The sequence below is a fragment of the Thermobia domestica genome, chromosome 5, assembly GCF_964235325.1.
Source record: "Thermobia domestica chromosome 5, izTheDome1.hap1.1, whole genome shotgun sequence".
Classification (NCBI taxonomy): Eukaryota; Metazoa; Arthropoda; class Insecta; order Zygentoma; family Lepismatidae; genus Thermobia; species Thermobia domestica.
Genome location: NC_137458.1, coordinates 318,648,066 through 318,792,244, shown reverse-complemented (window position 1 = coordinate 318,792,244; position 144,179 = coordinate 318,648,066). Strand labels below are relative to the sequence as shown.

Below are 144,179 nucleotides of genomic sequence, written 5' to 3'. Positions count from 1 at the left end.
ATTTGTATATGAAAAAAGAAGAAAGTTTTTTTTTTCTAAGAATAAAATAAATATTTTCAATGTGAAGCTACTATTAAGTTTTGAAGCGGAGCTAAACAGAAGAATTCGTTACCCTTTACATCAGTTTTCAGACTGTCCACTACACTCTGAAATGGGAAGAAGTCAAACTTGGAAACATTTTACTAAAGAAACTTCGACAGAAAGTGCAACATGTAAATATTCCAAGGTTAAAATAAAATAAAGAACAAAGGTAGCACAAACGTGTTATAGAAACATTTAAAAACACAGCAACCTACTATATTAGTGAATCCGAAAAAAGTTTTGACGAATTTTAGATATTCAATTTATCATCACAATTTCAGATGTAGGTTTGGATACGAATCAAGATCTGAGATTCGAATTTCGGATCCGAGATCCGAACTCAGTTCCGAGATCCAAATGTCGGATCCGGATCCGAGATCCGGATATGAAGTTCGGATCCGAGATCCGGATCTAGGTCCGGATCCGGCAAGATCTCATTGGGTCCGGGATATCCGGATCCGAAAATTTTTGGCCATCCCTAATGTATAGGCCATCCTAGATGGGTGAAAAATGAACTGAAGCCTTTTAAATTGTCTCCCCTGTCACTCTAGGTAGATGTAAAGTGAGCCAAAGCCTTTTAAATTGACCGCCTTGCCGTCCTAAGTGAGTGCAACCTGAGATGAATCTGCAATTCTCCAGGATGAATACCAAACTTTTCGCAGCAGCAGTGCAGAGCCACTTAACTACATAATAGGTTTTCCCTTACATCGTTCTAGGATTGTAGATACAGAGAACATATTCGCACATACAACGACACTCTTCGTGTAAAATGAGTCGACCTTCGGATACTTGCGGAAGGCTTTAATACACATTACTAACAGCCCGCAATCTACGTTTGTCGGTGGGCTGGAACTTTCAAACTAAGATCAGCATGCCTTCTACATATACACATCCAAATTGAGTTATGTATATGAGGTGCTCTTAAATGCTTTCTAAACAGCGTATATATAAAATCGTCATTAAAAAGGTAACAAAACGTTGTATGAGATTGAAAAACTTTTCTTAACAGTTGGTAACACCATCCTCTTACACTTCGACTTTGAGCAACGTCTCAAAGCATTGAGCAGAACAGTGTGAACTACCATGCTGGAAGAATCTACGTTAGGGGAACAGCAAGCTGTACTGCTATCTTTGAGACGAAAGGTCTTCCTGCGAAGGCAACCCGTGCTATCCGTGTATGGGGATTGGGGAGGTATGTAGTGGCTAACAGTACGCAACTGGGTCGCGAAATTCACTGCAGGATATGTAAAATGTAGTGAAGAAGAACAATCTGGGCGCCCAGTGGAGAGAGCGACAGAGGAAACACAAGCAGATAGCGAAGGCAGGCGTGTATTGAATTGATTGTCCGTATTAGATCTGCAATTGGGCCTGGGCGATCACATGGACCAGTCTGGAGCGCGGTGTGCAAGAAGTTGAATTTCCGAAAAGTGGATGCACGGTGAGTTCTGATATTTTATTTAAGAACTCAACACCATTCAACGGATAGTCTTTGTTAGCATTTAAAAAAATAATAAAAAATAAAAAAGACAGACAGAGAGAAGGCATGTTTAATAGGACCGTTAGAGCCGAAGAAAACGTGAGTGCATCATTTCCTATCTGAAACGAAGCGAACCTTAATGCAATGGAAACAGCCTTCTTCACCACTAGCGAAAAAATCAAGTTTGTGCCATCTGCTAGAAAAACTTAATGGTAGCGTGTTCTGGAATCAAAACAACGTGGTGCTATTTGCCTATTTCCAGAATCGAGGAAATAGTGTGAGTATTGGGTTGTGCTGTGATGTTTTGTTCTAATTTCGGGTTGGCATTTGCCGATAAAGTCTGACACTCTGAACCTATGCGTGTTGTTTTAGCCTTTATGTCGCTCGAGCAACTCAGAAACATCTGAAGCATCTGAAGCAATTCAAAAGGAAACGTCATTGGTTATCCTACAGCCAGATCTAGCCGCCCTGAGTCAGTTTCATCTGTTTAGCTCCCTGACATCAGATCTTAGTGGTAAACGTTTCACGGGTCCTGCAAAAATGGAATTGAAGATGGGGTTCAGACAACAACGTGTACGGACTTCTACACAGCAGATAGGCCTATTAGGTCTCTCATTACTTCGACGAGACAAGCGTGTCAGTGTACTGTAGATGGAGGTTATGTGGAAAAATAAAACAAGTTGACATGTAAGCAGGACCGTGCCGTGGAAAATAAGCACTCGGGGCGAAAGTATACGACGGCTTCCCCGTACATATATTCCAAGCAATTTTTCCTATCTTTTTTTCTATTGAATTTTCGCCCCCTTACTTCGGCGCCCGGGGCCGTTGCCCCGCTAGCCCCCCACAGCACGGCCCTGTATGTAAATAAGTATTTCTTGGTTTTCTTCATCTTTCTTCTTTTTAATTCCTTTGCTGTAGTTGCAATTTACTTCCTGACTTTTCCTCGTATTTATAACATCCATATCCATATACATCTGCAAGGTCTATTTTACATTGAAACCAATTATCAATATTAATCAGCAGCAATTGGAAATAAAGTCTGCCAGGATTTGGATTTTAAAATGTCATCTTAGTATTTGCCTGATAAAACAGAAAGAAAACCACGGATACATTTTTAGCAGGATGATCAGTCACTGAATTCGAACCTACGTCTTTCCGATTAAAAAGCAAGAACGTTAAGGAATATATATATGTATATATATAATTGAAGATGGTCCTCAATTCGTCTCTAGTTCGATAGTCATCACCAGGGCTGGATTAACCCATCTGCAGGCCCAAAGCTAGAAGAAATGTGAGCTCTGCCAAGGGCGCCCATTAGGGGGCAAGGTGGGGCGCTCGCCCCCTAGAAGAAATTGTACTTCGGAATATCGAAAACTTAATTGAATTTTTAGAATAGTTACAGTAAAATTAGAAACTATATTTGAAATGTCGCTTATACTTGCCCCCCCCTTGGAAACCACAACATGGCCGCCCTTGGGCCCTGCTTACTTCACCTAATACAGTACATTTCTGTGAAAGTACAGTAGGAAAGTTAAGGGAATATGTTTCACATTTTTGGTCATATTTTATTTTATGATGATGATCGTATATTCACGATTCTTTTTAGATAGCCAGTTGAGATTTTGATCAGAGTAGAAGCTCCTGTCAACTTGGAGGCTTGGGGCTATAGCTCCCCTGAGCCCCTCTCTTAATCTGGCCCTGATTATCACCAGTGTTTCTTTTAGGCATGTTTTTTGGGGTGCAGTGCACCCCAAGGATATAAGGTCAATATGTACTAGAATAGTACCAACAGAAGGAGATAAATAGTTTCGGAATAGCTACAAGAAATAACTAAATAAATAAACATTTTAATATTGCTAGTTTACAAGTGTTCTAAAACTCGTGCGGGGGATTTTTTAATATTTAGAGATTAGGTAGTACCTTGTGTTTGTAACTGCCAACTTTGAACAGATAAGTGCAAGGGCGCCCATGTTGTGGTTTTCAAAGGGGGGGGGATATAAGCGAGGTTTCAAATATAGTTTCAAATTTTGCTATAACTACTGTAAAAATTCTATTGGGCTTTCGATGTTCCCAAGTACGATTTCCGCTTAAGGGGGCAAGCGCCCCACCTTGTCTTCCCCTGATGCGCGCCCTTGGATAAGTGGCAATTGAACGTCTTGATGCCTGTACTTCAGAAAAATGTAAGACAAGTAGCTGTAGACTTTGTTAATGCGTAGTTTTAGAGTGTCCCCCTCCCCCACGGCGTATTTTGTGAAAGAAACAACGATCATCACACTCAGCGAGGCTTAACAACAAGATAAAAGCAATAAATAGTTTGAGAATATTCCGTTTAAAATGCGTAACATTTATGATTCATTGCAGGTTGAAGTGGTATAAAAATATATCAGTTGGCAACACTTGTAAGACTTCCTTGTAAGAGCTGCTGCATTCTCGGAGAATGAAAGAGAAAGAGAGAGAGAGAGATGTTGGCAACGAGATTTAATTAAACAAGAAAGCGAAGAAGAAGAAGAGAGGTTATTGGGGGGTTAACATGATAGCAAAGCAAAGCATGCGGAAATAAGCGATAGATGGAATGTCGATGGAACAGCCATTATGTAACAGTGGCCTCTCAGTCAGCAACACTAGGGCATGGAGCCCTTCGATAAAAATAGAACACTCACAGTTAATAAACAACCAAAGAATAAGCACTCAAGTTACTATTTCAGATAGATTTTGTTTTGATCTTTTTTGTAATCCTAGCAACACTAATTTAAGATTTAAGCTCATATGAATTTTCTCAATCAACCCTAAAGACTTTGAAATTCCATTTTGCACCATATTTCATTCTAATTAACTGACCATGGTACACTCAATTTGAATTTACACATTTTATACACTATTGAAAACGTTAATTACCTGCTAAATTTAATTAAGCGAGAGAAGACTATTAGTTAATTCGTTGAAACTTAGCGCTCTTTTACAGCACCGAGGCTATATGAAACATGGAACAAAAGTTTAAGATAGAATGCAAAGCAACTTAGTGGGTTCAAATTTTAATACTCTTCCCTGAAAATCGAAGCAAGGCCAACATGTTCCAAAAGCCCATCTGGCGACAGGAGGGCGATCGGGGTGATCGCTCCCCCCCCCCAGAAGAGGAAAGTTTTTTAATTTTATATATAAATAAAACCCATCCCGGAGTTTGGAACTCTTAAAAGTAGCTCTAAGTAGCAGTATTACAACCCATTACTCCCCTAGAAGTCCGTCCTGTTTCCGCCTCTGGTTAGTGTAATGGTGTTAATATTTCTCTGATTGACAGTTTAGAAATCCATTATTTTTGTTAAGAGACTACGCAAGAGTCTACAAGTACAAACCCTATTATAAAGCAGTGAGGGAAATTTTGGTAGATATTCTGTTGAGACCTGAATTGATCTTTCAGCTTAACGTCCCACGATTACTCTTTTTTAGGTTAAGAGAGAAGATGATTAAGACAAGTGAATGATGATGAAATAATTGATAGAATGAGAATGTGGGAGGAAAGGGAGTACTCCAAGAAAAAACCTATGAACACGATGTTCTTCACCACAAACTTTCTTGACCGGGGATCGAATCAGAGACCCATGCACCAGAGATAAGCGCTCTAACACTGAGTCACCGTGTTTCCAACCGAAGTGACAAATTTATCTTCCATTTTTTCGGATTAGGAGGAAGATGTAACTTTCTTTTGGGTTTTACGTTAGAATAAGTTCCTTGTTCTCTGTAACAGTTTTTGCTCTATGAAAATCCAGTGAAAAGACCCAAAGCGTCTGATTTCAATTACTTCCTATTTAAATGGAGGGATTGAAGCAGAAACAGAACCTACTCTTGCGACTCTTGATAGATGAAATAAAACAAATTTCGCTATCTATCACCGTTTTTGCTCCATGCGGATAATATTCAAAGATGAACTTGTAAACTTCTACCACTTCTGGCTTCAGTAGAGGATTAACAGTAGAGATGGTGTCATGGGCGTAACATAGGGAGAGCAGAGGGAGCAGTTCCCATTCATGAGTTCCAGAACTCTATACTTTTTAATCGATTATATACTAATATAGTAATAAAGAAAAAAAAACGTTAAATTCTTACGTCAATGAAGCATCTCGCTCCCTCTGGCAAAATGTGATTGACGCTGCTGGATAGTACCTGTCCTTGGAACGGTGAATCTTCATTCTGTCTCTTACGATCCTTCCCTCACAGTGACGAAGATTCAAAGTGGAAATGCTATTGAATACAATTATGGTACTTCTTGTGTAGAGCTGAGATTTAACATATTTTTATGATTCATATAAGAAAACTGTCTATCGTTATTTATCACCTCTTTAACGTATGATAATCAGTAATAGCAAAACCGGAAGTAACATTAGATTTTAACCACGTCCACATTTAGTAGATGAGTAAGGGAAGAGTAGGAATCTATTCTTGAGTTCTCGAATCGATATATTTAAAAAAAAATCTCACTCTCTAACTAGAGATGCAAGGGCTCGGAAAAAAAACGGCTTTTTTGGAAAAAAAACTCTGTTTTTTTCTGCTTCGCTTTTTTGCTTGGAAAATTTTCGGCTTTTTTCAAAATTCTGCTTTAAATTGATAAAGAAGATTTTGTTTCGCTTCTCTATAACACACAAAGTCATTTAATTAGTGGCTGATGTCGATAATAATATAAAACCTCGAAAATAAACCATGAATTTCGAAAAGATATTTCAAACAATTTTACTTCAACATATTTACATTATGAATTCCAAAGGAATAACCAATATATATAATAAGAATTTTTTAACCTCCTATATACAAAAGTAAGCAGGGTTGGCAAGAACTATGGTTGTTTTTGAAAATGCCAAAAACCCGTTTTTTTTGGGGGGGGGAATTTAAACCAGGTTTTTTGGGTTTAAATCAAGTTTTTTTTTATTTAGATATTTTGCTTTATGTGTTTATATTACATATTCACAGAAATAAGTTTGGTTCGCCTTGGTGTTATTATGCAACAACGGGGTTATGCTGGAATAGGTCCCATAAGCTTAAAGAAGTCCAGTCAGTAAATTTCTTAAATTGAGAACCTCCCGCCCTAGCCATCGGGGATAATCCCGTGATTACTTTAAATGTAAAACAATAACGGGAAAATCCTGTTATTGCTTTGCATGTAAAATTTAAAGGTCAACATATCATAATCAGTACGCTAAAACTGAGGTATTAAATTAGTACACTCATGTCCAAAATGATTGTCGCATATCTATAACTGTCTTCTTGTAAGAATATAATTTGATAAAGATTTTTCAGGGTACTTTTAATACTGATATTATGTGTATAATCGGGAAATGTATATTTGTGGTAAATTTCATAGGGAAAGAATTATAAATACGAAAATTAGAATGAATAAAACAAAATTTTGCTAAATGGAGAAGAAAGTTTTATTTTCGTTTTATTGTTATTACTTACTGCTCTTTTGACATGAAATTTGCCACATACATGTCTTTGCTCAGTATACACATACAAGCATTATAAGAAATACCGGGCGATTTCGTTATCAAATTATATTCCTAAAACAACATATTTATAGACATGCGACAATAATTTTGGACATGAGTGTGCATATCATTGAAAGTCCAATCCAAGCTAATGTTGGAAGCTACGTAGGCAATCGATAAATTTTGCCAATTTCTATCAATATATTTAAGCAAACTTGGCTTCTTTATAAAACAACAGGCATTCAGGCATGCAGAAATATACAATTTGGTTTCGATTCGTATGTTTAGGCTTAACATCCTTAGGTAATACCGAGGTTATCAAGGAGAAGACTTTCGCTTAAAGTGACATCCGAACCGCTACTTGGTTTACGCATGAAAGAAGGGTTGTGGTTCGACCGAGAATTGAACATGGGACACCTTGATCAAAAGGTGAAAAGATATGAAACTAATGCAGATGGTTTGATATGTGCAAACGTCACCATGAGTTCACACGATTCGCATTTTTAGTTTTTATTTCTTTTTCTTTTCTTTTCTTTTTTTTGGTTTAAACCAGTTATTAAAAAAAATCTGGTGTAAACGAGCCAACCCTAAAAGTACACACTCCTTTAAAAACAAAATAGACAAATAACTAGCAAAATTGTATGTAGTATTTTTACTTCAAAATATTCCATACCCTCTTTTTGAACCAAAATAAAATTAAAATAAAACATAAGAGAAATACTTAGATTTATATGATACACTTAAAGGCTGCACATCTAGAGTTTTTGTTTCTGTATATTCTTGAAATTCTACAGTTAAGTTTTATATAATCACCAGCAAGGTTTACCCAATTCTCAACTTTTCTGAATTTTTAACAAGAGGGATTCAACATATCATTACGGAACTCCCTTCCCGGACTACGGAATATACAGCGGAATCTTTTTAATTCGAACTTCGATAATTCGAACAAAAGCTTATTCCCCTTGAAAACTGTATTAAAAACAATGGTAAAAAATCGTAGGTAAATCGAACATTTGAACCTCCTGTTTGGATAATTCGAAGTATTTTGAGTGGAAAAATTTGCAGTGTTCGACAAATTTCAACTGGTTTTTATTTATCTGTTATCTTATCCAGAAGCGACCATGGGAAAAAGCAATTTTGTTGATACCATCTCAGCTAGACTCCCTCCCGTTATAGAGAATCCGGTAGAAGATAGTTGATATACGCATCTCTCCACCTTGTCAATAACCTGGAAGTGTCCATCCCTTCTGTAGAAATGTCAATGATCTTGAACCCTGTCTTCCACTAGCAAATGACTTGCAAGAACAAGATATTTGTGCAATTCTTTTTAACAACTAAAACAGTGACAAAAAAATAAGAAGATTCGTTTGTGATCTATTGGCGTGCATTATACACAATGCCGAATCGCGGCGCCTATTCTAATTCCTTACGAAAATGTGGTGCTTTATATTAAATAGATAAGGTGCATTGCATGTTAATTAGTTTTTCATATACAGTACAGTTATTTTGTTCCCTTGATTTTACTTTAAAATGAGAGTTTTTGGTTAATTCGAATTATTTCTTTTCCCCTTGGACTTCGAATTAAAGAGACTCCACTGTATTTAAGCTAAATACAACTGCACAACAAACGTAATTGAGTGGTTAGCTTTTGCGCTTCTATCGGGAAGTTCGGGATTCAACCCAGCATTTGACTATTTTGATAAAGCATTTCTTCATTCCATCTGTGAAGTAGAAATAGTGCGTATACTGTGAGTTGGGCGACTTCCTTTCTTATTGTTTTTAAATCGTTATTATTACTAATTACCAGCAATGACGGTTTTGCGAAGGTTAGGGGGCGGTCTTTCGGACTGAAGCCTGTTCCCCAAAGTTACGGAATGTCTAAAAGAAACGAAATATCTATTAGTTATGCCTTTACTCATAAACTTTAAGCTCCCGTCAAATAAAAATTACGAATATTTAGAAAAACTAAACATTAGTAAGAAAAACCTCTCCCAAGATACTTTTCTAAATCCGCCACTGATTCTTAGTATAAAATGATCTTCAAGGTTGTATCCGGAAGATTATTGCTAAACATGTAAACGAAACGAAATATTAGTTATGCCTGTACTCATAAACTTCAAGCACATCCCAAATAAAATTAGGACTTTTTAGAAAACGAAACAATCAGGGAAACCCCTCCCAAAGTACTTTTTCTAAATCCGCTACTGATTATTTGTATAAATTGGTATAAAGATTGTATCCGGAAAATTACTGCTAAATCATTGCACAGCTACAGTATAACACAAATGTGGAAGTACGGTTTGACGGATATATTGAAAAACGTACGCTTTGACGAATATATAGAAAAACGTAAGTTTAACTTTTGCGCTAGAAGCTAGAGTACTAAGCTCTTAGAAATGAAACACGGATGACAAGCTTAAATGATCAAGAGAAGAAAAAATGTCGATAACTCAAAAGTTAAAATAAAGTTAAATAGCCTCTAAAATTGCACTCAAATACTACATTCTTCATGCTAGCTTTAATTCGTAAAACATGTGCTCCATCCATCTTGATGGTGAATTTCAGAGCGAAATATGGCATTTAGGTCATGGAATTCTTAACTAACTATAGGATATACTATAAGAAAGCTATTTAAATGGAAAAATCATGAAAATCAAAAAAGGCCAAAATTCTCGTTTTTTCCCCAAAAAATCCGGCTTTTTATGTGAAAAAAAAACATCGATTCAAAAAAGCCGGCTTTTTTGCATCTCTATCTCTAACCCTTTTTGGGATTTTTAAGGTAAATTTTAGTAAAGCAGCTATCACATCATTGCTATTTATCCTAGGATCATGGTTCGTACCTCACTCTCTTCAGAGTACAGCAACCTTCCAGACGGTATCATTTGGATGTCCGTATTATATACCTAAAAAGAGAAATTCAAGGAAAATTGGGATTTTTTTCTGAAGGAATCCCTTTTTCAAAAGTTTAGACCGGTCTGGACCGGCTCTATATTAATGTACAAATCTCAAAATCATTTAAAAATACTCAGTCCGATGGTCATGTCGACGACATATACTGTATTTGATGTGTTCTTGGATCTCTTAAAACCTTTTACATAGCATTTGCGACAGAACAAAATAATCCTTTTGCGTTATACTCTTGAATAGCGTGGATCGAAAAAAAAAATCAAAAGTTGTCCTATTAAATAGCACTAGGTGTCAAAAGTTGTGTATTGACTAGTCCAAAATTCGTGAATTTTTTCATAATTTTTGTAATTCATCTTCGTTCCTTAAAATTTTGCAAGGGCCTTAAAATTTGACAATTTTTATGAAAATTTGATTTTTTTAAAAAATATATTGATTTTTTTTAAAAACTGTCCAATGAAATCGAACTAGGTGACAAAAGTTGCATAATGACTAGATTGACTATACCATCCATGATTTTTTAAAAAATAATTTGCATCTTCATTCTCCGCAAGGATCTAGAACTTTGCAGTTTTTATGGTGCATTCTAAGGCATATTCTACAGTATTTAGATGGCGCAACAGTGGGCCCTCAAAAGTTCTCGGGAACTATAGGAAGAAGTTTAACAAATTGTGAGGATTTACAAGTTGTTATTTTTGAAGCGAATGAAGGAACTTTCCCGGCCATGGAAGAAAAAGACGTCAAACCGTAACACAGACCAAAAATATGTATGGGATATTTGCAAAGCAATCTCTGCTTGTGATTGTTCATCATCTTGTATCAAGAAATCCTGGAAAATTATCCCATGCAAGATGGACCACTACTACTAACGTAGTGCTTAGAGTGTACGTAAGAACTACTGACAGATCTTCGAATTTGAAGAAGCTCGATACATTCATCATGAAAGTGTATGCTCTGATATGACTTTACATTAAATGTAACCGTACTATCAAGGATGCTCCTGTGAACTTATATCATACGATAGCCTTCTCACGATACATAAGCAATGAACTGGAGCTCATTGTAGATAAGACAATTCAGCCAATGGTTTCTTCGCATATCTAGAGAATTTACTGGTATCTATGCTCACCGATGATCGAAGCATATTCGAGTACTAGTTATGCGTAGAATCCTTGAGGCAAGGCCAAAAGTTCAAACCAAATACCTCCTGTACGCAAGTTCAGTATTACTGCAATCCATTTTAGTGCTCAGGCTTACATTGACCTAATTAACTGGCAGGAACGCGAAGTAACCGGGTCAACTCTGATGAGCCATTTGTCGGAGGAGGATCTACAGAAATGTGTAACAGAAGGTTCATTTGTCCTTCCGCCTGTTTCCCACTTGCCATGTCATAACTAAGCAGTCAAGAGGTGCGTTGAAACTATCACCGAAGCTTCGTCTGGTGTGTGTGGTGTCTTAGCTCGAGATGGACTTATCAGAGCAAGACTTTTGGATATGTCAAGTATGCCCACATTCGAAACAAAATCTGAGTACAAACCAACGAGTTAAAGAGGTAATTTTCAAAGGTAGGGTGGATGGGATGGGAGGATGGACGGAACTCTATATGCAGCCACCTCATCGTGCTGAGTTTTGGGTGTTTTTGGGAACCAGCAAAGAGGCGCATGTCAAAAATAATTTCAATGCAAAATTATTAAATTTACATAATGTATCTTAATATTATGCTCAACGTATTTTTAGATATTATATAAAACTGCATTTTAAAACTTGTTGGAGGTAACGAAGATGAAGGAAAAGTATTTTTTTTTAATTATTGAAATTATGCTAGTCACACACAAGGCTTGAAATCTAATAGGATATTATTAGACAATGCTTGAAAATTGTCCGTGTCTTCAACGAATTTTGAGATTTTTACTGTATAAATTCCAAAATTTTAAGGCCTCTGCAGGTAATAAGATAAAGCAAAAAAAATATATCAAAACCATAGGTGTTATGGTAGTGAAGACAACTCTTTAAGCAAGTGTGAAATGATTTGACGGATTTTAAAACTTTTTTTTTTCTAATATTTTAAGTGGACTTTCGAAATTTACCATAAAAACTGCAAAATTTCAGGCCCTTGCGGGGAATGAAGATGCAAATTATTTTTAAAATCATGAATGGTGTAGTCAATCTAGTCATTATCCAACTTTTGACACCTAGTTCGATTTCATTGGGCAGCTTTAAAAAATGTCAATATTTACAAAAAATAAATAAATAAATAAATAAATAAATTTTCAAAAAAATGCAAAATTTTGAGGCTCTTGCGGGGAATGAATTGCAAAAATTATGAAAAAATTCACGAATGTTATACTAGTCAATACACAACTTTTGACACCTAGTGCTATTTAATTTTACAACTTTTGATTTTTTTCGATCCACCCTACTCTTGAAGGCCAAACAAATGACGTCATAACCCTCACAAACTTGACGAGCTCCTTCTTAAAATGCATGTGCCCTGTTTCGCAAAGCATGTACGACTGAACAATAACAAAAATCCAGCAGGGTTAACTGTTTGTGCTCTATTGCAATTAAATTTAAAACCGAAATTGATAGTTTTCTACCTTCTCAGTTGAAATAGAGAGATAAATGAAAAGGAATCCAACTCTAAGAATCCTAAATTATAAGAATCTCAAATTTTCATTTAAAAACAATTTCTCGCTGTTTATTTGCTTTTCCTCTATAAGGATCAAGACTGAAACCGGAAGTTACAATGGGTTTGAACCATTTCCGGTCTCAGTAAAGAGATAAAGGCAGATAAAAACTACTCTTCCGTAAAAGAACATGCTTCTCGTTAATTTTTACGATTTTCGCTCTATTGCATTTAAAATTAAAGCCGGAAAGGGTAGATTTCTACCACTTCCGGTTTGAATAAAGGAATAAAGATGGTGTCTGGACCTATTCTTCTGAAAACCGTTTTTTGCTATCTGTCACAACTTTTGTTCCTATACCTATCGACACAGAACAGGTAGCCCTTCTATAATACTCCGTACCAGGGGCGGCTCTGTAATGTTGTCACAAAGTCACGTGACTTCCGAATTAATTCGAAAAATAATAATTAACTTAAAAGTAACTATGGACATTTATTCCTGTATAGGAATGAGGAGTGATCGAATAAAAGTTTTAATTATTTTAATGTGGAGGCTGCATACTTAATGTCCATGAGAGATTTGGCAACATTGCGTAAATCACGATGGTTGATGTTTCAATCTGTTCACGTGTTCTGGTGTTCAGGTTAACCTGACTCAGAGAAAGTCTTTTAAACGCCTGTCCTACGTATAAGGTAATCACACTTTTAACGTGACGGGAAAAAAGTATTTTCTAGCTATCTCTTGAGGTCGGCAGGCAAAATAGGACATAAGCTTATAGAGGAGAGGAGGTGGACGGGAGGGTCGAGCTCTTTAGCTCTGGGCTGGTTTAGCGTGCTCTATACGATGAACGTGGGCGTAGGAGGAAAGATCTATTAGTGGCGGGAGAAAAACTGACTCATATAGTTTCAAGGGCGACATAGCGTCGCAATAGGCTTTCAACGAAGGACAGTATTTTCTTCACGACGTTCGTATATAAATTATTAAGAATAAAAAATAAAATAGTGTCTTAATACACTTTAGCTTTTCAAAATTTAATATGTTATGTATGTTAGACTTTTTCTTTTTTTCTTTTCAAGAAGGAATTCTTGAAGCACATTTTAAATTATCTCTGAAATGTTATTATGAAAGCAACCATGTGAAGCCACAGACTAAGATGTAAGTGTTACACTTGTAATTCAAATAAATAACGATAAAATTGCAATGAGTGGAGAATAGTTAATTATCAAACCATGTAAGTGGGCTTAAGGTGAAGAACACTTGGGAGGGAGGGGCAGTAAATTCGGTCCCCGCTATCTTTGAGGAATTTCCACATATATTGGAACTTTCTTGTAAGTATATGGTTAGCAAACACGTCTTCGTCATGGATAGATATAGCAGGACTCGATCACATGTGATTTTGATGATCACATGTGTTTGCGATGTTAAACAGATAGCTGAAAATAAATGGTTGAATGAATTCTCATTTGTTTACTAACGACCGCTCAAATATTTTCATAATGCTTGAATTTTAATGTATCATAAAAATATTATCGTATCCTTATTTTACAAGTTAATAAATATTGTAAATACACGAGAAATCAGCTTAGTTAACTTTTCGTCGCTAATTAGTCTTTTATACCAGTTTCAAATTGCATTATTAACGGATATACAGTGTGTTTCAAAACAACACCGACAACGTTTTGGAGGTGATTCCTGACACCAAGATAAGACAACAAGTATAGACCAACCTGAGTGCACAAATGCTTCCTTTCGGAGTTATAGGCTGCCGAAAACATGAACAAATGAACTTTAAAGTTCCATAGCTCCTAAACTATGGGACCTAACGTAGTCGGTTCAAGACTTCACTTTGGAACTAGCATGTGCCCTATCCAAATATCCACGTTTCAGAATCCTGCGGTACATCCGCAACAATTTTTATAGAGGTAGTTGGTAAGTACTTCAAATTATATGCCCGTAGCCAAATTCCATCTATAAAAATTGTTGCGAGAGCACCTTAGGATTCTGAAACACGTATTTTTTGACAGCGGATATATTAGTTCCTAAGTGTAGTCTTGACCCAACTACGGTAGATTCCATAGTGTTTGAGCTATGGACCTTTAAAGTCCATTTTTTCATGTTTTCGGCAGCCTATAACTCCGAAAGGAAGCATTTATGCACCCAAGTTGGTCTATACTTTTAGTCCTACCTTGGGGTCAGGAATCACCTCCCAAACGTTGTCGGTGTTGTTTTGAAACACCCTGTAGAATCATATTATTTTTACAGAGTCAATTGAGAGATTGAATTTGAAGAAATAGTTTGAGCAATGTTTGCAACATCAATATTATTTCCCACTTCTTAAATAGCTTGAATTCTCTGTGCTGGGTAAAGGATTTAAAATTAATCTAAGTAATTCTGTAGGACACACACTGGATACATGATTATGCAATATCAAATTTGTTGTTTTTATATAGATAGATAGATATGCATATATAGATAAATATAGATATAGATACAGATATATAGATATAAATATAAATATAGATATAGATACAGACATAGATACAGATACAGACATAGATACAGACATAGATATAGATACAGATATAGATATAGATACAGATATATAGATATAGATATAGATACAGACATAGATACAGATACAGACATAGATACAGATATAGATATAGATACAGATATAGATATAGATATAGATACAGATATATAGATATAGATATAGATACAGACATAGATACAGATACAGACATAGATACAGATATAGATATAGATACAGATATAGATATAGATATAGATACAGATATATAGATATAGATATAGACATAGATATAGATATAAATACAGATATAGATATAGATATAGATACAGATATAGATAGATATAGATACAGATACAGATATAGATACAGATATATAGATATAGATATAGATACAGATACAGATATAGATAGAGATAAAGATATAGATATAGATACAGATATAGATATAGATACAGATATAGATATAGATATAGATACAGATATATAGATATAGATATAGACATAGATATAGATAAAAATACAGATATAGATATAGATACAGATATAGATAGATATAGATACAGATACAGATATAGATACAGATATATAGATATAGATATAGATACAGATATAGATAGAGATAAAGATATAGATACAGATATATAGATATAGATATAGATACAGATACAGATATAGATAGAGATAAAGATATAGATATAGATACAGATATAGATATAGATACAGATATAGATATAGATATAGATACAGATATATAGATATAGATATAAACATAGATATAGATATAAATACAGATATAGATATAGATATAGATACAGATATAGATAGATATAGATACAGATACAGATATAGATACAGATATATAGATATAGATATAGATACAGATATAGATATAGATACAGATATATAGATATAGATATAGATACAGACATAGATACAGACATAGATATAGATACAGATATAGATATAGATATAGATATAGATATAGATATATAGATATAGATATAGACATAGATATAGATATAAATACAGATATAGATATAGATATAGATACAGATATAGATAGATATAGATACAGATACAGATATAGATACAGATATATAGATATAGATATAGATACAGACATAGATACAGATACAGACATAGATACAGACATAGATATAGATACAGATATAGATATAGATACAGATATATAGATATAGATATAGATACAGACATAGATACAGATACAGACATAGATACAGATACATAGATACAGACATAGATATAGATACAGATATAGATATAGATACAGATATATAGATATAGATATAGATACAGACATAGATACAGATACAGACATAGATACAGATATAGATATAGATGCAGATATAGATATAGATATAGATACAGATATATAGATATAGATATAGATACAGACATAGATACAGATACAGACATAGATACAGATATAGATATAGATACAGATATAGATATAGATATAGATACAGATATAGATATAGATATAGACATAGATATAGATATAAATACAGATATAGATATAGATATAGATACAGATATAGATAGATATAGATACAGATACAGATATAGATACAGATATATAGATATAGATATAGATACAGATACAGATATAGATAGAGATAAAGATATAGATATAGATACAGATATAGATATAGATACAGATATAGATATAGATATAGATACAGATATATAGATATAGATATAGACATAGATATAGATATAAATACAGATATAGATATAGATATAGATACAGATATAGATAGATATAGATACAGATACAGATATAGATACAGATATATAGATATAGATATAGATACAGATATAGATAGAGATAAAGATATAGATACAGATATATAGATATAGATATAGATACAGATACAGATATAGATAGAGATAAAGATATAGATACAGACATAGATATAGATACAGATATAGATATAGATATAGATACAGATATATAGATATAGATATAGACATAGATATAGATATAAATACAGATATAGATATAGATATAGATATAGATATAGATACAGATATATAGATATAGATATAGATACAGATATAGATAGAGATAAAGATATAGATACAGATATATAGATATAGATATAGATACAGATACAGATATAGATAGAGATAAAGATATAGATACAGACATAGATATAGATACAGATATAGATATAGATATAGATACAGATATATAGATATAGATATAGACATAGATATAGATATAAATACAGATATAGATATAGATATAGATATAGATATAGATATAGATACAGATATATAGATATAGATACAGATACAGATATAGATAGAGATAAAGATATAGATACAGATATATAGATATAGATATAGATATAGATACAGATACAGACATAGATACAGATACAGACATAGATCCAGACATAGATATAGATACAGATATAGATATAGATACAGATACAGACATAGATACAGATACAGACATAGATCCAGACATAGATATAGATACAGATAGAGATAAAGATATAGATACAGATATAGATACAGACATAGATACAGATACAGACATAGATACAGATATAGATATAGATCCAGACATAGATATAGATATAGATATAGATATAGATACAGATACAGACATAGATACAGATACAGACATAGATCCAGACATAGATATAGATACAGATAGAGATAAAGATATAGATATAGATATAGATACAGACATAGATACAGATACAGACATAGATACAGATATAGATATAGATACAGATATAGATATATAGATATATAGATATAGATACAGACATAGATACAGATACAGACATAGATACAGACATAGATATAGATACAGATATAGATATAGATACAGATATAGATATAGATATAGATACAGATATATAGATATAGATATAGACATAGATATAGATATAAATACAGATATAGATATAGATATAGATACAGATATAGATAGATATAGATACAGATACAGATATAGATACAGATATATAGATATAGATATAGATACAGATACAGATATAGATAGAGATAAAGATATAGATATAGATACAGATATAGATATAGATACAGATATAGATATAGATATAGATACAGATATATAGATATAGATATAGACATAGATATAGATATAAATACAGATATAGATATAGATATAGATACAGATATAGATAGATATAGATACAGATACAGATATAGATACAGATATATAGATATAGATATAGATACAGATATAGATAGAGATAAAGATATAGATACAGATATATAGATATAGATATAGATACAGATACAGATATAGATAGAGATAAAGATATAGATATAGATACAGATATAGATATAGATATAGATACAGATATATAGATATAGATATAGACATAGATATAGATATAAATACAGATATAGATATAGATATAGATATAGATATAGATACAGATATATAGATATAGATATAGATACAGATATAGATAGAGATAAAGATATAGATACAGATATATAGATATAGATATAGATACAGATACAGATATAGATAGAGATAAAGATATAGATATAGATACAGATATAGATATAGATACAGATATATAGATATAGATACAGATACAGACATAGATACAGATACAGACATAGATCCAGACATAGATATAGATATAGATATAGATATAGATACAGATACAGACATAGATACAGATACAGACATAGATCCAGACATAGATATAGATACAGATAGAGATAAAGATATAGATATAGATATAGATACAGACATAGATACAGATACAGACATAGATACAGATATAGATATAGATATAGATACAGATACAGATATAGATACAGATATATAGATATAGATATAGATGCAGATATAGATAGAGATAAAGATATAGATACAGATATATAGATATAGATATAGATACAGATACAGATATAGATAGAGATAAAGATATAGATATAGATACAGATAAAGATATAGATACAGATATATAGATATAGATATAGATATAGATACAGATACAGACATAGATACAGATACAGACATAGATCCAGACATAGATATAGATATAGATATAGATATAGATACAGATACAGACATAGATACAGATACAGACATAGATCCAGACATAGATATAGATACAGATAGAGATAAAGATATAGATATAGATATAGATACAGACATAGATACAGATACAGACATAGATACAGATATAGATATAGATACAGATATAGATATAGATATAGATACAGATATATAGATATAGATATAGATACAGACATAGATACAGATACAGACATAGATACAGACATAGATATAGATACAGATATAGATATAGATACAGATATAGATATAGATATAGATATATAGATATAGATATAGACATAGATATAGATATAAATACAGATATAGATATAGATATAGATACAGATATAGATAAATATAGATACAGATACAGATATAGATACAGATATATAGATATAGATATAGATACAGATACAGATATAGATAGAGATAAAGATATAGATATAGATACAGATATAGATATAGATACAGATATAGATATAGATATAGATACAGATATATAGATATAGATATAGACATAGATATAGATATAAATACAGATATAGATATAGATATAGATACAGATATAGATAGATATAGATACAGATACAGATATAGATACAGATATATAGATATAGATATAGATACAGATATAGATAGAGATAAAGATATAGATACAGATATATAGATATAGATATAGATACAGATACAGATATAGATAGAGATAAAGATATAGATATAGATACAGATATAGATATAGATACAGATACAGATATAGATATAGATACAGATATATAGATATAGATATAGACATAGATATAGATATAAATACAGATATAGATATAGATATAGATATAGATACAGATATATAGATATAGATATAGATACAGATATAGATAGAGATAAAGATATAGATACAGATATATAGATATAGATATAGATACAGATACAGATATAGATAGAGATAAAGATATAGATATAGATACAGATATAGATATAGATACAGATATAGATATAGATACAGATATAGATATATAGATATAGATATAGACATAGATATAGATATAAATACAGATATAGATATAGATATAGATACAGATATAGATAGATATAGATACAGATACAGATATAGATACAGATATATAGATATAGATATAGATACAGATATAGATAGAGATAAAGATATAGATACAGATATATAGATATAGATATAGATACAGATACAGATATAGATAGAGATAAAGATATAGATATAGATACAGATATAGATATAGATACAGATATAGATATAGATATAGATACAGATATATAGATATAGATATAGACATAGATATAGATATAAATACAGATATAGATATAGATATAGATATAGATACAGATATATAGATATAGATATAGATACAGATATAGATAGAGATAAAGATATAGATACAGATATATAGATATAGATATAGATACAGATACAGATATAGATAGAGATACAGATATAGATATAGATACAGATATAGATATAGATATAGATACAGATATATAGATATAGATATAGACATAGATATAGATATAAATACAGATATAGATATAGATATAGATACAGATATAGATAGATATAGATACAGATACAGATATAGATACAGATATATAGATATAGATATAGATACAGATATAGATAGAGATAAAGATATAGATATAGATACAGATATAGATATAGATACAGATACAGATATAGATAGAGATAAAGATATAGATATAGATACAGATATAGATATAGATACAGATATAGATATAGATACAGATATAGATATAGATATAGATACAGATATATAGATATAGATATAGACATAGATATAGATATAAATACAGATATAGATATAGATATAGATACAGATATAGATAGATATAGATACAGATACAGATATAGATACAGATATATAGATATAGATATAGATACAGATATAGATAGAGATAAAGATATAGATACAGATATATAGATATAGATATAGATACAGATACAGATATAGATAGAGATAAAGATATAGATATAGATACAGATATAGATATAGATACAGATATAGATATATATATAGATACAGATATATAGATATAGATATAGACATAGATATAGATATAAATACAGATACAGATACAGATATAGATACAGATATAGATAGATATAGATACAGATACAGATATAGATACAGATATATAGATATAGATATAGATACAGATACAGATATAGATAGAGATAAAGATATAGATATAGATACAGATATAGATATAGATACAGATATAGATATAGATATAGATACAGATACAGATATAGATACAGATATAGATATAGATACAGATATATAGATATAGATATAGACATAGATATAGATATAAATACAGATATAGATATAGATATAGATACAGATATAGATAGATATAGATACAGATACAGATATAGATACAGATATATAGATATAGATATAGATACAGATACAGATACAGATATAGATAGAGATAAAGATATAGATATAGATACAGATATAGATATAGATACAGATATATAGATATAGATACAGACATAGATACAGATATATAGATATAGATATAGATACAGATACAGATATAGATACAGATATAGATATAGATACAGATATATAGATATAGATATAGACATAGATATAGATATAAATACAGATATAGATATAGATATAGATACAGATATAGATAGATATAGATACAGATACAGATATAGATACAGATATATAGATATAGATATAGATACAGATACAGATATAGATAGAGATAAAGATATAGATATAGATACAGATATAGATATAGATACAGATATAGATATAGATACAGATATATAGATATAGATATAGATACAGACATAGATACAGATACAGACATAGATACAGATATAGATATAGATACAGATATAGATATAGATATAGATACAGATATATAGATATAGATATAGACATAGATATAGATATAAATACAGATATAGATATAGATATAGATACAAATATAGATAGATATAGATACAGATACAGATATAGATACAGATATATAGATATAGATATAGATACAGATACAGATATAGATAGAGATAAAGATATAGATATAGATACAGATATAGATATAGATACAGATATAGATATAGATACAGATATATAGATATAGATATAGATACAGACATAGATACAGATATATAGATATAGATATAGATACAGATACAGATATAGATACAGATATAGATATAGATACAGATATATAGATATAGATATAGACATAGATATAGATATAAATACAGATATAGATATAGATATAGATACAGATATAGATAGATATAGATACAGATACAGATATAGATACAGATATATAGATATAGATATAGATACAGATATAGATAGAGATAAAGATATAGATATAGATACAGATATAGATATAGATACAGATACAGATATAATTACAGATATATAGAAATAGATACAGATACAGATATAGATAGAGATAAAGATACAGACATAGATACAGATACAGACATAGATACAGACATAGATATAGATACAGATATAGATATAGATACAGATATATAGATATAGATATAGATACAGACATAGATACAGATACAGACATAGATACAGATATAGATATAGATACAGATATAGATATAGATACAGATATATAGATATAGATATAGACATAGATATAGATATAAATACAGATATAGATATAGATATAGATACAGATATAGATAGATATAGATACAGATACAGATATAGATACAGATATATAGATATAGATATAGATACAGATACAGATATAGATAGAGATAAAGATATAGATATAGATACAGATATAGATATAGATACAGATATAGATATAGATACAGATATATAGATATAGATATAGATACAGACATAGATACAGATACAGACATAGATACAGATACAGATATAGATACAGATATAGATATAGATATAGATACAGATATATAGATATAGATATAGATACAGATACAGATATAGATAGAGATAAAGATATAGATATAGATACAGACATAGATATAGATACAGATATAGATATAGATACAGATATATAGATATAGATATAGATACAGACATAGATACAGATACAGACATAGATACAGATATAGATATAGATACAGATATAGATATAGATATAGATACAGATATATAGATATAGATATAGACATAGATATAGATATAAATACAGATATAGATATAGATATAGATATAGATACAGATATAGATAGATATAGATACAGATACAGATATAGATACAGATATATAGATATAGATATAGATAGAGATACAGATATAGATAGAGATAAAGATATAGATATAGATACAGATATAGATATAGATACAGATATAGATATAGAATGGGGCAATAAAAATTTAAGAGAGGGCTTTGTTCTAGATTGCAATAGAGCAACAGGAATCAGTCGCAGCAAAACTCGCGATTTGTTGTCTGGTCAGTTTCAATAACCAACATATTGCCATTTTTCCCTAATTAGCGTTGTAAAGCGTTTGTATGCGACTGTATCTAATATCCAAGTTTTTATTTAACTTCGACTTTATACGAGAACGCGGTTTGTTAATTAGAACAATTAGGTGGGGAAAAGAAAAAAAACTAATTTTCCTCTAGAAAACAAAAATCTTTGGTTTTAAGACTTTTGTTGCCGAAAAAAATAAACAGAAGAAACAAATACTTCAATGCATGTGTATAGATGTTCTAGGGGGGCATAGATATTCTAGGGGAGCTCAGCCCCCCTTGAAGATGCCTGAATTCAACACTGGCTGTCAATGATTGGGCTCTTTTGCTGACTCATCGTCATTCTCGCTTCATCAAGAAAGAAAAAAATAGTACGCAACCAGACGATATGACATCACACTATTCCAGTACAAGTCTAATATTTGGTAGCAAAGCTTCTATACTTTTGGTTGATGTATCTTCGACTTGTTCAGTTGCAGAAGCGAAACCATATTTTAACTTGCTTAATCGAGTAACGAAGTGTTGAACTAACAAAAATTTGGATTTTTTTCCTCAACGGCTTTTAATGTTAGCGTTCGTGGAAGAGTGAGGATTTATTGGTCTGCATTTAGAATCCATCAACACTCGTCTCCTCTCCACAGAAGATCTACAGCCTGTTGCTGGATGTTTTTGTTTTTGTTGGTATTCTTGAGTAGCTCATGAAGTTTTCATGAGCCCTTCCGAGAATTTGCTGTTGCCACAGGACAGGACCGGAAGCAGTGAGCCCATGAATGAAATCTTCCCGATTGGAATGTAGCCACCGCCAACCCTTTCCAGACTGCTGGGAGGCAGTGCTCAAGTACCTGGCTACACGTGTGTTCATTAATTTCACTGACTATTGCTTAGCCTGTCAATTAATATAAAGAATGTACCATAATTAATTTTGTTCAAAAGTATTCGAGACATTTTTATGTGCCAGGTCAGGTGCTTGTTTGTCAAATAGAGAAGGTAAAACCACACGAAATGAGACATTTATAGGGTTCTTAGAGTGAAACCTGAGTAATAACAGGAATCATTTGAAGAAGATGAGTAACGTTTCATAATATTATTAGAGAAGAGAAATGATCACTTTTCATTGACCTTTTCCAATATGTAAGCATGAATGCAGACAGCAGAATAACTGGTATGACTCAGTTACTAAAGTAAAGTATGATTTTTCCCTCTCCTATCTTTTTACTAGACTGAGCTCCTCCGTGGGTAATTGGTTAGCGTACGCGCCTTTGGCATGGGAGACCCGGGTTCGATTCCCGGCGGTAGCTCATGTGGTTCGGATTCCACGTTAATCAGTAGGTCCACGTCTCATATAGCCTCGCTGCTGAACGGGACGTTAAACTCAAAATAAACTCAACTCAACTTTTTACTAGACTCACCTGTCTGAAGTGAAGAATGAAGAATATTTTGGCAGATAGTGATATGAGTAATATGATTAGTGTTATAAGTAATGTTACATACAAAACAAGAAATTTTTCGTCTCGTCTCGAGTTCAGAGAAGTGCATTTGCAAATTCCAGACGAGGTGAGAAATTTCTCGAAATGAAATGAAATCTTTAAGTTTTGCGTTCTACGTTTATGCCGACTATGCTAAAGGAGACGGTGATGATGAGGAATGAAATGGTGGAATGAAGAAAGTGGGATGAAACAGGAGAATCATGGGAAAACCCACGCACACGGTGTTTGTCCACAACAAATTTCACATGGCATGAGCTGGGATCGAACCAAGGACCCCATGCACCAGAGGAGAACAGTCTACTACTGAGCCACCACGGACCCCAAGGGAAATGTCTCGAGCATCGTGAATAACACTCATAATCGTAAAACGTTAAACTGAAATATAGCGTTCCTTTCTAATACTGAGGCTATATGAAACATGACCTACAGTTTTAAGGTGGACTCTAAATCTCCATAATAAGTTCAACGTTCTACCACCAGTAATCAAAATCAAGACACCGTGCGTGTTAGCCATTATACGCACGGAGAACTATCCCAGAATTATAGTGACCACGATGAGTCATAAAATTGACCTAGATTTACCAATGTGATCACCCAATAGAACACGAGATTGTGTTCCGGTTGTCAACCATTATTCATGAAATTTTGCTAGTGTCATATCTCGCGCTATACAGAGAACATCTAGTAAGTGATGAGCGCAAGAGTCTTGGTCTTGCAGTTTGTGCAAGGGTCTTGCATACAAGACCAAGACCAAGACCATTAATCCCGATGCAAGACCAAGACCAAGACCCAGGGTGTGTAAGATCAAGACTTTTGCGCAAGTCTTCACAAGTACTGGTACTACTTGATTTTTTTTTATATAGAATGTAAAAAGGAAGCGGAAAAATCACTACGTCTTTCACTTGAATTTCTTAGTTTCAGTAAAAATGCCGTTGGAGTGAATGTGTTTTCAGTAGTCTATGCAATCCATGTGAATCGATCTGCCTTTGTAGCATATAGCTACAACACGTCGTTTTGTGAATTGGCTGTTCGCGAGACGACCGAGAGCATAATTCTATGAATTGTTACAAAGTATAAGAACGTTAGTGTCTGATTCACTTTGGTCTCGTTTGATTCGTTTACTATGGCCCGTAATTGGATTTTGGAAAATCATACGAAGAATTGTTGTGTCGAGGAGAAGCGGATAAGCGAAAAGTAAACTAAAACATGTTATGGCCGTAGTGTCTCAGTGTTAGGGGCCTTGGTGGCTCACTAGTAGAGCGTTCAACTCTAGAGCTTGGGGTCCCTGGTTCCAAGGGCGCCCATGTTGTGGTTTCCAAGGGGGTGCAAGTATAAGCGACATTTCAAATATAGTTTCAAATTTTGATGTAACTATTCTAAAAATGCTATTGAGTTTTCGATATTCGAAAGTACAATTTCCTCTAGAGGGACCGAGCGACCCACCTTGACCCCCCTGATGGGCGCCCTTGCCTGGTTTGATTCCAGCTTACGTCAAGTGAGCCTTGTGGTGGACAAACACCGTGTGCGTGGGCTTTCTTGGGATTTTTCCATTTCCTCCTACTTTCTTCATTCCACCATTTCATTCGTTTCTCATCATCACCACTGTCTCCCTAGCCTTGGTGCATAAACGTGGGACGTTAAACTAGATACTTCATTTCATTTCAAAGCATATTAGTGGTGTTCTTTTTCCAAAACTAAAGAGAAATGTAGTATTGAACATCGGTAATTCCATATGTCATAGGTGGCGACTACATGGGTATAGCCTTGGCTTCGAGGCTCAAGCATCCGTTGGAAATTTTTAATGTGTGCTCATGAAATTAATATCGAAATAACATTTTCGTGACATTGACAAAAACTTAGTCCATCTGACCCAAGTTTGATTTCATGGGCGGATGCTTAACAATATAGCTTTTAGCCTGCTTAGGTATACGGGACACCGAGGATTGAGTGATATAACATCATACAATAAATAATAACTATTCACAAATGAGAGTGATTTGTCCACTTATTTCAAATAACTTGGAGTTTGATACCGTTATTTTCTATTTCTAATATAAAAATGAAATTAAATGAAATCTTTGAGTTTTAGGTCCCACGTTTATAGCAGCTAGGCTAAAGGAAACGGTTGTATTTCTAATAGTGTATAGCTCAAAAGTATTTATATAAATTAAGTTTACACAAAAAACAGCGGAGTCGTTTTCGGTTTTCACTCAAATTATTCTAAAATATTAAGAGGTTTGATTATAGTCATTATTATTTTAATTTCTCTCTCTCTCTCTCTCTTTGGCCAATATTGCTAAACATATAATCATCATCATCATCATTATCATCATTATCATCATAGCTATTCTGCTATTATTGGCAGCTCACTTCTACAACTGACAAGCTTCGATGTACGGTGGTCCTCAGCTACTCTTTTCGTCTTGACGTAGCAATTTTCTGTTTTAATACCTTCCTTCAACTACTGCCTCCCTCACCCCCTTCCTGTCTTTCCTTCCACCATACTCTCTAGCATATTCCTCATAATACAGTTCCTCTTCCTCCTCTTAATTAATCTAAAATTCTTCTTTTCTCCCCTACTACTACTATTTCTAACATTTCATTCGTTTTCCGTTCAACCCAGCTAATTCTCTCGTTTTTTCTCCATGACCACGTTTCGAAAGCCTCCAATTTTTTCATCGCTTTTGCGTAATGTCCATGCTTCTGTTACATACAGTACATATTGGAATCAGTAAAATAAAATTTCAATATTTAATTGAAAGTTTGTTCAATACAAAGATTAGCTAAGCGTGGTTGAGGTTGAAAAGAAAAAAAAATCTGACTCCTTTAGAGTGTAAAAATAATTTTGCAATTCATGGCATTTCAGTAACCTGTGCCATTTTGATTATTGGCGCGTTGTAATCCCTTATAGGCCTATGCAGAGTAATATTTACCTATATTAATATTAATATTTACCTATGAAAAGCAGAAGATTTCTTAAAAGCAAGACTTGCAAGACTCTTGCAAGCAAGACCAAGACCAAGATCAAGTGTTTCAGTGCAAGATCAAGACCAAGACTCAATGTGCAAGACCAAGACCACAAAGGTCTTGATCAGCGTTTCCCAACCGGTGTGCCGCGGCACACTGGTGTGCCGTGAATAGGCTGCTGGTGTGCCGGGAGGAAATTGGAACAAAATTATTAATTCTATTGCAATCAAATTGCAAGACATTGTGTCTCACATTATATTTCTGAGGAAAAATGTATATTTGTGTTTCACATTACTATGAGCGTCTACTATGAATATGCCATTTTACGTTTCATATTATGTTACTGTTCTGTACATTTTTAATGTTAAAGAAGTTATTTGTTATAATTGTTATCACCGTTATTTCTTCTTTATTGTTGCAGACTATTTCGTAACTTGAAATTTTAAAATATTATTCAATCATTTGGAGAAAGCAAACCTGCATACAAATTACTCTCATTTGAGTTTTAAAAGTACAAGAGATTTGTTTGTTCATTCGTTATTTAGTGATCTTTCTTCTTAGTGAAAGGTTGGATACAATATTCGAAAAAGAAAGTGTATTTTTAAAAACCTGAATCCTGTATTTCTTTGTAATTGTTTTCTATTTTTAAATTAGAATGAAAAATAAGCACAACGATTTACCGCGGAAGAAAACCAGTGATCGGACTTTCTTGTCTGTGAAAAAGATCAGTAATCACAGAAAAAATTACCAAGGTATTTTGTTTACAAATAATAATAATAATAATAATAATAATAATAATAATAATAATAATAATAATAATAATAATAATAATAATAATAATAATAATAATAATATCTATATGAGTGTGCCGCGAGAATTCAAGTTACACCTGTAGTGTGCCGCAAGTTGAAAAAGGTTGGGAAACGCTGGTCTTGATCTTGGTCTTGCATTTATTCATCACTACTCCCAAGAAGTGTCGAGATGCTGGAAGAGATGGTAGGCACTGGGAGATATATCGGGGTAATACGGTGGGTGAGACAGGGTTTCATACTGCAATTCATGTTGAGCCTGCTCTGTCCTTTGCGTACCACACGGGCGAGCATTTTCGTTCAACTCGGGGACACCATGTTTATTGATCATTGCTGGATACCTGCGGAGAAGTTTGCGATGCATCTCGTAGAGTTTGACAGAGCATTGGTGGTTTCACCTCGCACGAGAATGGCATTATAAATCAGCCTCTTCATGACCATCATACCAACGACAACACCTGAAATGTGTGGAAAGATGCCTTAGGATATTGTTGTGGACATGGGTCACGATGCAATCATTTTGATGATCGCTTACGATTGCTGTAGCAAATCCATTTTCGATCTGAAGTGACCAATCCGATGCACGGAACTTTCCTGGTTGTTTCTTACCCTTCAGACGGCGATTTTTGTTAACTAGTGTCAACTCTGTAGTACCTCTGAGTTCAGTTTACCGATTGCACGGAGTCGACTAACAGTAGTGGTATGATGTATGCCTGAGACGTCTGAAATACCACGAACGCTTTCCCGAGGACCTGCTTCCACGATATTCCTGAGATTATTCAACTATGATGATGTTGCTCAGCACCTATGGGACTTACTTTGCAATGTTGTGTCACCGGAACGAAATTGGACAAACCAACGACGAATTCTGCGTTCATTCGCCATTTCTGGCCAAAATGTAATATTAACGCTCTTTTTTCGGATTGCTGTGCAAAATATCGTAGTTTGAATTCACAAACCAAAAACACTCAATTGTACACTTTGACAACGCAGTGCCTCTTGCACTGAGAATAAGAACGTATGAAGAGTACGTAAAAACGTAGTTTACATGCGTATATAACCTGTAGTTTTGGAATTAACGTACAACCAACCTTATGTAACATTCTGCAACAAGTGTATAACTGACAACGTATGTTTTATACGTACTTTTCGTATAAGTGTTCCGAATAAATGTACTTTCCGTATAAGTGTTCCGAATAAACGTACTTTCCGTATAAGTGTTCCGAATAAACGTACTTTCCGTGTAAGTGTTCCGAATAAACGTACTTTCCGTATAAATGTTCCGAATAAAGGTACTTTCCGTGTAAATGTTCCGAATAAACGTACTTTCCGTGTAAATGTTCCGAATAAACGTACTTTCCACATAAGTGTTCCGTATAAATGTAGTTTCCGTACGAAAGAAAGAACAGTATATAGGCGGTCAGGATCTCACATACAGATGGACGTATGTAACATATAGCTGACGTACGTAACATACGTGTACATGTGTAATATGCGGAAAACTGTTAGTTATCATACATCCTGCAGCGATATGATATAACATCTAAGCGGAAAGAAAGCAGTAAGTATGTAGCATATAGATAACGTAAGCTACGCACAGATTTCCGTGGTAAACATAATGATTCCGTATATCTATCTGGATAACGGATTGTTCTCTGTGTTGACTGTCTGGATATCCCAGCTTGTTTACTGAACAAATACTGAGATTCTGATGTTAGATGTTGTGACTTTAGTCCATCCCTATGTTCTGTTGCTGAAGTGAGTTCCCCATCAGACATTAAAGTGGACATTTCATTCGTACTAACCTAACGTAACAATTTTGTCGAATTAAGTATAGCCGTAAAATGTTTTAAAACTGAGTCGCTGTTTTTTTTTTATCATATTATTATTATTGCAATAATTACCTTACCCTAACCTCCAAGAGACGCGTTCCACAAAACCGACTTGCAGAAGAATGATAGTTTGTTATATTCAACATAAATGAGAACAACATAAACTGGGTCTCCTATTTGCACAAATTTTAGCACTATATTCTGCTATAAAGGAAGACCACAGGCAAAATTTCCACTTTTCAGCGCTTACTTCAGGGTGAAATTTTTAGTTCATTTTGATATAATGCTGCTATATAGTTTTTTTCTTTTGTGTTTCAATTAGTGCTGCCTACGAGATAAGAAATGCGAGACGAGACGAGACGAGAAGCATGACAAGTCTCGTCTGATTTTCGAGACGATAAATTTCTCGATATTCATGAGCAACACTGCTTCACCCAAGTCTTAGCTCTCAATCATTGTTGCACAATACATAGTACAAAAAACTGTATATTGATATGGTTATTAAAGAAACACAATGAAGAGCATTTATCAACGTTTAAATATAACATCATCATCATTATAGGTTTTCTGTCATTAGTGGCAGGTCACTTGCCGCAACCGAGAAGTTTCCATTAGGGATGGCCAGAACCAGTTCCTGGTGGAACCGGTTTTCGGTTCTGAACGGATCCGGTTCTAGAAGATCCGGTTCCGGAACTGGTTTTTCGGATCCAGGTCTGAAACCGGTTTTTCGGATCCAGGTCTGGAACCGGTTCTGAAAACCAGATCTCCAAGGAACCACGCTGGAACCGAAACTTTGTGACCATCCCTACGCTAAATTAGGGATGGCCAGAACCGGTTCCTGGTGGAACCGGCTTTCTGGTCTGAACGTATCCGGTTCTAGAAGATCCGGTTCCGGAACCGGTTTTTCGGATACAGGTCTGGAACCGGTTATGAAAACCAGATATCCAAGAACCGGTTCCGAGGAACCGGTTACGCTGCAACCGAAAATTTGTGACCATCCATACGCTAAACCCGAGCGGCTGGCAGGCTGTGAACAGCATGCTAAATGAAATGGTGGAAGCGACAGGCAGGCGCCCAGGCGGCGGCCGCTTGTGTCATTTGGCTAAATAAACTTTGATACTGGCAAACTCATTGGCTAAAAAGGAAAATTGGTCAACTCATTTGGCTAAACACCCACTGGTGGACCAAATTTTTTTCTGGGGGCACAAGCGGGTCTGGGCGGGGAGGGCACAAGCGCATGGTCCTTTTCGCAGTGTTTTGAAGGTGAACTTTGTGCCTCCTTTATGGCTCTTTGGGGGCTTTCGGATCGAGGTCTGGAACCGGTTCTAAGATTCGGTTCTGAACCGGGTTTTTAAATCCAGATCTGGAACTAGTTCCTAAGATCCGGTTCTGGAACCGGATTTTCGGATCCAGGTCTGGAACCGGTTCTGAAAGCCGGCTCTCCGAGAACCGGTTCTTCGCGGAACCGGTTCCGCCGGAACCAGAACTTTGTGGCCATCCCTAGTTTCCATGCTCCACGATCTTCAGCTAACCTCTTCGTCTTCGCATACGATTTTACTATTTAATATTGTTCATTAATTGTAATCTCCTTCGCCTCTCCCTCTCTTTCCTGTCACCATACCCTCTAGCACGTCTCTCATGATTCAGTTCCTTCTTAGCCAATGTCTCTTCCTCTTTTTAATATCTTAAAGTGTTCTTTTCTCCATCACCATTCCTAATACCCTCTCGTTCGTTTTCCGATTGACCCAGCTAACTCTTTCAATTCTTCTCTATACCCACATTTGCAAAGCTTCCAGTCGTTTTTCATTATTTGCGTAATGTCCATGTTTCTGCCCCATACAGTATCATACTCCACACGAAGCATTTTATAGGCCTAAGTCTTTTCCTCAACTCTTTATTCCCACACAATAGTATTTTTGTCACACAAAATAGCATTTTCTTCCTCCGAAAGACTTCTTTTGCCATTCCTATCCGTGCTTTTATTTCACGTTCGCACTTCATGTCATTCCTAAGAATACTACTCAGGTATCAAAAACTAGTCACCTGTTCTATTTAAATATACGCAAGTCAGTATGCAATAAACTCCAATAATAAATATGGTTTCAATATTATATATTATACACTCAGTAGACCTGTCGTGACGCGGAAGGATTGTGATCGATTCTAGATGAAATTAAGCGAAAAAATCAATCATAAATTTCGTAAATCAATTTAGAAGACGGGATGGGAAAAATTGTCAGAAAATCGAGACGAGAGGAGGCATCTACAAAATTTTCGAGTTCGAGACCAGAAAACCAAATTTCTCGTTTCGTTTTATGTCGTGGAAATACTAATTTCAGGACGTTTATTTTCATCATGTCTTTAACACTAAGGACTCCTTTTGCTTAAGATCTGATCTCTCTACATATTCGATAGAGATTGTGCGATGAAGCAGGTCAGAATGGGTCGGCTGATTGGCAGCTGTTGTAGTGCAAAGCGGGAGTCTGGAGTCAAAATGATCGGAGATTCCTGGAAGCATTACACATACGAAAATGTTTTGTTTCTTGTCTGGGGAAAGGGAGGGGAGAGGGAGAGGAAACTACCATCTACCAGTATATGTTATGTATCCTGGGGGCGGGAATTTAGTGAAAAAAAGTTGGAGAAATCGCGAAGTACAGCAGTCGCGTGCCGGGACATTCAGCTGGGCGGAGTCGTGCATATGGGGAACTAACGCGATTGGTACGACATGACCCACACCCAACTGAGGATGCCCCAGAGAACCTCCTACCACCGTTTGTTGGGCCTACCTTTTATTTTGGCCGCTGGAATGCCTTCGCCTCCAAAACAGCGGCCGTCGACGAGCTCTCTATAAGAGGGAGGCCAGTCGTTTCGTTACTCTGTGTTGGTGAATGTGTGTGCGGGTGTGGGTGTTGTATTGGTGTGATTGCTCCTTTTCCTTCTTTTGGTTCATTTTTTTAAATTAATGTTTCTGCAAAAACGATGACCTCAAATATTTATTAATTTGTATTGGTTCGATATATATGTAACAGCATATAAAAGCTGTCTCGCGAAATACAACCTTATCAGGAATTGGTACTAAGAAAAATTATATGCATCTTATTTTTACATTGAGCTAAAAATGTTCCGTTTTAGGAATATAATCAGTAATTGATGGAATTATTTGTTTATTATGGGTCCTGCATTATTTGGGACAGTACAATTCAGAACATAAGATTAGACGTTGTCGCTTTTCATGTGTGATTTTGTGAACGTGTGGAACTTTATTTTATGCAAGTTAGCCACATTCAAGAGCAGTCTAAATTGAGAGCAACAGTAGCTGGCCATCAAGTTTATCTCCTTTCAGCATCTTCGACAGAAGGATTTCGCGTATCCAAGGTTAGTGCTTGGTAACAATCTCTCTTGTGGGTTTATTCTTTCTTCCCAGCTATTAGTGCTTAAGACACTTTTTACTAGTTCCTTTAAAAAAAATGATTACAAATAAATTAAGCGTTCTCACTATCAGTGTGAAATTAAAATCGAGCTGATTGGAATAAAAAATTGCTACTTTAAGAGATCATGCATACACAAAGGAGTTGTAAAGGGAAAAAATGAGAGTAAAAGACGCATTAATCTTTGGTTGTTCAATATGCGGTAGGTAGCCGACCGGCTGGTGAAACTTCTTTTGTATAAAGTTGTTCCGGAGTATAATCACCGCATGTATTCTTGGCCAACTTGTATTATGATTACATGGAAGTACTTGCTCTGGCAGAGGAGAGGGGATGGGCTAAAGTTACATACAGTGTTTCCACTTCTACTTCGTATCACGGTGCTTCCTTATGCCAAATGTTTCTCTTCGTTTTCTTATTATCACTACTGTTAGTTTCAGACTGCTGTATCTGTTGTTGTAGAAGACAGAAATTGTAGTCTCGGAATTTACCTTGTGTATCTAAAGAGAAGGAATTGTATCATGGGAAGTATGATTAAAGGTATGGTAGCAGAAAAAAGATGGAGGGAGCAAAAGACCTCACTATAAGAGGGAGTCCAGTAAAAAAAACAACAAAAAAAACGGACGCTATAAAAAAAAAAAAATCCAACGTAAATATGCATAACTTAGTTACACGAGGATTGTAGCATAAGGAAGTTTCTCTGTTTATGGCAAGTAGCCTGCCAATAATGATAGAAACACCATGATGATAATAATACTGTATTAGTATTATACAGAGTGGCCCAAAAGTAGGCATACAGTTAGGGATGTGCATGAGACGAGTTGAGACAGGATTTTTCTGACAAAATTCGAGTCGAGACACGGCTCTTCCAATAGAGAAATATACATTTTTCGAGTCGAGACATCACTTTTACAGCACATTTTCGAGACGAGACAGCCACAAATCTTGTCTCGTGCGCATCCCTATATACAGTGCCGTACTGATCGGTCATGACATTTTATATCATTTACTTATTGCTATCCATACAGGTATTGACTTAGTTTCTTTCTTATTTGTTCTTAATTTATTTTCACTTATACCTAAAGCTTTGAACAGACCGAAGTAAATAAATGCATTATCTTAATAAATTAAAATGTCACACTTGATAGATGCTGGTCTGTATACCTACTTTTGGGCCACTCGGTAGATAATCAGCATCCGAAATCAAACTCATGACTTCCAGTTAAGTATAGTGGTCTCACTCAGAGTTTTGCCATTTTCTGTCACAAGAAGGTAGTTCGCCAGTGGCCAATGGCTCCCATGTTGTGGTTTCCAGAGGGGGGAAAGTTTAAGAGACATTTCAAATATAGTTGCAAATTTTGCTGTAACTATTCTAAAAATTCTATTGGGTTTTCGATGTTCCGAAGTATAATTTCCTCTAAGGGGGGCGAGCGCCCTCTCTTGCCCCCCCCTGATGGGCGCCCTTGCTAGTAGCGGCTTTAGGCACTTGCAGTCATAAATAATTTTTCCGTCTGGTATCAAAATCCACCACATCGATTTCGCTTAGTTTCGAGTAATCTCGCAAAAGGTGCAGTGAAGCTCCATATACACACGTACAAAGTCCAATATTTAAACTTGTTTTTTTTTTAACATGAAACATTAAGCTTTTAAACAAAATGCTGTTTCCATGGAATTTCTTTAGGTCAAACATATAAAAAGCGATATATAATTCAATTTCGGTAAATAATGGATTTGGCGGCTTATGAATGATACTAGGCGCCTCAATTCATGGCCAAAGACTCGTGTCCCATCCCGCGATAAACTGTCCACTAACGAAATCGTTCCAGAATATCTTCAACTGTTTTGCTTTAGTCACAAACTGTTTTACAGTGTATTTATTTTTGTAGTATGTAAAGTAGATGACGTCACATAACACTTTCTGACCAGTGTTGAGTACGAAGTTGTTTCGACTTAAAATTTACGTTTGTTGTCTTACGTTGGAGTATGAAATGTACCAAACCAAATAAAACGTAAAACGTTACAATAATAATAATTTAGGGGAAAAAAGTTTCAAATGCGATCTCCCTGAGTTTTTCAGCCCTAGGCGGAAACCCAACGCTCTAGTCCCCCCCCAATTCAAATTTCCCCGCAGTCTTTTCTAAACAGCAAATGTGGCATTAGTTTCTTGTTGCCCCTTGACGGGCCAAAAATAAACTTTTAGCTGTTTCCAAAGATTTCTTCCTTTTTATTTTATGTTTGTATTTTGCAGAGAATACAAACATAAAAGCGTGCAACGTGGGTGGGTAACAACGCTGATAACTCAGATTCATAATAGTATTTGGACACTGTTGTACAGTTTTCAACAGTGTTGCCCATGAGACGAAACAATATAAGAAAATGAGTCTCGTCACGACTCGATTTTCGGAAATATTTTCTTGTCTCGTTCTGTAAATTCATGTACAAAATTTATGGCCTGATTTTTTTGTTAAGAGTCTTCATCCCGGCGAAATTAAAATACTGCTAATTTTACAGTAATTATGTGATATCTTCAAATAGATAAAAGATAATTAAAATATGGAACAAGAGCGCCCTAGACAATATTATTTTGCGTGAGGTACCGTTATCACAAGTCACCTAGTGGCCTTCCGTTTTCAGCTGTTTAGAAACGCGAAAATAAATTCCGATTTTCAAAATGGCTCGAAATCGAAAGCAGATAAGTGAATCGTGATAAGGGTTTCTCATGTAAAATAATATTGTCTAGGGCGCTCTTGTTCCACATTTCGATTATCTTTTATCTATTTGAAGATATCACATAATTACTGTAAAATTAGCGGTATTTTAATTTCGCCGGGATGAAGACTCTTAACTTGATCTAGAATTTATCAGTATCCTTCTGCGTCGCGAGACAGATGTCAACGAAAGATGTGATACACCAACATTTAAACCATATTTGTAATTGGCATATATTGTATAATGACTCTCGTATCTTTAAACGTTGATAAATGGTCTGCATTATGTTCGTACAATTAACTCAATTTATAATGTTTATACTGTGAATCGTGTAACAATAAAGCACTCTTTGAGATCTAAAACTTGGATGAACTAATGTAGCTCATGAGACACGAGCACTTTCTCATCTCGTCTCAAATTCGAAAATCCACTTCTCGTCTCAAAACTGAAAACCTTATGAGCACAGATACTATACAGTGTAATATTTTTCAATCAGGTTACAAGTCATTGATGAAAAATATGCTTTTAAACATGTGGTTCTGAAAACAATGTTAACTTATAGCGTGTCGCGAGGATTATATCGATATAAAATAAGCAGTAATTGATTATTATTATTATTATTATTATTATTATTATTATTATTATTATTATTATTATTATTATTATTATTATTATTATTATTATTATTATTATTATTGGTAATAGAAAATATAGTTGGTATTTTAATAAAGCAATATCTACTGTTATTTATAATTTTGCTAGAATTTCAATGTACGCAAGAGAACATTTATAAGTGAAACTACACAAAACGAAATATACATCTTTTAGGGGGTATGCTGGCTTAATGGTAGTGTACTTACTTTTGGCGTGTGGGGCCCCTGGCTCGATCCCCAGCTAAATAAGTTTGTGGTGGACAACATAGTGTCCGTGAGTTTTCTCTGGGTACTCCCGTTTCCTCCCACTTTCTCAGTCTACCACTTCTTCCATCACCATTTACTTGCTTTAGTCATAGCGTCCCTTAACCTAAAGGATAAAACGTTGGATGTTAAATTGAAAGATTTCATTTTGGTCTCAATTCTACTCAAAGATTTCATTCATTTTTTCCCCTATACTTGTTATCCTTTAACTATTCTATCAGACCTTGTTTCCATTTTGTACTAATACACAATAACACACTGAGCAAGGCTGTGTGATAATATGTAAAAAACAGTATCACGTAACAGTTTCAACACAATAACTGTGTCTTCATCAGACTTCCACTCCTTCTCTTGTGTTATTGTCTATTGTTATTTTTTCTTTTTTGAACTAAAATTAACAATAGAATTGAGACCAAAATGAAATCTTTCAATTTAACATCCAACGTTTTATCCTTTAGGTTAAGGGACGCTATGACTAAAGCAAGTAAATGGTGATGGAAGAAGTGGTAGACTGAGAAAGTGGGAGGAAACGGGAGTACCCAGAGAAAACTCACGGACACTATGTTGTCCACCACAAACTTATTTAGCTGGGGATCGAGCCAGGGGCCCCACACGCCAAAAGTAAGTACACTACCATTAAGCCAGCATACCCCCTAAAAGATGTATATTTCGTTTTGTGTAGTTTTACTTATAAATGTTCTCTTGCGTACATTGAAATTCTAGCAAAATTATAAATAACAGTAGATATTGCTTAATTAAATACCAACTATATTTTCTATTACCAATAATAATAATAATAATAATAATAATAATAATAATAATAATAATAATAATAATAATAATAATAATAATAATAATAATAATAATAATCAATTACTGCTTATTTTCTATTGATATAATCCTCGCGACACGCTATAAGTGTACATACGAAGGATATTCTCATCTCGATTCAGATATACGCGATGCAATCTTGGTGTCGAATTCGCCTCCAATTGAGAAAGGTTTTATTTTGTCTCGGTTTGGTAAGACAAGTTTCTGTCCTTTCTCTATAGTCTCAAAATAAACTGTGTAACACTAAAAATGCATAATTAGTATAATCTTACAATTTGACTGTCCTGTCTTATACTTTCACGCTATTCTTTGTAGAATTATTGTAGAATGTTTACTCGTTCGTGCTCAAATGGTTAAGACGGGTTTTGGTTGCGCATGAGACGAGACGGGACGGAATTTCTATGACGAGGTTCGAGACGGGACATCATTTTCATGACACATTTTTGAGTCGAGACAGGTCAACTCTTCTTTCGTATGCATCCCTACCAGAAGACTTATGAGTCATCCTTGTACCAAAGTCTATTATTATTATTCTTAAACTGAACACAATTTCACACTAATTAGAGGTATAAACAGATACTTAAATCCGTTCGCCATAAATATTTTCAGTTAAGTTTCTATCTAATAAGGAACAGACATGAACCTGTCATCCGGACATCCGAATCAAACCTAGTCCATTCGATAAACATAACAAGAATATGTTCATGCACAAAAAATTAGGTGCCATGGACAACGAGTAAGTCCCTGTTAGTATGATATGAGGGAAAAACTTGTATATAAATACACGTTTTTCCCTCATATCTATTCCGTCTATCAAAACAAAACTTGGTATACACATTTCCTAACCTGTATAATATTTTTAGAGATACATTTGGATTGTGTGCTTTTACCCGAGGCCACTCCATAGGGGTCCAAAATTGATGGGAGGGATTACTGGAAGGAATTTTCCCGACATTCTCCCAATTTTCCTTGTTCATGTACGTTATTGGCCCCAATACTTAAAATCCCTGGTAAGCTTGTTTCATGCTGAAGAGAATGAACTATAAACCATGATTTTTCAATGAACAGTGTTGAAGCAATATTGCTATATAGCTATTTTACTGCGAGTCTACAATATTCTATATACTAACAGGGTTAATGGGCCGGAGGGACTTACTCCGTTGTCCATGGCACTTAGCTTTTTTTTTCTTCTTTCTTTTTTGTGAATGAACATATCTTTGTTATGTTTATCGAATGGACTAGGTTTGATTCGGATGTCCGGATGACAGGTTCATGTACGTTCCTTGTAAGTTTTGTTTCACTATAAAACTAATTATCATTGTATTCTCTACTAACTACAAATCCAGTTTGGTTATGCAACCAAAATGCTATGAAGTTGGCATGCACAGTATAACACCCAGGATATCTTCGTGATTTTGTTTCTCGTTGTGAAACGACTTTGAAAACTGGTAGAAAATGAAAACATCTTATCGTCGCATGAGAACTAAGGGAACGTAACTCCAAAAAATGCTGTTTTCGTTTTCTTCATACTTGGACATAATTTTGAAAGCCCCACTTGGTGTAAATGGAAAGCAACGCCATCTGTTCTCCTTGTCGATTATCTGTTGTAATGTAGCTCAATTACCATCTTATTAAAAACACATCTTTCTAAGAAAATAATATTTTTGTCCTCTCGCCTGTAAACCTACGAAAATGGAGTTACATTTCTCTGGTTCTCTTGCACATTATAACAAGTGACTTTCATTTAACACTATGAACTATGGTAGTATTAAAACTATGCGAATTCAATACTCAAACTTGAAGTAGTACATCTATGATAACTAGTTGCAATAGAGGAATAAGATCAAAGATAGAAAATGTTCAAACCATATCAGAAAACCATTACTCACTATACCTTACAGTTTTTGATCTATGATGATAAATGCTGAAACTGAAATTGGAAGTGGTTAATTTTAGCCACTTTCGGATTCAATACAGGGTTAAAAGAGGAGATAGAACCTACTCTTGGGAAGCTGAATCGATTACAAATGGACTGTATTTAGACATTTCTTACTATTTTGGCTACACGGAAATCCATATTGAAAGCAGAAATAGTAGTAAATTGCAACCACTTCTCGTTCTGGTAGAATGTTGCGGATCCCGATGGTATGTTCTCTTGACTCCCTCTCTTGTGAGCATTTTTTTTAAAAATAAATGTTTCTTAATTTATTTCAAAGATTAATTCGAAGAAGAGTGAAACTTTTAATTTTCATTGAAACTCGGTAGCCATAATATCTTCTCAAGGTATATTGAAAAGTAAAGGATTCTGCAATACTTTACACGAATATGAGTGTTTAGAAAAATGTGCACAAATCCTCACTTTGTTTCCATGTTCCTTCTATAAATAGAAATAATTTTAAAAATTGACCTAAATAGAGAATATGTATAGATATGCGGGAATACGAGGAATAGGTAGAAGAACGGAACTAATCGATGATTTGAAGAATAGATGAAAATATCGGGAGTTAAAACTAGGAATGGACAAAACCGGTTTCTAGAAAAACCGAAACTCGTAAAACCGACATTTCGGTTTTCTCCGTATTCTCTTCCAAATACCTGAATGTTTGCCTGTCATATTGGAACCATTGTCGAACCCTTTGCTCCTCATGTCTTCGATAGGAATGTTCATTTCCTTTAGCTGTTTACTTGTTACTTCTGGGAGTCCGAGACTAGTGATGTCTGTTACCGGTACGTAACCAAGAAAGTGTTCACAAATTTTTACAAGGCATTCTCCATTACTGTATGTAATTTTTATAAAAGTCACATTGTCGACGACGATTATTGTCATTTCCTCAGGAAATTGGTTAACAACTCGCTGCTAGAACTTAACTGTCTCTGGATGCTATAGGCTAGAACGGTCTGTCTCAAGTGAGAGTGTACCTTTTGCATACTTGGACTGGAGCGTTAGAACATTGCTAAATAGAAAAAAAAAAAATACAAAAGACACCTTGATAATCTTATCCATTCTAGCTGAAAATCTTATCTACGCCGCTGCAAGGGAAATATTGAACGAGATACCTGTGAATATTAGTTTGATAATTGACAATGAGGGGAAATACTCTGAATTTCCTGAGTGAGTATTTTCCTGAATGTGAGTGAAGTAAGTTCAATTACATTCTCAGGCGAATACAATTTTATTTCTCCATGTGGGCCTATTACGAAGCATTATATTTTGACAGTACACTTTTCATTTTCAAATTTTACTGTCCATTAGACATGCCGCCCTGAGCGATGGCACGGCTGAACCCCCCGCCCCCATTTGTGCCGCCCCTGACTAAAACTACATGAGAACATCAATTGGTTGCATGGAGTGCATCACTTCCCAAGAAGATGCGTCACAAACTATGTCTGTATATGGATGTTTTGTCGCAAGACAGGTTCCAGCAGAGCGACTGGATCAATAGAACATGTATAAGGTATTCATGTTTCCCTCTAAGGTTTACAAGTACAGTAAACTCTTGATTATCCATGGTCTTTCTTTCATATTTTTCTTCTTTTTGCAAATAAAGAAAAGGTGTTATAATACAAAAAGAGGTCAATCCTTTTATGATAAAATAAGACAACTGTTTACTAAGTCATCGCTGTATGTTTAAACCTTCTACTGTACATAAAAATTGCTCAAAAATATTTTCGTGTTGATTCGTGTCCTTTTTCGGCCATTTTGCGAACTATCCGCGGTTGCCGCACTACCCAATTGTGTGGATAATCGGCAGTTTACTGTATATGAAAACCTGGGAATTAAGGAGGTGAAACAAAAGGATAGATTGTGAATTAGAATTAAGGGTACCGCATATATATATATATATATATATATATATATATATATATATATATATATATATATATATATATATATATAAACTGATCAATAGTGGCTATAATATTTAGATATTCACTAGTAAACGTCAAAACCAATCCATTCAATGTAAAGCTCAACAAAAGTTTATAAATTATAATGAATAATGTATATTCCACATGGTTTTGCTGATAAACAATCGACACGTGCTTATATATACAAACAGCAACCACGTGTGGCTTATTACGGATTATTATGGTGGCAGACGACAGGAACGCATCACCAGCGCCACCCTGCACTGGAGCATTTATATAATAAAGAGGATTTCAACGACGAGTATCAGTCAAATCCTCTTCCTTAGTTTGCAGTGGAGCTCTTAGGCCTCCTTTCCCACTTGGCTTGCAGTTGAGCCTTGTCTGGACCTTTACCTCACTCTCTGCTTGCAGTAGAACATCGGGAGATTCCTTATCACAATACCCGCCTAGTTTGCAGTGGAGCTTTCTCGGGACTCTAACTCCTCTCTGCTTGCAGTAGAGAATTGAGTGTACTACCCCTCCTCACTAAGCTTGATTCGTGAGAAATCCTTCCCGAGACGGCCAGGTCGAGGGGACACCTATTTTAATCGAAACATTAGAGAATTTGAACTCATTTATATTATACCTAGGTGCTATTTTAGAGCGGAATTTGATAATAAAATTTGGTAAAGGGAGGAAACAATTCCCGATTATAATTTGTTCTACCTATATTTACACAAACAGAACTTTACAATAAATTATTACAAAGAGTTATGTTTACAATTAAGTTAAAATATCCATCACTATTAAACTCCTGCTTCGGGAGCAATAATACACATTCTTCCTTGAAAATATTTGGATTACAGAAAATTATTCTTGTTAAACTACAAAAAAAAAAAAAAAAAAAAAAAAACGTTATCTATCGATGCGCTTGTGCACAATATGTTCTTATATTGAATAAAGTCTGAGTCATTGGTTGATTTTGGTGGTAATCAAAGGTTTCTGCAGACAATGCTAAAGAATTAACGCCCATGATGACTTGGAGGCAGTCCGCTGATCTAGTGACTATGGCGTGCGCTTTAGTGCATGGAGTCCCGGGTTCCACTCTCGGTGGGAGAGTTTTTAAATTTTCGAAAATAGATATCAGAATAAGTTTGGTTTGACAACAAAAACATTGTTACAGCGCTCGTATCTTGTGAATAGGGTCTCTAGTCCGTCCTCAGCTCACGCCAAGTGGACTTTGTGATGGACAAACACCGTGTACTTTGAGGTTCACCCGTTTCATTAACTGTTTTCATTCCACCATTTCATTTATCACTATCACCACTGTGTCCCTTAGCCTCGGAGCATAAGAGTGTGACATCACGTCATAACAAAATAAAATTCAGCATCGTTTTCCAATTTTTCATTTATTTCCTAAGGAATATTCCTTCTCATAGCACTCTTGTTACGCGTGTTAGTGTGTATAAGCAGCACTAAACTAATACTCCCCTTGTGTCAAAAGGGAAAAGGAGATCTGACAAATTTAAAAGAACTGAAGCGTTAAATGCTAAAGAGAACACATTGGAGAAACCAGTGGCGGATATAGTCCTTGGTCGGGGGACCTAGGCCCTCAGATTTTTGGGTAACAAAAATAATTGAAGCTATTATTTATTTATTTATTTATTTATTTATTTATTTGGAAATTCATAGTAAACTCATGATCTTGGTCTTGGTCCTGCACGCCCAGTCTTGGTCTTGGTCTTGGTCTTGCTGCAAGAGTCTTGCAAGTCTTGCTTTTAAGAAATCTTATGTTTTTCATACGTAAATTTTACTCTGGATAAATTCTACAAAGCGCCAATAGTAACGGAAATACTATGTTTCTAAATGAAATATAGTTTATCTTCGTGTAAGTATGATGATAGTATACAACATAGATGATAACCTTTATTTTTTTTCAATGGGTCCCCACGCTTCGCTACTTATAAGATAAATTTCAACGTTTCGTAATCTTTTTATATTTTTTAACAGATTCAATACTCCACTGGTTTCCAAATCAGCGAGGCTACCCCTGAGACGCATGAAAGAAAATCAAGATGGCACAGATTACTCAAATATCATGATTGGTAAATTATTTTTACACTCTAAAGGCGTGAGATATATATTTTTTTTTTTAAATTTTGAACCAAGATTAGCTAGTTTTTGTATTGAACAAACTTCCAATTAAATATTGAGATTTTGTTTTACCGGTACTGATTCCAATATGTACTCTATGGAACAGAAACATGGACATTACGCAAAAGCGATGAAAAAAAAAAAAAAACACATTGGAGGCTTTCGAAAAAAGGAGAGAATTAACTGGGCTAAACGAATGAGAAGGTGTTAGAAATAGTAGCAGTAGGGGAGAAAAGAAGAATATTACATGAAGTTAAGAGGAGGAAAAGGAACTGGTTGGGACATTGACTGAGGAGGATCGTTATTATGCGGGACGTGCTAGAGGGTATGGTGGAAGGAAAGAGAGGGAAGGGGCAAAGGAGACTGTAGTTGAAGGAAGGTATTAAAACAGAAAATTGCTACGTCAAGACGAAGAGACTAGCTGAGAACCACCATATATCGTAGCTTCTGAGTTGCAACAAGTGACCTGCCAATAATGGCAGAATAACTATGATGATGATGATATGCTAGCAATATTAGCCAAAAAAGAGAGAAACATTAAAATAATAACGATTATAATCAAACCTCTTAATATTTTAGAATAATTTGAGTGAAAATGAAAACGACTCAACTGTCCATGTCTTTTGTGTAAATTCAATTTATACACTTTTGACGTATATTAGATATACAAAAACACAGCATCAAACTCCAGGTTATTTGAAATAATTGTACAAATCACTCATTTGTGAATATGGATTATTTATTGTTATATAGTGTTACATCGCTCAATTCTCGTGTGCCATATACCTGAGGAGGCTAAAAGTTATATTGATAAACAATTATTCAACGTATAAGCACCCGCCCATGAAATCACTTTGTTACATACACTAAGTTTTTTTTCAATGCCATGAAAATGTTATTTCGATATTAATTTTTTGAGCACACAATAAAAATTTCTAACGGATGTTTGGTCCTTGGAACCAAGGCCATACTCATGTAGTCAACACCTATGGTGTATGGAATTACCGATGTTCAATACTATATTTCTCTTTAGTTTTGGAAGAAGAACGGCACTAATATGTTTTGAAATGATGTAATATCTAGTTTTACGTGCCATGATTATGCACCGAGGCTAAGAAAGATGGTGATGATGAGAAATGAAAGAATGATGAAATGAAGAAAATATGACGAAACGGGAAATTCCCGAGAGAACCTACACACACGGTCTCTATCCACCAAAAAAGCTCATATGGTGCAAGCTGGGATCGAACCAGGGAACGAACCAGAGACTCCAGCACCAGAGGTGAACTCTGTACCATTGAGCCGGTACTTGTGCAAGACTCTTGCGTAAGAGACTTGGTCTTGGTCTTGGTCTTGCAGGTATGGTCTTGGTCTTGGTCTTGCATGCAAGACTCTTGCAAAAGCTGCAAGACCAAGACTCTTGTGCTCACGACGACATAAAAGCAAATGACTATCACAGTGCAAAACTTAGTGTATATAAATGACATATAACACATAAATGTGTATAAATGTTAGATAGCATAGGTATATAAATGCTACATTTGTGGTACATAGTCGCAAATATTAATTAGGCGTTACAAGCACCTAAAACTTTGGGTAGTTGAAGTACATACTTAGCACATGAACACCATATGTACCAAGTGCCGGGTACCTAAAGAGCAACTGGGACACCTAAATGGCACATGCCAAGCACATCTTGTGCTGTTAGGGCGGTGTTTGTTCACCACAAAGTTTATTTGGCGCGAGCTGGGATCGAACTAGGGACCCCATGCTCCAGAGGTGAACGCTCTACCACTGAGCCACCGCAGCCCCTTTTAAATCACTTATTCATCACAATTGTACTTGTTTGTTATGAATGATCAAAAAAAAAAAAAAAAAAAAAAGTAGTAACATCGGGATTACAAACGTAACACGGTGCATTTAAGCAGATTCCATTTTCGATATCAGTGTACCAAATGGAGGCTTGAATCGGATCAGTCTTCCTGGCTACGCCAGTAGGCCCATATCTTCAGCGCCTCGGTTGTTCGGCGTCCTGGTGCGGAATTAGCGTCGTAAAATGATTATGTTAGGAATAACTAGCATAGGCTGTCTTTCTGTATAAGGGATAGAGTTGTCCGACTTTATAAACTCGTCCAATATCCGAGTCTCCTATAAAAACTAAAAAGCGAAAACGAAACAAGCATCAAGGCAAGAAGCGCTGATTACGATGCATTGAGGCATACATTCCATTTGTTTTCTTCTTCGCTTCCGCATTCCTCTACTTATGCAAAAATTATCAATGAATTTGCCAGTGACACTGCAAGCTCTGATATCTTGTTCGCTACTTAAAAAAAAAAAAAAAAAAAAAAAAAAATGAAAATGTGCTTATTGCTTGCAAATATGTACCCTCACACCTTCAGGCTACAAATTGTAACACCACGAGAATGAAATGTAGCAGGTACGTACAACAAAATTAAGAAAGAATCTAGTTCTAGTATCTAAGAAAATCAACAAACAAACGTAACGAAACGAGTAAGCTGGTACAATTTTCACTTAAATTATTTTTTAAAAAGTAAATTTTCGTTGACATTTCAAAATGTACTACCCAGCGTCGGCTCTACCATATGTGCAACACATGCATTTGCACAGGGCAGCAAAATCTGTCCCAACTATATTATTTAAAATAAATATTTCTTGTTGGAAACAGACTTCATGATGAAGGTAGTTAAATATACTAAGCTGACCTTCTATTTGAATACTACATTCATAAATCATGTTTAGGCTGCACTAGGTTAAGGTCACATGGACAGTGCTAAAGCAAATGGTCAAATCCCAACATGACTTGCTTCATTGTTGTCAAATACAAGAACTCAATTCTCGAACAGTAGCCAACACCTGTTCCATTTAGTTAGTTATCAAAAGTTTGTTATGAAAACTAGTCTTGACTTTGTCACTGAAAGTTACTTATCATTGAAGGTGGAAAAAAGATTTTTTTTTTAAGGAAAATTAAGGAATAACGATAAAGGAGCTAGTTGTACTGGAATTGCAAACTGATAGAAAAAATATATTGAGACTGAAGCTCCTAATATATTTCAACAATATATATCCTCTGCAGGTGTGTTTGCTTTATCTTTCACTAACATAATAAATTATTATTTAAAGAAAAGAAACAGATACAACGAGATTGTATCTATGTTTATGCTTTTCTGAGTGCGAGTGCATTTTCTCTCCCCTTCGTTGTTCATAATGGGGTAGCATAGGGCTACTTAAAATCGTGCCTTTTAACATTTGTTCTTTCTGGCGAAAATCAAGCCATTTCATAAGGGGAGGCAAATCATGCCATTGCATAGGGTGACAAATTGCCTAGGGGAGACCCTGGCAGTACCGATAGGTAGTGATATATTTTAACTAATAAATGTAATGAATTCTTTAATTTCTTTCTTCTTTTTTGCCTATGACGCTGATGGTTGTCATTGTACAGATCTTTAAAAACACCCAACTAAAATATAACTAAATCTATTTCAATATAAGATGAGGTAATCATGAATTTCGAATTTAAATTAAATCAGGGGCGGATCCAGGTGGAGGGTCGATCGGGGCAATCGCCCCCCCCCCAGAAGAGGAAAATTTCTTATTTTATATATGTATAAATAAAACCCATTCCAAAGTTTGGAGCCCTTAAAAGTAGCAGTATGACAACCCACCGCCCCCCCCAGAAGTCGGTCCTGGATCCGCCCTTGAATTAAATGTTTAGTTAAATGTTTCGCAAGTGGTGTTATCCTAGGGAACTATACATAAATTTATTATTATTATTATTATTATTATTATTATTATTATTATTATTATTATTATTATTATTATTATTATTATTATTATTATTATTATTATTATTATTATTATTAAAGTATTCTATCTTTTGGCAGATTCTAGGACTAATATGTTGCTCTATCTTCAGCTGTCTCTTTTAACTCCTAATTTTCTTCTATTTTTCAAATCATCGATTAGTTGTGTTCTTCTCCCTATTCCTCGCTTTCCTTCCGCCTTTCCTTCTATGGCGGTATGAAGAAGACAATTTCTTCGCAAGATGCATCCAATCCAATTGGTCTTCCTACGAAGGATGGTGGCAAGAAGCGTTTTTTTTTTCTCCCCCATCAGTTTTGAAACATTTTCGTTGGTTACTCTCTATTTTATCTTCTCGATCTTTCTCCAACACCACATTTCGAAGCTCTAAATATTTCTTCTCTAACTCCTGTAATGTCGAAGTCTCTGAACCATAAAGTACAATACTCTATATACAGGGTGTCCCAAAAGTAATGACGAAAAATGAAACCATGCATTCCTGGCACCAAAATAAGAAGAAAAAATGTTTATAACATATAGTCCGGAAATTGACAGGGACGGAGTTAGACAACTTCGAATGCGGGGAAAAGGAACTTCACATCTGCCAGCGAAATAATGATAGAAGCTACGAAGGGGGTTCAGAAAGACATAAAAATCATATCAGCTTGACATGTTAAATAACTAGGCCAGAGATTCTCCAATATGTCACTTAGGGATTCACTTAATGTCTGTACGGCAGAGGTAATGAAACGATGCAGGAAAGATGGAAACCATACCGAAAAAATGTTGTTATCCATGGCACGATTGCTCGCACATGTACAATGGGAGTCAAAGCAAAGACCACTTAGCATGGTTTCATCATCTCCGTGGGCAATGGAAAGTAGTATACCAGATAGAAACTTGCAGAGACAGGGTAGAAAAAAGGATTAGTGTAACTAGTCATGCCATGTAATGAAATAAGCGGAATCCACAACGACGTACTGTATTTGTAACGTAGTATCTTACACAGAGTAGAACTGCCAAACATTAGGTCATACGTGCTAACAATAAACGTACCTACAGAAATGTTCAAAGTGCTATCCCCCGGCACATATTCGTCGTGCTAATCGTGACTTTCGAATTATATTTCATCACTCCCGGGTGTTGGATAACTGTTCACACCCATCTTCAGTGCGGTTTTGTAAATCATCAAGTTCCTTTCCCTAAGTGTGAAATTTCTTTCCTCCCAGATTCCAAACAGTCTAGCTCCGTCCCTGTCCACTTCTGGACTATATGTCATATAAACATTTTTTTCTTGTTTTAGTGCCAGGAAGCTGTTTCTTTTTGTCCATTACTTTTGGGACACCCTGTACAGCACTTGACCAACTTCTTCCTTAGTCCAATATTAAGCCTGCTACTGAACGTACTTCTGTTATCACGAAACCGACTTCTAGTGCCTCTAATTGTCTCTTCTGCTCGCAGTGTTGTGTCTGTGGAATCGCTTTCTGGCTGGTGGAAACATTTAAAATGCAAATCAACGACGTGCAACAACAACGTGAGGATCGTTATCTGGCCTTAAATGCCCGAAGGAGACCGGGAACACAGTAGATGTATCTTGAGACCTTGCACCTACCTCTGGAACCCGTGTATCACGTCAAACTGTATACCGTCGATTACACGAATGGACATTATATGTATGTACTCCGACCCGCCAGACGCAATCTCCTCACACAAAAGCAGTGCCACGCATGACTTCAGTTGTAATAGCCCATAGTGCAAGGATGTTATAAAATAGAGGATCTGCAATTACAACAAAATCTTGAAGCCATACATCACATTTCGTCACTCCTACTCTGCCCACTCCGCCCAATAAGATCGCAATGTTTTGAACCAACATTCATGGCGGAAACAAACGTAGCGAATCAGACAAGGGCGGAAACGAGAGTAGCCAATCAGACGTGCCAATGCTCGGCTGTTTTTTGGCTTCACTGATTTAATACGATGAAGATACATATGGGCAGATCCTCTATTTTATAACATCCCTGCCACAGTGAATGTACCTCAGAACAGGGAGCAATGGAGTAGCGTGTCTTCAGGAACGAGTCACGATTCAGTGTGGAGAGCGAGTCACATTGCCTGTTTGTTTGGAGGGCACCAGGAACACGTTACCACCAACCAGATGTCGTGGAAACGGACGGATATGGAGCCATTTGTGTCATGGTATTGGGAGACATCATATTATAGGTCCGTATACCACTTCGTGTGTTCCAAGAGCGGACGGAAAGAGCTGATATTTACATGACGGCATCCTTGAACAGTAACCGACCGTTCTGAGGTGCATACGGTCCTGAATTTCGTTTTATAGATGATAGTACACGTTCACATAGGGCACAGTTGGTGCTTTTTTCAGTTTAATTTACATGTAGAACTATCGAAAATTCAAGTATTTTTTTTTTTTATCCTATACACTTCTTAATTTAAGTATTGAGAAAGATCAGTTTTACGTTAATGGTACAGGTTGTTAAAAAAAAAACACGGATTTGATTTGGGTCTAGAATTTCTAACAGAAGTCCGATTTTCATGCGGTTTATGGCAAATGATCAAGGAAGGATGGGAGATTTATGGGATCATATTTACTGGTTTAAATTCATCCGGGGTAATATCGGCCACGCCACAAGAGAAACCGCAAATATTCGCCAGTTTACCTTACAATTGTAATCAAGTGCGGTGCGGTGTGAAGATTTGGTTACATGGAAGCCTCGCCAAGGTCAATAAGAATAAGAAATAGGAAAGTGGGCGGTTGTATTGGGAATTGCGCTGTACAATTCTGTGCTACTGTGTGAGTATAATCAGGACACAGTGAGAATAGCGTACTCTTTGGAGCAACATGAGTTTATCGTTGGAAGTTTTTGGTAAATGGAATCTGTTGTTGCTTCGCGAAGGTCATTTAGAAACAAATTTGTCTCACGTTCTGCTCCAGATAGTAACATAATATACCTATGGTCGCTAGTGAAAAAAATTGGAAGAAACAGGATCGCTTCTGAGTGAGAGGGAAGCATCGGACCCTTTAGGCAGCTCTTGTGGAAAATGTCATTTATCGACTCCTTAGGTCATCCAAGAAATCTCTCCGTTGTTTGTCGCAAGAAATCTGCTGTAGCAATTCAACATGGGAGTTTTGGGTGTTACCGCTAACACTTAATTTGTATTCTCACTAACACTTAATTGTATTCTGCAATTTCGCTTCAAAAATTCAAAACCTCATTCCAATTGCAATGTACACTGGCGAATATTTGCTGTTTTTCTTGAGGTGTGGCCGATATTACCCCAGATGAATTTAAATCAGTGAACATAGTCCCATAAAGCTCCCATCCTTACTTGATCATTTGCCACAAACAGCATGAAAATCGGTCCTCAGTTTTATCCATGAGTTTTTAAAGAATCACTTACCCTAATTGAAGCTAACTCCTTCCATTGGGAGCTCATGCAGTTCGGATTCCACGTTAAGCTAGAGGTCCACGTATGATTAGCCTCGCTGCTGAAAGAAAAGGTCAACTCTACGTAATAAAACTTATTGCAAATGCGTTAACTTTTCTTATTCTTTGTTTTTCTCATATTCTTAATGTTTTTTTGTAGTTCAAATTCCTCTGTGGTAACAAACACTGCTGAATTGTCAACGTGAAATTAGCTCTGTTGAAAGTCTTCTTGTTGGTTGTCAGTTGTCTGTCATCTCTGAATAATGCCACGGAGATTTCTTTGCTACATCAGCCGGGAGAGTGGGATCCTGATAGAGTTTTTTTTTTTTTTTTTTTTTTTTTTTTTTAATGATGTCTTTCTTTGGATCGTAAGAGTAGTAGCATTTATGAGGTAGCGCTGGCCATGCGGAGAGCACAAGATAAACTGTTCTATCTTCTCCATCAAGGTAAAACGATCACAAAGGCATGAAGAATCTCAGTGGTGCCAACTCTTGCAGAATTATTTACTCTTGATTTATTTATTTGAGGAACTTGTGGGACGTTGTTTCTAAGGTATTTGTCTCATTGTAAGTCAGACGTCATTTTAAAATAAAAGAAGACAATATGTTTCTAACATAAAAATAAAATAGGATATGAATCAGGTATCGGTAGTATATACATAGCTCGCGCCCAAAAAGAAAAGAAAAAGAAGCAAGAGCATTTGCCAAAACGAACTTTAAAACAATTTTTCTTATTAACTTCTACAGGCTTTATACCAATTGTTTTATGTACTTTATTATTATACTCATTAAACAATTCTTGTAGTATATCTATCCATTTATAATTTCCTTGACTACTAATTTTTTTTTCACATGTTTTCTTTAAGAGTTCTGCTAAAACGTTCCACGATACGTTCTTATGCGAAGACACGTGGTCAAAATGGAGGGCTCAAAATTGAAAAATTCGCAGAATATCTTCTTTCTATGACTTACTGCTCCCGAGATACGCCTCCTTAAATCTCCCGAAATCCGAACTTTTTGGGTCAATATATCGGGAAAGGTAAGAGTGACGCGAAAAATTCCATCACTTCTTTTAGATAGTTTTTAACGCTCTATCGAATTCAGGGCTCAAAGTTGAAAATAACAGATACACACAAACGCACACACACACACACACACACACACACACACACACACACATATATATATATATATATATATATATATATATATATATATATATATATATATATATATATATATATATATATATATATATATATATATATATATATATAATTCAGTAACGAACTTTTTAAGTTCGTTGGAAGCTAGGAATATTAATAATCCAAATGTAGAGAAAAGGGAAAGAATCCTGACAAAGATGTGAAACAAAGCTGAATATGTTGTAACTTCATCATTTTCATAGGCAATTGAAATATGTTAGGTTGTAAGCAACTCAGTGGTAAAGTGTTCTCCTTTGCTGTAAGGGGTCCTAGTTCGATTACGGATCATGTAAGTTTATACTGGGCAACATCTTATTCGTGCATTTTCTCGGAGTTCTCCCATTACTTCCCAGATTCTTATTCCTGCTCTCTTTGTTGTTCTGGGCACTACGGCATGCACTCTTAGTACATAGGGTCACGGTAAGAAGCCTTGAAATTTGAACGTGTTGCGGTAGTTTCGACTTAACCTTGAACTGTAGGTCCGCGTCCAATATGGTCTTGGTTCCGAAAAGGGATGATAAACAAACCAACATTCTCATTCCATTAATTCTTTCATAATAGGAGACACGGTGGCTTAGTGGTAGAGCGCTTACTTCTGATGTGTGAGGTCCCTGGTTCGTTCCCCGGCCAAGTAAGTTTGTCGTGGACTTCATGTCCGTGGGTTTTCTCGGGTACTTCCGTTTCCTTCCACCTTCTCATTTCACTAATTATTTCATTATCATTCATTTGCCTTATTCATCCGTCTCCCTTAGCCTAAAGGACATGAATGTGGAATGTTGATCAGAAAAGTCATTTAATTTCTTTCATAATAGTTCATTGTTATTTTAATCATTCGTTTTCTTACATCAAAGGCATAAACATAAGATATTCAATTAAAGATTACATTTCTTTTAAATGATAACTAATCCTAAAACTTCATTACTATTTCTCGTTAACGTCAATCATCATTCTCACGCTTTCTTACCACAACCTTGGCACCTCGCTCTCCAAACCACTTTGAACCTTAACAACGCTTTGGTCATATGGTCCCAGGTTCAATTCTCGGTGCGAAAAATTTGAAATAGTGTTGTCCACAATACTGAAAGTAAATTCTTAAGTTCGAGACGAGACGAAAATTTTTTCGAGCCTGGTGGGCAATTCTAGCTCACCCAAGTCTTAGATCTGAAACTAAATTTTAGCGTTACGTGATTCGTAGAATAAAAGCTAACTTATAAATTGATAAAGTGATTCTATGAACACAATCAGGAGTATTCATTAACGTTTAAAGACATTACACGATATACCCCAATAAGAAATATCTTTTAAATGTTGTTATATCACATTCTTCGTGGACCTCTCATGACGCAGGAGGAGTCTGATAACTTCAACGTGAAATTAAGAAAATATTGGGGCATAAATTTTGAATATAAATTTACAAAACGAGCCGAGAAAATCCAAGATGAGACGAGACGATAAACCTTATTTCTAATCTCGTCTCCACATGGAGAAAAATGCATAATCTAGTCGGCATGTAAATGCTGTTTTTACCAGGTTACGCGCGTCACCACATTACGTAATGTTGCTTCATCCGTAGTACGATCTACACCACCGTCCAGCGAAAATTTTGTATTGTAGGACGACCATTTCAAATCTAGAATTAACGCCATGCCCATTTCGACGGTGGTAACTTACGTATATAATGATATTACCACCTTTCTACGACTGTCCCCTCTTGGTTCTTTCTAAATCTGTGACTCCCTACCTTACGAGAGTAATAAGACGCTATATCATCCTGTGAGAAGGAAAGAGAGGAAAGACGTTTTTAACACGAAATCCAGCCACCGAACTCCAGACTTGGCATGGTGTTCCCACCTGCTGTACTTTTATACATGAAATTACATTACTTAAGGAGCGCACCCTCGTAAATACGATGTATCCACACGGAAATCCTAGTCCTTTTTTTCTCAGTGCAGGGATGCACACGAGAAAAGAGTTGAGACTGTCTCGTCTCGTCTCGTGCGCATTTCTACAAGTCTCGTCTCATGGACAACAGTAATTTGAACACATTTTGAACAGTAATTTGAACACGGTGCCTCAGTGGTAGAGCGCTTACCTCTGATGCGTGGGGTTCCAGGATTGATCTCCAGTCAAGTAAGTTTGTGGTGGACAACATCGTACTCGTGAGTTTTGTCGGGGTACTCCAGTTTCCTCCCATTTTCTCATTCCACCAATTCTTCTATCATCATTCACTTGCTTTGATCATCGTCCCCCTTAGCTTAATAGGCATAATCATGAGACTTAAAGATTTCATTTCATTTGAACGCATTTTGGTTTTTAGATTACACCATAAATGTTGGGTCCACATCTTACATAGCCTTGGGGTTGAAAAGGAATACATAGTCTTGGAGTTGAAAAGGGATACATAGCTTTAGGGTTGAAAAGGAATACATAGTCTTGGAGTTGAAAAGGGATACATGGCCTTGGGGTTGAAAAGGAATACATAGTCTTGGAGTTGAAAAGGAATACATAGTCTTGGAGTTGAAAAGGGATACATAGCCTTGGGGTTGAAAAGGAATAAATAGTCTTGGAGTTGAAAAGGGATACATAGCCTTGGGGTTGAAAAGGAATACATAGTCTTGGAGTTGAAAAGGGATACATGGCCTTGGGGTTGAAAAGGAATACATAGTCTTGGAGTTGAAAAGGGATACATAGCCTTGGGGTTGAAAAGGAATACATAGTCTTGGAGTTGAAAAGGGATACATAGCCTTGGGGTTGAAAAGGAATACATAGTCTTGGAGTTGAAAAGGGATATATAGCCTTGGGGTTGAAAAGGAATACATAGTCTTGGAGTTGAAAAGGGATACATAGCCTTGGGGTTGAAAAGGAATACATAGCCTTGGGGTTGAAAAGGAATACATAGTCTTGAAGTTGAAAAGGGATACATAGCCTTGGGGTTGAAAAGGAATACATAGTCTTGGAGTTGAAAAGGGGATACATAGCCTTGGGGTTGAAAAGGAATACATAGTCTTGGAGTTGAAAAGGGATACATAGCCTTGGGGTTGAAAAGGAATACATAGTCTTGGAGTTGAAAAGGGATACATAGCCTTGGGGTTGAAAAGGAATACATAGTCTTGGAGTTGAAAAGGGATACATAGCCTTGGGGTTGAAAAGGAATACATAGTCTTGGAGTTGAAAAGGGATACATAGCCTTGGGGTTGAAAGGGAACAAACAAACAATGATACTAAGAAAGAAGCAGAAAGCTTTACCCATGTAATGTTAACCTTTTCTACGACCATAATAGATCTACCTATGATAATATAGACTATAAATTATCCTTAGCAACGTCTTGATATAGTTATTACATTTAGAAAACATTTATAGCCACCTTGCCATTAACCAAGATGCTCCTTAGCCCCCTTGCTTGTCTATTGGCTAGCGACCGCCTTTAGTACACGGAGTATCGTACCTGGTTTGATTCTCGGTAGAAGAGCATTGAAGGCATTACGGTGGTTCGAATTACACATTGAACTATAGGTCCACATCTAACACAGCCTCGGTGCTAAAAGGGGTGCTAAACTTCAATAAATAACGGAAGTGCTTCTTCGTTAACGCAAACACAGTCCAGAAGTTTTAAATTTTCTCTGTTGACTTAAAAAAAGAACGGTTACGTGTTGCACAAATTAATGGAATAATAACACCGAGTTACACTATTCATAACACCGAGTTTTGTGCAAGACTTGCTAGCGCTGCTCTTGTTGGATAGCAGTTCGACGCTAAACACATTTTTTTTTCAAGTAGCTGAGTCACAGTCGTCAATATTCTGTTACCTTCAATGGACGAGACATCGAATCCCTGAGTAAACGAAATAAAACAAAAGAAGAAAAGAATCTTGAAAATGTCTGTTTTTAAAAAGAATCATTAATTTATTTCTTACAAGTGTTCGAGGGTTTTCTCAGGGTACTCTCGTTTCCTCCCACATTCTCATTTCACAGATTCTTCTATTATCATTCACTTGCTTAATCATCTGTCTCCCCCACCCTAAAAGGCACAATCGTGGAATCCTTTCTGTTCTCGGTAGGCATAGGTTTCTCTTCTCGATGTGCTTTCGGGGGAAACTTTCTGTTAAAAGCATCGAGTTTCTCTTTAAAAGCCGGGCTAGCAAACAAGCCTTCCTTCTGTCGTTGCCGATCCTCTTCTTGATTTTTCACCTGTGTTTGGTCTCTCTGTTTATGTGCTGGTTGTTTCTCATGTGTGAGTGTAGTTCCGTGGCTCTGGAAATGGCCACTTTCTTCTTGTTCTTCTTCAGAGCTCGGCATCTCCTCCCCATTGTTGATCACGCAATGGATTCCAAAATCTTCGTTGTCGAAGATGCATAGAAATAGCTCTCGAACAACCTGAAAGGGAAAATTTATCATAAATCTCCTTTTTCTGAAGTGGGTTACTTCCATCCCAGAAGCGTCCATTTTCTTCTTTATCTGGCTGATGGCATCCTCTGGGATCTGAAATCTGTGGCGGACAGAGTACATCATCACGGGTAGCAGTTTACTCTGTTCATTCTCTGGTTCAGCTATGACGGTTTCATCTGGTTCCGGGAGCTGTGGCTGCTCTTGGCTTGTGTGCTTCTCCTGTCCCTCCTTCTTCTTAGCTGATCGCTTCTTCTTCGGCATCTCGGACTGTTATTGGTTTATTTGAGAGTGCGGCTCTAAAAAGGGCCGAACAACTATGTTGGGATTCTAGAACTAAAAAAGGACCGTATTTGCTCTACTTTCAGTGTGTTTTGTCTTTATGCGAACTAAAAAGAATAGTGCTGAGTTTCTGTCAGTCGACTGTTAGCAAAGCTTGTTCAACCTATACGGCCAGTGCGAATCTTGGTCCGCGATAGGGGATCCAGCCGACAGAAAAACAACGACTATTCCTCATAGAAAACAGTGTGTGTGGGTTAATGTTGTGTTATTGAGCTTTTTATTACGTAAATTTTCTCTCAGCAGCCTATCTGAAAAGACTGGCTGCTGACTCTCTTCTCTAAAATAACTCCTTCAGTTGGCACCATTAGGTTTCCGGAGTATTAAACTGCAGGCCATCTGATCTCCAAGTTCTACGACGACAAAATCTTCAACCACTATCTTCTTTCTGTGCTCGCTACTGCTGAGCTCACTACACCTAACTGAACATATTGGCTTCATCAGAGCCAATATGTTCAGTTAGACAACATGTTCAGTTCTGATGAAGCCAATATGTTCAGTTAGACAACATGTTCAGTTCTGATGAAGCCAATATGTTCAGTTAGTCAACATGTTCAGTTCTGATGAAGCCAATATGTTCAGTTAGTCAACATGTTCAGTTCTGATGAAGCCAATATGTTCAGTTAGTCAACATGTTCAGTTCTGATGAAGCCAATATGTTCAGTTAGTCAACATGTTCAGTTCTGATGAAGCCAATATGTTCAGTTAGTCAACATGTTCAGTTCTGATGAAGCCAATATGTTCAGTTAGTCAACATGTTCAGTTCTGATGAAGCCAATATGTTCAGTTAGTCAACATGTTCAGTTCTAATGAAGCCAATATGTTCAGTTAGTCAACATGTTCAGTTCTGATGAAGCCAACATGTTCAGTTAGTCAACATGTTCAGTTCTGATGAAGCCAATATGTTCAGTTAGTCAACATGTTCAGTTCTAATGAAGCCAATATGTTCAGTTAGTCAACATGTTCAGTTCTAATGAAGCCAATATGTTCAGTTAGTCAACATGTTCAGTTCTGATGAAGCCAATATGTTCAGTTAGTCAACATGTTCAGTTCTGATGAAGCCAATATGTTCAGTTAGTCAACATGTTCAGTTCTGATGAAGCCAATATGTTCAGTTAGTCAACATGTTCAGTTCTAATGAAGCCAATATGTTCAGTTAGTCGACATGTTCAGTTCTAATGAAGCCAATATGTTCAGTTAGTCAACATGTTCAGTTCTAATGAAGCCAATATGTTCAGTTAGTCAACATGTTCAGTTCTGATGAAGCCAATATGTTCAGTTAGTCAACATGTTCAGTTCTGATGAAGCCAATATGTTCAGTTAGTCAACATGTTCAGTTCTGATGAAGTCAATATGTTCAGTTAGGTGGCGGAATTGTCACACATTTATTATTTTATAAATAAACATTGCTTTGCTCAGCAATTTGTATTTTCAGGGTAAGTTATGATTAATTTGTGATATAGATTTTATTCATGAAATTTTAAGAAATAAATTTCCTTGAAGATCAAGGATACGTTGTCACATATCGATAGAACACATCAAGATCACGTTTCGTTGTGGAAGTAGTATGCTAATACATTTTCTTGGCGCGTGCGTACCAACTGCTCACAGATTTATAATATAGGCTATCTACGAGTACAAACATATGCCAAAGAAAAAATTTTTATGTCGACATTATATACGCACGTAAAGGAAGACAAGTGCAAATAGTATACAAATCTAAGGTAGGTGGCCACTACTAGCTAGCTTTGCATTATAATAATGAATCACACAGAACGAATCTTCGAACCAATCACTTCAATCATATCAATCAAGGCATGTTTCTCATCTTATATTTCGTAGGAACTGTAATAGTTTTTTTTTCCTCGGGTGTAGCAATAGTGTTACTTCTACAAAGTGGAATAATACAGTATTTACAAGTATATCAATATTTAGGAACTCGTTATCTACATATTTATTACCTACATCGATATCCATCTTTCCAACTTCACTCTATTTCCTGTATAATATGTTGCATAAATATATAGGTTGGATAAAAAGTACTGGCAACCCTGCCGGCACGCGCCAGTCTAGTGACGGAGAACCGCGAGGTGGCAGCACCGGAGAAGACAATCTCAGTTGAGGAACTTAGGTAAGTGGGAACGCTGTTGAGTCAGTCAGTCAACGAGAGCAGTGGCGTCAAATTGGCATCGCGAGTGGAAGCGCTCTAAACACAATGTTCACTAAACATGAACAGCGTTCGTGGATCAAAATTGAAGTGCACGTGGTCGTAGTGCACGAGAATGTTTTCAGGGACTGCGGTAAGCCTGTGGTGATGCAGCGTTGCCATACCGCACCGTAGCTCGATGGGTTAAAGTGTTTCGTGAAGGCAGACAGAACGTGGAAGACCGCCAACGTTCTGGACGACCTCCAGTGGACAACATGACAATTCAGCTTCTTGCATCCTTGCTGGACGTGGATAGGCGGTGGACTGCGCGTGAGTTATCGGCAGAGGTTGGGGTGTGCCATAAAACTGTGCTTCACATTTTGAACGACATCCTGGGTTTTCGCAAAATTGCAGCACGTTGGGTTCCACATGTCATTACCGAGGTGCAGAAATGGTACCGATATGCACTGGCACAAGAATAGCTGGACCGCCACCAGAGGGAGGGTGACAATTTCTTGGGCAGGATCGTTACCATTGATGAAACCTGGGTTCGATCCTACGAACCATGTTTGAAGCGCCAATCCAACGAATGGAAGCATCCCGGTTCCCCTCGGCCAAAGACTGTGCGCCCTAGTCAGGGAGGAGTGAAGGTGATGTTGATAGTGGCGTATGATGTCCAAGGGGTTATCCTGCACCATGCTGTACCAGCAGGGCAGACTGTGAATGCGCCATATTACTGCACGTTCTTGCAACACCATCTGCGTCCCGCACTTCGGAGAAAGTGACCTGATCTTTTAGCACGGACCCCAATCATTTTGCACGACAATGCACGCTGTCACACAGCTACCGCCGTGACGGAACTTTTACGTGACTGGAACTGGGAGATTCTGGAACATCCACCATATTCACCGGGTATGAGTCCGTGCGATTATGATCTGTTTTCCAAGATGAAGCAACCACTTCGCGGACAACGATACAACACCAGACAGGCCATCCTCAATGCCGTAGGGCGGTCGCTGCGAGACATAGCCAGAGAACAACGTGCTGACGGAGTACGGCGCCTTCCATACGTGTGACAGAAGGTTGTGGAAATGGGGGGTGATTACATTGAAGGAATGTAGAACGTATTTTCCCTTCTAATACAGTCATTTGTAAATTATAACAATTGTGCCATTACTTTTTATCCATTCCTTGTAGATGACCTCTCCGACTTCCGATAGATTGTTTGACACATTTTAAGTCATATTCGAAGAAACATGGCGCATGAACGTTTTCTGTGGGTGAGTCTTAAGTAAGTTTAAAAGGACATTAATTTAATTAATACTACATACAAAAAAGAAAGAAATATACATTTATTTATTCCAGGGGCCATATATATGAAGCGGAAACACTTGAGTAAGAAAACAGTAAAAATCATTTCTAAATTCGCGATGCTGATACTTCTAATTTGTCACGATTTTATTATATATGCAATTGCAAAATGTTTGAATTTAAAAAGTTTCACACTAGTATTACAAGACTAATCGTTTTGAGAAACAAATCTCAGATCACGATGCAAAATCCACGAGGATAAGGAGGAATTCCGCCTCTTAATATTTTTGAAAGAAAATTCCTCCTCACTAAAAAAAATTACTGTGGGCGACAGAAGCTTGCAAATTAATTAGAGTAATCCATACATAGAGCTAATTAACATATATACTTCACATGTAAGCCTAATTAATGGTTGAACTAATGGTCAACGATAACCTTAATCTTCTAGGGCGGTATTCAGACAGAATTCCTTAATCAAGCGATAATAACGCTATTATCTAGTCTTGTATTAGCTCTGTACTAAGGAGGATGTACTTTTGGTGTTCAGTCCGCTTGGAGTTCAGCTCATGCGTTGATTTGGGTATGGTTAACTAATTTAACCCCAATACTTCGGGTGAGAAAAATAAATGTGGCAACTACAGAAATCTAGACATGCGCATGCGTAGTCTATAAAAATGAAAATATAAGAAATACGAAATTCGAAATGTTTTCTTTGTGATTTGACATCACAACAACTTGCAAATAGTTTCGAAATCGAATTATTACTAACGTATTCATTTCTGAGGGATGTACTTAGGGGGGAATAAGTAGAAATCAGTTAATATTAGTGACAATAGAAGAATTATATTGTAATTATAAGGGAAGATAATTAATTGATCAGTTGTATGTATCCCTGAGGAAACTAAAAAAAATCTACTCGTCTCTGATTGTTCAAGAAACACTTCTGCTATTGTAGAGGACTCGGCTTAATAGTTGTTTCATACTTAATTTACCCGATGAGGTAAAAAGATAAAAAGACAGATAGGGTTGACTTCGTATTCTCATAATGTAAGTTTATTGTGGTTAAACCAGGATACCCTCTGCCTTAAATTAATTAGTCACATGTTATTAACTTGATCAACTATTACGTGCTAATCAGAAATTCTGAATACACTTCTGATAATCAGGCTTTAGTCAAATCCTTAGTATGACTCCAATCACACGTCAAAACAAATCTGCATAAGGCCCATACTGTTTATTAATTATGGACGTTGAAATATGTGAAGTCTCCATGTCAAAAATATTCCAGTGGAAAAGTTTATTAAAAAAAAAAAGACAACTTTGTCTCCCCACCGTTTCCCTTGTTATGACTTCGCACCCTGTCCCAGATGGCTTTAATGTAAATTAAATAATAAAAACGTGAAAATCTCAATTTGTAGATATAGATTATGAAAAATGGATACTAATTAATGGCTGAAATTAAGCTGTTATGATTCCGTTAACCATTTAAGGTTGTGTTTAGCTGATAGATGTACAAGAATTGGCAATTTCTTGCACCTCACAAGCTGCAATTCATCTAGTCCTACATACCCATATCTAGGCCTAGGCCTATACATATTTCCTGCTCAAAAGAATTCCTTCATTATTCAACTTATAAGAGTCTTCTATTAAAAAAAAAAAAAAAAAAAAAAAAAACGATAATTTCCCCATATAGTATTACTGTATTATTGGTATATAATTTGTTATTAGTTTCAGAGTTAAATTATATCTAAAACTTTCTGTAAATAAATAGACTTATTATGATAATTGTTGCAAATTGGGCTGCCAACGCTGGAACTGTCTTAACGAGAATCCGCAGTTTGAAAAAGAAGAAAAAGAAACACCTACTAGGCTAGGTTAGAAAGTTAACATAATGGCGCCAAACCATTAAATAGCCTAACAGCTTCTCTTTTTTTTTCTCTGGAATCAATCTACATAACATGAAAACTTTGTGTAATAGGGTTATTGTCAAGTAGGTTAATGGTTGTTTGATCAGTGGCGCTGTCTACGGTTATTAAATTCATCTACTAACACAGAAATTCCTCTCTTGTATATCAATCTTGGGGGAAGGGTATTCTTTCCTAATTTTTTAAAGAAAGTTATTCTGGTATTTCTCCCTGCAGCGTTGCAAGAATAGTAGTAAGATCATTGTCTTCCGGTTACTGCAGACTTTTATAGATCACATTGCAGATTATTATTTTTCTTGCATATGCTTTATTATTATTATTATTATTATTATTATTATTATTATTATTATTATTATTATTATTATTATTATTATTATTATTATTATTATCCATATGACCTCGCTGATCTAGTGACTACTGCGCGCACTTTTGGCTCACGGGATGAACCGGGATTTATGGATAAGTATAGTTCGGTCGCATGAAGCACAGTTCAAAATTAATGGAACTATCATGTCTATCAATAGGTATAATACTGTGTACTGGGCTGAAGAGCATCTCAACATGACTGTTAAACAGACTGTGAACTTGCCTAGTGTAAAAGTGTGCTGTAGTCTGTGTCCTAGGGAAACTCATTGGCCTTTCCGTTTTGACAGTATTGTAACTAAATGTAGTAAAAGTAACTAACAATGCTTGCTGTCTCCATTTTCACTGCCATTCGTGCAAGTTACGATATTGACGGTTTTATTAACAATAAGATGCATGCATATGAATGTGCGAGTGTATCTGTATCAAAATGAACCAGGCCAGTGGACAGGGCCCAGATCAATCGAGTTTCCCGCAGGCTCTCCAGACCTTACACTGCTCGATTTTTTCTTATTGGGCTTAGCAAAAGATGAGATGTACCGTCTTAAACCACATAATTTAGACTTTGGGATGAGATTCAAACAGTGTCCTCATAAATCCCATTGAACACTGCTGGAATATACGGAAGCAGTTCTGATTTGTATTTAGAAATGTACCGATGATGAAGGCCACTATTTTGAACATTTACTTTAACCACCATTTGGAAGATTCAGTTTGACCAGGAAGTACACTTATTTTTCAAATTGGATTGTAGCCTTACTTTTCACACAAATTTGACCTTGTAGGTTGAAAATAACTCTTCTTTGGCACTTTATAACAGTGGTACCTATACATTTTTGACGTACCTGTTACAATCGTAAAATAAATCCAAATTAGCATAAAACTTATCAATCGAATCTATTGTAGTTAAATTATTTGGTGAGAGTGAACTGCTAATCCAAGTGGGATTCAAATTTAATGCAAAATAAATCTAGTTTTCATGAAAAGGAAAGGAAAAAGAAAAGAAAGAAAGAAAAAGAACGCAGTTCTTAGGTCTATATGGAATGCAATTTGACAAATACACTATTATTTCTGAACAAAAAGCATAAGAAAATGGAAAGTGAATGAAATTCTTAGAAATGGTAAGAAGGATTATTGTTGTACGTGGGATGCGAGAAACTAACAAATTTATTTCGGGGGGAAATACGCCACTGGTCCTGTGATTATCCAGCAAATATCCCAGAAATGTCTTCGAGGATTACTTTAGAAATCCCTTTCCGGAACATAAATAAATGGATATGGTTTTTCACATGGACTTCCACTGGTAAAAATGAGGTTCCTGAGGACTCTGCGCTATGTGAGAAACATATGAGGGAGGTTTCTAATTCGTATTTAATTAATTTTGTACATGCTCTCCCGTCCTTGCTCTCAAATTTGTACTTTGTCTTCATACATGTACAGTAAATACAGTGATAACAAACAATTTCATGAAGCTTTTTAAAGACTGTGGACCTCCCAGAAACGAAAGTTTTAATGCTAAGATATGCAATTGAGATTATTTGAATCGTAATAACACATATGAGTCAGAAATGATTAATTCCAAGGGCGGAGAAGTTACAAACAACGGTGGCCCATCTATTTGTATACGTAGCATATCGATGACTCATTGAGAGTTGAAAGGTGTTGGCAGTGGACTTCCCGAGGGAGCGGCCAAAGCATCGGAAATACTTCTCTCTGCCTTGAGCTTATTAGTGGCACTAATTAATGGTGAAAGAAGATAAATTATATGTTTCAGACACTAAAAATGAATCTATTTCTTTCTTTGATTCGTGTTCTGGATGTGGGAATATGAAGACACTTTTATTTGAAACGTTAAAAGTCAGATTTATGAAATTACGAGAGTTAATTAACTGCTTCTAAGAAATGCTTAGGTGTTATTTATTTTCTTGGCGAAATATTTTTGCTATCTAATGTTTTCACGCTTTAATAATATAATGTTTGTTTCCAACGTTGGAAACTGTAAATTCTTCCAGATATTTAGAGGACAGAAAATCTTTAAGCACACACTATATATGTAGAATTTGGCAAAAAGCTCTCTGTACGCATTTCAACAAGTTGATTTTCATCCAATATATGTATGATATCCTTTTTTTTTGGTCCGTCGTCCCGTTTAAAGGGTTTTGCCCTTTCTTCGGGAGTTATCTTTGGAATTTATATCTCTCTTTGTCTCCTAGTTTGCGTATTTATGCATACGTAATTACAGAATTCTACAGCTTTGTTAGCATATACAGGGAAATAAAGATGATAACAATATACATATATTAATTGGACTGAATAAAATTATCAATGATGAATGTCAAACTTATGAGTAGCTTCTGAAAAAATTTAAAACAGGTAGACCTAAACACTCACGCCATCTATCCTTATTATAAAGAGGACGTTTCTCTGAACAACGCTAAATCCTATCTGCTCCGCTACCAGCGTTACCAGATCTAGCATAATGATGCTAGATCTAGCATAATTTGCATGTCTTTAACATCTAGCATCTTGCTTTTAGCATCCTGTCCAAATCTAGCATAACTTCAGCAAGTTGATCAAAGAGCCGCAAAACCTGGAGATTAGAAAGAAGTTGGTCGTGGGAAGAAAAAGAACGGCAAAAATGTATCCTCTCCCATTGATTCGTACAGTCGGTAAACCATACAGGCAGTCTTATTTTCGGAAGTAAGTTAGAAACGGCTTTGGGCCTTTTTTTTTTTTTTTGGCTCCGCCCAGGGTTTTCTTATCCTTTAACTGCGAGGCATGGGCGGAGCTATGGGGCCATTCTCTCCCCAACTTTTTGACAACTTCACCATCTTTATTTCTGACTTTATGACCATCTTTATTCCTGAAATGAAAGGTCCAAGACCGACCAAAAATCCCCCCCCCCCCCCAGCAGACAATTTCCAACTCCGCTTATGCTGCGAGGTAATTTTCTTTCAAAATATGTAAACAAACACTTTGCGTTCATTTATACGATATATACGTCATTGAGTCTGGCAACGACTGCACTAGTTTAGTTGAGTTAAAGATTTGTTGCGTGAAGTATTGAGTTCTATCCACGCATTCTTGCGCTCTGCGTATTTTAAGTTACGTTATCGTATCTCAACTTCGTTTTTTTTTTTTAAAAAAAAAAAAAAAAACCTCCTGAATTAGTAATTATAAGGATCTAGCATAATTTGACCGAATCTAGCATAATTTCGATTAGGTTTTGGAATAATTCCGAGCTGTGAGTCTGGCAACGCTGTCCGCTACGTTCGCTGCCTGCTTTTATTTGAAAATAGATAGTGGTGAAACTATACATGAGCATGGTTTACTGTTTATTAGTAAGACAAGGGCCATATTAAATGAAGATAAAGTTGTAATTACTTACATATAATCCACAAGTATTTACTCCATGTCAAGTACAATATAATTTAGTAACTAGACCACATGAACCGAGTATATTGTTTACCTTTCAACGCCAACCCTACCATTGAACCAACTCTACGCTACATGAAGCAAACTATCATTCACAGGCTGCAACCCTATTTAAATTTGTGTAACCGCGAAACTAGTTAGATTAAAAAAAAAAAAAAAAGTTTAGTCTATGTTGGTGAAGTCAATGTTGTCATACGTTCATATTTGTAAGATATAATGAAATCACACATTGGTACGAGTTCATTGGTTCCGAGATTTATTAACAGTGGTATCTTTTTGAAACAAAGCAATTCAGAAAACCTATTGAGAACGTTGTAGGTAGTTACTTATGAAAGATATAATCAGCTTGAAATCGGTTAACTCGCAAACATAATTGTAAATAGGAATTTGGTGAATTAAACCATTTTGGCCTAACATTTCATGAGAAATAAACGCATTTTCGATACAACATTAATTGCAGCATTCCTCAGTTTTGTGTGAGATTGAAGATGAATAGATTTTGTTTGATTTGGGGAACTAGTTTAACACGTTCTCTTTGTAATGCTTTCTGTGTGTGTTTGTTTATACTGTATCTGTGCTCAATTGATACCTGTTTATTTAATTTCTTTATTAGTATGAGAATGAATATGTTGGTACTGTAACACCGATGTCTCATTTCATTATGTCTTACAAATATAAATGTATGGGAATATAGACTTCACCATTGTATTTTTTCTTAAAATTCTAGCACATTTTGATATATTACATGATCCCCTTCCTATTTAATATAATCAAGCGAGATACACGATCGTCGACTTTAAGATGGCGGCCATGACAAGCCTACCATCTAATAGATGTTTACTTCCCCCTTGTGTCTATTAATGTGTTTTTGTTTTCCATTCCTATACCCGTTTTACAAATACCTGCAATTTTCAGACTTGGAACACATTGTTCGGGCTTATTCTTATCAATCAAACTTTTGGCAATTACGCCCGTTGTTATGGTCGGAAGCACTTTAAATTTTATTTACCCTCGTTTCTTGAAAATATCCACTTCGCTGAAAAGTTTGGTCAACAAAGTTGATTTCGACCTCTCGAAGTTTACATGTAAGTAGCTAATGCCAGGGCCAGGCCAACTAAAAAGGGACCAGGTGGAAACATGCCCCAGGTGCGTGGTTGGTGTGGCGCCTAATACAGTAATATAACTTACTAAATAACTAACTCTATGATTTATGGAGCCTGGAGGTTCAATGCCGCGTTCACAAAAGCACCCCAATGACTTCTGTCCTTAGCCAATTGGATCCAGTTTCTACTTTGTATTCCTGTTTCTGCGAGATTCATTTTAGTAACAGGCGTATTGTCTTCCCATCTGCGCGTAGGCCTTCCTAAAGATGGACTTTCACTCTTGAATTTCCAGTTAAAATTTTGAAAGCGTTCCTACTTTCCTTCATTCTGGCTGTATGGCCTGCCCATCTGACCCTAACAATGCTTGGTAAACTGTATAAATTATACAGTTCCTCATTGTGAAGTTCCCGCCATTTTACATTCTCGTTCCTCTTCGGTCCGAATATTCGTCTCTAGATTTTATTTTGCATGGAAAGTCCAAATATCAAATTTAAGGGATTCCGATATAATAATAATATTTGTCTGCTCGATTTTTCTCCACTTTCATGTCGAATTTCCAAAAATCTTTCCTTACCTCACAAATTCTATGTACGGTCCAACTTTCAAATTCTAGTTTAAGAAGTTTGATCTAAGCGTTGATTAGTCAGTCAATCACTAAGGACTTTATATCTATCTATCTATCTATCTATCTATCTATCTATCTATCTATATATATATATATATATATATATATATATATATATATATATATATATATATATATATATATATATATATATATTAACTAAGGTTTATTTCCTTACTTTGAAGGGCTCATTTCAACTCAAGAGCCTCAACTCTCAAGGCAGATTACAATTCCCCATTATTATGTCCGTTTCCATTAGGCTAAGGGAGACGGATGAATAAGGCAAGTGAATTGATGGAGTGAGAATGTGGGAGGAAACATGAGTACCCAGTGAAAACCTACGGACACAATGTTGCCCAACACAAACTTACTTGGCCAGGGATGAAACCAGGGACCCCACACACCAGAGGTAAGCGCTCTACCACTGAGCCACCGTGTCCTCTCCTATAGCCACGAGACCAGTGAAGAAGGGAACATTCTCAGGAATTTATTTCGGGGGGATGGCCAATTTCAAGTGGGGATAAATTATATTAAAATTTGCAAAATCACCCCGAAAATTATACTAAGATTTTCAAGAGACGAGCGTAAATAAAATTTAGAGTCTTGGTCTTGCAGTTTTGTGCAAGAGTCTTGCATATAAGACCAAGACCATACCTGCAAGAACAAGACTCTTGCGCAAGAATCTTGCACAAGTACCGATACTACTTGAATCTTTTTATAGAATGTAAAAAAGAAGGGGGAGGGGAAAATCATTACATCTTTCACTTGAATTTCTTGGCTTCAATAAAAATGTCGCTGGAGTAAATCAGGCCCGTAGCCAGCCCAAAAATGTAGGGAAGGGGCCCGGTAGAAGTTAGGGGGGCCCGACCCAACCATATTATTGTTCATTTGCAAGCCTACCGTGAAAAATTTAGGTGGCCAGTGAAAATTTAGGGGGATCCGGCCCCCCCAAGCCCTCCGTGGATACGGCCCTGGAGTGAATAGGTTCCCAGTATTTTATGCAATCCGTGTGAGTCGATGTGTCCCTGTAGCATATAGCTACAGTATGTCGTTTTCTAAATCGGTTGTTCGCGTTTTCTGTATTTATTATTCGTTTTCAAGTCACACAGGTGTCATTCTCATCAAAGCTTGTCGCACACAAAGAAATGTGTCATTGTTGCTGGTGCGTTTTTAAACAATGAGGATTACTTATCCGGAAATCAGACAATATTGTACAGGTATATGTTATCTGGAGTAAACTTAAACTTTACAGAAAAATCGGGATTTCGGGGATTCAGACCCGAGGATTCCCTACTCCTAGCGTACACCTCTGGCTAGCGCTGACATCTGTTTCATTGCCTCTCAATAAGGACCAGTCAGGGAAGACCAGAACGAAGGATTGAATCTGAATGGTATCAAGAAAGGATGGCAAGTAAAACTTGTATACATTGGGACAGAAAGAGAAAAATGAAATGAAATCTTTAAGTTTTACGTCCCACGGTTATGCCGGTTAGGCTAAAGGAGACGGTGATGATGAGTAATGAATGAAATGGTGGAATGAAGAAAGTGGGAGGAAAGGGAGAACCCCGAGAAAACCCACGCACACGGTGTTTGTCCACCACAAAGTTCACTTGGCGGGGGCTGGGATCGAACCCGGGACCCCAAGCACCAGAGGTGAACGCTCTACCACTGAGCCACCGCGGCCCCGACAGAAAGAGAGAGCTCTTTTTCCAAGAATTGTGAAAACCCTGTCCACCCCTCTAAACCTTCCGCTAACTAGTCTTCGCGACACGTGGTAGAGATTTATGATCCCTTCTGGCTAAAAACCAATGTTGCCTCGATTCCTTTTCCTTCTTTCCTTTTCCAAGTTAATTTTTTTTTTTTTTTAAATTTTTGTTGTTAACTGAAAATAGGAAGGAAAGCTTTTTCTTTATTTTGCCGGACTTTTAACTACACAAGTGGATCGGAGGTACGGCAACACTGAGAGCAATGACAGCTTACACGCTCGCGAGGACTAACCAAGGATTGTGGGGGTGAAAAGAAGCAGTGGTTGGGGAAAGAGCCCTTTAAAGCTGTCCCGATGTATAGCAAGAATACACAGGGAATATAATGTTTAGTTGGAAAGATCAGATGGTGAGGAAGAAAAAGAAGAACCAACAATTCCATTATTATGATACGTCCTGAATAAAAGAAGTCGAGTTTTGATTTCGTTGATCTTGTATCTTTCTTTCACTTTTTCTTTTGTTTACTACTCCACGCAACGTCCAACAGGGCAGGTATCAAATCATTCAGCTGTCCAAGGAATCTTTTCTACTAGACAGAAGTTCATCGAGACAGAGGCGTAGCCAAAAGCGTTGATATGGGATTAATTTACCATTCTACAGTATCTCTGAAAGCGACTTTATAAACTTTAATTAGTTAATTGTTTACTTATTCGTTCAATTATTATTATTTTGCAAAAACAATACAGTAAATATTACGGCTTAAGAGGACTTTCAAACGTGTGAAATAATTTTATAATTGTTTTTGATTTTTTAAAAAAAAAAAAATGGAAGAAGCACAAGTGAGTAGGAGATCCACTTGAGTGATTGATCGGTTTATTATTGTGCTCTTTGATAGGAAAGATTATATATATATAGCCCCCCCTTGACGCTCAGGCAGTGGCGGCGGTTCGACGTTAAAAGTGGGGGGGGGGGGCAAGACATGATCTGAATATTTGCATATAAATGTTAGTTTTCCTGCTTGTTTCTTATATTTTGTTTGACGAAAGGATGTATAACTAATAGGATACTATCTTTTTCAGTTAAAATGCCGTATATAGATATTTCATATTTTATTAAATAAATTGACAAGAGCAAGATCAACGCCAGTAGGTAGTAGCCCTTTGTACTCTTAAACAACAAAAGTGTAAGAAGAGATTTGATTCCTTGCTCAAAACATCTTAAAATTCTGTCTGGAAAACTGTGTGATCACATTATTGAGTAACAAATTTGCAAAACAAATAAATAAAAGGATAATATTAATCACAGTAATAAATAATGATGCTTGTTTTGCAAAAGTCATATTGAAACAGGGATTAATGAACAACTTAACTTTTAATTCCACACATGCTATTAAATGTATGTTATTACTCTTAGAAAATGAAAGGCAGTAAATACTCCAAGCATATGCTACGACATTTAAAGAAATATTTGCTTTTGCAACTTCCCGAAACATGTTCGTTGCCATTAGGTGCAGTTTTCAGTTTCTTGGAGCACATTAAAACACAACAATAATTAGAATCACTCCATACTCCAGTTATACAAAATAACACTAAAACCTAGAATTATGTTGAATTCACTAAATATAATTGTATATACACTCGTACACTCCTAAGACACCACTGCACTCATATATTGCACTACAAAACAATGGAAAAGATAGTTGTTGTTTCTTATTACGCTTTTTCCCTTACTTTAGAAAGAAGATAAGACATTTTAGGAACAGTCAATTTTTGTGCAATTAAAAAATAAGTTGTGAAAGATTTTTTTTTCTGCTTTCGCGAAATGCTCTCTGAATTAGTTTCAAAGCGGCTGACTAATATATCGAGCCCTTGTAAGAAGTGAAAGTATGCTGAAATTGTGCTCCAATAGGTTAATTTTGGGGTTACGTATTTTCTGTGGCAATTAAAACGCAATTCCTGTAGTTTTCTTTACTCCACGGGAAGATAACCAATACATACTCACGGAACGGCAAATATATGGCACCATTTTTTCTGTGAATCAGTAAATACATACAAAAACTTTACTTTTCTAAATGAAACTATATACATTAATGGGTTTTTCAAAAAAGTGCGGGGGCAACTGCCCCCCTTTGCCCCCCCTAATCGCTGCCCATGCGCTCAGGTATACATTGGATAAAACGGGCTTTAATCGTGCTTTACACTGGATGAAACAGGAAAATATGATTTAGCCCCTCCCTTGATCATACCCTGAATCTGCCCCTATATATATCTATATCTATATATATATATATATATATATATATATATATATATATATATATATATATGGGTAAAAGTGAGGGGGAGCGCGGGGGGATGCCGTCCTCTCACCTCAAAAAATATGAACGGCGTCCTCACAGTTCCTAAACAAATACAATGGATAAAGATAGGCAGAGGGAACGGCGTGACGTCATGCCACTATATACCGTCCCCTACCTTTTTATATCAATTTTTACCCCTATGTATATATATATATGCATGCCTATATATCAGGAAGATATCTACAGTTTTCTCGACTCTGTCTCGCCGGGAATCGGGCCTCGTGCACGAAAGGCGCGATCTCTAGTCACATGGGGTTAAGTCAAACAGAGAAAAAGAAGATTTACAAAAAGCGATATCTGTCATTTAACATTTACATATAACAAACACGTACTAAAGTAGAATAATTTTAATTGGAAACTGAGACTTTTATTTTTAAAAATGCAACACATAGAGCATTATAAAAATGTACTGTATATCATTGTTTCCTTTTAGTTGTACTTCATTCAAAGTTTAATACTGAGACATCCTTTTTCATACGTTCAAAATTGTCCTTGCAAGACATTGAAATTTACAACTACTTAAGTATGATGTACACTATGAGTCCTAGGAAATATCTTAGGACTTATGAGGAAAAATGTTACGACATATCTCGTAAGAAATCCTTCCCATTTGTGCCATACAAACTACACTGCACATCCTGCTGATATTAATACCAGGAGCCATATTGTTAAATTGCACACCTCTGAAAAAAGCATACCAATCAAAAGATAAATGAATAAAACATACCTCATCAGTTCCTGCACCACTCTTCATTCTGTCGAGTATTTTTGCTCTTTCGCAACATACGCTGGGGGGGGGGGGGGAGAAAACAAATTTGTTTTCACTTTCTCTCACCTGATGTCGCTTAAATCGAAATCTTACGAATTTGCTTTCCGAAATAGAGCGTGCTCTAAACAAGAGAAATTTCATAGGGTCCTTCAGAACATAGGAAACAACATGCGATCTGATCAGGGGCGTCATTTAGGGGGGGAAGGAGGGGGCAATTGCCCCCCCAAGAGTTTGAGGAATATATATACTTTAATAGATTGCCTACTAATATACTAGTACAAAACGTGGAAGTCCTATGTCGGTGCTGCTCTTGCCCCCCCCCCCAAGCGAAGTCTGAAATGACGCCCCTGGATCTGATATCATACACCTTGAGATTTTGACTCTAGGAAAAAATCGTAAGAGATTTCGTAGGATCTATCCTATAGTGTATAGCAGACCTTAGAATTCTGCTTTTATTAGTTCATCGAGCATCTATTCCTGGCATCAGTCTATTTGTTGCACATTAACGAAAATATTATCGTAACAAAAGCATCTGAACCTGAATGCTGAAAAGAACTCCAAACATTTTTAGAATATTCGGCGCAGTTTTTGATGGAACTAAAAAGTGAAAACAAATAAATAATTTAGCAACATCGCCTCCTTCGTGCTGAATACTTCGACTCAAAATGCACGTATTTTCTCAAAATTCCTCATAAAGATCATCAAATTGAACTACACGAAAACCAAGGGCGGATCCAAAGCAGGCGATCGCGGGAGGGATCGCCCCCTCCCCCAGAAGAGGAAACTTTCTTATTTTATATATAAATAAAACCCATTCCAGAGTTTGGAGCTCTTAAAAGTAGCTCTAAGTAGCAGTATTACAACCCACCGCCCCCCAGACGTCCGTCCTGGATCCGCCCCTGACAAGAACATTATAAAATCGTGCAGGAAGACCACTTCTATCATCTATTTTTAAAACCAAAGAAATTGTTTTTAAGGAGAATAAAAAAAGTGTAACGTAAACCGTGCGAGAAAACGTAAGATCTGGCTACCCTATAACCATGAGACCAGCGAGGAAACCTAGCACCAGGAACGTACACACTAATTTATTTCGGAGAGAGAGGAGCGCCTAGATTCAATATCAGGATAAATTATATTAAAAATTTCAAAATTGTCCTTAAATTTAGACTACACTTAGGAACAGTTGGGATTTCGGGGGTCTGAACCCCCAGGATCCCCCTGCGCGTGTCCCTGGGTAGCACCTAGCAGCTCTACTGTACTCCCTTACAATATATATATACAGTGGCGTATTTACGATTTTGTTTCGGGGGGGCTTTGCCTGAAAATGTGAAAATTCTACAATATATTTCATATACTTTACTATAATAAGTAAGATTTCGGGGGGGGGGGGCTTAAGCCCGGAAGCCCCCTAGATACGCCACTATATATATATATATATATATATATATATATATATATACCATAAACTTCCATCTGTTACTTGTCTCCCCTCCAACTCCTATGTAGAAGCTACTCTGAAGTCAATTGGTTAGTATTAGTTCTAAGGTCTTTGTAGTCCGTCAACATTTTTGATTCCGTTGCTGTCCATGCACCCAACACACCCAACGACAGCCTTGGGTAGACTTCCTCCAACTAACTGCGCATTTGTTCTCTTTAAAAATTAGAGATGTCTCCTGCTTTGCACCACTATATGGCCTAGCGTTGCCCACGAGATAAAGATTGTCTTTTCTCGCCTCAAAAACATGAAAAATATATTTTAAAATCCGAGACGAGCCAAACATGACAATTCTTATCTCGTTTTCGAAGCGAAAATGAGACCAGTCGAGAGTCACTGTTCTGAATTGAGTTGAGTTGATTTTGAGTTTAACGTCCCTTTCAGTAGCGAGGCTATATGAGACGGGGCCTACTGATTAACGTGGAATCCGAACCACATGAGCTCCCACTGGGAATCGAATCCGGGTCTCCCACGCCAAAGGTGCATACGGTAACCACTTAGCCATGAAGGAGCTCGAAAACACTCTTCTATTGTTGCATATTTCATAATACTAATAACTATAAATTCTGGTGTTAAGACTTATCGAGCGGGCGCACAATTGTTACGATTGTTACTTAATAATCGTGAAGTCCTAGATTCGAATCCAGTGTCTCCAGAGGAGCCCGAAGAAAATTTTCTAGAGGGAGCCATCTCCATTTTTGCTATATTATGTGGTTTGCTATATTACGTATACATTTTCGTGAGCCAGAGGGGTCCCGGACCCCACCCTGGCCTCCCCTTCGGGCGCCCATGAGTGTCTCTCCATGTCAAGTGAGGTTTATCGATAGTTTCACTTCGGTTTCACTAATCTAATGGCAGATCTAATCTAATACATAGTTACAACGAAATTCCGAGTACTTCTTGACTGTCCCTCGTATAACCGATGTATTCCACCGCTAGAGATCGATTAATACAGTTCTTATCCCTAAAATGATGAAAGAGAATTCTCCCTCAAATAGCAACTGATCGTACTTTACTCAAATTATTATTTTTAATCGTAAATAATTTGCATTTATTTATTGAACAAATTTCCAGTTTCAGGCTGCAACGCCAGTTTCGCTGGAATTATTGAAGTCTGCAAAAATTAACAAGAATGAAAAAAAGTCGGCCATGGCTATATTGAAAGATTGTTGTTGGATTAGAGTTTAGTGTCACTTTCAGCAACGAAGCTGTACGAAACGTGGATCAATGGCTTAATGTCGGATCGAAACCACATGTCGGGAATCGAACCTGAGTCTCTGGCGCTATACTTAAGGAAATAAAAAATGAAATCTTTAAGTTTTAAGTCCCACGAGCCGGCTAGACTAAATGAGACGGTGATGATGAGACATGAAGAAAAATGGTGGAATGAAAAATGGGAGGAAATGGAAGAACCTTCGTCCTCCAAAAGGTTCACTTGGTGAGAACTGGGATGGAACCAATGCCCCCTGCACCAGAGGTAAACTCTCTACCACTGAGCTACCGCGGCCTCCAATATTTAAGGATACAAGCTCGATATTGTCCTAGTAAAACCTCAGCCAGGATGGACGGCCACTAGATTCGAACCCAGGACGTTCCAATTACCAAGCAAGAAGATTAAGCACTTTTTTTATTCAGCCTAACCGGGACATGTGTCTCCACGACTTTCTAATGAATCTTACTCAGTGTTTTGCCTAATCCATTACGACAAGACACGACCACAGACCACAGAAGCTTTGAGGAAAGTTAAAAATGTCCATGTTCTACATTGCACCGCGTGATCAGATCAGAAGCATAACACCAGAGACCGAGAACCACTTAGTTATTGCCTCTGGAGACCACTGAATAACGTAAGATTAAAATAGCAACCTGTTAATTTGTCCATTGTTCCTTCAAAACAAATGAATAAATACAAGCAATTTTGCTCTCATGGTCAACATTCCATTTGACGCAGAGGTCTTCTCATTGAAGCTCAATACGCAACTAACTACAGTAAGTGAACGAGTTACAGAAACGGGAACTAGTTTTTTGCGGTTATTTTTAAAATACTTTCACGAATCATTAACGCTTTTGGAATGATTAACAAGCAACATGAGCTCCCGATGCACATACACTGTGGATGGGCTACGCAGCCGTTATTCGTGGCCAAAACATTTTTTCTCTTTCTTTCTTCAATAATAAAAGACTTGTTGAAATGCTGCTCGTATCACATGACCATAGTTTCCTGAATGCCCGTCTCTCGTGCTGTGGAATGAGGACATTAAAATCTGATTGCATTATTAATTGGTGAGGAGTTCGGAAGGGCTGCACGCGCGATCGTAGCATTCCATAATGAAGTGGCCTGTGGCTCTCCTCACACCTCACTCGTTTAATGCCTTCGTAATAACCAGGTAGAGCTAGAGAGCTGTAACGTTCACTGAGCTACCCCGCTACGCAAACCTACGAAGCAGTGTTGCAAAGTGCATGACTACAATTTCTTCCAATATCATCATTAGAAATATTTCTGCCTTAATTTAAGTGTATTACATGTACTCATAGAGCTACCAGACTGCCTATTTTTACCAGGTACTGTCTAGTTTTTTTTCTTCCATTTCTCCAAAACGCTTTTATCTGACGGCAGTAAAATATTAGTTCTTCAGCTCCAAGAAACAAGAGAAGAAAATAGAAGTCTTTGCTTTTCGTTTTTTATATTGTATACTCCGGCCAAGTAAGTTTGTCGTAAACAACATCGTTTCCGTGGGTTTCTTCGGCGTACTCCCGTTTCCTTCCACGTTCTCATTCCACCAATTCTTCCATCATCATTTATTTGTCCTAATCATGGTCTTCCTTAGCCTAAAATGCATATTCAAATGCATATTAAACTAAAATATATATCATTTCATTTTCATTTTCTATACAGTATATGTAGAAGTTTTATGGAGGGGGGTTCTGTTCTAATTCAATAATTGCCTCACCTCCGGTGCTTGAGGTCCCTGGTTCGATCCCAGCTCGCGCCGTGTGGACTTTGTGGTGGACAAACACCGTGCTCGTGGGTTCTCTCGGGGTTCTCCCGTTTCCTCCCACTTTATTCATTCCACCATTTCACCCATCTCTCATAATCACAATCTCCTTTAGCCTAACCGGCATAACCGTGGGACGTAAAACTTAAAAAGAAGATTTCAATAATTGCCAAATGTAACGATAATGACAGTCCATTGCTGAATACACGAGTAAATCTGTAATTTACTGCTTCATCAAGGAGAACAGTGCAATAGTTGGGCAAAGAATAGCATAGGCTATAATCACGGTAGCTCGTAATACTAAGCACTCAAGAAATAAAATTTTATATGTAAAAGCATTGATTCTTTACAGGCACGTAGCTACATCTTTATACACACCCGCACCCACAATATCTTTATCCGCATCTGCAACACCTCATTCTGCACTGCATCCGCAACTTATCTATCCGCACCCGTATCCACAATATCTCTATCCGCATTTCAACATTCATTCCGCACCCGCATCCGCAATATCTATCTGCACCCGCATCCGCAATTACTTTATCAGCATTCGCAACTTCTCTATACGCAATCTCAACGTCTATATCCGTATCCGCATCCACAATATCTCTATTCGCATCCTTAACATCTCTATCCGCACCCGCACCCGCAGTAACTTTATGCACATCTGCAATACCTCATTCTGCACTTGAATCCTCAATATCTATCCGCATCCTCAACTTATCTATTCGTACCTGTATCCACAATATCTATCCGCATCTGCAATATGTGTATCCGCATCATCTCTCCGCACCTGCAGCCGCAACATCTCTATCCGCATCCGCAGTATCTCTATCTGCATCTGCAACATCTCAATTCGCATCCGTATCCGCAATATCTCAACCTGCATTCAATACTTTCTCTTCTTGTAAATTAACTAAGCTAAATAAAATTTATGCAAACAGAAATACGAAATCAATGGAAAACATGTCCATTTACTTTAAATTCCCTGAAATACAAATTTCTGAGAAAATTGTCAAGCTTGTCTATTATATATAGATGAAGCCTTTTTTCTTTGTTTTCGTAGCTCGTTAGACACACAAGTGTCTTTGCTCAGAACACAAAACAAAATGGAGATAACAGAGTTTAAGTTGGACTGGAAAATACGCAACGCCGAAGGTATTGATCTTCGTTATGTACTATACTCAGTTCTCTATTTCCAAATATTGTTAAACATTATTCTTCCCACTCGAAGAAGGACATTACTGCTACTAGTATTAAAAAAATGTTTACTTGTTCACACTGTTTGCCTAGGATACCTTTGACTGTAAGTAACTGTAGAAATATTGAAGAGATTATAGTCTGAAAGAGACGATAGACTATTTACAATTTTTTGATGTGTACTCAACAGTGGGGGGAGGAGGGATTTCAAAAGGGAGAGGTCATTTAAGATTTATGTCAAAAATAGAGTGTGTCAAAATCTCCTCATATGTTAGGAAGATGAAACTCGGTTTGTAAACTCATTTTAAAAAAAGTGAATATACATATAGGATTTACAATCTGGAAAAAATATGTCGAGGAGAATGGGAAGGGTATGATGTTAAAATAAACGAGAATATTAGTGTCGAATCCATAGGTTTTGAGATGACTGAGGTGAGTAGTGTGCCGATGTCCTTTAAATCCAAATTAAACCCTCATCTATCTACATGGAGAATGAGGAGGAGTAAAAAATAAGATATCCAGAATGACCGAGATTAGCGCCGAATCCATAGTTTTCGGGGTCATTAAGCTGATTGGTGCCCTTACCGTTGATATTTAAGCGTAAGTTTTGCAAAGAATGTGCATGCTATATGACCCAGGGATTGAAAGACTCAATGCCTTGTCGTTATTTATATTACTCAGTTCCTTATGTCTTCACACAGGATTTTTTTCGAAGTTTTCCCAATTTTTTCTAATTTTCCTGGGCTAGGGGCTCCCAATTGAAGAAACCTTAGTGAAACTAGTTTTCACTGATTACAGCGCCATCTATCACGAATAGAGATGAAATTTTGAAAAGTATTTAGTTACTTTTTACTCGTAGAATTCGAATCTGCAATTTAAAAAATGGGAGTCTTCATTTCAGTTTTCAACGTTACGCTCCTGGGGGAGGTCTGCAAATAGGTTAATTTTATCACAGTTGAATTTACCCTTCGATAATATTAAGTTACATTTCGAACTTTTTTTTTTCTCCGTCGGACGTTCAACACCTCGTCCCATTTCTGTTTAGAGATAATTCAGTCTGTATCTTGGAAAGCATTTATTTCAAAGGAAGAAAAATGTCTAAAGACGTTTCCAATGTAGAATTTTATAAACTACAAATTTTATCGTAACTACTTTCTTCGAAAAAAATATATTTTTTGAGATAATTATGTTTTTAAAAAGTGGAATCTTCTGTTTTTGTCCTAAAATAAACATGGCTGAAATCAATGGTACTTTTCAAGATATACTGAGAATATCAAAATTAAAGTCTCGACAATTGTCGGTACTTGTGGCCCCAGGTAGCGTAGTCGCTAACGCTCTCGGTGCGAGCGGTCCCGTGTTCGATTCCCGGTGGGGGCACTAGTTGAAAAAGTGTAAAAACGCTTTTTCAGGCCAGCCACCCTGAATGAGGTTTTCCTCATAAACATCAGGCGAATGCCGGGGTGATACCTAACTTCTAGGTCACTTCCTTCCTTCCCTTTTCCCGGATAGTGTGCTCGCCAAGGAACGTCATTGCTTAAAGGTGACGGGCTAAATGGCCATAGATGCCGAAAACCCAGAAATCTAAATCCTAAATTGTCGGCAGTTCTTTCTTTTTTGCCTTATTTTCATTTTCCCCCGAAGAGAATAAAAATGTGGGAAGAAAGAGGGGTGGAACTTGCAATTATTATAATAAGACATTCATATCTCTGAATGTCTTAAGATTAAAAACATGAAACTTGGTATTTTGGACTATAAATCTGAAATAATTAAATACATATTTCAACGTTTTCAAAAATTAAAATGAAAGGAAAAGGAGTGGAACGTTTCAGGCGCACACCCAAAAACTTTTGTTGGGAGGAGTCAATGCTTTTTGGGGGTGGAGGAGGGTCCTGTGTTATAAGCCACTGTGTCTATGTGTTATTGAACGGGTATTATTCTGCATCCAAAAAGATGATAAGTAATTGTAAAATATTTCCACCTATATTTTCAGAAGAAAAATGATAGAACTAGATTGTTTTTATAAGAGAAAGAGTACAGATGACGAGATGTCAATTAGAGAGGAAATGAAAACAGAATTATGACGTAAGGATAGAAAAAAGTACGTAATGTAATTAATATTGTGGAACCTGGAAACAAAATTAGGTCTAATAAGATGTTAAAAGACTAAAGCAAAAACTGAGGAGAATATAGAGTGAAATTGTTAGAAAAACAAAAGCTATGGTGATTGGAACGAAGTCTGTCGTAATAAACATAGAAGTATTACGGAATAAATGAAATGAAAATGAAATGAAATCTTTAAGTTTAACGTCCCACGGTTATGTCGGTTAGGCTAAAGGAGACGGTGGTAATGAGAAATGAGTGAAATGGTGGAATGAAGAAAGTGGGTGGAAACGGGAGAACCCCGAGAAAACCCACGAGCACGATGTTTGTCCACCACAAAGTCCATACGGCGCGAGCTGGGATCGAACCAGGGACCCCAAGCACCGGATATTACGGAATAAAATAGAGTTAGTCACTAATATTCAATACCTGCTTAGCAGGCCGGTAGCCAGCTCAAAAATATAGAGGGGGCCCGGTAGAAGTTAGGGGGGCAATCCAACCATATTTTAGTTCATCCCCATATTACAGTTCATTTGCAAGGCTACCGTGAAAATTCTAGGGGGACCGGTAAAAATTTAAGGGGATCCGGTTCCCCCTAGACCCCCTTTGGATACGGGCCTGCTGCTTAGTATCGTCCGTGAAAACGTGAAGTGCGAACATGTAATAAAAGCAAGGATAGGAATAGCGAAAGAAACATTTGGGAGGAAGAAAATCTATTTCGTGGATGTTTGAGTGAAGAATTATGAAAAATACTTATATTTCCTTTTTGTAGAGATCGCACGGTTCAAAATCTCTTGTCGTCGCTCGGTTCAAAATCTCTTGTCGTCGCGAATTATGTCGAGGAATCTGAAGGTTAAAATATACAAAACGATAATCATGCTTGTTCTGTATGGTTGCGAAACATGGTCGCTTACTCTGAGGGGAAAAACATAGACTGAAAGTATTTGAGAACAAGATCCTGAGACGAATATTCGGACCCCAAGATGAACGGAAATGGTGAATGGCGGAAACTTCATACGGTTTACCCAACATTGTTAGGGTCGTCAAGTCTAGGAGGCTTAGGTGGGCGGGTCATGTAGCTAGAATGGAAGAAAGTAGAAACGCTTTCAAAGTCTTGACTGGAAGACCAATCGGAAAACGACCATTAGGAAGACCCAGGCGCAGATGGGAGGACAATATTAAGATGAATCTCGCAGAGATTAGCTAAGGATAGAAGTCAGTGGAGGGCTTTTGTGAACGCGGCATTGAATCTCCGGGTTCCATAGACCATAGAGTTAGTTTAATTATTATTATTATTATTATTATTATTATTATTATTATTATTATTATTATTATTATTATTATTATTATTATTATTATTATTATTATTATTATTTATGGGTGAAAAATTTGAAAGGTTTTGGATAGGGAGGATACACGATTTTCGCCCAATAAAACAAAATTGGCTGGGGTCTGCTGCACGACTAACTTTTGTTCTTTTGTATGCACGTGTTACATGTATTCTCCCTAAACAAAATTTATCAAGTTTTTCACTCTTTAACACTCACTCAACGGAGATCGTGTCATTTTTGACCCATAAATGTTTCATTTTACCTTTTATCTTATTTCTTCTTCCTTTTGCCCGTCATCGGCCTGGGCCTGGTTCTTTTAACCTACGTACCATGCAGGAGCATTTCTATTACCCGAGCATTCTTTATTTGTCAACCACAAATAGACAATACTTTGTCTGGGTGTTGAATAACCCGGTCTTCACTATTTATGTGAAGGATATTTTATTTTCCTTGTCTACCTAACACCGTCCGATTTTTTTTTTTTTTTTTTTTTTTTTTTTACTGTGCATGATCATTTCCACTTTTTACTCAATCCCTTAGCCCGTGTGCGTGTGTTTCCTCGGACTTCTCCGGTTTCCTCCCACTTTCTCCACTCCACCATTTCATTCATTTCTCATTGTCACTGTCTCCTTTGCCTAACCGGCATAACCGTGGGACGTAAAACTCAAATATTTCGTTTGCAATTGATTTCTATTTGTAATTGACAATTAATTTCAATTGCAATTGAATTCAATCATAAAATTTGCAATTACATTTTCGTCAATTGTTAATTGTTAATTGGTCACCAGGCAATTGAAACTTTTAATTGTTAATTCTCAATCGCAAAGGGTGCAATTGAAATATTTAATTGTTAATTGCAATTGACAATTGAAACTTGTAATTGTTAATTGTAATTGTTAATTGCAATTGAAATCAGCAATTAAAATTGAAGATAAGACGATGTGTATATATTGTGTTGTCCACTTGTTACTGTTTTACATATTTCAAATAAGGTACTTATAAGAAATGCTGGATACCTACCATCCCTTTCCCCCTGGGAAGAAAGCCGTGAAACTAAGTATTTTTTAATATTATGTTTATGGTTCTATCCCCTTCGAAAGAACTCTATATGCCCGTCATGCATACAATAGGTATGGACACGATCTAGTTTGAGTGAGTTTCCTTTAAAACTCGGCTCGACACGGAGCAGACATCTTTGAGTTCGACTCGAGAACTCGGCTCGAAAAATTTCCCCCAACTCGACTCGAATTCGGATCGAGTTTCGAGTCGAGTCGAGCCAAAACGAGCCAATCCGAGCTAAATCCTTTGTGTAGTTCCAAGTACTACTCTCTTCAGGTATCCTACATAGACAATATAATTATCAATGATACTACTACTATTACTATAACTAATTATTATTATAACACCGTGTACCTGTATAAACATGGAATATAGGCGGTTTGTACCTGAATACTAAAAATTAGTTGACTGTCGATCTCGGTCGTCAAGAAATCTTCAGGAGGCAAGGACATCGGTCACGAGGTTCTAGGTTTGAATTAGGAGGAGCAAGTATTCGGGCTCGAGCCAAAAATTGTTAAAAGTTCAAAACTGCTCGACCCGGGTTTAGGGTTGTCAACGACTCAAGCGGCTCGCTCACAGCTCATTCACTGATCGAGCCGAACCGAGAAGTGAGCCGAGCCAACAGCTCATCCAACAGAGCCAGCTCGAACCGAACCGAGCTGATTGCTTACCCTAACCGAGCCGGTTCGAGACATCCGCTCAGTTAAGATGATTCGAACCCAGCCTATGGACTCATTTCAATGGAGCTGGTTCGAGCCATTGGCTCCAATCCAGCCGAATCGATGACTCGTTCCTACCGAGCCGGCTCAAGCCATCGACTCAATTGAGCCCAGTCGATGGGTCATCCCAACCAAGCCAGCTCAAGCTGTATGCTCAGTAGAACCGAGCCGAGCCGGTTGACATCACTATACCGGTTGGGCTTCTACTTTGGCTAAAAAAATTGGACCTTGCAGTTCTCAGCCTTGATGGTAAGAACTACAGTATATACTTATATTGGTGCTCACGGCGTCATTAACTTGTTCCCCGACCAACGAATTTCGAGGTACTTTGTTTTGCATCTTTATTGTGTGCTTTGTGTCGCTTTATGCGCCTATTCCCACATTTTGTGCGTCACCGGAAGTAGGTCAAAATGTGCCTACAAATATGGCGGAACAAGTTATTGCTGAACCGCCAACAATGAATTTCGAGGTCGTTACCTTCACATCGTGTAGTGTCGTTTTGTGCGTCTACTTCCACGTTTTGTGCGTCATGGGAAGTGGGTTAAAATGGGTCTAGGTCAAAACCCCCACAGCCAAAACCCCCACACTCAAGAAATGTCAAAACGCCCACACGATCGGTCATAACCCCCACACAAATGGACAAATCCCCCAAACGCACGAACGGTCAAAACCCCCACAGCCAAAACCCCCACACTCAAGAAATGTCAAAACGCCCACACGATCGGTCATAACCCCCAAACAAATGGACAAATCCCCCAAACGCACGAACGGTCAAAACCCCCACAGCCAAAACCCCCACACTCAAGAAATGTCAAAACGCCCACACGATCGGTCAAAACCCCCACACAAATGAACAAAACTCCCACACATAGCAACGGTCACAATCTCCACATAAATGGACAAAACCCCCACACAAATGGACAAAACCCCCACACAATCGGACAAATCCCCCACACTCTGAAAATACCGTGATTGCACGTCTTTGTTGCGGCTCTTTACGATGCCCACCTTAGTGTTTCTGTCATTACAAAACAGTGCAAGAAGAATAGTTGCAACATCGGTTTAAGTGGAATAAAAAATGTTATTAAAAAGTACAAGGGCAAGACATACAACCAGGATCATTTCAGAGTGTGGGAGATTTGACCGATTGTGTGGGAGTTTTGTCCATTTGTGTGGGGGTTTTGTCCATTTATGTGGGGATTGTGACCGTTGCTATGTGTGGCTGTTTTGTCCATTTGTGTGGGGGTTTTGACCGATCGTGTGGGCGTTTTGACATTTCTTGAGTGTGGGGGTTTTGGCTGTGGGGGTTTTAACCGTTCGTGCGTTTGGGGGATTTGTCCATTTGTGTGGGGGTTATGACCGATCGTGTGGGCGTTTTGACATTTCTTGAGTGTGGGGGTTTTGGCTGTGGGGGTTTTGACCGTTCGTGCGTTTGGGGGATTTGTCCATTTGTGTGGGGGTTATGACCGATCGTGTGGGCGTTTTGACATTTCTTGAGTGTGGGGGTTTTGGCTGTGGGGGTTTTGACCGGTTCCCGTTAAAATGAGTCCCCAAGGTGGGACGAAAATGAATCACTGTTCCGTCACCAACAAATTTCGAGGTCGCTTCTTTCGCATCGTTTAGTGTCAGTTTCTTGCCGTTTTGAGCACATATTTTCACGTTTTGTGCGTCACCGGAAGTGGGTCAAAATGGGCTTCCAAGGTGGGACGAAAATGACCAAGAGTTCCACCCACCGCCTCCTCGATTCACTTACCTGCCTGTTCATTCTTTTCAAAAACCATTGTCTCCCGCGTAAACGCTTGTTTTCTAATTTCGACGCTAGAGTGCAGCACGTACTGCCCATTTTTGTAAGTAAATCTTTATGGTTTGCATAGGAATGACCACGCTTTTCCAATAGTTTAGAAAAGAAAATGGTCTTATATTGTTGGGTATCATTCTGCAAAGCAAGAAAAGCCAAGTTGGAATATAATGGAGTGTTATTTCATGAAATACCATCCGATATTGAACTACGTAAGAACATTAATAGGGGTATACATGAATGATACTAGATTTCTTTTTTTTTTTTTTTTTTTTTTTTGTCCTCAAGCCTTTGGCAGTTTCATATACGAAACTCTCTAAGTCAATAAACTAATTATATACTCCACATTTGATGAGTTGAACAATGAGGTATATTGACGAGGATTTATAAAATGAAAAAGATCTCTCCAATATTAGACTTCGAAACTATACTATGTATAAGTGTTGGTAGTCTTATAGAACGGCTATGTCCTTCGGTTGACAGGTATCAGAGCAAAACCGGCAAGAGCTATCGACATGCAGTTTTCGGGAATCGATTCAGTGTCCCAGGAACATTTCCGTCTCCTTGGACTACCTTCTACTTAAGCCGGAAGTGGTTGAAATCGACCACTTCCGGTTTCAACAGTAAAGCTTATAACTCAAAACGGTGATAGATAGCCACAAACTGTTTTCGGAAATTGATTCATGGTCTCAGGGAAATAACCTCTGCACCCCTATATTTCAGTAAAACTGGAAGTTGAAGAAATTCAGTACTACGTCCAATTTCAATGTTGATTTTCATATAGCAAAAATGATAAGAGACTTTGCGAAACGTTTCTCAGTAATCGATTCAGTCCCAAGACTATACTCCATGTCTTCAATATAGTATTCAATTTGCATAGCTTGGAAGTCTACTGTAGTTTCACAGTCAGAAACGATAGTCACTTGTATATATTGGATATTGTTGCTCTCGAGACAAGATTTAAGCTACTTCATCTCAAGAAGCTCTTGCCATATTGTGAAACAGCTTTGTCATCTCGTTTCTCATAGCTGCTGTCTCGTATCGTGGGCAACACTAATTTTAATACTAAAACAATGTATAATTTGGCTTAGAGTAAAAACAATCTATATAATATATATATATATATATATATATATATATATATATATATATATATATATATATATATATATATATAGAGAGAGAGAGAGAGAGAGAGAGAGAGAGAGAGAGAGAGAGGGTGGCCCAAAAGTAGGTATACAGTAACTTACTGATCAACCCATTGCTTTTTATATCATTTCTTATTGCTATCCATAAGGTAGACTTAGTTTCTTTATTATTTATTCTTAATGTATTTGTACTTATATCTTAAGCTCGGAACAACCGAAACAAATGAACCTATAAGCTAGAATGTTAGAGGGTATACCTGATCAATGCAGGGGTGTAGGCGTGTACCTACTTTTGAACCACCCTGTATAATTACTCTTATAGTTAATGGCGCCGATTTCTCAGTAAATTTGGGAGGGGGGCATTCAGATGCAGAAGACATATATGAGGATTTTAAGACAAATTGCATTCAAATTATACCGAATATCGCATATTCATAAGTACAATGTGGGGGGCCGGGGCCGGGGCCCCCGCCCCCAGGATCGGCACTCTTGCTTATAGCATCGGAGTTCCTTCACACGAAAGCATAAAATTATATATATTGTATTTAGGTCAATATATGATTGAGCGTATTTTCATTTTTGTGCCTCAGCCGTAACATCAACAAATGTGTTTCTATTTGAACAAATATTTTTTTTCTACTTCTTCAATGACTACCGCATATTATAACTTTTACGCAAACCATTTAGATTTCTTTACATTCTTTTTATTAGCATGTATTGTGTACGCACAGATGTCAAACTGCAACGCAACAGGATTGACTGTCAAACGGTAGAATGCCATGGTAGGACCTGCCACCTAGCGGCGAATTCGTGATGAACGGTACACGCATTTTTTGGCTGATTGAGCAGGCAGCTTAGAGGGAGCGGGCGGATGTAGAAGGCAGTGGTTCCACCACTATCGGATTTCGAGGTCGCTAATTTCACATCGCGTACCCTTTTGTGCGTATATTTCGACATTTTGCGCGTCACTGGAAGACAGTCAAAATGGGCTCAAAGGTGGGACGAAAATGACCCACTGCTCCGCCACTACCGAATTTCGTGGTCCCTCCTTTCGTATCGACTAGTGAATTTTCGTACCGTTTCGTGCCCCTATTTCCACGTTTTGTGCGTCACCAGAAGTGGGTCAAAATGGGCTTCCAAGATGGGATGAAAATGAAAAAATGAAATGAAATGAAATCTTTAAGTTTTACGACCAACGGTTATGCCTGTTAGGCTAAAGGAGACGGTGATGATGAGAAATGAGTGAAATGGTGGAATGAAGAAAGTGGGAGGAAACGGGAGTACCCCGAGAAAATCCACGAGCACGGTGTATGTCCACCACAAAGTCCACATGGCGCGAGCTGGGATCGAACCAAGGACCCCAAGCGCCGGAGGTGAAAGCTCTACCACTGAGCCACCGCGCCCTCCAGGATGAAAATGACCAAGAGTTCTGCCACTATCGAATTTCGAGAACGTTAATTTCGCATCACGTACCCTTTTGTGCGTACATTTCGACGTTTTCTTCGTCACTGGAAGACGGTCAAAATGGGCCACAAAGGTGGGACGAAAATGACCCACTGCTCCGCCACTACCGAATTTCGTTGTCCTTCCTTTCGTATCGACTAGTGAATTTTCGTACCGTTTTGTGCCCCTATTTCCACGTTTTGTGCGTCACCGGAAGTGGGTCAAAATGGGCTTCCAAGATGGGATGAAAATGACCAAGAGTTCCGCCACTATCGAATTTCGAGGTCGTTAATTTCACATCGCGTACCCTTTTGTTCGCCTATTTCAACGTTTTGTGCGTCACTGGAAGACGGTCAAAATGGGCCTCAAAGGAGGGACGGAAATGACCCACTGTTCCGCCACTATCCAATTTTCAGGTCGTTTCTTTCGCATTGTTTAATGCCTTTTTTTAAGAAAATGTTTTCTGCACCTATTTCTCGTCTTGTGCATCACCCGAGGTGAGTTAAACGGGCCTTTAAAGTGGGAGTTAAATGGCTCACTGTTCCTCCACTATCGAATTTCGGGGTCGGTTGTTTCGCATCGTTTAGTGCCTGTTTTGTACGTTTTGTGCGTCACCGAAAGTGGGTCAAAATAGACCTACGAATATAACGAAACAAGTACCGCCAAGATGCTGTTCCGCCACCAACGAATTTGGATTACGTTTCCTTCACGTCGTTTAATGTGTACTTTGTACCGTTCTGTTCGCCCACTTCCATGTTTTGAGCATCACCAGAAATGCGTCAAAATGGTCCATCAAGGTGTGAGGAAAAAGAGCCATTGTTCCGCCACTATTGAATTTGGAGATCGTTTTTTTCGCATCATATAGTGCCTGTTTTGTACCGTTTTGTACGCCTATTTCCACTTTAGTGCGACAACGAAAATGGGTCAAAATGGCCTACAAGTATAGCGGAATAACTTAATACTGTTCCGTCACCGAATGTCGGGGTAGTTTCCTTCACATTTTTTGTGCGTGAGTTGTGTCGCTTTGTGCATCAGTAGAAGTGGGTCAAAATGGGTCTTGAAAGTGGGGTGAATATGTCTTCTTCTGACATAATTTTCGGTCCTCTTTGACCCACTTTCGGTGGCGCACAAAACGTGAAAATATGCGCAGAAACGGTACAAAATATGAACTAAACAATGCGAAAGAAGCGACCTCGAAATTCGATACTGGTGGGATGCTGGGTCAGTTTTTTTTCCACATTGAATGCCCATTTTTACCCACTACCATTGATTCATAAAACGTGGAAATAGACTTACAAAATGGTAGAAAACACGCACAAGACGATGTGAAGGAAATAACCTGGAAATCGTTCCTGACGGAACAGCATTAACTTGATCCGCCATATTTGTAGGATAACATTGACCCATTTCCAGTGACGCACAAAGCGTGGAAATAGGCGCACAAATCGACACAAAAATGGCACTAAACGTTGCGAAAGAAACGACCCCGAAATTTGATAGTGGCGCAACTGTGGGTCATTTTCGTCCCACCTTGGAGGCCCATTTTGATCCTCTTCCAGTAACTCACAAAACATCGAAATAGGCGCACAAAACGGCACAAAACAAGCATGAAAGGATGTGAAATTAACGACCTCGAAATTCGAAGGTGGTGGAACTCTTGGTCATTTTCGTCCCATCTTGAAAGCCCATTTTGACCCACTTCCGGTGACGCACAAAAAGTGGGAATAGGCGCACAAAAGGCAGAAAGCACGCACAAAACGATGCGAAAGAATGAACCTCGAAATTCGTTGGTGGCGGAACGGTGTGTCAATGTTCCACCATGGTGGCTAGGGATGCACGCGAGACGAGACGAGACGAGAAATTGAAAAGTCTCGTCTCGTCTCGCAGCCTCAAATGTTGGTCTCGTCTCGCGTCTCGTCTCGTCTCGCAAATGTGAAGTCTCGTCTCGCGTCTCGCATAAAACTTTGAGTCTCGTCTCGCGTCTCGCGCGAGACTTTCTCGCATGGTCTCGCAGTCTCGCATATATTCTGCGTTAAAATTTTGCAATGTTTTATTCTATGGCTGTTAATGAATGATGATGTGATATTCTGTCCGGAGGCAGATATTTGACCTAAAAGTCCTTTGGCAAGGTGAACCCATGGTGGTTTGCCATTGCTTTCCATGGGATGAATGTTCATAACAACCTAAGGAGACGGAACCTAGAGTTCAACATGGTATCCGAACTTGTGTCCACTCCGCTCCAAATTAAAAGAAAAGTTGTGCTGGAATTTGATTGCTGGACCATTAATTTTTGCATAGCATAATTTACAGCAAAACCAGCATAAATTGTTTACTGGATATAACATTGTTTTTCAGCGTAGAGGTCTCCAGCAATATTTTCCAGTATGCCATGCGGGCACATTTTTGCCCCCCAAAAAAGTCTCCAATGTAATTAGGATATAAAGAATATGACGTTTCCGTATATGTTTTTCTGAACTCATTGAACCAAACCCGGATCCTTTTACTATATGTATTTTTTTAAAGCTAGCTAGCTATGGTGTAGCTAGCACCCATTGCGAGGGCTACACCCTCTATTTGGGAAAGAGATTTAACATTATTATGGCGAAAAAAAATGAATTTCTGTTGGGCAAAGAGACATTTATTAACTTTATTAAACACCCATAAGTTTTATTTATTTATTTATTTTTGTTGTACGTGAGGAGGTCCTGTTAGTAACAAGCGGGTTTACTGTGCATGATATGAAGGTGAGATATGGGCCGGTACGTGTGATGTGCTGAGGATACTGATGATGTTATAGTCCGGATGATTTGGAGGTACGGTATATTTCTATAATGCGAAAAGCAGTGAGAGAGGTGTAGACGTATGGTGATGGCTGTGAGTGTAGGGAGCGTCGCTGTAAACGGTTTCAAAAATTAAAGCGTGTTCGCTGTCATACCGTTGAGTTATATATTTAATACGAAGATCTTCAATATGATAAAGAAGGTGAGGAAATGTGATGCGGCCGTACAATTCACGGGTTGGACTTGGTAATTTAATGCGGTAGGCTAGGTGGAGAGCATGTCGTTCCATTATTAACAGCTTTTCGTAATGTTTTGCGCTTGCTGATACCCATGAGGTAAAACCATATGTAAGAACAGGACGGAGGAAGACCTTGTAGGTGTTGATGAGCGTAGAAGAATTGAGACCCCACGTTGTACCTATGAGACATTTAAGTAAATTTAAACTATTTTTGGCTTTGCTTACAACGGTAGCGAGGTGTGGACGCCATGTAAGATGATGATCAAATGTTATACCCAAGTATTTCACTGTCTTTGAGTGCTGTATGGCAGTATCATTGACGGTAAGGGCAAGACGAGCTGGGTTTCGATGAACTCGTGATCGACGTTTTGGTGGAATAAAGACTATGGCCTGAGTTTTGGTAGCGTTTATTGTTAAGCGCCACGTCCGACACCAATCGCTAAAGCGACGGATAGCTTCATTCATCGCATTGTTTATTTGAGAGATAATTTTCGTTAACGCCAGGAAAGCCGTTTCATCGGCGTACTGAAAAGTATGAATGTTTTGCGGTAAGGACGGCATGTCAGCGACATAAAGCAGATACAGCAGTGGGAACAAGGCAGAGCCTTGCGGAACGCCGCTATGAAGAAAAACAGGATAAGAGACACTGTCATTGATGTAGATGTAAGCCAGGCATTTGAAAGAAAATTAAGGATGAAGCGGATGTACGTGATAGGAAGACGGAAAGACAGAAGCTTGAATAAAAGTCCCAGGTGCCATACTTTATCAAATGCCTTTTCGCGATCGAATAAAACTAAACAGGCAGGCTTGGAAGAATTGTAATGATTAGTGATCATGTTGGTGAGGTGAAGTAACTGATCGTTAATACTATATCCTGGTCGGAAACCAGCTTGATGTAAAGGTAGCAAATTTTTCGCTGTTAAGTGAGTGTGAAGTCTTTTGATAAGGATGCGTTCCAATATTTTGCTGAAAGTCGGAATTAATTGTATGGGCCTGTAAGATGATACGGAATTTAGTGGTTTGTGTGACTTAGCAAACATGAGTGTTTTGGAAGTCTTCCACTGAGGGGGAAGATAACCTGTGCGGAGAATAAACGTAAATATAGTTGCTAAGAGGTGTAGTAAGGCGAGAGGCGTTTCTTTGACATGACGGTAAGTGATTGAGTCTAGACCAGGGACAGTATTGCGTTTGCGAGCCGTGACGGAGTTGATATCTGTTACAGTGATAGGCGTAGCAAGAGGATGGTCGGGCAAAACATGAGACGTGCTGGGTTGAAGTTCTGGTGAATTTATGTAAAGGTATGTGTGGGATGCCTGCGAGGAATGGCTGCTTCAGACGGCGTGAAAATAGATTGTAGATAGGTTGCGAAGGCGTTTGCTTTTTCTTTATCTGTCTGAAGAGGATTTTCATTTTCTAGGAGAGGATAGGTAGTGTGGGTCTTGCGACCAGTAAGCATGTTGAAACGGCTCCAGTATCTGGATGGGTGTGCATCGTCTCCCAAATTATTACAAGCTTTTATCCATTGACGGAGTTTATATGCTTTAACACAATTGTGAACTGTGCGTTGAAATTGACGATGTAAATGCAATGACTCTAGATTTCCTGTACGTTTGTAATTTCTGTAGAGTGCTCGTGAACGTCTGATAAGTGGTAAATAATGGGGTGGGAGCGTCGGGTGATAACTATGGGATGTACTAGTCGGTATAGAACGGCTGGTAGCGTCATGGAGTGCTGTAGTTATTCTATCCAAAGAATTATGAAGATCTTCCTCCGTTTCTGATAGAGTTGAGTTTGCAAAAATGCTACCAAGGTAATTTCGATATCCTGGCTAGTCGGCTTTGTCGAAGCGCAATGTGGTAATCTGTATGTAAATTTCTTCGTCTTTATTTAACCGGATTTCAACCTTGTCTTTGCCTGCTTCTAGTCCGAGGAATGCTCTAACGTCACAATATCCAAAATTGACACGGATTGTTCCCTTAGAATAGGTTTTAACCTTCTTTTCAGAACGTTTAAACTCTCTAGCATTAAATTTGTGGAAGCAGCAGAGAAAATATAAAAATACGTTACTTGTGTAGGAGAACAGTGCTGCCATATATTGTCGCCTATCTCCCTTTACACCAGCCACCAAGGAATAATATCACCTGTGTGAACGGACTTGTGGATAACATATACTAATATACTAACCTAAATAACTGATATACAACATAATTATGTTATATACTAATAACAATTATATCAATGGCTCGCCGCAGGGAATAGTGATAATTAATTTTCAACACTTTAGACACTGTCAAGTATGCTATGCACTTACCTTAGTTTCCTTCTTCTGAGGGAAATATATTGTTATATCCTCCTTCCTGCAGCTACTCTTCTGATCTTTGTCGCTGTCGGGGTAGAGAATCGCGTACTCTTTCTTGTGAATATTTTGAAGTGTTTCTTCACCGCGTTATATTACGAGAATGCATTTTCAATTCTATCTTCTTAGGCTTACATAATTTACAAATAGCCAACTCAGCATTCGTCGCAATTTCAAAGTAATCCTGGAACTTCCTTTTACGCCCTGCTGTTTCGGATGGATCAAGACTCGAACCTGCAGAAACAGTACCTGAATCCGTTTCACTTTCAACTGTATCCCCATTTGGCTCTTCTAAAATATCGTCGCCACTATCAAGATTTACACGTTTTGGTCGTTTCTTTGAAGGATGATTTTCCATTATAAAGATGATTTTATATCACCAAAAGCGCTTGTAGACAATAAAAGAACTCTTCACAACACAATACGACCCAATTCTTTTGGTTCGTTTGCGCTTATAGCAATGTTGCATTATCGCATTTTATCAACTTTCGCTTTCAACTTATATAGTGTTGCCATATCTAGAAAATAAAATTACTGACAGATATAGGGCCATTCCTACTATCTCTCACCAAACCTATAGGGCCATACTACCAAACCAGTATTTGAATTAAACTTCCGAACTAGAGGGGGATGTTTTTGATAAATATATAGAAAAAAATACTTATTCCATGTAAAAATATTATGTTATTTCTGCGAGCCAGACCGGGGATACACTTTAACAAGAGGGGATTTCCCCGCCATCCCCCAACATTAATCGCTAGCAGTAATGTGAAAAAGACAGAAACAACAGAAATATCACATTTCGCAGCAATAGGGAGTCTTATTCGCTTTTCAGACCAAAAACAGAAGTTCAGGTATTCGTGCGCGCCCGCGTGTATGTGTTTGTGTCGCAAAATAAAGTCCTAAATCGATGCTGTAATAAATTTCCAATTTACAAAGCTTTTCTTTTTTAATGATGTTTAGAAACTAAAGAAGGCTTTAATTCTGAAAATCAACCTTGAATAATAATAAATCTAATAAAATGTCTATTGCCCCAGTCACTTTTTTGTTACTGGAGACATTAACGCTGAACTTAGAAAACTCAATAAATTGTAAAATCACTAAATATACAATTAAATGTAATTCATAAATGTTGCGAGACTGCGAGAAGTCTCGCGAGACTTCTCGTGCGAGACTTAACAGAGTCTCGTCTCGCGTCTCGTCTCGCATGGTTTAGTCTCGTCTCGCGTCTCGCATAAAATTTTGAGTCTCGTCTCGTGTCTCGTCTCGCATTTGCGAGACGAGACGCGAGACGAGACGAGACTTCTCGCGTCTCGCGTGCATCCCTAATGGTGGCTCATTTTGATCCACTTCCAATGACACACAAAACGTGGAAATAGGCGCACAAAACAGCACAAAACACGCACAAAACGATGTGAAGGAAACGACCTCGAAATTCGTTGGTAGTGGAACAGCATTAACTTGTTTCGTTACATTCGTAGGACAATTTTGACCCACTTCCGGTGGCACAAAACTTACAAAGCAGGCACTAAACGATGCGAAAGAAACAACCTCGAAATTCGATAGAGGCGGAACAGTGAGTCAATTACCTCCCACTTTGTGACGCACAAGACGAGGAAATAGGCGCAGAAAATTTAAAAATATAGGCACTAAACGATGCGAAAGAAACAACCTAGAAATTCGATAGTGTCGGAACAGTGGATCATTTTCCTCACACTTTGGAGGCCCATTTTGACACACTTACGGTAACGCACGAAACGTCGAAATAGGAGCACGAAACGGCACAAAACAGACACTAGTCGATGCGAAAGGAACGACCTCGAAATTCGGTAGGGGCGGAGCAGTGGGTCATTTTCGTACCACCTTCGAGGCCTGTTTTGACTCACTTCCCATGACGCACAAAACGTGGAAGTAGGCGCACAAAACCATGTGAAGGAAACGACATCGAAATTCGTTGGAGGCGGAACAGCAATAACTTGTTCCGCCATATTTGTAGGCCCATTTTGACCCACTTGCGGTGGCGCACAAAAAGTGAGAATAGGCGTACAAATAGCACAGAACGATGCAAAAGGAATCATCTCGAAATTCGTGGGTGGCGGAACAAGTTAATGACGCCGGTGCTCACGGCATTTGACGCTGTCTTGTTATAAAAATCTATAGTTGTTTCGCTATCGGGATGCACTAAGACAAGATGCACTAAAAGTACCCCTCGAGATGCACTAAAAGTGCGAGCCAAACTGGAACCCTGTCGTGAGCACCATTAAAGGTATTCCACATTACCGCTTACATTTCTCATGGCTTTCGCTTTCCAGTATAATCAGATCATGATTTCAATACGAGTTAAAACGAGTTGAACGAGGGAGGTACTTGTCACTCTCGGCTCGACATGAAACTCGACATCAATTTATGGAGGTAAAAATAAACAGAACGTGTCCTTGCATTTTTTTAAAAAAATCTTTTTTATGGAAGGGGGACTTTCTACGTATGGGAAATTGGTAATGGGTTGATTTGTAAAAACTAATCGAAAACGATCGATATTAGTTGAGAAACAAATTTAGAAACAAAAAATACAGAGCTTCGCATTATATATCCACTGCTTTCTATTATAATAATTGCTGAAGCATGTGTTTATCATTCAGAGCTCAAGGAAATCAAGTTGTGAGAAAAAGAGACATAAAATTTGTATTGTAAGCTTAATTACATGGAAATTTTAAGTTTGTAAGCTTAATTATATAAAAAATTTTATACATTTTTCCTTTACGTTGGTCTACTTTACGTTGATTTGGGACTTTTAAATTTTATTCATTTTTCCACTGAAAAGTATGTATAATTCAACAAGTTGATTTGATTTTGAGTTGATTTTGGGGTTTAATGTCCCGGTCAGCAGCGAGGCTATATGAGACATGGACTACTGATTAACGTGGATTCCGAACCACATGAGCTCCCGCCGGGAATCGAACCCGGGTCTTCCACGCCAAAGGCGCGTACGCTAACCGCTTAGCCACGGAGGAGCTCTATAATTCAACAACGAAATAATTATTAGTTATAATTATAATAATTATCTATATAATTGAATTCATTGTAATTTGGTCCATAACAAACACTTTACCATTTCGTACTAGCTGTTATGCCCGTTCTTCGAACGGATCAGATAAAATATCAATGTAAACAAACTGAACAACGGGAGAACAATTAAGAAAAATTTCTAAGATTGGATATATTTTGTGTGAATATATATCCAACAACGTATATGTGTTTTCATTGGGAAGGCCGATGGGGGCTGAATTTGAACGTAAACACTATCGGGAGTGTCACTATACATCTGAGCAACCCCGATAAATATGGATTCGACACAAACATTCGTCATTTTCTACTACTTTTACATGTCCCCGTAAACGCCCCCTTGGTTGGAATTGTAAAAAAAAAAAATCTCCTCTGGCCCCCAGCCGATACCGCGAAAATTATGAATGAATGTGACACTAACATTTGCCATTTTCTACTACTTTTTACATATCCCGGTAAAAGCCTCTATGATCCTCTGGTTCAAATTTTGATAAAACAACGCCTCTGGCGCGCAGCCAATGGGGGCTGTATTTGGAAATCAGCCCTTTGGGAGTATCGCCATTCATCTCAGCGACAGCGAAAACTATTTATTTGACACTAATATCGGTTATTTTCCATTATTTTTACATGGCTCGCAATTCTCCACCCCCCGTGACTCCCGGCCCGCATACAATGGTGGCTAAATTTGAAAATCATCCCTAATGAAAGTATCGCCATTGATCTCAGCAACAGCGAAAACTACGGATTTGACACTAATATCGGTCATTGTGAATTATTTTTACATGTCTCGTGATCCCCTTTATAATGCACCCGTTCCTTAGCTGATGGGAGCTAAATGTGAAAGTAAACGCGGTCTTGAGTTTCACCATTGAGCTCAGCGACCCCGAAAACTATGGATTTGACATTAATATCGGTAATTTTCGATTATTTTTACATGTCTCAGTATTTCCCCCTCTGGTGACCTAAGGCCCGCATACAACGATGGATGAATTTGAAAGTCATCGCTAATGGTAGTGTTACCATTGATCTCAGCGACCGCAAAAACTATGGATTTGACACTAATATCGGTCATTTTGGATTACTTTTACATTTTGGTATCCCTACCCCCTCCCCGTTAACCCCCGGCCCGCAGCCGAATAGGGTGAATTTGGAAGTTAATGCGATCGGAGTTTCACCATTGATCTCAGCGACCGCGAAATCCATGAAATCGACACTAATATCGGTCATTTTGTACTACTTTTACATGTCACGGTAAACGCCCCCCTGAGACCGCCTGGTTTAAATTTTGTCAAAAAAAAAAAAAAAAAACGCTTCTCCTTGGTGTGGGACCTGAACCAAGGTATCCGTGACCAAAATTTGGTAACTCTCCGTCAACTTGTCTGGTCCCTAGACCGGTCCCTGTAAACGTCCCCCTGCGACCCTCCTAGTTCGAAATTTGATAAAAAACTCTTCGTCTTGATCTGGCGCCTAGACCAAGCTACCCGTGACCAAATTTTGAAAACTTTGGGTCCACTCGTCTGGTCCACAGGCCGCACAAAGATAGACAGATAGACACAAACAAACTCTTTATTTTATTTATACTAGCTGAACCTGCGCTCTCTACACAGCGCATCATTCGCATATGAGCATAAATCTCCTTCTCATTCCTCACAACATCTGTACATGTCCCTTTACAGACACAAGTGAAAGACGTATTGATTAAAAAAGCAAAGGGGTATCATAAAGGAGAGAATTTTTTCGATTATTTTTTCTCAATATCTCGCACCGTTTGCAAGATTTGGGCCTACTTCCGGTTGGAGTTTCTAATTCATGTATGACCGATGTTTTCTTTCTTCTTGCATGCAGTGTGTAATAAGCAAATACATTACATACACAATTAATTATAACGGCAGTTATATATGGTGTTCATTCGGCAAAACACTCCAAAAATAAAGGTCATCTTAGACTGGAGAAATGGTTATCCTTCCTTTTCCATTATTATTTGGAAATGAAACAAACACCTGAGACATATACAACCCCCCATATACAACAATGTGGTGTTGGAATGTATAACGCGTAGGCTGTGATGCTTTAGTTTTTTAAAAAAAATTTCAACATCTCCAATGTACCCATAAAAATGTAATAAAGAAATAATGGCCATGTTTTTTTTTTTAAATATTCAATTGGAACTGGACAATCTACATGAAATTTGCAATCGATCAGTGAAAACGTCATCTTTCTAGAGCCTGTAGTTTCCGAGATCTCATTGTCGAAAGGATTAACCACAAACATATAAACGTCCACAACATAAAGTTTAAAAGAATTCGGAAGATGGCAGCACAATTCACATGCATTGATTTTAGAGAAGGCTTATTAAAATACAAAGGCCTTCAACAATAATTTTAAAACATAAACTTTAAGAAAAAGATGTATTTAACTAATTTATTAAAAGTACACATACTCAAAATGTTATATTTGTCTCTGTTAAACATGAAATTATACATAACCGTAAATGAAAGATTTGAAAGCCAAAGTTATAGGTTGGACCTCAGTCGCTTTTAATTGGTGTTGTAGCATTTTGATAATTGGTGTTGTAATAGAGCGGTGCTTGAGCGATTGATCGTAGAAATTCAAATCTCGATAACTGATAATTTCATAGGCTTGTTTTATTACAAGTTAGTGAGTAGAGAAGAGGGTGTGAATCATGGGTCAGAGTTGATGACAATGGGTTTAAGTGGGTCTGTGGGTCATATGGGTGAGTGTGGTTCATGGTGAGTGGTGGGTCAGAGTGGGTCACGGTGGGTCGTGGGTCACGATGGGTGGTGAGTCAATTGGTCGTGGTTAAAGTTTTTATTGCCCCACGCCCTCTCTGAACACGCACTGTGTTGAAAATTAATCAGTGAAAATCAATTGCAATTGATCAATCAATTGAAAGTAATTGCTGTGGAAATCAATTGCAATTGAATTAATTGGCAATTAATTTCAATTGCAATTACTTTCCATTTCAATTACTTTCAATCGATTGATTAATTGCAATTGATTCTCCATTATTAATGGCCAACTACAATTAACAACTAACCATTTCTTACTTGAATTGTTAATTGCAATTAACAATTAAATTTACAGATTAATTGTTAATTGTTAATTCAATTGAAATTTGCCCAACACTGCTTCAGAGCATTAGGGTTTAGCAGTCCAGTCTGCTTATCCTGCTTCAGGGCCCTGTGGAGATCTGACCGTGACATTACGGTCAAGGCCTACCTAATTTCTACCTAACAAATTAGAGAAGAGCACTTTTGTAGTACAGTGAAACCTCTCTAAAGCGGACAGCCGTGGGGAATCAAGAATTGTCCGCTATAGAGAGGTGTCCGCCTTAAAGAGGTTTCAATATTTTCTTACGTAAATGAATAAATAGGGTAATATGCAATTAGAAAAAAATGCATGAATCATGTATTCACGAATATGACCAAAATGTTACTGTACCTACATTATCCTTCGCCATCCAATACTTTGTTCTAGGCATAACATGCAAATAATATGTTGTAGTTCTCTGCACTTTACATTTATCACTACTTAGTAGGTTTTCAGTATGTTGCTTTGATTTGTGGGTTAATTGCACTCCATTAGTGTCTTTTTTGAGACAATATGCGTACCGACAGGCAAAAAATAACGAAAATCTCTTCCGCTTGGTTAGAGATTCCAGCGGGACAGTAGAATAATGTGTCATCCCAAAAGGCGGGCAACTGCCAATCACTTTTGTATCTAAAACAGCTTGGGTGGGAGTGGAATGCAAGCAAAAAACATGAGAGTGTTGTTAAACGGAGAAGCTTCAGCTGGGTTACTGAGCAGACAATTGAGAGGGCAAAATGTTGTCGCAATACTTCCTTTGTGACACATGTATGAATTACTAAAGATGTATTTTTACAGTACTTTTCAACTTGTTTCTAGAGAAAGTGTCCGTAGTACGGAGGTAAATAATACCTATAAAACACAGAAAAGACTGTCCGTGTCCGTACTAGAGAGTGTCCGCTTTAGAGAGGTTTGCCAATATGTTTTTTCCTATTGCAGTGTTTGGGGATTACAAAATATGTCCGTTACGGGAGGTGTCCGTTAGTAGAGGTTTCACTGTATTTTTTTAAAAAATAAATACTGTTATTATAGAGAATTTTATAAAATAAATCTTGTTCTTATTAACTTTGCTCTACCTACCAAGAAGTTTTACATGGTAGAGGCTTGTTAGACTTTTCTGAAATACCTCCCTACCGGACGCTCTTTTTATTGACTAAAATAGTGGGCTTTCAATTCATAAGTATGTGATTTTTCTTCTATAAAGTGAACTTGGTGACTTAATCGCGACTTTTATACTATCAGTGATGTTTAGGACATTGGTTTGAGGGATGTGAAAAAAGTAATTAATGGTGCCCGCGAGACAAGACAAGACGACGAGAAATAAGGATTTCTCGTCTCGTTTTGTACAAATTTATGTATCAAATGTATCCCCTAATTTTATCCCTATTTTATCAAGATTTGTCAGAATCCTTCCGCGACACGAGAGGTCCACGAAATGTGTGATATAACAACGTTTAAAACATATTTATTGTTGGCGTGTACTGTGGAATCACTTACGTATCTCGAAACGTCGACAAACGCTTTACATTGCGTTTGTACAATCACGTTGTCAATTTTATACTATGGATAATGTAACACTAAAGCAGCGTTTGAGAGCTAAGACTTGGGTGAACCAGTGTTGTCCATGAGACTCATGATATTTCTCGTGTCTAGTAAGGTCTCATTTCCGAGACGAGAATCGAGACGTGATCTCGTCTCATAGGCAACACTGCAGAGTGCAAAATTTCAGTCAGACGCACTCGTCAATCCAAAAATGATGGCCACCAGTATATGAAAGCCCCCCCCCCCTCCATGGCGTTTAGTTTGAAAAAGTAACAGACTACATCGGGGCATAAAATTTCAAAACCAATTAGGATCATGATAGTAATGAATTTTGAATTGAACAATTCATATGCATGTTAAACAATATCTTACTTTAAGACTTCATGCTTGTGTAACGCTTTCTCTCTCTGTACTGAAGTGAAGTACCAGTTGTCGATTGTAGTTTTCGGATCAAAGTTTGCAGAAATCAGTTAGGTGATGAGTGATAACGGTATCTCATGCAAATATTTTTTTAAAAAATATTTTGGGTATTTACTTACTATGTTACCTGTATTTATTTATTTCAATGGCAATTATTTTCTTGCGAAGAAAATGTAGCCCTGTGAATTTAGACCGAAACCATTCCTACTGAACACTGGTCGCCAGCTCTGAATTTCTAGTCGCCTAACAACCGGAAATTTTGCGCCCTGTGATGACAATATAATGGAGGAAAGAAGAGGAAGGGAAAGACCGCAATTTATAAGCGGTTATAAATTATATGTGAAGACGAGGAAGTTACCCGAAGATAGTTGTTCACCGAAACTTTGATTTGCTCCAAATTCCCAGCCAGTAATGGCCGAACATTTATGATTGTGGTAATATAATGTAAATATTTATTTACCTAAGATCGTGTGTTCTTTGTCAAAATTCCATGGAGTTGGTAATACTTTTTAAAAGGCATTAAAAGAATATTTAACAAATCAACTCATCACCAAGTGGAAATTTACAATTTAAAAATTCAAGACATGGAAAAAAAAAAAAAGAAAAGAAAAAAGAAATCCCAAAAGCAAGTGTGCAGAAACCAGTCCATAACAAAATGTTTGGTGAGTCGTAACATGTTGTTTAATTACTTCTACAAACCATTTTCCTTTAAATTACCTCGCATAATAATAACAATAATAATATTCAAGCAATTTCTTTTTCTAGGGCATGTTTGTTGTGTTGTGGTTCCTTTCCTCTTTTTTGTCTGTATTCTTAGCTATTTTTAACAAAACGCAATACAGAAGCAGGCCTTTCGTTGATGCGCAGTTTGCATGGAGGAATAAATATTAAACACGAACTTCAGGGTGTTATTAGGTAATGTTTATAGCCAGGAAGATCTAAATAAAAATATATGTATTTTCATCCATTAATAAATATTTTTAATCCTACTGCAAATGAAGAAAGCAAACGAAAATAAAGATCATCATCATCACCATCATAGGTATTCTGCCATTATTGGCAGGTCACTTGCCGCAACTGAGAAGCTTCCATGCTCCACGGTCTTCCGCTAACTCTTCGTCTTCACGTACAATTTCTGTTTTGATTAGTGTTGGGCACAAAAACCGGTTTTTCGGTTTTTATGAAAACCTAAACCGGTTTTCGAACATTTTCACCGAAACCGGTTATCGGTTTTCTTCAAAACCGGTTCGGTTTTTCATCGGATCCGGTTTCGGTTTTCTTCAAAACCGATTCCGTTGTTTTTCAAAATTTGTTCTATTTCTGACCAGTGTGTTTCGTTGTTCTCCGAAATGCAATTCCGTTTCCACAGAAATAGTTTTATGTGTTATCCAAAAGTTTTCACCGAAACCAGTTTCGGCGAAAACCCAGCCGGTTTACCGAAAAAGGTTTTGAAGGAAACCGAAAGCAGGTTTCGTTGAAAAACCGAACCAGTTTTTGGAGAAAACCGAAACCGGTTTCGGTGAGAAACCGAACCGGCTTTTGGATAAAACAGATATCGGTTTCGGGGAAAACCGAACCGGTTTTGGAGAAATCGAAATGTCGGTTTTTCGGATTTCGTTTTTTCTAGAAACCGGTTTCCGTTTTTTTTATAAAAACCGGTTTTGCCCATCCCTAGTTTTGATATCGTTCTTTAATTGTAGCCTCCTTCGCCCCCTCCCTCTCTTTCCTGCCACCATACCCTCTAGCACGTTCCTCATGATGCAGTTGCTTCTTAGCTAATGTTCCAACCAGTTTCTCTTAATCTCCTTAATAATATCTAAAAGATTTTCTCTTCTGCCTTACCATTCACCATTTCTGGGACCCTTTCATACGTTTTCCGCTTAACCCAGCTAATTCTCTTCAGTGTAACAAAAATACTAACATCTTCCCAACAGGCATGGGCACCGATCTTGGGCCCCACCCAAAGTTTGCTCGATTCACGATCTGGATATGTGTTCTTGAATCTTTGCTTAGATATGTCACCGAAACGCACACAACTGATCGATTGTTCCCCTAAATGATACATAAACCGAGCCACTACACACAGTGGTAAAGTTACCAATCTAAAAATGTTTCACATTAAGACAAATCCCGTGATAAATTAAAACCTATTATTATTATCAATGCTCTATCTAGGTTTTAACCGGTCTCAGTTTAGTGATCTGACTGCCGTGTCTGGGAAGTGAGGACTATTTAAAGAGTTATTCTTCCCCAAAGAACTTTCTGACCATATGACAGGTGTCTAGTATTACTGATTTTTGTATATTTGCTAAGAGATGTTTTGCGTTTACCTGTTCAAATTCGTGACAATACTTTTAGGGATAATTCCTGTACTTGAGATAATGATTAATCATGTTTTAACTTTCTGATATTTCCATAATTTTTTGATTTAATCAACTAGGTCTTTATATTTGATTATTTTCGTACTGAAAGTTGTACGTGTGTTATGAATCGATAGTTATTTTTATATTATTATTATTATTATTATTATTATTATTATTATTATTATTATTATTATTATTATTATTATTATTATTATTATTATTATTATTATTATTATTATTATATTACCATCAATTACCTGGATTAAATTAAGAAAAAATAGTAACATGTTCCACAAAGTCAGTCATTTTTTACTATTACAAAAGCGTTCTCTGATATCGATAATTTTCGCTGATTTTTACATTTCTCTTCCTCCTGTCCTCCATGTGGTGTGTCTGAATTTAGATTTAAACGGCATCGAAAGTATCACTGTTCTTCGCAGTTAATATTGGTAATTTTGCTTATTTCTATATATCTCTCTCCCTCCTCTTCCAAGTTTAGATCTGAATTTGGATTTAAACGGTATCAGAAATATCGCTGTTCATCTCACGTTCCCGAAAACTGGATTGGCACTAGGGTCTAATATAGGTGGATATATATACACCCCTCCCCTATGTTCCGAGGCGCGGTATCGGAAGTGTTACTGTTCATTTCAGCCACCCGAAAAACCACGGATTCGCCACTGGTATTGGTCATTTTCGATCTTTTTATAGGTCTGTATCTCCTTCCTCCTCCCCCCCCCAAAGTTGCAGTGGTGCTGAATTTGGATTTAATTAGCATCAGAAGTGTCACTGTGCATCTCAGCGACCCTGAAAACTTCGACACTAATATCGGTCATTTTTGATAATTTATAAATGTTCCTACCCCTCCCTCACCCCTAGGTTGCACCGTCAAAGTGATATGACAAAACCATCTCAGCTCTGAGCGTCATGTATGATGAAAATTTCATGTAGATCAGTCTGGTGGTTGAAGACTGAAGTCAGAAAGACAGTTACTTTCAATTTTATTTTTATATATATAGGGGAGGGAGAGGAGAGGGGAATATATATATATTCCCCTCTCCTCTCCCTCCCCTAAGTTCTACCGTGAAAGTGATATTCAAAATCGCACGTTTTTCGCCCATAGCAAAAAATTCACACGATCGATCTTCCTGGGGTTTCAAAATTTGGATTTTGTGCAACAAAATACATCGAATCCATAACATGGGGTCCGGTGCCCAGAGCCTTTTTTTTTTATGTCTGATTGTGTAATTAGGAACGTGTTTCAGCGTTCTTTGATATTGAAAGGAAGGAAAAGACGGGAAGAAAAACGAATGGTTGCAGTTGTTATAATAAGATGACCATAACTCGAAATCCCTGAAGATTGGAGATATATTAAGGAAATGAGAAGTGCGAAGACATAGGGCGAGTAAACGTTGGGGTGCGGGAGCCAAGTCTTCAGCTAGCCGAAGCCTAATTCTGCAGTAAATCTACAGAACTCATATTTCGGTTGTTTTCGACTCTGTTTGGCAGGGCCGTAGCCAGCCCCAAAATGAGGGGGCGCTAGAAGTTAGGGGCCGATCCAACCTTATTGTAGTTCATTTGCAAGCCTACCGTGAAAATTTTAGGTTGGTGAGTAAAGAATTTATAGGGGACCCGGCCCCTCTATGCCACTCCGTAGATACGGGCCTGCTGTTGTCTCCGGATCAGACTGGGTATCAGAAGAAAGACCCAGACCTGCATAAAAGTCGTAACCCAAATGACCCGCTGAACCCATGACTAATGTTGCGCTCGAGAAATAATTTTCGTCATGAAATACGAGACGACACAGAGCTCTTGCAATAAAGACAAATGTACTTTACGAGACGAGAAAGCTATAGTTCACTTTTCGAGACGAGACAACCCCAAATCTAGTCTCGTGGGCTACATCTATGTTCCATTCTATCCCTGCTTTCAGCGTTGTTGAAAATTCTGCTCCTGGAGGAGTTAAAGAAAAAAAAAAGAACAGTAAAACCAAAACATTAAAATTTCGGATCATTTCAGAAAAATAATTTGACAAAACAATCAGCTGGAAAAAAAGTAAAAAAGAAGCGGTCCCGATATTGAATGCCATTAAAAGTACATGGGAAATTTCCGTATCTAATATGATAAAGCTATGGGGGTAATCGTGAGGATACAAATACCTTCAAACCTTCTGAAGGACAAGGAACAAACGACATTCTTGGACATATCTGTTGGTTGGCTGCCTTTAGCGTCTCCTTCAGCAGCAAGGCTATGTGAGACGCGGATCTACAGCTTACAATGGGATCCAAACCACATAAATTCCCGCCGGAAATGGAACCTGAATTTCGAACGTTGGGTACGCGTGCGGTAACTACGTAGCCACGAGGTGGTTTTGAACACATCCACTGGCGCAAATTCCGGGGAATGAGAGGGACATGTTCCCTCTAATCTTCGAACTGGGGGAACTGTCCCCCAATAATCAGATTTGATTTTTTTGGGGGGGGGATGTGATGATTTGTGTCCGGTTGCCACAAAAGAAAGTGAGATGGAATTGATGTTCTTTGCTATATAATATACAACACGTTCACCTCAGAAATCAAATTCATCTAATATGAGTCTCATCTCTCCCCTCTCCCAGAATAAGACTCAAATCTGCCCGCCTTGCAATGTTGAAGACAACATTGGTCGCCTCATCTCCCATAACATTGTTTTTCAACTTCAGAAATATTTTGAATCCGCTTAAAATATATATATATATATATATATATATATATATATATATATATATATATATATATATATATATATATATATGTGTGTGTGTGTGGGAGCGGTCTTACTCGTCCCCCCGAATGTTGAAGCCAGATTTGTGCCGCTGGACACATCCGTGCTTATACGCAGAAAAAGTGATTGGATTTTTACCTTTCATCAATTCTTTTTTAGGCTATCGAAGTCAGAAGGTGTTCGCGCAAGTTCGAAATTAATGATGTCGCGTACTATAACAGACATAACTACAGAAGTACATTTTTAAAAAAATCGAGACGAGACGAAATTTTTGAGTCTCGTGGAGAACACTAGTTCGCCCAAAACTTTCATCTGAAATACTGTTTTACTGTTCCATGATTAATTCCTCTGATGTCTCGTCCTATATTCATTACTAATGACTGCACAGAATTCCCGGAGTTCCACTTTCATAAGACGATTAGATTGTTACTCGTTTATTGAAGTTTAATTTTCCTACTCAGTGCCGAGACTATATGAGACGTGGACCTCCAGTTTAAGGTAGAATCCGAACCACTGTAATGCCTTGAATACTCTCCTAGGGGGAATCAAAGCCAGTGTTAAATTCAGACTTTTGTACAAGGGGGCAATAAAAATTTAAGGGGTACATTAAAAAAAACACTCCGATTTTGGTCCCGCAAGGGCACTCTAACTCAAATTTTTCCAAAAAATTTCCTTAGTACTACCAGGCGAATGCCGGAATGCATAAAAAGTACAAAACACAGAAACTTTTATTTTAAAAACCAGTGTGGAAAACCCTCATATGTGAGAGACCCCCTTTGGAATTTTTGCCTTCCTCCTTTGCTCCCAACAGTGCAAGAAGGCTTCTAAAACAGCATGTCTCGAAACCTACGTAACACATATGAAGAACGAATGAGAAGGTTAAAAGGTAATTTAAACCTTGATCGCGGCTGTTTTATTTTGTTTATCAAGTCCTTACTATAATACTTCACTTCCCAAACTTTTTATAACATTTCATCCGAATTCTAGCTCTCCTTCCTCTCTTCGTGCTATATTTACACAAGGAAAATCACAGAATAAACAGAGAGTGGGTACAATATAGAGAAAAGATTACGTCATTAATAATTATGCCACGAAAACATCACGAAAAGCGGTTTGATAATTAGAACAAATAAGAAGAAAACAAGAAACTAATTTTCTTTTAAAAATCTTTGCTTTTAAGACGTTTATTTAAAAAAAAAATAAAAAAGCAAACATTTCAATGCATGTGTATAGATATTCTAGGAGGGGGGCGCATATTTATTCTAGAGCGAGTTCAGTCCCCTCTTGAACATGCCTGAATTCAACATTAATCAAAACCGATCACATACATAAAAGGTGCGCCCGCTAGTCGTTAGATCAACGAGGAGAGCTGTGAAAAAATTAGGAAACTACCTGAAGATCCGGTGTTAGAGATCTCGTTACCTACAAGCCTCTGCCATGTAATCGGTAAGCAGGAACTCCTATTACTACTAAAATAAATAAATAAATAAATCTTTGGAAAGTGGAAGGAGTACTTAAAATTAATTGAACCAAAAATTTCAGTTGTATATCCCATAGAAATGGTCACCAATCCTGGAAAATGGCGAGGGGCCGCGGTAGCTCAGTGGTAGAGGTTTGACCTCCTTTGCGTGGGATACCTGGTTCGATCTCAGCTTGCGCCAAGGGGGTTTTGTGGTGGACATACACCGTGTGCGTGGGTTTTCTCGGGCGGGGTTCTCCCGTTGCCTCCCACTTTATTCATTCCACCATTGCTTTCATTTCTCATCATTACCGTCTCCTTTAGTCTAGCCGGCATAAACGTGGGACCTAAAACTGAAAGATGTCAAGATTTCCTGGAAAGTGCCGAGGATTCCACCCCCCACCTAAAATTAGCTTACTACACTTTATAATCTAGATATCTTCAGTTGGATACCTGACAACTAATATGAAACACAAGCCCACTAAAATTATGCCATAATTGGCGCATTGATTATAGGCTAGGAAATAAAAGGTCCGTGGTCAGTCCAAAAATGTAGGAGGGGGCGGCAGAAGTTACAGGGGGCACGACCAAACCATATTATAGTTAATCACCATATTATAATTCATTTGCAAGCCTACTGTGAAAATTTTAGGGGGGGCAGTAAGAATTTTGGGGGGCCCGACCGTAGCCACCGATCTATGGCCCGACCCCCCTTGACCCTCCGTGTATATGGGCCTGGAGGAGACTGGTGATTAATGAACCTCATTGAAAGTATTGGTGGAACGAGAAGTGTGAAGAGACATGAAAACTCCCAGAAAACTCACGAACATGATGTCCGCTGTAAGGTCAGATGTCCTGGAAACGAACTGAGGACAGTTGGTACCAGAGGTAATACTCTACCATACAATCACCATGGCCCCCTATAGTACTTTAAAATTCAAAACTGATTGTACTAACACGTTGTACGGTATTTGAGAGCCACAATAAAATAATTTCGAGTAATGTCATTATTTTCATATACATTTGTTTTATTTCTTCTTATTTCAGATGGACCTTCTGCCTCACACAGGACTCTTGCTTTGTGTTCCATTCCTAATCGCCGGCGTTACATCACTGTCCCAGTCAGACGTAACAGCTGTTAGCAGCGGTACTTTACACGTAGTTAACCCACGTTACCAACAGATGGCAGCACAGAGTAGTACAGCTGATTGCTTGTGTAGACTAAGTCAACTGTTATGCCATCTGTTGGTAGAAAGGCTAAGTAGAGAGGCGGAAGCCGCTGCGAAGGAGTCGTCGTCTGTTATATCCGAAGATGCCATCCGAGACCTTCCAGGTAGATGATATGCTGTTATTAATGTAAAACTTATATACTTATAAATGTATTAACATGAATGCAGTGCAAATACTTTTCATTTTTCAAGAGCACTACTTAAAAATAACTTCAAGTTAGGAGAAATGAAATGTCAGTTTTTTTTTTTTTTACCTGTATAGCCTAAAAATGTTTCAAATAAATAAATATTTATATTCAGTTCGAATTTATCCGGAGCAAGCTAAGAAATCACTTACAGACGCAGATTTTTCTTTTGTAAATTTTGCGCTTTAAAATTTTTATTTACCCGTTGATGTTTACTCTTAATCTATTTATTTTCATTACTACCTATGATTAATAAGTCGACATTGCGATTAAATCTAAATCCAAATCAAACCGAAAGCAAATTAAACTAAAATTCTTACGCAAAATCAAAATTTGCGTGTTACCATAAATATGATATCATAATTGATTGGATGATCCGTTCATCGTCGTACGACAAAATCTTAAACCTTCAATGATTTTTCTGAAAACGTATAACATGGCATAATTCAACGTTATTATAATTGAGATTTACGTTCGTGGTTTATAAATTCTTTGTAGTGATGTGTTCATGAACACAAAAATAAATATAAAATTGTTGCGTTGTGCGATGTGCGTGAGTGCACCTTCACTTGTTTTCTGTTGCAAGCTGCCATTTTTCATTCCCAGCATTCCACATTTTAAATGCTGAGCGCCGTTATAGGAGTGAATCGTGAATGACGGTTGGGAAGTGTGGTATTGAAGCGTTCGTATGCTGAGTGTTTAATTGTTCTTCCACTATTTTATTGTGGTGTTTCTGTAGCTTTTGGACTCGCTTTTTAGCGTGTGCGGACGCGAGTGTTTGTGAAAGTGAATTAACGAAATGGCGAAAGATAACAAAGCTGTAGAAATTCCCGACTTAGTTGTCGACCCCCATTCTCAAGTGTCTTATCGACGTGGAAAATTTTTCGGAAAGGGCGGTTTTGCAAAATGCTTCGAAATGATCGATACGAAAACAGGCAGTGTGTATGCGGGAAAAGTAGTGTCGAAAAGTTTGTTGTTGAAGCACCATCAGAAAGAAAAAATCACGCAGGAAATTGCCATTCACCAAAGCTTATCACATAAACACATTGTCGGTTTCCACAGTCATTTCGAAGATTCGAAAAATGTGTATATTATCCTCGAGTTGTGCAGGAAGAGATCGCTAATGGAACTACAGAAAAGAAGACGAGCTGTAACTGAACCTGAAGCTCGGTATTTTGTACACCAAGTGTTGTTGGGTGTACATTATTTGCATAACAACAAGATTATTCATCGAGATTTAAAGCTGGGGAATTTGTTTTTGAACGATGAGATGCAAGTGAAAATTGGTGATTTTGGACTTGCAACTCGTGTCGAATTTGACGGCGAGAGGAAGAAAACATTGTGTGGAACACCGAATTACATTGCACCGGAAATATTGACCAAAAAGGGCCATAGCTTCGAGGTGGATATCTGGTCTATTGGGTGTATATTGTATACACTTCTCGTTGGGAAGCCACCATTTGAAACAAATAGCCTTAAAGATACTTATTCTCGCATTAAGAAGTGCGAGTACAATATTCCTAGGGATATGAGTAAGTCTGCTGCAACACTGATTACTAAATTGCTTCAGTCTAATCCAATGCTGAGGCCTAAAATTGAAGAAGTAATGGACGATGATTTCTTCGTTAATGGATACATGCCACATGAGCTACCTGTTTCCTGTTGCTTAATGGCTCCTCGATTTGATGTGTTGGGTAAGGCTAGTCTGAGTGGTCGATTCAGGAAGCCTCTTCTTGATGTAAATAAGCAAACTACGCCAGAAATCGTTCAAACTGTAGTGAAGTCCAATACACAACCTATCAGTGATTCCAGCATGAAAGTGGCTGGTGCCAAGGGAAGAAACGAGTACAGCCACAATTTGTTGAGTTTAAGGGAACAGTTGAGTGAACTCTTAAGAAGCAAGCCGTCCGCTAGGCCGAAAGAAATGTTGAATATTGATGAAGCTGAAGACCCAGCAGCCCAACCGATGGTTTGGATCTCAAAGTGGGTCGATTATTCTGATAAATATGGCTTTGGCTACCAGTTGTGTGATGATAGCATTGGTGTCGTTTTTAATGATGCAAGCAAAGTTGTGTTGCTAGCGAATGGAAAGAATGTCCATTACATCGACCAGCACGGAGCTGAAAACTACCACACACTGGAAGACTACCCTTCTACCTTGACTAAGAAGATTAAGTTATTGTCGTACTTTCAGCGATACATGAACGATCACCTTGTGAAGGCGGGTGCGTCCGTGGAAGTCCGGGAACGGGATGACTTAACTCGGGTTCCAATTTTGCTGCAGTGGTTCCGCACACGAAGGGCCGTCGTGATGCACCTTTCCAATGGAACCGTCCAAATCAACTTCTTCGACGACCACGCCAAACTGATTCTTTGTCCGTTGATGGGTGCAGTCACATTCATCGACGAACACAAGAACTTCAGAACCTTCCGTTTGAAACTCGTAGAAAAGTACGGTTGCAGCCAGGGACTGGAATGGCGCCTTCAGTATGCTTTGGAAAAGATTGCTGGGTTGCTAGCAAATGCTAAAACTCACAATAAGCAAGCAGCTGTTCAATAGTACCGGGCAGCGTGTGTGACGTGAAGTTACCTGTTGGGTTTGTGTGATACATCAATAGACAGACTTGGGACATATTCAGAGATGTGTTTATTGCAAAAGGACAGCCATTTTTTTATTATTTTGTGGACTCCCTTATATTGTGGTAACGGCTGCTCCTGTAGATGTGACCTGTTCTACTTTCTCCGTGCAGTTTTTTTAAATGGCAAAGCTCCGGTTCATTCTCCAGGTAATTTTGAACGTTACTTAGTCACTGATCGAAGTTAACAATCTATTTCACAAAGATTTTTTATTATTTATTTATATATTTGTTTATTAGTAGAATAAGTTTAGTTTCTAATCCATGCTTGTTCCTTTATCATTTCGTGAACTATTTTGTTGTATTTACGAAAGCGTATGTTTAGTTGTAGGGGGCCAGCTTAATTGTCAAAAAAAAAAATTTCAATTTCGCTCCCATATGTGCGCTTTCGGTATTACACATTTCTACAACATGTACGGTTCCATTTGGGTATTTGGTTTCTCTCCCAAATCAGTTGGTAGTGACTTGCTCACTTAGCAGTGATTACGGTTCGTTATTTGTAATTGTGATGAGTATACAGTGTGGATGTATGGTATAAAACACGAACCAACCTGCTAGATGGTCACTAAAAGGCGCGAATGCTACCTGAGTCAGGGCAAGAGCGCAGCAGTTGGGCCCGAGCGGTACTGAAGGGGTGCGTTCGTAGCGAGCAGGCGCGTCACTGAATGTGGGTATACCCATAACTGATGTAGTTTACAATGGCTCACTATGAGTCGCGGTACCGGTTTCGGGGCCGTCGGTTGATTTGGGGAAGTTCCTTCCATTTTTAAATGACACGCAAATCAATTACGGGCTAGAGTGCAGTTTGTGCCGAATAAGTGATTTTGTTACTGAAAGTGGCATTGGAGGAACAGAACCTGTCACCGGAACGGGTACGGAATCGCTGTTTTTGTTTCTCCTCATGAGAATGTTGTTTTGGTGTTTTAGCGGTTGATGGCACTGATGTCTCCTGTGCTGTGGTTGTGTTGAAGTCCCTGATTGGTTATTATGTATTCCTGAGGGATGGTGCTCTATTTTCGAATGTTATACGTTGGACATGTCTCGCTTCGATGTCGTTTCGGTGTTCGGATATTACTTTTTTTTTTTTTTTTTTTTCCTTTCTTTCTTCCTAATAGGTTTGTGGTACTGAAGTGAATTCCTATTGTTTGGTGATGATGTGTCGACTGATTAATATTGAGAATTGTAGTAAAAGTGTGGGTGGACGAGAGTTTGTTCGGTAGACGCAAATTTAATGTTGGTCGAATGCGCCGTAGTCAAAAGTGGATAGTCGGTGGTACGCAGTCTCGAGAATACGTGGTTGAATTTAAATCTAATTTATCGTTGTGATAATTTGATGCTTCAATTTGCTTATTTAAGAAAGAGAAGGTTTGCTGCTGGTTGTTCCATTGGCTTGGTGAGATGTAATTTATTTTTCTTCGTCATGCTGCACTGATTTATAATTAGTGATGAGTGGTTTTTTTTAAGTATTTTTTTCCCTTAAGGTTAGCTTTATAGTAGTGGTTTGATTATTATTGTTTTGGATGTTTTTATGGTACTTGAGTGGCGGGTTTGGGGGACGGTAGCCCCCCATTTAGATCTTAAAATTTATAGTCACCGTTTCATCTTAATTGATTTCTCGGCACGACCTTGTACGTGGCAATTGAAGAGTAAATTCTTGGTGAGTGTGGTAGATTATTTAGTTAGCAATCCTAATCTATTATCATTGTCATGATGCATATCTTAGTTTGCAGGTGTGAAGGTAGGTTACGATTACTTATTAGGTAGTCTGCTAAACTTGTCCAGAATTTACTTTTGGATTGCTTCGATTCATGGGATTATTTTTGGAAACTGATCTCTGAACTGTTCCGAGGAATCGGTTCAAATGAATGTTCGGCATAAAGTGCACTCTTACCCAATTACGTTTCCCTTCACCTTATTTCTCGTGTAAATCTTTTTTGTACTTGTGGCCCCCTTTATCTAAACATAGCCCTTCATGAACATTAAGGATAATTCACTTCAGTGCTCGTTTGGTGCTTTTGTTATACCGTAATTCACAGCATAATGAACTTTGGAAAAAGGCGTATTCGTGTAAAGCTCATTCATTTCTATTGCACAGTTTGACTTTTCAATATGGGATAAACTTTATAATACACACTTCAGCTGCGCATGGCTTTAAAAAGGTATAATAGAAAAGAGTTAGTGAACTTTGGACAGTTGTATTGACATTAATCGAGTGTAATTTCTTGTCTGTGTAAGAATATCAGCTGGAGCGGGCATTGTAAAGTTAACCCCAAATATGTACATGTTGCCTCTTAATATTAAATGTTTCTAGAACAACTTTGATTAATACAAATATAGTCTTCCGCTAGCTGGGCGTATGCTTTGTAAGCAGATCGCTGGAGGGTGCTTGGGGGAGTATCCTTCCTTCAAGTGGAAAAACCCTGTTGTTAAAGTCCTTTCCAGTACAGCAATCATTTTTCTGAGTTACTCCAACATAAACTATAGCAAACGTTTAATACAAGTTTAAAATTTTATGATCTAGAATATGGTCCGGTTGAATAGTAAGTCTGCAAATCTACGGGTTTTATCATAAAACTCGAGCAAAAACCGTTGTAAGTATATCCAGTGATGTAAGATGGCGTAACATCTACCTAGGCACATATTGACTTTAGGCAGAAGAAAAAAAATGTAATCATATTCAATGCGCTTTCCTTAAGAAATAACGCTGCTTGCAGAATTACGTATTCTGAATATTTTCCTCCACTGTAGAAATAATGATAAATCTGAATCTGAACCTCTTCCCACAGGGCTAGTGGCTAGTGCGTGTACCTTTGGTGCAAGTGACCCTGGGTTCAATTCCTGGTAGAAGAGGATAAGTATTTAATTTCACAATCATTCACTTTCAATAATCGTCAGTATCATTACTCAAGCAGACGGTTTACCAAATGTTGACACATTTCTTAGTTTTTCAGATTAAGTTACAACTTTGTATTTCTTTTAGCAGAGCATGCACTAAATGAGAAGCTCGATTACTACTTGCAGATTGACTTCAGGAAGACTCCGTACAAATACAGTGTGGACGTATGGCATAAAAAATTGTGCATAAAACCAAGGTTTTTATTAAAAACCCAGCCCAGTGGGTTTTATTGGGTAATATTGGGTTTCAGTAAATTTTGTACGTAGCCTATATTTAAAGCCATATTTTTACTTAATATACCATTTAAGCATATATGTTCTACTGTACACATGAAACGATGGAATTCCCTTGTGGGACCGCGGTAGTTCACGTCTGGCGCTGGTTCCTAGTTCGATCCCAGCTTCTGCCAAGTACGATTTGTGATGGACAAGCATCGTGTGCATGGGTTTTCTTGGGGTTCTCCCGTTTCCTACCACTTTCGTCATGCCACCATTATTATTCATATCATCACAGTCTCCCTTAGCTCTGGTGCATAATCATGAGACGTTTAACTAAACTTAGAAATAAAAAGGAAAGAAAAAAATAATGCACAAGGAATCCGTGAAGTCCCATACGCGTTTCGTGGGACACATTTTGCACCATTGGCACGCGTTTATATTTCGGTTTCTGGAAAAGAAAGTACACAATTTTCTAGAGTAACAAAGAGGTGGGTAATATTATGTAATACAGAATAGGAATAAAATCCCTTCGTACACTTATGATTCAAATCCCTGAGCCAGCCGCCCTGTTTCACTCAAAACACGCCAGGCAAATACTGGTATAGTATCTCAAGTTCAGGAGCCAAAGATAAGAAAAAAAAAAAAAAAGGCTTTCTTGATTGGATATTGCTTTTCTAAAAGAAATAAAAAAAATCATTTTTAAGAACTGTAATGTTGGAAATAGATTATTTTTTTTTCATTCATTTTCAGTTGCCAATTTGGTTTCTTACAATAGATTTTACGATTTAAGAGATTTTGTGACGCCCCAATAATTGTACTGTGCTTCACATACTCCATCAGATACGCAAGAAGAATTAGGGAGTTCCACGATCTGCTTGTTGTTAATGTTGAGAAATAGAGATGTATCTTCAGCAGGGTTGGCAAAAACCATGATTTTTATTGGGGAAAAAAAACGGGTTTTTTGGTTTAAACCAGGTTTTTTTGGTTTAAATAATTTGCTCCATATATTCATATCATATATGGACAGAAATAAGTTTGTTTCGCCTTGATGTTATTATGCAACAACCGGGTTATGCTGGAAGGGGTCACATGAGCTTAAAGCGGAATAAAAAACTGCTTCTCGAGTTACATCCGAGAGAAATTGTCCTCCCATTTGAACTTGGAACCAGGACTAATTGGCCACAAATGCGATACGTCTGCCGACGCACTCACGAAGGAATCCTGATAAAAATACGTTGTACTGATCTTTACATGCTTCTTAATATAACTGTCAAGAGTCATTTCAGAACGACAAAAAGATAAACAGTTGCACAAGTGAAACCATTATACAGAATTACATATGGACAATTTCAAAGTACTACGGAGTACAGAAGAACTAATTTAGTTCAAGTTAGTTAACAACGACTTTTATTGGTCCAAATTAAAGAAATACAACGACTTAATTTGCATATCAGTAAGAAAAGTGATTAAAGATACGAATTATTTGAGTCCACTTTAGCTCAGACTCATTTATACATAAATAGATACCAAAGGTACATCTCATTTCACTAAATGCCTCTCGTGAGATCTGTATTACCTCCCCCCACACAAAAAGTACGGCATTTCGATGTATTTTATCAATAGTAAACATTAAATCGAAACAATATTTAGAATTTTTCTTTGATTGCAATTACATAACAATAACAACAACTACAAAAAAATCACAAAACAAACATTTATAAACTTACTTTAAAAAAGTTGCTTTTGTAGTATAATCTTTTTTAGTAATGAATAGGGAATTTAGGTCTGAATATAATACGAATAATATACGGGAGTGAAACGTAATAACCCACAAATGTGTGTTTATCAAGATTTTACAAACACTTACACTTTTACGAACATTTTTCGTTTTTTGGTTTAAACCATTTTTTTTTTTTTTTTTTTTTTTTTTTTTCTTTTTTTGAAAAAACCAGCTGGTTTATACCAGTAAACCCTGATCTTCAGTAATTTCCTTTTTCAAGTGAAGCGTTCTCTATTTGTAATTAACTGACACATGGAGAAAGATATTTTATCTGTTTATATTAATACCCAAGTATGTAACAGAAACAAAGGAAATGTGGCCTCATTACTTTTGATTCCATACTAGCTGATGTGCCCGTTCTTTGCACAGAAAGAGCTAGATTCAAGGAGAATGAGCCTCCTCTCCCCCGTAGGATACACATATTAATGAAAGTGTAGTAAGATATTCTATTTTTGGCATGATTTTTTAACCCCCTTCTTTAGAAAAGTTACTTCCTCTTTCCCCTACGCCCTTTAAGGAAAGTTACATGATAATATCATAGCTTGAGGTAGGTACTATGTTCTAAAGCTCATTTCAAGCTGTTCAATCATTCCCATGACGCGATCACAAACAACAGATATCGTCGATTTAAATGTAAAGAAAGAAATTATAGAAAACATCCTCATTCCTCCCTTAAAATTGACATTTTCCAAAGCAGGAAGTGATGTGTCCCCTTATTTTTAGTGAGGTATTTGTATACCGAATTACATTTTCGTAGCTTGACGAGATCACGTGATACTGTACTTATGGCTGAAATTTGAACCCCCTTTACTTCCATTACGATGTGCCCTTTGATGAAAGTAACACAAATAAATAAGTAAATAATAATGAACTATGTTCCAAAATTCATTTCAAACTGTTCGACCGTATCCCTGTGATGCAATCGCAAACAATAGGCAACATCGCTTTCAATGGTAACAAAGGAATCGTAGAAAATCGCCCCTTTCCCTTAAAACGAAAATTTTCAAAAACGTTCTAATACATGCTAATTTATTTTTAGTGAGGAGTTTATATACCGAGTTTCATCTAACGTGGCGGGCTCGTGATTTTTTTTTTATTTTTTATTTTTAACGAACTTTGCCTTCCTCTACTCCTTTTCCTAGGATACGCCCTTGAATCAAAGTAATATAAAAATCCCAGCTTAGGGTAGGTGCTATTATGTGCGAAAAAAGTCATTTGAAACTACTTTAACCGTTTCCCCTTAAGATGCGATCAGAAACAACAAGTGAAATCGCTTTCAAATTATAAAAAATGCCCTCCTTCCCCACTTAAAATGGAAACTCTCAAAAACACTGGGACACGGGTTCACGCACTTTTAGTGAGAAATTTACAGAAAAAATATCATCTTCCTAATTTGACAGGATCGTGAGATAATAAGATTTTCGCATAGATTTTGACCATCCACTCCTCCCCATAGAACACGCATTTTGATCAGAATAACCTGATTGAAAACCTAGTTCAAGGTACACGATAATGCATCCAAAAATTCATTCCAAACGGTTTAACCGTTTTTCTGTGTTGCGCGCACAAACAAGATTCCTTACAGTTGAACAGTGTTTCAGCGAATTTGATCGAGCGCAAATAAAATTCATTATGAATGATTCTCAAACTTTTTTTTTTATTGTATTTTCTTCTGGTGCTAAATACGTATTTTAAACAAATTTTGAAACTAGGCATACATTAAGACGTATGATTAAAGAAAGTAATTATAATCATATTAAGATTATTATTTCAGTTCAAGTTTTGAAGTATATTTTTTGAGGTGGGCTCTTTTGGGTTTTATTATGTTTTTATGTAGGTTTTACCTCCCCCCCCCCAAAAAGAAAACTCACTGGGGAATTTTGGGCTAGGGAAAATTCCAACAACCCTACATAAAACACAAACTAACTTGTACTAGGTGGCCACTAAAAAAGCACGAGTGCCATCTGAGTCAGGGCAGGAGCGGTAGCGAGGGGTGCGTCTGCGGGAGCGGGGGCGTCAGCGATGGGGGGTATACACATAAACGAGGATAGTAGAAGAGCACACTTACACATGCGATACTTACACTATCACTCAAGATTCATTTCAATATGCTGTTTACCAGGGTTGGCAAAAACCATAGTTTTTATTGAAAAAAAAAAACAGACAAAGAACCCGGTGTTTTTGGTTTAAATCATTTGCTCTATGTATTTATATTACAGAAATAGGTTTGTTTCGCCTTCGTGTTATTATGCAACAACGGGGTTATGCTGGGAGGGGTCACATAAGCTTAAAGCGGAATCCAAACCGCTTCTCGGCTTACATCCCATGGTAATTGTTCTCCATCTGGACTCAAAACCGGAACTAATTGGGCACAAGTGCAATGAGTGCCGACTCACGAAGAACTCCTGATAAAAATACATTGTTTACATATACGATCTTTACATACTGGTTAATATAATAGTCAAGGGTCATTTCAGAAGGACAAAAGATAAACAGTTGCACAAATGGAACTATTATACAGAATTATATGTAAATCGGGAAACTCCCGCCTTAGCCATTGGGAAAATCCTGTTATTAGTTTAAATGGAAACCAATAACGGAGAAATCCTGTTATTGCTTGGCATGTAAAATTTTATGGTCAACGTATCATAATCAGTACGCTAAAGCCGAAGCATTAAATATATATCATTCAATTAAATTAAAACTGAAAGTCTAATCCAAGTTGGAAGCTACGTAGGCAGTCAATAAATTCTGGCAATTTTTATCAATATACTTAAGCATTTTTTTTCTTAAATAGGCATTCAGGTAGTAGAAATACACAGTTTGGTTTCCTTTCGTATGTTTAGGATTAACATTCTTATGTAATATCTAGGTTATTAAGGGGAAAACTTTCGCTTAAAGTAACATCCGAACCGCTACTTGGTTTACACTTGAAAGACGGGTTGTGATTCGATCGAGAATTGAACATGGGACGCCTTGATTTAAAAGTTGAAAAGGAGATAAAACTAATGCAGATGGTTTGGTTTGATATGTGAAAACGTCACCGTGCAGTTCATACGATTTAAAGCTTTTTTTACAATTTTTTTTAAACCACCTTGGTTTAAAACAGCCAACCCTGCTGTTTATTGACAGCAATTACTTATATTCACACTCATTCCTTCACAAAAAATGTTTCATATCGTGTTAGAACAGTCTTCTCGGATGAACCCTCATCAGCTTCTTGTAGCCAAAAGGGCGTAATCGTGGAATCATAATAATAGTTTTCAGTTTGAATCTAAAGGCAGTCTAATTTGAGATTCATTAACATCTGGAGGAAACTTATCAGAATAGGTAATTCTACAAGCAGCATGATTTCGTAAGGAATGTGTACTGAAGATAATAATTAGCTGTTGAATTGTTTTATAGGTGCTTTGGCGAGTATTTTTTCTGATTAATGTGACCAGACGTCTCATTTGAAATAGTGATAGCTTTTTGCCTCTTCAGCTTCAATTCTAAATGTATCTAACCTTTATCACAGGTACAATTTGGCCATTTTGTTAAAATTAATTAACACACCTATTCTGTGCCCGAGGAATCCTAATCAGATTGTTCTATTCGTAGTATAATTTCGGCAACCAACCCTGTTTGTCCTTGACAGCTACATACTAATGAAGAGGTTCGCCTTCAAAATTCTTGAATTCCGATGAATAGGAGAGACCAAGTTCGGTTTTCAAGTCATTGCGGCAAATTTAGTTGTTTAAGTAAAGGAGAGAGAGAAAATAATGGTGTACTTAATGCAGGGATCTTACAAATCTGGAAAATATTGAAAATGAAACGAAGGCCAAATATCAGGAAAAATGGTGCTTTAACCTGGAAATCAAGGAAAATTAGTGATTTTTCTCAGGAAATGAGACTATTGTCCCTCTTATTTGTTAAAGTAAGCCAATTCAATCATTATTCGTTGAAAGAGGCACTACAAATAAGTGATTTTCGTTCAGTTGTTGCCTTCCCCTCACTGGTGGTTAGTTATAAGTTTTAAATGTTATACAGTGAGAAGAAGCGAGTACCACTCACACTCCTTTGTGAGTGATAAAACAAAACACTCTAAAGCACATTTAATTACTATGTGGTAAGTTTAATTAAAGAAAGATTTTAATGTTTGAGAATTTTTAATTCTGGTTTCTTAGTTTTAGATATCAGTGTTTTCAGTTTGTCCTAGTGAATCCACAGTTTACCATTATTAGATAACACTATATGAACCAAGACATATGAATAAATTTGATTTTGCTTTTCGAAAACTCCTGCTTAATTTCTGCTGTAATAATCCTCTCTAAGGTTGATGGATGAGTCGTTGTTGTCTCTACACTGGTTGGTAGTAGTTCACTCTTTTCCCATCTTGGTCTAACTGAACTTCTTAGTTTGAGGTTACACCGTGCTCGTGGGTTTTCTCGGGGTTCTCCCGTTTCCTCCCACTTTCTTCATTCCACCATTTCACCCATCTCTCATCATCACCGTCTCCTTTAGCCTAACCGGCATAACCGTGGGACGTAAAACTTAAAGATTTCATTTCATTTTTAGTTTGAGGTTGGTGATCCAGTGTATAACCAAGTCCAAAGACTAAGATCACAGACAAGAGACTGGCTAGACGATGACCATGATGATGTTGACAAGACGAAAGCCAAGACTAATGACTAAAAGCGAATTACCAAAACGAATGACTAAAGGTGAAAGACCCTTGGTCATTTCCAATTTAACTATTTATATGAGTTCAGTGTCTGTTTTTGTTTGATTTTTGTTTCTTTCTTCCTGGTTTCGAAAGCAGAGGGTTTTCACCTGAGTTCCTACTCACTGTGTATTCATCAGTTAAGTTTTTGGCAACTTGTGGATTCACTCAGAATTCCTTGAAAACGCATGAAACTACAGAGTGCAGTTCCATAACGCTTCCGTATGTTACAAGCATATTACAGGTGTGCATTAGCTTACTTTGCATTTTTTTCTTCTTTACAAATTAATTTCATTTTAGTTACTACTACTTCCTGATTCAAAGTTCGTTGTCCTACGTTTTCATTCTACGAAGCAGTTACATGTTAATATTTTTTAATAAAGGTATTGCTCAAAATATACTCAAGTTACGATAGGCTACAATGAACAGTTTTCCAAAAATGAACTACGGAAATTCGTAGATACAATTTTCTTGTACATGTTGTGTAAATATGTATAATGTTCCATGCCATAAACCTCTGTTTATCAATTTTCGTGTTAAAAATATAGTAATTTGTTCATGAACTTGAGCAGAATGTTGTCAACATGAGCACATACAAAATATATTGACAAATTTGGTCAAGTGTAGACGTGCCATAACAGTTTTAGACATTAACGCCTGTCTTCTCAGTAGCTTGGATTTAATGTTGAAAATTCTTATATTCCTGATGTATGTAGTGTCTTGTAATTAATTGCGAGTTCAGTACTAAAAATTGTAAGATAAGAGGCGAGCTCTGTTGGAGCAGCTGGTCTCTTCACTCTTAGAGGCATTATTAAGCTCGAGTATATCAGGAAGCCAGTTCTCACATGGCGGAATTTTGAAGAATAAATAACACTTGCTTTCAAAGATTACTGATCTCATCTTGCGTCAGTTCTGAATTTGCAATCAACTGCAAGATGTTACTATCTACACTAGAGATGTGAGAAGAATTTTCAATAAGTAGATCCGATCTACTAAAGGCGACAAGCGTAACTGTCGGAAGATGTTTCTTTAATATATATCATCAAAATACTTACTTATTAATGTTCTTTCAGTTTTCCTTCCGATATTTTGTATGGAACATTCAATCATTCATTCTCGGAAGCACACACTGATTTAAATCCTTCTCCACAACATGATCTTCGCACTATATTCTTGTGTCTCAACAACGGTAATTAAAAAGATATTGCGTAAATTGTATAGTCGCCAACATTTCCCAATTGTATTATTTTTTTCCAACATATAACAATAACCTTTGTGTGTATGTTTTTTAATGTCTCTTGAGTCGTTATGGGACGTGCTGATTAAGAGGAATAAGTCAGAAACAACACAAAAAACAATTTTTAAAAAAAGTTACTAGTAATTCAGTTTGTACTAACATTAGCGGTACATATATTGGAGAGAGAGATAGAAAAAAAAGGCTATTACTATTGAGTAAATGGTGGAATTGGTAGATCTATCCATATCACCATTTGAGTAGCTTCCTCTACGCTAGTTCGTAGTTGAGATAATATAGAGTCCAGTCATATCAGTGGGTAACATTCATAAGTCCGAAACAGCATTAGTCCTAAAAATATAGGCACTTTACCTAAATTTTAAGTCTTGTGCCTTTTTCATTCACCTACTTTAGTTCTGAAATTCGCCACCACCACACGAAATTGCCACGATTCAGTAACTAGTTGGCAATAATATTACGAACGTAGCTAATTCCAACGGTAACAGTTATTTGTACTACTAAAGTTATTATTATCATTACCTGTTCTGCAGTTATACATGAATTACATTAAATAACTTATTTCATTCTAAGAATTAATTATATAATTAAGAAATTCGTTTCTTTCAAATGAGATACGAGAATCCCATGACAAGTTCCTAAACAAACAGTTAAGTAAAAATGTTTAAAAAGCATATTTTACCAGACTTTTCTGAATCCAAGCAAGCATTCAGAATTGCAATATATCTATCTATATAATACACTATGGAGTGTATTTTATTAAGAGTAGGACAAAAGCCCACCAAATTTGCTCAATTACGACAAAAGCTCACTAGATATTTAACAAGTGAACACTAAATACCGACTATATATTAGGGATGGCCACCTTTTCCGGAAAAAAATGAAAATATTTTTTCCGGAAAACTTTTTTCGGAAATGGACATCCCTACTATATATATTAAGAACGCAGACAGTTCCTATATTTCACAGTGTGTTTTGATAGAGTTGATATGTATAAGCCAGAAAAAAAAAAATCAACAAATAACGTTAAATTACTAATGTAATAAGCAACATCAATACGTTTGAAGAAACCAATACATAGTCATTTAGGGGTATAGCCTGCAAACGTTTTTAGGGAAGTAGGCTTTTTAAATATTAAAAGCAAACCAAAGGTATATTTCCAAATTACGAAAGCTTCAATAAGAATAAATATATACATACTACACACGTACTTAAATACATATATTTTCAGTTTGTTACCTTTTTGAAACCTGAGACTTGACAGTGTGTGAATTTAAAACCACAGCTTGTGGAAAATGTACGAATAAGTTAAAAGAAATCGGGAACTGTTCATGAAAGTCAATGAATTTGACTGTGTTTATATTCTCTACTCTTATATAAAAGAGTTAAGATAAGTGACTTTCTGGGCATACTATTACAAGTAGAGTCGTTAAATTTTAATTTAAAAAAATAATTTTCTTACGAAAGCAGGATATAAGAATTTTTGGAAATATGTATCGTAAAAAGGGTGAGGTAAGTTTTTTTAAGAGTAGTGTATCTCGTAAATCTCTGAAGCTAGTATAATGAAACTTGGCATACAAAGTTTCCACTGAAAGAAAAAAAAAATGGAAATTCAACACACAAAAGGGAAAGAACAAAGGGTGAACTTTCTTTAATGTTAGAATTCCTCATTACGTATTCAGAAAATATTTATAAAGTAAAGTAGGATTTGCTTAAGCTGGATGCGTGAAGCTCGGTATTTCAACTTTTAACTAAAAGTAATAAAATGTATGTTTCAGCGTCTTGAAAATTACATTTCTAAGAGGGAAGGGGGGTCAATTTCTATAATATTAAAATTTCCCACTGATTATATTTGGGCAGAAAACTTTTTCTTTAGGTCTGGGTTCGTCCAGTTAAACAAATGGGAGTACAAAGTGGATGATTGATTAGGTTCTTTTAATTATTTTAACATGTTAACGTAGTTTAATTTTTTTTTAAAACTTGTTTCTTTCACATTCTATTATAAACATTATTAATTTGCTGTTATTATTAAACACAGACTAACCCCCACTTGGGGAGCCAAGAGTTTGTTTTGGGTCTGTGACATGACCTTTGATTTTAACTTCACGTACAATAAAGGCTCAGGTCTAAAAAATGTAGCATATCTGAAATATTATTATTATTATTAATAATAATAGTTAATTCCAACGGTAGCAGCTATGTTAATAATGGTAACTAGTAAAGAGTAGTTAATTACGAGTATGACAACTATTTCCTACGGAGACGTATATAACTTAAGGGTCTTCATTACAGCGAAATTAAACTACCGCTAATTTTAGAGTTTTTCTGTAATATCTTCAAAACAAATAAAAATATTCGAAAAGCAGAAACGTGGTGAACTAGACAATACCATTTTGCATGTGGTACCTATACCACAATTCACCTACCTGCTTTTGGTATGCCGCTATTTACAGAACCCTCAAAAAATGCTAAATTTATCTACAGTTGCAAATCGAAGGCAGATAGATGAGTTGTGATAACGGAATCACATGTAAAATCGTATTGTCTAGTTCACTACGTTTCTGCTTTTCAAATATTTTCATTTGTTTTGAAGATATTACAGAAAAATTTTAAAATTAGCGGCAGTTTAATTTCGCTGTAGTGAAGACCCGTAAACCCAACATTGTTACTAATACGAGGTCAATAGTGTGGGAATAGAAAAAAAAAAAAAAAAAAAAAAAAAAAGACAGACATTATGAAATATCTGGGACTCACATTTGATAGGTTAATATTTTGTTGTCACATGAATGCTATCATGCAAACAGCAAGAAAGAACAATAGGCATTATTTACTTATTTATTTATTATTTCAGAACGATAGAATATGTATTTATACAAATTACTTGTAAGAACTAAGCTAGAATTGGTTGTGTAATCTAAAACTTCGACTAACAGATTGACAGAATTGAAGAGGATTTATGTAAACAATTGAAAATTTTCCCGTACATTAAACTAGTTTTCCTGATTACATTCTCATATAGTGGTCTCATGAAATTAACATCTAGTCTTATTTGACATGGCATTTTTAAATCCTACATAAAGATAAATAACAGACGCAGCTTTCAGATATGGAAAAACTTCCAATATATATATATATATATATATTTATGACGTTCTAAAACATACCAGGACATACCACTTCTATGCACTCTGCTTAGAACTGAAATTAACAACTCAGTGAACTAAAAACGTGTTCAAGAGCATCAGTAGAGAACTGGCAGGATCTTAAAAAGCCTTAGTGGGTGGTAATCGGAACTGCCCGAACAATCATATCCTCTTACTAGTGACATTGTAACTTAACTTATGTTCAACGACGTTGCCATAGCTTTGGTCCCCATTACACTGTGATTAATGGCTTACACATTGGGTTCTTTCTTTCTATATAGAGAAGGGGGAAATAAACAAACACTGACCAATTTGCCTGCATATATAGATCATTCCGTCTCAATGGAAAAAGAAATATTCTGTTGAAAGCAGGTTGAAAGTGGCAAATAACAGCAACATCAAGCACTCGGAGTTTCCAGACTACTTTTTTCTTCGCCAAAACATTTGAGACATTCCATTCCATATTCATATGACTGAGAAGATCAGCTTTTGCTCACCCCCCTATTTTTGCCGAGAGCTGCCGTCCAGTTTGAATTTTGTTCCTCTCCAAAGGAAGAAGGAAGATTTTTTCACTCAAAGTGTCAAATAACAAAACAACACAAACCATTCGGAGTTTCCACGCTACTTTTTTTTTTTTTTTTTTTTTCTTTTTCGCCAAAACCTTTCTCAAGTGACAGAGGAATACGTACTCACCCCTCTGGTCGAAAATTGTCAGCTAGCTTGAATTTCTTGGCAACACCGGATTTCGGAGAAAATGTTTGTTTTACTACCATGTAGCGGGAGGAGAAGGTTAATAGGTCAATTTTCCATACCTCCCCCAAGGTTTTTAAGAAGTTTCTAAAACTGTATCTTGCTTTGATATTGAGTGATGTCATCCTGTTGAACCAATAGGAACTGGAGCACCCACAATCTTGAAAACATCGCGAATTGGAACTGAGCAGCTGTGATAGTATTCCTGTATTGCAGGTGGATATTTATGTTGGTAGCTATAACCTCTGCAAACCACTAGTTAGTCATACACACGGACCATGAACATCATTCTTTGTAGGTTGTGAATCTGAATATTCTCTTGCCGTTCCCTATATCTTGGTTGAACAAATAAAGTTTGTCCATTACTGGTGAATCTAGACATGTGACTTCTGAATTCCTTTCACAGGGGTTCTTTGCTTAGACCATTCTTCTATTTTCTGTTGGCGGAATTCTTTAGCTTCCTCTTTGGAGAATAGGATTAGGGTTGATGTGTATGACTTTCTACTCTTGTAAAATCCACGACATTCTGATTTACAGCTGTACTTAGATTGAAATGATCGTTTTTTAACATGGTGCTTCAGCAGGACATCTATACCATCGCAAAGCCCCTTCCCATAACCAGCAGCACTGTATACCCACTCCAGTGGCACAAGGAACTTCGTCAGTTCAGACAGTTAATAGCGATTTTTGAAGTGGCTGAGGAAAAAAAAAAAAAAAAGAAAGAAAGAAAGAAAAAAAACTTCTGCCTGTGATTGCGGTTGTTGAATTTTGCGTATCGCCAACAATAAATGTCTTTGAGTCATGTCCTCTGTCAGCACTTATAAGTGCAACACTAGTGCTCTTGTTTGGTCATAACTTTAGTGATAGCGTTGTTCTCAGTAAACAGTTCTCAGCAAGATCACAGTGAAGCATTAAACATAGTTGTTCAACCTCTACATGTCCCTTCACTTGTGCAATGTGTTGTTCTTGCAATTTCTACAGACATTGGTGTGATACTGCTTTCACTATGCATTTCCTAAGTTCGTCAATAGATATCAATGGCAATAGTTTTCTTAATAAGTGTATTTTCCTCCCATATTCCATATGTAACCTCACAAGAGTCGTCTGTTACGTTTTCCAGACCAAATGTCTGTAAGGTGAGTTTTCCCTTTCCAGGGCAGTCACCACATTCCTGAAACAAAAGGTCTCTCGTTGAGCAGTCAGAAACAATATTAAGTATAGGTTGGAGGTATAAAAAATAATAGCTCCAACCTATATTTAATATTGTTTCTGACTGTATATCAGATTACAGAACTCGCCCAAGATGTCATATATCACGCTTTTAAGTAAGTTGTGCATAATTCCCACGCAAAGCTAAAATATTGGCACAATACATACAGACATGTCTAGGTGGGTGTGATACCACTTACTTAAGTCGTAGTGCATAAAATTTTTATCTTGCAATGTACAGGGCTTGAAAAATCGTGTTAGAGCAAGTACTAGCCAGCCCAAAAAATCTATTAGCTTGACCATTTTGCAGTCACAGTGTCTACTCGCCAAATGGGGAAAAAAAAAAAAAAAAGTACTCGCCATTGCCGAGCAGGCGAGTGGATTTTTTCGAACCCTGGTAATGTAGAATACTGAATATTCCTTCCTGAACGTTTCGTTAATGCTGCGAATCATGTATATTTTCAGTTTCAGCATTTTTTTCTCCTGCAACTGTTTAAGTGACCATGGATTTTTGTTCACGCTTTGGTAAGAACAGTCCCTTTTACCTTCCAGATAAAATGACTGTAATTTGAACATCTGCTTCATGCAGATAGTCAACACACTTCACTTTCCTGTGGCCCTCAAACTGTTCTTTTCACAAAACATCTTACAACTCAATCAGCTGGATTCTCACAAAAGCTTACAAGTACTGTTGAACCACAAATTTGGTGAACTACTCTCTTTGCCTGTTGACAACTGAACTCTGAATTCATGTGGCGTCTCTTTTATATGCTAGTCCAAGCACACAGAATTATCTGGATAATTGGAGAAGGTTTTTTGTTACATTCTGGAATAATGTGGATGGTTCAGAAGACCTTTCATGATTTGGAAGGTCCTATGTAAAGAAAATTCAGAAGAATTTCACTAGTTGCAACTTTGTTTAATTTATAGTTTTTATTCCATCACATCGAGCACATTGGACAGATTTTTTTCTTTTTTTCTCCAAAGTCATTATGAAAAATTCCAGAACCAAAGTGACGTGGTCTTTTCAGGATATGTAGAGATACAGCTCCTGTACAATTCTCAGAATTTTTGGGATTGGTGTATCTGAGAAAAAAAAAAAATAATAAAACATTGCAATTAGTACATTAATCGCGGAAGTTAAAACATTGTTTATAAACCTGTTAAACTCAAAAGGAAAGTTCTCCTTTTTAGGGAATATAGTACTGTATAGTACTGATTAGCAATTAAAAAAAAAAACAATCAAAATTTTTGAAAATTATATTTCAAAACAAATTTCAGAAGACACCAGAACTTGGACACATATTTGAGAACGGAGAATATTTTAATCAGCAAATTATTGTTTCAAATAAATCAAAAAGCAACGTTCCAGAAATAGAGTACTTTAATATTTTTCCGAAAATCGACAAAAATTTTTGGACAAAACAAAATTGTCCTGAATTTTAAATCCAATAACATATGAGACTATCAAGGTAACCCTTCGGCTCGAATTGAAATAGACTACGCCATTCATAATAATGCATATCAGTCTTTTTTTTATATAAAAAGAAGGCATATTAGTGTGTCACGCTAATTTTAAATAGTAAATAGTTACACCAATAGATGTCACTAGTGTGCAGGCAATTTGCAGTTTAAAACTTTAGTTTTGATTTAAAACTACTCTCTGAGCAAAACAATTCCCGTATGTTTATTGTAAGAATTATTAACAATAAATGTACTATTTTGCACAGCGAGTAGTTTAAGTCAAATTTAAGTCTATTAGAAGCAAAGTTTGTATTATGAAAAATTTTAACTTTGTAACGATTTAATTGCAATTTAAAAGCTGCAGTGTTTCCATTTAGTTATTTCAAACGAGGACAAATGCAGTAACCATGTTCAGATTTTAAGATTAGTATTTATGTATTCCTACAATAATATATTGTACCGATTTAATTTTGTAGTTTAAACTGTATTTTTTCGATTTAATTGTGAAAAGGATTCATGTTTGAAAATGGGTAATGATGTTGTTGCGTGCTTTGCGTTTTATTAAGACAAAGGCCATAAGGATATTTAGATTTGAGCATTAATAATTGGTGTGCAAAGTAAAATAATAATAAATGTAAACAATGAGAGCTCGTAATTAAACACAATTTTAACGTATTCTGTACAGTGGGCTGAGGGCTCGAGCGCAACAATTAGTTGAAATTTAATACTCACCTAAAAGGGTCCAAATAACAATCCAATCGCGGACATTGCAGTGATAAGCTTTCGCCATCATCAGTTTACATTGCTTGAAGAACTGCATTTTTGATAAATCTCGATGGAATAGTAAAGTATTGTTCTTGTGTTTCCTTACTTTATATCCTGTATTGTCTTCCTGTTACCTGCATCCGCATTTGAAATGAATAAAGTTCGACATATTACGCTATCCACGAGTGAAGTAATGTGGAACGATTTAATGATCTTAGTGTGTGTACAGATGCACAATATGTCGATGTTTGTTCACTTCCAAGTCTGGTTATATGTAAAGGGAAGAAACAAATTATGTCAAGGAAGCACAAGAGTGGTGTTCTACAAACTCTCAATCAATGTTTCTACAGACACACATTTGTCAAAAATGTAGTTTTTCGCGCAACCTAAATAAATAAACAAATAAAAAGCACTGATAATGGCGAAATCGTATTGCCGAAACATCTGTTATTGAATTGTACTCGGATGCTTTAGATGAATGTTGAACTTTTCTTTAAAATTGACATTTGTTAGATGTACTCGTTTGGTTAAGGAGAAGGTAGCCTTCACACTAGGATCCTGTGAGCTGCAGCTGCTAGTTTTACGTTGTCTTAAATGTACGCCTTCGCACATGCGCTTGGGTGCAAGTGAGCCGCGGCTCTGAGCTGCTCTGAAGATCATCATCCTGCCAGTAACTGGTTCGAACGGGCTACTGGCGGGGAAGAAAATAAAACTCAGTCTTATGAGAGCCCTTCACACGTGATCGTAAACTCAGTTGAAATTGAGAAAGGTGTACAAATATTTGATGTTGAAAATGTTCTTATTTTGATGTAACTGATGAAATACATACTTTATACTATTATACAGTTTGTCAAACGAAGGTATAGACATCCTGAAGTAATTGAATTTTTTTTCATCTTTTCTCAGTTTACGAAACAGACTGTAAAATGAAGATTCTTCCAGTCTTGATCAAATTATAGGATGAATCCACATTGTTTTATATCTTCTTTTCCTTTTTTTTTTTTTTTTTTTCTTTCTTGAAATTTATCGCCAAGATTAAATCTACAGCTTCTGGCTCTAGCATAGCTGCCATTTTAGTATCACGATCTTTTGAGCGGCTCAGAAGTATTCAATGCCTTCACACTACAGGTTCACATGAGCGGCTTACAATATCCTAGTGGGTAGGCAGCCGAAAAGTACATGGCTTTTTAAAGAAAGTCAGTGGCTAGAACTTTCGTCTACTTTAAATTCTGTTCCCTGTGATAATTTCTTTCAGTTCAATTTTTAGACTGCAGGAGGAAATGCGAAAGCATAAATACATGAAATGATCCTTAAAAATTCCTAAGCGTGTTACCATATTATACGTTTACATTGTAGATATATCTCGATTTATAACAGTATGTTATTTCATATTGCTTTGGATTCTACGAATATTTTTTTCTTCATTAAGCAGGTTATTGGATTAAAAGGCCATCGGCTGAGCTGTCACGAACAGGGAGTAATCCGAAACGTGGTGGAAGTTCTTTCATTGACTACAGGACAGAGCGCTACAGGATCACCGACCTCTTCCCAGACGCACCACCAGATGAGAAGACTTTACGGAAAGATCCCAAGATAGCCAAGGAATAAAAGTGGTCTGTGATTGGTGTGTAAACTCAAAGGGAGAATATCAGTTGTTTTTAGTAGTTTATTGTGTACACATGAAAAAGAGAAGCTAAACACTGTGCATTTGAAGACTGTAGTCGTATTCTTAAAACTGTTTATTGGTGGAAAAATTGCAAATGTGCGAATTTCTGTTTTGATAAGTGACAAGTGCCTTATAATATAAATAGATTGCTTACTGTGTTATTGTATTCACAGCAATTTCAGTGTTAATACTGTTTTGTATTTTTTTTTTTAAATATGTATAGATATCGTTATGTGAGTCATCCTTCTAAACTGTGAAGGAGAAATTGAATGTGTAGAAGGCATTCCAGTAACAGTAAGTACGAATGAGTAATGGAACCATTGGAATGTTTCAGTAAAATCTCATATATATCTAGAATTTTAATGAATAACGAAGATGTTGATTGTATTTAATGTGCAGAACTATGAATATATTTCTCGTTTGTCTTTTGAAGGAGAAAATCAATATGAGTTTGCGAGTAGCTAGCGTGCGGAACTTGTTCCACTGCCAAAATGTTAATTTATATAAAGATGTTTCCAAATTAAAATAAGTATGTATGGTAATTTTATTCCAAAAGGATTTCCTATACATGAAGTAGGAATTTTTAAAATAAAATTTCGCGGGTAGCTTCTATGTAATAGTAACGATTCCCTCAGTGTATTCCAGAATAGCATTTTATTTGCGTTCACTTAATATTGCAAGCACTTTAAATAGATAAATAATTGAAATCTTGATTTTAATGTATTAATTAAAGATGGAGATCTACAAGATATATTAATGCTGCCTATGATCTGTTTCTGAAGTGTGCCAACATAGTATTTATAAATAGGCCTTTTTATATAATACTGGAGGGAGAAACTTGTACAATTTCATAGTAAGTTAATAACAGGCTGTGTACCATTTTTTAAATTTTGTAATTTTCTAGCCTTTTTATACATATATAAAAATCTATAGTCTGTTTAGCAGATAATTCTTTTCATTTCTTTTTTGGGGGGATTAAATATGTTGAGCTGATTTCTTGTGTATTATGTGGTTTTATGCTTAATTTTTAAATAAACCAATATAGACATCCAGTTCATAGTACTGATCCAAAGTTAAAATAAAAAAAAAATCTCTTACAAATATATTATTATTGTTATCCTGATTTCATTTTATTGAACAGTATTTCATTTATGCTTCGTAGTGTTTTAAAAATGCAGAATTGTGTGGTTTGCTCAAGTATTTACAAGGTGTGTATCGGTTCAAAAGAGGAAACCTCAAATTTAGATCTTAATGTTGCGAAGACAAGTTGAATTTATCGAACAGAAAATTGGAACAACAATTTGTTAGATTTCTTAGCACTTGGCTCAAAGTAAAATTGCAGAAATAAATAATTAAATAAAAGAAGGTAGGAACATTGATATTCAATAATACTCATATATATAATTGGACCGGAAATTGAATCCGGGTCCTCGGCTTACCGTGCAGTTAACTTAATCACTGCGTACTTAAGTAGCTGGAACTGATCTTAAGAGTGAGAAAAAGTTTGGTTGATCAGGGGGAACAGACAGGATAGCATAGTGGTTGACATATAGGTATGATAAACTGGAGTCGCAGGCTCGATTCTCGGTCCAGTCGTGCATATTTTCACTATTAATATCACTGAATTCGCATTCAAGAGGAAACTGTGTGAGAAAACAGTTTATTTCCTTTATTTATCATATCAAGATGAAACTTGTTCTCTCTTCGTATGAGCGCATGGAATCTGAATGTCAGGCATAATAAACCTAATCTTTTGCAAAACTAGGACATCATGTGCTTGACTACCGTTACCCCAAAGCAAAATCTCATATCCAGTTATACTAGAGCCTTTCTATTTCAACTGTGTCCCTTATGGCGCTGCAGTCGATGTTTTCCCATACGTCCCTTGAAAGACAAGTTGCTACAGCCGAGATCTTTCAATAGTTGGATGCGGGTAAGGTTGCTACAATGAATTATTTCACGGACTTCGCTGTACTCTGTCTTAGGCAATATAAGTAGCCTACGATCTTCACTCAAGACCAAATGACTGAATGACAAATTAGCAACACAGCTGAGGTCATTCACTTCTTTTCCATAAGCAAAAGGGGGGGGGGGGGGTCCTTCGTCAGAAGTTGGCGGAGGTGGAACCGAAGTATGTTTCGCATCTTTTCCGAGGGTACACCTAAATTAGACAGGCTTTATGAAAAAATGCGAAATTTTAATTTCTCGTATACTCATGGGGAACTGTTTCTTTGTTTTCTTAACAGAAAGAGCACTCATGGGAGCTTTGTACATACATATTTTACATGTTCCCTCGTTACCCAGACAACACAATCCACGTAAAGTACATGTACAATTGCACGGATGCAACATGTGCCTTACCTGTATAAATGCACGCCTGTACATGTGATGCACTTATGCGTCACAGGTCCTATTCAACATCTTCACGTGCGCAGTACATGTGCAGTGTGCATGTACACGTCTTGCACAAGTGATTTACACCTACCGCACAGGTAGCACGTATTCGATTTACATGTAGTGCACAGGTAATTTACATGTAGGACAGAGGTGATTTACACGCAGTACCCCGATGATTTACATGTAGGATATAGGTGATTTCCGTATAGTGCAGAGGTGATGTCAAAGCATATTCGAGATGCAACGAAAAAAAAGTTTATATATTTGGTGTCTTACGTTGTGACAGCATATATAACACCAAACACATCACCTTCCAAATATATCAGAAGCAACTAATAATTGTCAGTGAGAATTTTACTTTTGAAGTTTATTATTTGCAAGGAGCAAAGCTTTAGGTAGTATATTTGACATCTTTGCCCAGTGACAAATAACGCAACATCTGCTGTAATCGGTCACAAAAATAATTTTTTAAACCTATGAACTGTCTGACAGTAGTTACATCAGTACAATGCTGCTACCTTTTGATCTTATATCCTAGTTCAGCGGAGTTTTTACAGTCATTCAACTGTCATTCCTCGAAAAGTCTCCATAACACCGCCTGGAGGAGAAACGACAACTACCATTTAACATCATGTTTTAAATACTAGGAGAATGTAAATAAAAGTATTATAGACGTGTCATACACATGTGCAGTAGCCGTGCAAATGCACATGTGCACACAGCGGCTTAAGCACGGGTTATTTAAATGTGCTTCATCCACGCAAATGCACATGTGCCGTACACTTACGTGTTCTCTGGGTAGTTGCAGTCTACATACACATAAAACGCATATCAGATTTAGTTATGAATTTTTGAACTTCCAAAATCGACCGGAAGTCCAATGTTTTAAATAACGAATTTTTTATTGTTTTATAACTGTTTAATTCTTAAACTTTTTTCAATTTGACAGGTTTTTATCAGTTTTTGTTATTTGGAGGTAGCTCGCTCTATATGTGAGCTAACCTTTCCTGTTGCTGTGTTGAGGTTCAAAATGGACTCGATTACTTTAGTAAGAATTATAATATTCATTCACATCAATATTTTGGAAAATAGTCTCACAATCAATTTGTTTAAGTGGGAATGGTTTTTAATTTTTATTTACAGATTTTTTGTTTTCTTTTTCAAAACGTATTCTCGTGTATAGAAGCTAAATTACGATAGACAATATTATGCATTAGATTGAAGCTCATTTTGGAGGAACATGTAAAGTGCTCTTGCCTTGCCTCCAGAAAATGTGTCGTTTAACAAAACTTTTACTTCACATTTCAAGCTAGATTTTCTATGGACGTTTTTTCTGCCACTGCTGCCGGTATTGAATTGTCTAGTTAATAAATAGCACTGTTCGATCCAATAGTATACTAACAGCTTTTGTTAATTACTCTTCCGTGTTCTGTTGTGTGGATAAAAATATAAAGATAACCCAGAAAGTTTTGTCGCTTTTTCGCCCACCACCTTCGAACATCGATATGTCACCTAAGACGTACCTGGAAGATCAAGAATAGTCCCCATCATAATCGATGATCTTTTACCAACGTTCTGGATGGCCATGGATTCCATCCTGGCAGAACTTGGTGAGCCGTGAAGCGAAGAAGGTATTAACTGCATTTTGCACTTCTACTAGGGATTTGAACTGGCGTCCTCTGAGGTGATTGTCCAAGGAATTGGAACAGGTGATAATCGGACGGTGCAATGTCCGAGGAGTACGCCGGATACAATAGTGTTTCCCGTCCAAGGCATAGAATGGTGTCTCTGGTTATCCTGGCCACGAGGTTTAGCGTTTTCCTGTAACAAGAGGACCCCTTTGCGATTCAGAAGTGCTGTCTCCAGAGTTCTGACTTTTTCTTGCATGGCCCAACTGCTAAAAGTACACAGTTGCATTGATGCTCTGGGCAGCTGGTAGTAATTCCCGATGCACGATGCCGGATGCAATCCGCCAAACACACAGGAGGACCTTCTGGTTTAGTGCTGGTTTCGGCTGTTTTGGAACCGATTCATGGGATGCTAACCAATGACGACGGCGCCATGGAGCTTCGTACAGGACCCACTTCTCATCACATGTCAACACCCTGTCCAGAAATGGCTCCTTCCTGAGACGATACAGCAAAGAAACAGGTGTCTGCTCGCGTTGCCTTCTGGCCCGGAGTCAAATCATGTGGGACCCATCGACTCAACTTATAGTGCTTCCCAAATTGGTGGAGGTGCTGCCGAATTGTTTCTCCATTCACACTGAATTGTAGTCCCAGTTCCTCAGATATCTGGCCACTGTTCACCTCAATTCCCGCCTGAATATCTTCATTTTGTACATGTGTTGGTCTTCCGGCACGTGGTGCGTCTTCGAGTGTTTCGTCACCGTCCTTAAACTTGTTAAACCACCGCTGCACTGTCCGCGTAGTCACGACATCCTCACCAAAGGGCTGGCATATCTTCGCCCCGCTGAAGCGTCATTTGACCTCAGTTTGAACTCGTACAGCATATACGCAAAGATGTTTAGTTACATGCCCTTATGACGCTCTGTGGAGATTCCATGTTCACACTGTCCTTACCCAAGTTGACGGTGTAACTAAACTGCCACAATCAGGTATTATATTGGATATACCCATATCAGCAACTGACTTTCGCCTTATCTTCATTCGCATTTAACTCACGGTGTGAAGTCCAATGTAACACAGACTTCCACAAAAAGCCACAGAACTTTCTTTGCTAACTTTATAACATCGTGGATTACTCATAAAATATACAGTAATTTGACCATCTAAGGCAGCGTTTCCCAACCTTTTTCAACTTGCGGCACACTAGAGGTGTAACTTAAATTCTCGCGGCACACCCATATTACACACACACACACATACATATATATATATTTACTATTATTATTTGTAAATATAAAATACCGTAGTATTTTTCTGTGATTACTGATCTCCTTAGAGAGAAGAAAGCTCGATCACTGGTTTCCCCCCCCCCCCCGTGGTAAACCTTTGTACTTATTTTTCATTCTAATTTTAAAATAGAAAACAATTACAATAAAATATAGGACTAAGGTTTTTAAAAATCCACTTTCTCTTTCGAAAACTGTATCTAACCTTTCACTAAAAAGGAAGATCACTAAATAATTAAGAAGTAAACAAATGTACCTTTAAAACACAAATGTAGGTAATGTGTATGCATGTTTGCTTTGTTGAATTTATTGAATGATATGTTAAAATTTCAAGTTACGAAATAGTCTGCAACAATAAAGAAACAATAATGGTCATGACAATGATAAATACGTTTTTCAACATTAAAAATGTACAGAAAAGTAACGCAGTATGAAACTTAAAATTGTAGATTTATAGTAGAGGTTCATAGTAATGTGAAATACAAATATACATTTTTCCCTGTTTTGCAATTTGGTTCCTATAGAATTAATAATTTGTTTCGATTTCCTCGCGGCACACTAGCGGCCCATTCGCGGCACACCGGTTGGGAAACGCTGATCTAAGGAACTGCAAATAAATTTAACTATTTTATTTGGTGCCTCCTGTCACGTGAGAACAATTCAATGTACAAATATAATTTTTAATTTGAAAAAGATAAGTGCCGTACTATAGTGCACATTGTGGAAACATTATATCAGTTGTATTTCATATATCTTAGCCTTACTTGAGCCTGATCTGAACTTGTGAAAATTTCAGTTATTTTGCTTAAAATCTTCCTGATTCGTAAGGGGTTTTCTGTGAAAAATAGCTTCGTACGTTAAGGGTTAGCAGTAAAGCATTTCAGTAAACGTGCTAAGATAAAAGCAAAGTAGTAATAATGCCGCCTTCCCCTCCCCTCTTTCTCTATCTAATTCTATCCCTTAATATAAAATGAACTCAAGTGATAAGTTACGGACGATAAATTGTAACACTTTTTTTTTTTTTTTTAAAGTTCAGTACAAGGTAATTGTGTAATGTTCTGCGTGTCAGGATTGAAAATTAGAGCAACTTACGGTGGTCAGTCATAGAGGTTCTAGTGTAATTAATTGTTGAAATGCGTCAATGTATGGTAAACATTTTATTTTAAGTCGCACATAACTGATGACAGTATGAAATATTTTTCTTCGTGATATATTTTCTGGTACATCAATTTCCTGTATAGAATTTTTTTATACTTTAGTTAAGCTAGTATCAAGAATTGAAAAGACTACCTGGAGCATCCAGTGAAGCGTCTTTTCTCAGACTGTTTCGGAGTATTACTCATTCATTCTTCGGTACAAGTGGTGGATGAAGTCTCGCTTCTAAATAAATGATACGGTAAATACATTTTTTAAGTATTGAATACGCATCCCATCCTTTCTTTCTGTAATTTTTAAGTTGTAAACAATAGCGATATTTCCCACTGATGCAATAAATTGCTTTTTTTTTTTTTTAATTAAGAAAAATATGCAGCCCGTCCACCTTCAGATACGAATGAAATTGCACTTAAAAAACTGAATATTTATATATTTTAATAAAAAAAAAAGTATAGAGACCTTAAAATAAAGAGAATTTATTGTTTTAAAAAATACGCCCCAATGAGAAATAATGAGATGAGAATGAGATGTATTAAAACCTTTAGAAAATTAAAATAATAAAATCCCTAAAACTCTATTATTATTATTATTATTATTATTAATATTATTATTATTATTTTCTACTTATTAGCGCTTTTGTTGAAGTTTCTTAAAGTTATTTTATTTTTTAAGAAAAAAATTTCTTGTCTTTAGTGCGTTTTCAAAGTACGTTGGTTTTCTTTTAGGTTTATTATTTTTTCCCCATTTCTTTGTTACCCCACTAGTTTAGTTAGGTACATAAAGTAAAGGTATAACACTAACTTCCTATTAAGTGGAAAAGCTCACGAAACATGTGTAACATTATTTACTCTATCTATCTATCTAGAGAGAGAGAGAGTGGCCAATAGTGTGGAAAAATCTAGATGATAAACGCTTGAAAATATAACCGGGTAGCAATTAGGAGGCAGTAGAATTAGCAATCAGAAGTAGAATTAGAATTGCAATGAAGGAAATTGTTTGAAGATAAATCACAATGATATCGCCATTTTTAATTTTATACAATTATCTTAAATGGAAACCATGACATGCGATATATCTTTTTGATGGTGATGTAAAGAGAAATTGAATAACATTACAATTTTTGCGTTAGCGCTAACCTTTATGAAGTTATGATGGTTACTTTGTTGTCTCTCCTACAAAACAGGTTAATAACTATTACCAGGCACGTAGCCAAGGGGGTCCGGACCCCCCCCCCTTCTTCGAGACCAGAAATAAACAAGGAAGGATGAAACGGATTAAGGAAGGATAAAACGAAATGAAATGAGAAAAAGAAGAATCGGCGTTAAAAATTATATATATATATATATATATATATATATATATATATATATATATATATATATATATATAATTAAACTACAGAAAGCTTTTGGTTACTCTTTCTTATGAAGAGATTTGTATTACTTGTAATACATGGTGGCGAGGTGAGTGGGATATCCTCGAAAAGTCAGGGAATTTGAAATTTCCGGAAGTTACGAATTCTTAGAATTTCTGCTACTAGTCAGGGAGATTTCAAGTTTCTGAAAGCATAATGCCGGTTGTGTAACAGCGTGGACATTTTTGGTCATAATTTTTTGTCATCGCATTATTGCAGTATCAAACATGTATTTCAAGAACAATTTTCTACTACTACTTTAACCTGTCATTTGAAACAGGCAGTAGTTGAAGGAATAATAAAAACAAAAATTTATGTGAAAAGAAAGTTCTGTTAACATTTGATTCATCAGAGAAAGGAACGCAGATATTGTAAAATATTTTACAAGACATTATTGAGTTTGTACACTCATGTCCAAAATTATTGTCGCATCTCGCATGTCTATAAATATGTTGTAGGAATATAATTTGATAACGAATTCGTCCGGTGTTGCTTACAATGTTAGTATGTGTATAGACATGTAAGTGCCAAATTTTGTCAAAAGAGCAGTAAATAAGAACAATAAAACAAAAATGAAACTTTCTTGTCCATTTAGCAACATTTCGTTTTACTCACTCTAATTTTCGTATTTATAATTCTTTTCCTATGAAATTTACTACAAATACAGTCTATACATTTCCCTATTATACACATGGTATTGCAGTATTAAAAGTATTCTAGAAAATCATTATGAAATTATATTCTTACAAGAAGACAGTCATAATATGCGACAATCATTTTGGACACGAGTGTACTTTTTATAATAGTTGAGGTCGTAATGAAAGGAAAATTGTTATATTTGAATGAACAGAGGAAGAACGTAAATATTGTAAAATCGTTTTCAATACGTTTATTTACTCGAGATTTCTTCGTAGTTTGATATTAAAATACTTACCAACATATCCTCATTTTATTGTCCTAACAAACCAATATATGTTGATAGTAGAGTAGTTTAGATTGATTGGGCCTTCAGTGTTTCATGTCACGCACCCCCCCCCCCCTTCTTCCCCAATACGAAATCCTGGCTAAACGAACCAGTATATGTTCCAGTGAAATAGTTTAGAATGATCGAGCCCCTGGTGTGATGACCACAGTATTTCATGTCACGGACCCCTCCCTCTTCACGAAATTCTGGCTACGTTTCTGACTTACAGAACATAACCATTCTGAGTCGTCGATAACCATTCTGAGTTGACAGTGACGCAAAACCTCGCGCAAAATGCCTGTTCTAATGTGAAATCATTTGTCCACAATTCATTGTCTGAGATGCTTTAATATTACTATTTTTTTGCCACATACACGACCGACTTCACATGTAGGAGTAAAGGGGATCAGATTAGGGGAACGAAGTGACCATTTGACAGTACCTCGCAGATCAATTGATGCATTAGTAAATTGCTGATAGATCCTCCGACTAGGGCCGGCGCGAGGAGGGTCGAGCCGTGCCGCTGCCCAGGACGGCAAATCTAATGGGCCGCAACATTTGAAAAAGAAAAGAATGCTATCAAAATATAATGCTTAGTAATAGGGTCACATGGAGAAATAAAATTGTGTTCACCTGAGAATGTAATTGAACTTACTTTGCTCACATTCAGGAAAATATTCACTCAGGAAATTCAGAGCATTCCCCCTCATTTTCAATCCAGTGAGTTGGCCTCGTGGTATAAATGATTTTATTGCAACCATCCTAGTCAAAAGAGGTCTTCCAGAGCAATTAACCAATTTTGACAACTGTCCCAGAGATAATTTCAGCCGTCGGTTCACAGGTAACTGTTACAAGTACATATTATGTAATTGCGAAACTGTGTTCAGAAAGTGATTAGTTTATTCAGAAAATAAGAATGTTGTTTTCTGTTTTTGTTGCAAATTATTTTCCACAAGTAAAATATATTTCACAGTTCATGGCTCTAACAGATTTGCGCCACATTTCTGAAGATTTGGCTAGTCATGATAGGTCTCCTATTCACCTTGAGTCGCAAAGAAGTGGATGGAGTTTTCTATAAGACTGAAGAGTCTTACAATTGACGAGTTTGATGTAATAAGGGCGTAAGCGAGTTTACGTCCTTTTTGCATCAAACGCATTTCTGGATTTTGCCATGCTTGTTTAGCCTCCTGGTAACATTTCAATTCAATATCGGAATAAAATGCTGCATATTACATTGACTTAAATTTTCAACATTGCTTTTCTCCAACTGCATGTTTCAGACTTACGGCCTTAATGCATCAAACTTCTCAATTGACGTAGAACACCAGAAAGTGTTAAATGCCGAAGCACAACATTGGAAGAACGTAATAGAACGACTAGTTGCAATAATACAGTTTTTAAGTGAATAATGTGTACCGTTATGCGGAACATCAGATAATTTTATACAAGTAATAATGGTAATTTCCTAAAACTGGTAGAACTCTTTGCAAAGTTTGATACTGTCATGGCCGAACACATTAAAAGAACCATGGGAGAACAAAATAAATACCACCATTACTTAGGAAAAGATGTCTGAAATGAAATTATTCAAATTCTCAGTGAATAAATAAAGAGTAAAACACTGTCTTTGTTGAGAGCTGCAAAATAATATACTATAATACTAATAGACTCTATGCCAGGTATTTCTGGTACGACAATAATCATTCTATAAAATCATCAAGGTCAGTGCACTTTTGTCAAATTTACGGATGATGAGGCACTCAATTATAGTATGAACAATGTCGCCATTGTGGATTAGCATAGTTTGCGCCGAAAAATTATTGTTACGTCGTTATAAAGTTTACTTAAGACCAGCGGGAAAGTATGCTCCTTGAAACAAAGTAAAATCGTCAAAACTGAAGCACTTATACCAAAGAAACAGAATACAAAAATGCAATCCATTTATTAGCTCGTTGTGCTCTGGGTTCCACATCTGGAATTTACTTTCATTTTTTGTTTTCTTCCTTTTTTTTATGTTGTATCTTGAAATTACGAAAAGTTATTTCTTGTATTCATTATAATTGGTAAATAGATAAAGAAAGAAATATCAATATTATAAAAAGAAGTCAATGAAATAGTCTTTCTTCAATCAACGGATTTAAAAGACCTATATTAAAATTGTTTTCAGAACTTAACCAGGAAATTTATTTCGCTCTAATACACATGGAAGAAAAAGATTAAAAAAAAAAAAAAAAAAAAAGCAGCAGATCAAGACGTTTATTGGTGGTTTATGAAAGACAGGTTAATATGAAAATGAAGAAAACAGGAAACAGGGAAGATTAAAAAAACAGAAGAAAGAAATGCAAATTTGTATTTCCTGTTGATATTTAGGATCAATCAAGTGAGAGTTGTTATATTGTAATGTTAATACGTTGGGAGAGAAGAGTATATATAAGTAGGTAGAGGAATTATTTCGGCCAAGTTAGTTAAGAGAGT

At 36.6% G+C, this 144,179-nt stretch overlaps 2 protein-coding genes across 2 annotated transcripts; both read left to right on the top strand.

Moving 5' to 3' along the window:
* Positions 1-34,015: 34,015 nt before the first annotated feature.
* LOC145686811 (uncharacterized) lies at positions 34,016-133,961 on the top strand. The gene is made up of 3 exons (XM_081760501.1): positions 34,016-34,138; positions 110,013-110,298; positions 132,627-133,961. The coding sequence occupies exons 1-3, from the start codon at positions 34,031-34,033 to the stop codon at positions 132,800-132,802; spliced, it is 570 nt and encodes a 189-aa protein (XP_081616627.1). The 5' UTR covers positions 34,016-34,030; the 3' UTR covers positions 132,803-133,961.
* On the top strand, positions 110,997-132,760 carry polo (Serine/threonine-protein kinase polo). Its single transcript, XM_081760500.1, has 2 exons — positions 110,997-113,165; positions 132,624-132,760. The coding sequence occupies exon 1, from the start codon at positions 111,179-111,181 to the stop codon at positions 112,937-112,939; it is 1,761 nt and encodes a 586-aa protein (XP_081616626.1). The 5' UTR covers positions 110,997-111,178; the 3' UTR covers positions 112,940-113,165; positions 132,624-132,760.
* Positions 133,962-144,179: the final 10,218 nt, after the last annotated feature.

Coding starts and splice junctions, on each gene's coding strand:
- polo (XM_081760500.1), top strand. CDS start 111,179: ATGGCGAAAGATAACAAAGCTGTAGAAATTCCCGACTTAGTTGTCGAC.
- LOC145686811 (XM_081760501.1), top strand. CDS start 34,031: ATGCAAGTTAGCCACATTCAAGAGCAGTCTAAATTGAGAGCAACAGTA. Junction 34,139..110,012: donor AAGGATTTCGCGTATCCAAG/GTTAGTGCTTGG, acceptor TTCTTATTTCAG/ATGGACCTTCTGCCTCACAC. Junction 110,299..132,626: donor TGCCATCCGAGACCTTCCAG/GTAGATGATATG, acceptor TTCATTAAGCAG/GTTATTGGATTAAAAGGCCA.